This window comes from Vipera ursinii (genome assembly GCF_947247035.1).
Source record: "Vipera ursinii genome assembly, chromosome: 5".
In the NCBI taxonomy this organism is placed as follows: domain Eukaryota; kingdom Metazoa; phylum Chordata; class Lepidosauria; order Squamata; family Viperidae; genus Vipera; species Vipera ursinii.
In genome coordinates, this window is record NC_139518.1 from 38,041,525 (window position 1) to 38,169,280 (window position 127,756).

Here is a 127,756-nt window from a genome sequence, read left to right on the forward strand (position 1 = left end):
CCCTCCAATGCCATTTTGCCCTGAAAAAAACCTGTTCATTTTCCTTTGTTTCACAGATTAACTAGTGAAACACAACTATTATTATGGTTGGTCACATAGTCAGCCAGTTGCTTGGACTGGATTTGGCATTGTTATCCACCTATTGAGTCCTTCCCAAGAACATGGGATAGGCAGATGTTATTTGATGGTGTTAAAAGTATCATTGGAGGATATCAATTATTCCAAGTAAAGCTGCCTTTTCCAACTGACTGGTAGTGATTCTGTCAGTGCTAATGCTGTTCAAGTGGTGCTCCAGAATTTTATTTTTATTCCTTTTCAGTTTTTTTAACTGTTTGGTTGTTATTTTAGTTCTTCCATTTGATTTTTTTTACTAAATTCATCTTCAAATTCTTTTATCCATCCAGTATTTTTATTATAGGCTTTTTACTATGTCTGTCAGCCACCTTAGCTTTCCATTTTTTTACAGGAAGGTGGAAAACAGAATCTTCTACTTTGCTTTGGGACTTTAAAAAGAAATCTACAAGAAATGTCATAGAATCCTTTTATTAAAGCTGCCAATGTATTCAAGCCCACTAAGCATAATTACACTAAAATCTACTCTTTTGCGCTGATATTTGAAGAAGTTGTAATTCAACAGTACTGAAGGCCTTTAACTTGAGAATTGCTATCATTATCAAAGTTTCAGAAGACTCTCTCTCTTTTCTTATTTCTATCATTATAACTTTTTCCTTGCTAAATTCTCCCTCCCATGTTTCCTTTCTATGTGGTATGTTTCTCTCTGTGTTTATTATACTTTTAATAAATATCATTTTAGACAGATTACAATGCTAATTAGAACACTCAAGGCTTTAAATACTTTTTTGTATAAAACAATGTCAATAAAATACAAATAATAAAACTAAAGAAGCTTTGCCTGTACTAATTTTGGCAAACCCCTATCAAGCCAGAGACAATCATTGGATAGGAATGAAAAATTGAAAGTGAGAATCAAAACTGAAGAGAAAATTGATATAATACCAGTGGATTCTGACACCAATAGAAAGCTTTTTGTAGTCCTGGTCTCCTTCCTTAATAACTGTTCTGATCATATCAAACTGTAAATCCAATTCACTCTTCACCATCCTAGTTTCTATAGCTCTATCAAGTGTATAACGTCTTCAGTACCTTAGAAGTGCCATCTGGAAGGAAATAGGTTGGGAAAGCTATTTTTATTTAATAGCAAGACTCGCCAATTTTTGCAAATCCTAAAGTTTTAACCTCCAAACTTATGATAACATAAAAATCACAGCACTAGGAAGAAACTGCCCAGCAATTTTCTAGGAAACAAAGGTCAGCCCAGATTGTATGTAACTTGGAACAAGACAGTTGGGAGTTCTCATTCTTAGTACATTTTGCTTTGGATGAGCTTCAGATAATACATACCTCAGATAATACATACCTAAGATCTAAGACAGTTCAGTGAAGCTAGGAGAGGGGGCAACCTAAGTCAGGTAATCCTGGAATCACAATTGCAATTCTAATAATTCAAACAAAACATATGTTTTAAGTTTAGTGCATTTTGCCATGCTACATCTTCAGAAGGGATAAGAAGTGATCTGACTGTAAAGCAACTTTCTGTATACCTGGATTCAAAAGTTTTTAAAACACAGTTTCTCTACAAACCAATGCAACATCTAATAAATTGTTGTTTCCCAACTTAGAAACTTGGGATAATCATTTAAAAGAAGCACATTTGTGACTAGGCAGATGCTGAAGTGTGCTGCTACATCAGCATTTCTTAATAAGTGAACACCCATCAGAAAGTTTGGCCAAGACTATTTTCTACGTACATGGGAAGAGGTTGACGTAATGAATGAACCGGATGCAACTTGGAGCTTGATTAGCAGTTTGCTATGCTAATTAATCTACATATACCCTCAAGTAATCATTCCCAATATTGCACATAAAAGTTTACATTCCTAAACACTAATGAATTGTGCAGTGAAGTATATAAGCCATTCTACTGCCTGAAGCAAGCTCATAGCGATACAGAGCCAGAACTGAAGGAATTCAAATCTTCAAAAGATAGTTACACAGGGTTATAACTTTTCTTAATTGTTATTGTGGGTTGTTTTAACATGAGGATAGTCTGATTTTGCCATGTTATGGATTCATAGTGAAGGTCCCCAAGGGTTTACAAGTCACTTATAATGGTATCACAGCTGCAATAACTCACCTACTAAATTCTGAGATCTTTATGATATTTAGGCATTTCTACAAGTAAGCCTGAGTACAGGCTTGCCTTACTTCTCCAGAAACCCCCCTGAGCTATTAAACTGACGTCAACAGGTAACTAGTTGTCAAAGAAAGATGATTAAAACTTGGCAGGGGGAATAAATTGATGAAAGGTATTTCTCTTGCTTCTCACACAATGGGCACATAAGCAATGCTGCTGTGGGAAAATAAATAGGCAAATATAGTGGAGAAAAGGCAAAATGCAGATACTGTATACTATGATTGGTTCACAGAGTGGGAAGGTTCCTATCAAGAATTTCAAATCCAAAGAACTTTGGTTTCAAGGATTCAAGATGGGGGTTTGTTAAGGAAGGCAACAGAGTTTCTTCATGGGAGACACTGAGTACAGAAAGACATGACTGTATTCTTGATCATGGGCAAAAGTCTGGCAGAAGGAACAATTTTCTTCTGAGAATTATCCAGAACACAATCAACTCTTCAGGAAGGGATGGTGGTGATAATTCTTTGAAATTTCTCCAGGAAAAGGAATTATTCAACAATGACTACACAGTGAAAGACAAGACATTCATGCATACATCTTGATCACTAAGTAAGAACAAGAACACCACTCATTGGAATTTGACTGAAATACTTTTTAAAGGAAATACCTTTTAACATTACCAAACTAGAATGTTAAGGAAAAACTGAGAAAATGTCTATCTCACACTATTGTAAATTATTACCAGTTACTTCTAGACACATGCTAAATACATGTTGACAATATCTAGAGGCTGTTTTGTCTTTATTGGTGTGTCAAATTCTCTCTAAGCTTAAATTGGGTAACCTGCAGAGAAACAAAAATATTGGTTCCAAATGTTTTCATAATTACATGCACACATAAGAAAATGGAGCAGAATTAGGACAGAGCTTTCCACTAAAGTTTCTGTTTCTTGGAAGAGCTCTTTCTCAATCTTTTTATTTTCTGTCTGGGATCACACATCATTTTAACTTGTATAATCATAATTTAGAACATCACAGCTAATTTGGGTTCATGCAATATGTTAAACTACTGTATAAATTATAGTTTACAGATCACAGTGGTTGTTCACACAGATGCATTAAGCCAAAATCAAAGAAAATTGCATTAAGGCAATTGTGTGATCCATGAATCAAGTCCATAACTAGGATTAAATGAGCATGTGATCAAGTCTCTGGTTCCATCAAAGGGAGGCCAATTTGAATTTTTACCACATAAGAGTGCCAGAGCTTGGTTAAAAAGTTATGTGCAGAGTTGAGTCAAATGGTGTTGTATCTACGTATTAATCTTTTTAGCCTAACACATTGTATGAATAAAATCTATAATTCATCAGCTCTCCATGGTCATAGCTCCATCTTGATGTTTTGAAACTCTTGCCACCCCCAGATTTTTTTATGATAGCAGAAAATAGTATTTGCACAAACCTGTCTTTGTGAGGACACTCTTTAAATGCATTTTCCTAAGTATTCAGGACTGCTGTATAGGAATGCTCTCATGAAATCTTTCTGAGTATCTCTAGACTCAGAGAATGTTTACAAACTCAGCTTTAGGCTCATTCCTTGGAAGCGAGAAATCTCGTAGGATTAGGTTAGATTCCAACTGACCCCAAATTTGGATTGCAAATTACAATGGAAAAAGGGAACCAAAGCTTCAACTTTTGGGGATCTCCCTACTAGATCAGCAACTACATCCATTGGCATTGCTGTTCCTTCACATAAAGGAGTCAGATAAAAACATACAGAATGGATCTTTTGGTAATGTGAAATTTCCAGAGATAATGGATGGAAATGTCTCCATTTCCAGAGATAACTTCACCCAAACACTTCTAAAGCTCAAGTACTGAGAAGCTCACTTGGCAATTATTAGTTACACAGAATGCCCTCCTTCAGTTTCCCTGCTAAGCCCTATTTTTTGATGATTTATTGTTTGGCCTCTGATTAGTATATTTCCTCAGTTTGTTACAATTGACCAGTTCAAGCCCCCTCATAAATCTTTCAGCTATGGTTTAAACTTTTGTGTTCATATGTGTACGGACATGTAAATGAATTGCACAATGGAGGTAAATCTAATATAAAGGGTGGAGGGCAGGGTGGGATGTCTGCTAATTGAATTACCTCATTCACTGTTCAGGGAACAAGCGGTACCAGAACTTTTCCAAAATAGCCTTCAATAGCCTTACATACAGCCAAGAAATGTTATTTCAAGCAACTTCAATGGAGTATTGAGAGGCACGCAATGAATTATTGTTTACAGTATAAGATTATATATGGACTTCTCCAAGCTAATAGCCTATAGTAATGTGAAGCTACCATTTCTATTATCCATAACCAATTGGCCCATTATTTATGAGAATTCTGGGAGTTACTGTCCACATTTTAGAAGAAAACTAAGTGTGTGTGCGCATGCAAGTGTATATGTATAAGTATAGATTTTTTTTCCCTTTTCTGGATTTTCCTCCTAAAGAAAATCCATATTAATAGTAAAAAGAAAAACAGACTTAACAGGTACAGAAAATAACACACATATTGCCTAAAATCATAAATACTTTGTCAGTTTGTCTTATTCTACTAGTGTAGAATATGATTTTCCATTTGTGCCTATTCTATTCTATTCTACATTTATGGGATCACACCCTTTGTTCTGGAATTCCAGTGTTAGAAAAAAAATTAGACAAATTGAAATAGATGCAAACTAGGACAACAGGAATGAGTAAGGAACTAGAAAATAATGGTATGAAGAGAACTTGAGGAAACTGAATGTGTTTAGCCTTGAGAAAGTGGAAAGGAAATATAAATATTCTTCAAATAACTGAAGAGATATAGACATCAAGATTTGTTTCCTATCAAGATCTATAGGGCACAGAATAATGAGTTTAAATTGTAAGGTTAAATGTTAAAAATGTTCAAGCTGTAAGCACAGTTTGACAGTAGACTAATAATTCAGAGAAGTGAACTTTGAGACTTTTTTGATTTGAATTCTTCCACTAAGCAGGGAAATGGCCTCAATCAGAGGTCCTCAGCCTTTTGGCCACCAGGGACCGGTTCCATGGAGAGAGGTTTTTTCACGGACCAGAGGGTGCATGGTTTTGTGTGCTGCCTGCATCCTGCAGATGTGGCTTCACTTGTTTGCATGGACTGGTGTCTGGCATGCTGCAGACCAGTGCCAGTCCACAGAGTGGGGGTTGAGGACCCCTGGCCTAAATGACCCCTTCCAACTCTTTGATATCTTTCAGAACATCAATTTTCTAGACTAGACTCTAATGGGAGAAGCAAATGTTTCTTTCCCTTTTCATTCTTTAATAGAAAAGCCAGTAGTTACATCTTTATAGGAGAACTTGTGTGCTTCTTTATTTAAAAATCTAATATCCAGAGAAGCAAATACCTTTATTAGGCCAGCTGTCAAGTGTCAGGACAATTGGAAACCAGTTAGGGACAAATAATCACGGATAAAAATCTAACAATGTGGTTGTTAAGATTTGAAACCGACTTGATGGCCCATAATCAAATCAAATATCTAGAAGTCTTCATTAGGAAAGTTAATGGGAGAAGGGGAAGAGAAAAAAACCACCAGATAGATAAAAAAGTTATCTTAAAACCATCTTTGTAGCAGTAAATTAGATGATGTGATGGATGGATGGCTTTCAGACCTGCAAATAGGTCTTATCAGATGTGGAATACTGTTGGGGCACAAAGAGTATTGTGTGAATAAACAATAATATTGTAATTCGCTTATTTTTGATAATAATTCTGTTAGTCTGCATTATTTCCATTTTATTGAGATTCACTAATATAGAAGTCCAAAGTTGTTTTTCTTTGTAAGTTTATATTATAAAGTGCAGTTTGAATTATAGGGCATGTATGATTTGTTATTGTTATATTTTCTTGGTTAGATTTTTGCTGCTGTTCTCTGCATATGAAGGTTTCTTTTACTTTCTGAGTGTTTCCTGTTAATCTTGTTTGCTTTTCCTTTTTGATTTTATTTAAAGGCATAATTATAGAATGTTTACATACATAAATATGTGCTGCATTATTTTAGAAGCAGTGTCTAGAAGTATGGCATTTCAACTATTGGATTTGTTGGCATTTGAATGATATGTATTTAAAGTATATGAAAGTGAATGGCCAATTTCAATTTTCATGGGAAACCATTTGGAAACTAGATGAATCAATGACCTGGTCATGATATTTCAGCAGACTTAAATAATATAAAGGTAAAGGTTTTTCCTTTTCAATTGTGTTTGAGTCTAGGGGGCGGTGCTCATCTCTGTTTCTTAATTGAGGGAGCCATTTCCATGGTTATGGGCCAGCATGGCTATATGCTGAGGCACATGAAATACCATTACCTTCTCACCAAAGTGGTACCTATTTATCTACATGCCTTTGCTCACCCCATCACGTGGCACTCGGGCCTCAAACCTGGGCTGTCAGTTTTCCAGCTGATAAGCTTAGCATCTTTAACTACTGAACTGTCTCATATAGACATTTACTCAATGTCAATATTTATATCTCATATTTACATTTACTCAAGTCTAACAGCGTTCCGTGCGCCTTTGGCGTCTAGTCATGCCGGCCACATGACCACGGAGACGTCCTCGGACAAGCGCTGGCTCTTCGGCTTTGAAACGGAGATGAGCACTGGCCCCTAGAGTTGGAAACGACTAGCACACATGTGCGGGGGAACCTTTACCTTTACCTTTAACTAGTGTGCAGAACTCTTAGGGATTTCTTAGCCTCATGTCATTCAGTCTCATGGGCACTTAAGGTTGACTATTCTGGAGGCTTTCATTCCCAGATAAATAAATCTTAAGCACCCATCTGTGTCTTGCTCATAAATACAGCTACGTGAGTCTAGGTACTTATCAATGTGCATAGACTAACACCACTCCTCAATGGGGTCACTGCATATTTGATTGGCAAAGCTGATATATGTCAACAATGGCCAATCTTGATGTGATAATTCTCTCTAGCGTAAAAAGTATACTTGATGCCGTTATTTCATGTAGATAATCCCTTTTAAACAAGTGCTAATCCAGATCTCTTATGGACTCACACATCTATAAGTGCAATAGGTCTAAAAAGCATACTGCAATGTCAAAACAGGAGCCTGGAATTAATTTTGGCTAACCAAAAGCAACTGTTACTTGAAAAGTAAATGTTTGGCCAAGCCAAAAATGACTCCTAGTTTTGTGGAATACTTTCTGCAATATTGAAACCATCATTTCATTTCTTTTCTTGTTATGCCAGTAGAGTTCAGCTTATTTGATCCAATTTGCACTGATTTAATTTGCCTTCTTGACAAAATCCTGAATTGTTGCAGAATATAAAATCAATTTATTTAATGTGTGATTCAAAGTAGATTGTAATAATTTATACTTAAATGATATTTAATCCAGAAAATAAAATTCAGTTCTGAAGACATAAAATCAGGGCACAAAAGTGGCAATATGTAGATGAAATAACAGCATCACTCTAATTGAAAAGATAATGAATATTCTCATTGTTTTTCTGATGAGTGCTGAAATTTCAGAAGTAAATAATGAACTTTGCTGGATCAGATCAATAGATCTTGTTTTCTCTAAAGATCAATCATTTATTCGATACAGTCAAAGACCAAAAAAATAGCTTGTCAATGTTTGAACTTCAGGACCAACCTAAAAAATAAGGAAAACAGTCAAAACACAACTGTTATGGATCCAGAATTAAATATGGTTAAAGCCCAATACTTTCAAAAAGATTGCCATGGCAAGGCTGACTTCATATGCAGAGCTTGCTAGAAAAAGTGAAGGCAAAATGGACAAGTTTCATAATAGTAAGTACAAGATGAGATCAAGTCTTGTGGGATGCACCCAGAGAGGAGTTTTGTGACCTTGGTGATTTCTATAGATTGATCTTACAATAGATAATCTATGATTGCTAACTGGGATTAGTCTGAGAATTTGCTGACAAATGGAATAATGAAATTGAGGTGCCAAGCTCAAGCTTAAAGGGCAGGTTAGCAGCAGGTGAGTCACAGATTCAGGTTCAGTGTCTGAACAAATGCACTGCTCCACACAGATAATTTACAGTAGTTACCCATCTCTACATCTTTTCAGGCTCTGTAATGTGGTTTATGTTATTGTTTTAGACATTGTAAGCTGCACATAATTGAGCAGGCTTGTTGTTCAGTCGCTAAGTTGTGTCCAACACTTTGCAAGGCGATGACTCTGCTTTTTAATATCCTAATTTGCCAGTTTTTTCCCCCCTAGGAGCCAGTGACTTTTAATTTCATGGCTGCAGTCACTGACTGCAGTGATTCTGAAGCCCAAGAAAATAAAATCTGTCCCTGATTCCATTTCTTCCCTTTCTGTTTTTCAGGAAGTGATGGAACCAGATGCCACGATCTCAATTTGTTTTAATGTTGAGTTTCAAGCTAACTTTTGCACCCTCCTCTTTCACCCTCATTAACAGGCTCTTTAGTTCTTCTTTATTTTCTCCCATTGAAGTGATATCATCTACGTATCTGAAGTTGTTGACATTTCTCCCGGCAATCTTAATTCATACAGCCTGGCATTTCACACAAGGTATTCTATATATAAGTTAACAAGCAGGGTGACAATATACAGTCTTGTTGTTCTCCTTTCCCTGGTTTGAACCAATCAGTTATTTCATGCCTGGTTCTGTTACTTCTTGACATGCATATAGGTTTTTCTGGAGACAGGTAAGGTAGACTGGTGCTCCCATTTCTTTAAGAACTTGCCAGTTTGTTGTGATTCACACAATCAAAGAAATAGATATTTTCTAGAACTTCTTTGCTTTCCCTGTAATACACCAAATGTTGACAATCTGTAATTCCTCTGCTTCACTGAAACTCAGCTTGCGCTTCTGGTTCACATACTGCTGAAGCCTAGCTTGTAGGAGCTGGAGGATAAGCTTGCTAGCATGTGAAAAGAACATAATTGTATGGTAGTTTGAACACTCTTTGGTATTGCCCTTCATTGGGAATATAAACTGACCTTTTCCCACTGTTGAGTTTTCCAAATTTGCTGGTATACTGAGTGCAGCATTTTAACAGCATCATCTTTTAGGATTTTAAATAGCCCAGTTGGAATACCATCACATCTGCTAGCTTTGTTGCTGGTAATGCTTTCTGAGGTCCACTTTGCACTCCGGAACTTCTGGCTTGAGGTCAGCAATCACACAATCATCGTTATCAGGGACATTTAAGATTTTTCTTTATGATTTTTTGTGGGTATTCTTGTCATTTCTTCTTCATCGCTTCTGTTTCTGTTAGGGCCCTACTATTTTTGTTCTTTATCATGCCCATCTTTGAAGAAGATATTCCCTTGATATCTCTAATTTTCTTGAAAAGCTCCTTATTCTTTACCATTCTATTGTTTTTCTTTATTTCTTTTCATTATTCAATTGATTAGGGAGGAGACAAATAATTATAAATAAAATCCTGTTAGGAAAAAAAGAGTGAATAAATTGGATATAGTGTTCTAAATCTGTTAATATAGATTATATAAGAACATTATAAAACTGACATTTTTCAATTTAGTAATTCCATAGCATGGAATTTTTTGACTGTTTCCACACATAATTTCCACTGATCTATTCATCAGAATTCCCTCTGTCATTTAAGCAAAATTATTGTACTAAATAAAAAAATGGAATCCCAAAATGTATTATATTTATTTATTTCCAAGTCAGTTTTCTATTTCATTTCTTGTTCATATACTCTGGAGATAACTCTATTGATTTCTTCACAGGCTACTTCTTCTTTCCAAATCTTGAGTAACCTGTTAGCATTTGCAAACCTGTTCATTTACTCCTCTTCAAGTGTCAAATAATTTATAAATAACATGAATACTCCTGAACTGTGTACAGATTTTGGAGAACTCCCAATTCTTTTATTCCTTACATTGTGAAAACTGTTGGCTTATCAGTATCTTAATTTCCTTTAGGTTAAAATGAAGAAGGGATTAATTGTGCCATATTTTATATATTCATCCTTTGTGCAACTAATGTTCAGAAAATTTATAAATGGAAACAAAGATACAAAGCACTGACTTTGGCACTGGACTATTCTTCAACTATTAACCTGCTTCCTCTAGTTGAATAGGTTGACATAATAGACCTTTTTCTGTCAGGCACTTTACTGTAACAATTTTCTGTGTTAATGGTATATTTATATTTATATTTATATTAGATTTTTATACTGCCCTTCTCCCGAAGGACTCAGGGCGGTGTACAGGGCAATAAATATCAAAATACAAAAGTTAAAAACATTAAATAATTATGCCCAATGTAGTACATTGGTTAAAATCTCAACAGTTAGTGGATATACAGGTAGTCCTCAACCTCTGACCAATATTGAGTTCAAAATTTCTGTTGCTAAGCAATATTTATTTTTTCCCATTTTATGACCTTTCTTGCCATAGTTGCTAAGTGAATCACTGCAGTTATTAAGTTAGTAACATGGTTGTTAAGTGAATCTGGCTTCCCCATTGATTTTGCTTATCAGAAGGTCGTAAAAAGGGATCACATGACTCCGGGATACTGCAACGATCGTAAGTGTGAAAAACAGTTCTAAGTCACTTTTTTCAATGCTGTTGTTAACTTTGAATGGTCACTAATTGAATTGTTGTAAGTTGAGGACTACCTGTATAAATTTTCAGTTTATAGATTTTCACATTAATCTTATGATAAAATGTAGCTTAAAAAAAAAGATGAAGAATTTCCCTCCTGCTGAGTGACTAGCCCAAAGTCACTCAACCAGCTTTCATGCCAAGGGAGGACTAGTTCTCATGGTTTTCTGATTTCTAGCGTTGTGCCTTAATCTCTAGACCAAACTGGGTTATACTACTACTACTGCTACTACTACTATACTACGCATTGAAAAAAATCACCATCAAACAATTACAAAAGGCAGCTTTACTTACTTTTTGTGATACCTTTAACAGCATCTGCCCATCCTAGGTCCTTGGGAAGGACTTCACAGATGGATAAAAATGCCAAATCCATTCTGGCTGACTGTTAATAATGCTATTATTTACTGACTCAAAACCCTGAACTGGCTGTCTTGGAAGAATTTGATTATTTTTTATATACCTTATTCTGATGCAAGCCATTTTATAAACTTGCTCTGAAGTCCTGACATTTTGAAGCCATTATTGCCCATTCTCTGCATGATCTTTGATGATCCTAAGAAAGCAGTTTCCTTTTGTTACTGTTAAAAATAGTTAAGAGTTTATTCATTAAAAATAAAGCTAGGAAAATGTAACTGAGAAACCAGTTAATTGTTCATATTACTATGAAAAATAAAACAATCCAAATTATCCTACATATGCAACAAAACTTTCAAGACAGAGTAATGGAACTTTTATTTCAATACACTAGAAATGTTTTAAGTTCTGAAATTAAGCTTAGGCAAAATGGCAGATATAATTAGTTGGAAGAGGTCAGACTTGAATTCAACCAGCAGCTCAGTGCAGGAATTGATTACAGCGCCTCAGATGAGTTCAACTTCTGCTTGAACATGTCCAATGCTGGGGGCCCATTACCTCTTTAACCGATTCCATTGGGGAGCACTGATGATGTTACCTAGCTTGGTAATGAAACATCTGCAGGAAAACAGCCATGCTCAGAGAGTACCAAGGACCCCTCATCTCAACCCTAAGCTACAAATATTCTCCTATATTGATACTGATTCTACTGTTAAACTGCTCTATTTTCTGCCCCCCCAGCTATATGCAGTTATTTTACAAAAGTAAACATACCCAGCTACTTCAATCTGTCTACATACGATACCTTTTTAACTTTTATATTAATACAATGGCAGGTGTTTTAAGCAAGGAAGGCCATCCCCTTATTTGGCTAGCAGGCCTATATTTATGTTGTTTTATGTATATGATGCTATTGTACTGTTGCAACCCAGGCAGGGCTTAAAAGGGGCACGAAAGTGCTTGCCCATTTCAGTAAGGAAAATCCATTACATATTAACTATGAGAAAGTTTTATTTTTTTGTTGTTCCTATCCTGTGGTGGTGTTCCAAAGATTTATTATTTCATTTTAAATTTTAAACTTCCTTGCCTTCAGTGTTTCTTCAAATTGTAAGTCATTCACAGCTGCTTTTGTGAATTGGGTGGCTATATAAATCTATGAAACAAAGGAAAAAATATTGATAAATTCATGCTGGCTTCTTATATTTGCTACATGGTTTTCAATGTGCTTAAGATCACTCTCTTTAGATACAGAAAAAGCAGAGATAATGTAACATTTGAGCAAGCCAGCTAGCAGATATTGGAAAAACAGCAGAGATAGCAGTAAGATACAATTGAAGCAAACACAGGAGCCTTAGGGGAAAAAAACCCAAGGAAATTAAATATATTTAAGCATACAGAGAACAGACTGCCATTTATCTGTCCACTCTATAGTAGCTTGCCATTATAATACTTCCACATCCATCGCCACTATCCTCTGAGCATCTTATAAAAGCCGTAGTGGCACAGTAGTTAGAATGCTGGCTAATTCTTCCAACTGCCAGCAGTTTGAATCTCATTGGTTGACTCAAGCCTTCCATCCTGCCAAGGTCAGTAAAATGAGGACCCAGATGGTTGGAGGCAATATGCTGACATTTGTAAAACTGTTTAGAGAGGTAGAAGCAGTAAAAAAGTCTAAGTGCAATATATTTCTATCTTTAAAATAACCAATTCAAGATCTCCCTTTAGAATGAGTACATCACCTTTTGCCATCAGTCAGTATTTTAAAAATGAAACAATTTATACATCTATGGATACATTTACAGAAGAACTGTAGCACTGTTGCCCTGCATGCTACTTCTCTTGTACTGCTCGCTCTCTTTTACATTAATAGGCAAAATTATACTGTAATGATTTCTGGACTATATTTTCAACCAGGGACTATTCATGCTGATAATTCCCAACTGTGAATGATAAAATGCAATATCATAATGGATGCTGGATTAAGGTTTGTAAGAAACTGGCAGCTCTTTATGAATATGAAACTCTCTTAATTATATCTTTTTGGGCTCTAAACCTCTACAAAATTATGGAAAATGTTGATACTTAAAACTTAATGTTTAAAAACTTCATCAATGCAAATTGTTTAATTGAAGCACTGAATATGAGCCTGTTTTAAGTAAGAAAATTTCCCTTCAAGGCATTCCTACCAAACAGACATTAACCTACCAGTTTCATTAGTTTTTCTTCTAGTTAGCTACCATAGACTTACACTGCCAAGTCTACTACCCTCTAGCTAACTAGTGCTACTTCCAATATTCCTACTGGTCAGGATGGTTGGGTGAGTATCTGGAGCCACATTTTCCATCAAATCTCTCCAAATAATTTAGAACATTTACAAATGAACTCATCTAGTAAGGTTGCTGGACTGCCCCATGGAAGATATCCCAGAAGGCTGCTGCCATCTCTGATATTTAAAAAATTAGCTGTATGCTAGAAAGAATTAACTTTCAAACAACACTTTAAAAAAAGCCTAGGCAGTTATAGGCATCTTTTTCATTACAGACAGGCACATGAGGTAACAAAGCAGCTGTAGATGGATGTTTTATTAAAAGTAATATGTGTACTTTTGTTGTTGGCCATACTAACCAATTTGCTCCAGGTATTAAAGCAAATACTTTGTATCTCCCTCGGCACCCAAAGTAGTAAAAAAGAAAGAAAAAAACAAGAGTAAAGCAAAGGAATAAATCAACCGAGAATTTACTTACTATAGATTGGTATTAATTTTGCAAATTTTGTGTAGAAATACTCTTCCCTGAAACTAGAGATAAGCATATGGGATGGAACTTTTTGGAAGTGCTTGATTTTGGCCTAATTTCATTGCTATTCAAATTATTAAAAATACACAGTTTTAAATGAATACTCACTTTCAGATTCATATCAGATTCTAAGATTAATCACTCACTGCTGCTCTCAAATCTTATTCATAGAACACTGGGTTCAATGGTGCCAAGTAATTTTGGGAAGGACAAAGGGCTTCATGTAGCTTATAAGTGGTACACCTGACTTGCTTCATATTCTCTTTTTTTGTTCATGAAATTTTGTTTTAATGTTATTCTGCAATAATTGTAGTGCAACATTCTAGGAAGAATTTAAATCTTCTATCCATTTTTGAAGTCCCAATGGTAAAGTACAGGAAACAACCAAGTAAGCTTTCATGGTGAACTTTCTTTCCAATATCATCAGTTTGGGACTTTTATCTTATCATACGGATTTGAACACTAAATCCGTTGTGTCAAAGATAGAATTCCTAACATATCTTATCTGTAACTGCACAAACAGGAACTAAGAAAGATTTCTCCTGGATCGAAAAATAATGTGTCAAAATTAAGACTTTTATTTTCACTTGTTCCACCATTTTGTTGCTGTATTCTCCAGACATACTCAACTGTAGTTTTGTGTCAGATCTCATGTGACACTAATAAGAAATGCAGAAAAAGTTGACAAAAATAAAACAGTGGAATGGCAGGAGAACGGCAAGCCACACTGGACAGAAACATGTTTCCTCAATGTGTATGAGAAAAATCTTTGGACATACTGTATGTTTTAAAAAGTTTGATTTAAACTATATTCAGTTACTATTGGGATTTTTCTATAATCTGTCAATTACATCTGAATTGTCTGAGAACAGGAATTCAAACAAAATGGCAGAACTATTACTTAAGTATAAAAATAATTTCAGCATTTTAAAGCCAATTTTTATCATCCTCTTAGAATACCAATGAGATTTGAGCAATAATCTTATTGGTAGTGGACTTCAGTATGTGAGAAATAATAAAATGGCTTCATTTTCCCAAATTTTGAATTAAATGTTGATTAATGTATTTAATGCTATACTACAGTATCAGATTTAGAATTTCACATTAAATCGTAACAACAATTTCTTCTACTCATCAACTGTGTCCTTAAAATATATATATATTTTATTCCTTTTCAGGTCATAAAAAATCCTACACATATAAACCAGTACCATTTTAACAAGAAAAATTGCATTCTATAAACCAGGGTGAAAGACTTCTAATAAAAAGACAGCTTCAACATTTTTAACATTCGTAATAATGTGATACCAGATTTTTAAAATTTAGCATGAGTCTTAATTTTACTTTCAATGTATGTCCCAAAAGTATTTTTTCAAAAGGCAACTGTACTTTGTTCTGAAGATGTTTTGCTTCTTCTGTTTTTTAATGAAAAGCGAAACATCTTCAATGAAAAACGAAGTACAGTTGCCTTTTGAAAAAGCACCTTTGGGACAACCATAACCTGGATGATTGAGAATCTTCATAGACACTTTCAGTGAATAATACATAATCTTTAAATAATTTCTTGCTGTCTTAGAAAGGGGCACAATGAAAATACTTAAAAGTATTTTCCCAATAAAAACTGCTATGAAAAATGGGATTAAAAATAAGAAAAGGCCACTTGTGGTTTCAACAATACTGTGCTATCATCTTAAAATAAAAGCAATTGATACAAAGAATTCCAACTACAAACCCAAACACCAAAACCAGTCAAGTAATTTTAAATATTTTGATGCTGCAATACACTAAGACATTTGGGGATAAGGAAAAGAGGGGAAAAAAAAGATGGGTGAATTTTGCCCCTTGAATCTTTTTTTAACAGACATCTCCCATTTCTCAGTTATTTCCTTGAAGTTCGCATCTAGTTTAGCAGTGCCAAAATTAACCTTGCATTTTTGTCAATTTGTTTACATGAATTCTTTTTTGAAATCAGAAAAGTTTTATTTTTCAAATAATTGTCATTTTGAATAATTCCCAAATCTTCCCCAGAATGGGTTATCTCTTTTAAGGCACAATGATTTTGGAAAAAGATCCTCTACTGAAGCTACTGCTTAGTATGTTGATTCCCTGATGTTAATATTACGTGAAGACTCCACAAAAATTAATATAATTTTCTTCCAGGTTTTTCAAGACAGAGGTTATAGTTGCATAAATAGATGGCAATGTTTTCTCTTGTTGAATATTGTCAGACATAAGCTCCCAATGCTGCATGAAATTCAGTGAGACACTGCACCAGCTGCTGGAATTTAGGTCTCTCCTCAGGATCTAGTGCCCAACAACAAGCCATCACAGCAAATCTAAAAAAAAAAAAAGCAGGCAAGCAGAAGTCGTTCAATCTTGTAATACTGTAGCACAATTTATACATTTGTACAATATACACAATTTAAGTTACTTTTGTATACATTTTAATATAAAGCACTTTGAGATTTTATTTTTTTCTTCCAACTCAGTAGATTATGGTCTTAGTTATTATGGCCTTGACTATGAAAAATTGTAAAAATAAGCTCTCAAGTTCCTTTGTTTGCCCATTCCTATAGAAAAAGAAATGCTGGATCTATCTAAAGTTAGTTCTCACTGATTTACCAAGTGTAAGTCACCATCAACTGCAACCATGTACTTACAATTCATCGGGGCAGTTGATTGGTTGAGCTATTCTGTATCCATCCTTTAGATAGGCAGCCATCTCAAAGGGATCAATATCTACATATGGAGTTTGTCCTAATGTCATTAATTCCCATAAGGTCACCCCGAAAGACCACTAGAAAACATTAGAACAGCTGATTAGAATTTGAATATATTGTTTCACATTTAGGAATTCAGAGCAAATGTTTCTAAATATTTAATATAACATTTAAATATGGGTGAGTTGCAGTGTAACCTAACAGACATGGTAGCAAAAATTGTTTAGTTACTTTTTTAAGTGTTTCACTTTGTATTCAAGCATAATAGAAACACACATGCAGGATAACACAACCTGAATACACAACCATATATTTAAAATATAGTCAATTAAAAAAAGAGTTATTTTATATTTAGGATCATATCATCATACCATCATTATCATCATTATGCTGTACAAGAATTTACAGTTTGAAAATAATCTAAACATTTCCTGTAATCTTAATATAAAAATATGAGAAACAATTACAGAATTGAGATGCGTTTGCTAATTAGAGCAGTTCTAAAACTCTCCCAAAGACCAGGAAAAACAATTGTCGCTGCAGAGTGCCAGTAATGAATCTTTCTATAATAGAAATCTTTGAAGATGGTAGTAGTAGCCTTCTCATTCCACTGAGATGCTAATAGACTGGACTGATAAATTATGCTATTCTCTTAAGTGTCTTATTTTCCCAATTGTATCAATGGAAGACAACGTATGTAGGAGGAAAAATTGAAAGAAAGTGATAAACTCATTTTGAAGGCCTTGAGCTGGCCCTGCTTTAAGAAGCAGGGATTTCATTTCTTTGGAACTGGCCTGACAAATGTAGTTAACATGTACTTCTTGCAAACAAAACAAACTTATCTCAAAACTAACAAAATTCAGTGAACTGTTTTAACAAAGTGAAAAATACTCTCCAGATATTACAAATCCTATACAATAGCTTGGTTTTCAATGGAAATTATTCAACAATCCAGCTATTAAGAATATGTAAGCTAGCAAATAAACTAAAGGACTCTGTGACAGCACTTATAAGTAGTAATGAACTTGCAGATGCATTTTTCTGGATTGGGAAGAGGGAACAGAAGTATAATACTATAAATACTTTCACAGAACGTATGTCACAAAATTCAATATGTTAGACTCCCAAGTAAGTGGCATGCAGCTTTATGATCATTTCTATTAGCCTTAATGATATCAATAAATAATGCAGCTAAAATGCTTTAAAAGCTCAAGATTGCTAGGATTTCTAAATGCAATAATAGGGTAGAATCTTCTGGTTAGAAAAAGGGAAATAAGATTTAAATCTGACAAAAGTTAGATAACATTTTAAAACTACTCTTTATTCCTTTATTATTCTAGGGTATTTTAATGCTATTAAGATGTCTGGTGGTTCAATGTTTTTTGCTATAAAGTAACATTCATGAGGGCATAGCAATTCACTAAAATGTTTTGCTACAAAGATTTCTAAATACAAAACCTAGGATAAAAAACATGAATCTCCAAACTTAGCAACTTTAAGACTTTTGGATTTCAACTTCTAGAATTCTCCAACAAGAATGGCTGAGTGGAAGTTGAATTCCACAAGTCTTAAAGTTGCCATGTTTGGAGATTCCTGACCTAAAATAAAAAATCACATATAAACAGCTCATATATCATAATCAAATAACGTGCATGTAGACCTAGAAGAAAGAATTAAGGAAGATTTCAGCCATTAAATCATTTCAGCCACGGAAGATGCAAAATCTATATCTCATATAATAATTAAAAATCCAAATACTGCACTTCGGTTCATTTGGAATGTATTTCCTGGTTTACTAACTTTTTCGTGTAATTTTAAAGGCTGGCTAATAAGACTGGTAAAGGAGTGAGAAACATTAAAAGTAACACAAATGTTACTTTAACAAAAATGATGAGCCCAAACGAAAGTGAATTGTTCTGGATCTTATTAGATAAAATGCAATATACAGCTAATTTATAATACATCATCTCATTTTAAAGTTTAAGAAAGGATATTGTCATATGCTTTGAACTCTGTAGATAATAAAATTTAAGCTGACACATTCTGTCTTCACTGTTATATTGTAATGAGTTTATATAGCTTTTACACACATTCTAATATAATGAATAAGGGTAGCTCCTTCGAACCCCTTCCAGTTATAAATGATGTATACAATGGTATTTCCAAACTATTTTTGCTTTCTTAAGATCATACTGATCATCTTAAGAAAGCTAATAGAAATTGTGATTTTAAAAATATTTACAAGGTTTAAAAGATTCTAATATGGCGTTGAATGATTTATGTTAACTTACCACATCACTAGCACCAGAAAATTCATTGTTAACCAAGCTTTCAAGAGCCATCCAACGCACTGGTCTGTTTTCATTATCTCCAAGGCAATGATAATCCATTGGAAATAAGTCTCTGGATAGAGCATTATCTGTAATCTTTACCTGAAGTGCATCATCAATGCTGCATATTGAAATATATATGGACAATCTTTTAGGCAAGGCAATAAACTTTTATAGGCAAGTCTTAAATCATCTTAAGTCATCCTTCCTATGCAGAGCTCAGAAAATGACACTGTATAATATAGTCTAATATTAGTAGTACAAACATAATTTGTTTTATTATTGTTTAGGGTTTGACACTTCTTAAAACGTGTGTTCCATCCCATTTTGCTGCCACCATGGTTCATCCAAATATGTAAAAATTATATATGTTGAAAACTTTTCATTAATTTTAAATATTGGTGCTGAAAATAACACATGGAGTATGGGCAAGGAATAACCTGCATTTTTCATGGCCCAGCAAATACAACCTTTTGGGATTTTAGAACCCTCATATTCCTGCACTACCTCTGATGAGAAAGGGTGACGTGAATACTGGCTGAACAGTACAGCATTTGAAATAATGTTCTTAAAACATCACCGCTTTATGTATTTATCTCTTTAGACCTCAAGACTTACACACAGTTTCTAGCAGCCAAGTCTTTGTGAATAACTTCTCTTCGGGCCAAATAGCTCATTCCACAGGCAATTTGAATTGCCATATGTACAAGGTCTTGTTGAGAAATTGCCTGAAATAAAAAGTGAAATTTAATTAATTTGTTCAAACAAAATTTAGTTATTATTTATTTATGGTTCATGACCAAAATGTAGTTCACCCTAAAAAGTAAATGGTCACTGAGAAAGGTCATCAAAATAAAAATCTGAGCTACATAGTTTTGATCTTTAGCTTAGATCTTTTTGTAAGTCTAGAGCAAAAACCTGCTGTTTCAGTGCCAGCAAAGCTTTCTCCAACGCAACTAAACTCAAGATATTAGACATGCCATCTGATTTTAGATTCAAATTTTGATTCTAATGATGTAAAATTATCCTGAAGGGTTATGCGAGACCAAAGGGCTATCAAGCTAGATCTATGAAGTTAGATTTATACGCTGGTCATTATCAAGTGGAAAAGTCACAAGAATTGATGGAATATCTAAAAAATATGGCAAACATTAGAAGACTAGTGAAGTCTCTAGCCAAACTATACCATCAAACCTGGAGAATTATACAGTGGCCAACAGATTGGAAGAGATCAGTCAACATATTGATTTTACATATATTATATAAAATTCTTTATTTCACAAGTTAGCAAAATAATGCTTAGGATCATCCAATGCATATTCAAATCATACATGAAATGGGAGATATTAGATATTCTTTAGAGAAGATCAAGGATCACAAAATAGTACTGCTGATGTGTGTTAGATAACTGAAACAAAGAATACCAAAAAGAAGTCTGCACTTGCTTAATTGGTTATAGAACAGCTTTCAGTCGTGTTGTTCATGTCAAACTGTGGAATGTCCTTAGAAAAATGAGAATCCCAGAACATTTCAGTGTCTTCATACACTATAAAACCTACACACAGGTCAACAAGCTAGTCTGGATAGAACATGGTAAAACAGACCTGCTCCATATTTGTTCAATTTGTATGCTGAATATATGTTGAGAGAAGTTGGACTGGAAGAAAATGAGCATGTTTTTAAAACTGAAGAAACATCAATAACCTGTACTATGTTGGGGATATTGCACTGGTAACTGAAAATGCAAATAATCTACAAGTTCTAGTTGTGAAAGGCAAGAAGCATAGTAAAAAAATGGTACTAAGTATAAACATAAAAGATCAAACTAATGATAACAGGTAAAGTAAGCAGCCTTAGCAATGATTATACAGATACTAAAATGGTGGGTAGCTTCTTTTAGCATCAACTATCAATAGTAAAGAAACCAGCAATCAAGAAATACACTGTAGACTAGCATTTGGTAGATTTACAATGAAGGCCTTGGAAAAAATATTCAGATGCTGTGATGCAACAACATATACAAAGATTAGAATGCACACAAATGTTTTCTCTGTGACATTCTATGAAAGTGGAAGTTGGACTGAAGCAGTTTTAGTCACATAATGTAAAGACCTGGCTCTCTGAAGAAGTCTATAAAGTTTGAAAATTGTGAAGGGAATAGAAGAAGAGAATGACAAGCAGTAAGGTGGACTCAAGACCGGGCTGGGAATAGATAATCCTGGAGAACTCTATGTAGTCACTAAGAGTCAACACTCACTTGATAGCATGTAATCAATCACCAGCATGTTTGTGCATTTTTATTGAATAGCTTCAATAAAAGGAGTCATAATTCAATATTTACAAACAAGCAATGATTTTATCCCTAGCAGCCTACAGAATAAATGCAAAATGATATGCACATGCACAATTTTCAATTTGATGGTGGATGGAAGAGGAGACTTTTAGTTGCTACAAACTTATTCCGTGCTTAAGTGTAAGATTGTTCAGTTTACTGCTTAAAAAAGAGTTAAAAACATACTGCCTATTGTTCAAGATTTGTAACAAAACTTGGCAATATCATCAGAGGGTATTCTACATTGTGTGGCCTATGTCCCCAACTTTGATACAACATTTTGATAAAAACAAGACATTGTGAACCTTTTTCAGATCATGTCAGGAAATCATGTGGTATGGTTTGAGTGTTTATAATATCCAAAGCGGAGACAATTTTGAATCCTAGGATTAAGCACATTTTACCTGAGGGTTATTAGCTTCTACAAGTTTGCATTGTCGCAAAAAAAGCTTGAGATTCCCCCAATTCATGTAAGGCAATAGCACCATTGGTTTTTCTCCTTCCTCAATACAAACATGAGTGATTGGGAGTAGATTTCTGAAAGAAATATAGTGTTTGTTATAATGTTACGCTATTTCTTTGTTAATTACTAATTTCTTTACTAATTACTATTCTATGACCAATCAGTACTGTTGCATAAATTGTAGAATTATTATCCCTTAATTATCCTTTTTGTTTCTGTTATATTTCCCCCAAATTTTTTTCTATAGAAACAGTACACAAAAATATATCTAGGAGTTAAATTATTCTTGGTGAAACATGCTTTCATCACCCTCAAATGCTTCTGTTATCTTTTACTTTATGTTTGCTCTTTAGCTAATAATGAACAAGATATTCCTGAAGGCAGAATCTTCCATAATTTTTTTAAAGCTATTTCCTGACACAAATCTTAAATAAACCATTCAATTCCACAAAACAATTTTATTGCGATTTTAAAACAAGAACACTAACCTGTGATGAAGACCTCTGAGTTTACTGCTTTCTGTCAGCATCATTGTTATTTGAATTTCTGAAGCTTGATCTAAAAAGCCAAATTTTTGTTAAAATCTATTTGCATAGACAGGAAAAAGCTTTCTTGAATTGAGTAAGGAGACTTAAATATAAAAAAAATCAAAATGCCTGAAGAATATAGAAACTGGATGAAGAATTGTATTTCCTAACTTCTTAAGTTTGATGCAGAATAATTTGGTAGCATTTTTAAAAATTCTGATTGGTCTGGTCACTTCCTTTTTTTGGTAATAAGTTGGGATCTCCAAGTAATAAATGAAATATGCATGCTCAAAAGTGGGTATTTATACATGAAATAATTTAACAACATTTATCTGAAACAATCCCATACTTCATTGTTATATATCTAATCATACCTACAACTTTTCCATTCCACTTTACATGAAAATACCTTTGAAGAAAATAAAGCGACAAGGGTATGCTGCTGAATTAAAGCTCTAATACAATTTTTTAGATACTAGATAACTGTGACCCATTGGGTTGTTTTCTCAAGATGGTTCTTTACCTAAGCAGAGAAACAGAATAGCCACAGGCAGGCAAAAAAAAACAACAACAGTGAGAGCAGGAATGACTTCTAACCTGCCTGCCTGCTTCCGAACTGACAGTTTGTGGCAAGTGGCAGGGAGTGTTGGAAATCACTCTTCCTACTGCTTAGTTGATCCACAGAACTGTCTACCATTTTGTTGAAAGATTGGGGAACAAAGGGAGTCATAGACCGTGAGAAAAACTGCACCTTCGTTTCCCATCCCAAGAGCCCCTTTCAGGGAGAAAGAGGGATCACTCCTCGACCACCACGTCCCCCAGCCAGCCCTACTTTGCCAGTAAGCATCCAAGTCACTCTCTTTTCCTATCTTTGCTGCCCGTTCAGAAATTTCAAAACTGCAGCCTTGGTCAGGCCTTGCTGTCAGCTGTAGGTCAAGAAAAAGTGAGAAAGAAAGTGGAGATACACCCCTCTTATCTTCTTTTGTGCTATGGAATGTATACATTTCTGGGAAGTATAATGAGAAGTAGCAGTGGCACTGAAGCAGCCACAATTTTAGTTAATTTCAGTCTCATAAATTGTTGGGTCCCAGATTTTGGATGCATTCTGTAAGTTAGCTCATTTCAGGTATCTTGGTTCAAAATTTGTCACCCTATAATGCATTGTTTCATCTAATTGAAGGTTGCAAATAAACAGATATGAAAGTTTTGGAAACATATAGATTGCATGGAGGGACACCTAATTGTAATGACATTATAAATATTATAGTAAAAATAACAGTAGTAAAAGAGGATACAGTAATAGAATACAGATTATAAATGTGTGTGTGTGCATAGATATCAAAAAATAAAATGTGCATAAATAATGTTCTTATGAAATAGTAAGCATTTAGATATCACATATAACTCTACAATTGGAAGAAGCAGTACACATCAAAGCATATTCATTGGATTAAATTATCAAACTTTTCACTCAGAGAACAGAAGTTAACAAGTTAAAGGATTTAAAACTGTGCTTATAATTTTATCTTAAACTAAAAAGTTTAAGTTAATAACTATGTAAGTTTTTAAAACTTAGTAACTTTTATAGTAAGTAACTATAACAACTCTCTCTAGCAGACATGGATCAATTATGAAATGTTCTCAAGGTATCTAATTTGCTGGGCGTCACACAATACTATCCATTTCTCTTGCACATACATTATTGGACAAACTATTCTGATTGGGAAATAAAAACAAACAAAAGCAAAAGATGGATACTATAAGCACATCAACAATATTTTGGAAGCTTTTTCTATACAAAATGTCAATAAAAAACAGAAGTTATTTGCATGTAAATTACTTATTGCCTAAATTTGTTTAAAGAATCTGTTTTATTAATTAGATACTTTTCAACTATGAATAGCCGAGTCAAAAAGCTGACTTACATTCAGAGTAAACTAGGATATTAAAATACTGTTCTACTCAAACTGTTTTATCTTTTTAAACAGTTACAGAAATTTGGATTTGATCCCAGGTACTTGAACCATGCCTGATAGGATCATTTCCAAAGGAGAACTCTTCTATTCATGCAATATAAACTCTAGATCAAACCTATTGTATTTTCTTATCAAGATAATTTCCTTGTTGTTTCTTATAAATCACCCATTTTTCCAAGAAAACAAACCTAACCCATAGTCAGTAATTTAAAATGGATACCCACTCTACCTAAGATGCAATCAAAGGGGACATTGAAGTGAATATGCTGTGGAAGAGTTTCCCTCCCACAGAAAGGTCTCCCATCAAACTGCATCTTCTCTTACTTTCCAGGAAGCTTTTTAAAAATGGTTTTTAAATGCAAATATGGGGATTAAGGTGAGGATAAGAGAAAGCTGAAATAAATTTGACTGTTTAGTACTGTTTTCATATATTATTATCATTTTGAATCTATATTGATTCTTGATAATACTTATAGCAATCAGTTATCATTTATTGTGATAGATGTTGATAGTACTTATGTGCATTATTGCTATGTCTTATAATTTTGATTTATGTATTATGCATTTAATGTTATGCCATAAGCCTCTTAGGAACTATATAATTGAAATAGCATAGAAACATCTGCAATATATTTTACAAAATTGTGATAAAAGCAAAATAGGTGGTCAAGATTCCTTCAAGTTTTCTTAATTCTAGACATCTTCACAAGACCATGTACTTGGTTCTTTTAACTAGAGAAGTACAAGCTACCATCCCTTTAAATTTATTATTCCAAGCTAATATGTTTTATGTGTTTCCATTTTTTTTCCTGTTATCACTTATATTGCAAATTGACTTCTCAATAGAATTAGGATTAAGTTCCATCTAAAAACACATATTTCTAAGGTTCATTGGCAGGCATCAACTTCCAGAGTCACTAATCCAATCTCTTTACTGTTTTGTTAGCTTGTATGCTTGAAATGTACACGTGTATAGTAAAATGGGACAATCTACTCTTCTCTGAACTGAAAATGATGTGTGCTAAAGGACATTTCTTTTGATACACCTAGAAATGAATGAAATTCAATGTTAAAAACTTACCTTTTACTGTTTTGACAAACACTTGTTTTTCTTTACTAGGATCTTTATCTTCTATTAGAATACCATGGAAAATTCTACCAAATGTGCCTGATAATAAGAAAAATTAAAGAAAAAAACTAATATAAAGATATTTGTACATACTTCGAACAACTAAACTACGAAGAGTAATTAAGCCTCCTCCTCCTCAGAACATTCACAGCTGCAGCTTCTTTGCTTTCAATCACATAGTATTTGATACCTGAATTTTGATTTGTCATTGTATAATTTGGAGGAATAAACAAATGACTGTCAATATAAACTTTAATATAAACTTTAGAAGCTAACTCAGTTATAGCGAAACCCTCATTTTCAAAACATGCAGAACTCATCAAACCCATCCACTCAACCACAATTCAAAACACTGCCCAGTGTCACTGAGACATACACATTTAATAAAATATTATTATTGAAATACAGTTTAATATAGACTGTGCTGAAACCTTTTAAAGTCCATTTTAAGACCAGCCAGATCATCAGATAAACTGAAAATCATAATATTTCCTTGGTTAAATTGTTCTTCCAATTGTGCACCTTGGTTGCCTCAAGCATTAGAATTAATTTGATTAGAAAAGCTGGGAAATGAGCAAGTTAACCAGAAGTTAAAACCTTAAGAAGCACCATCGATGTCAAGAGCTTCGACATGACATCTGAGCAAAAACTATAGCAATGGCTGTTTATTATGTAACATTGAAAACCTATTTTTGAGAACAAAAATTATCTTATGGTAAAATATAGATATTATTTTATTATTACATAATTTACACTGTACAGATCCTGACTCAAAGAAATTCTCTTCCCTAAGCATCAAGCAATAAGAACTCAGATTCAGGGGGTACAGCATCTTGCTAAATCTTTGACTTATTTTATAAATCTTTGACTTACTTTGGAACCTAAGCAGCATCAGCTCTGGTTAGTAAATTGCATATGGAAACCATATGTAATTCCAGGGTTGCCAGCTAGATTGGGAAGTTTAGAAAAATTTCTAAAGAAGATGCTACAATGAAATGCATTTTTATGCTCCTCTAGGGCAGCTTAATCTTAATTTGATTATTTTCTCTATAAAAAAGACCATTTTTCCCCCCATCTTGTGCCAGGCACCTAAGTCTAAGTTGTAACAAAAAACTCTGATAAAAATCAGTTTCTTAAATTGATCATTTTCTTGATTATTTTAGTTAACTCTTTGCTTAAATTTACCAACTTCTGAATAATTTGCAGAAACTGTGAAAAGAAACAAAAAAAATGTAAAACAAATGAGCAACTCTTAAATAATACCTTCCTGAAGAACATCTTTTAGTGTTATCCTCTCTCTGGAGATTGCTATATCCTTCACTTTAGCTTTTGCCTCTACCAAAGTTACACTTTTAAGGTCATTCTTCTCTATCCGTAGAGTAGGATAACCTGAGGAACCAGCAAACCCAAACAATACCAATATAAATATCAAATGTAAATATTTGAAGTGCAGGTTTAATTAAACAATTTATTCAAGACAAAAATATGCTGCAATTTAAAGAAAAATGTCATTTTTAATGCTCTAAGAAAAATACATGCTCCGTGACAATACACAGGGTAAAACTAAAACACACCATATAAAACTCTGGAAGATCAAAATACCAAAACCAAACCAAACCAAACCCAATTCAATGTTTTCTACATGATGATAAAACAATTTCCTCTTGGCTAATTACTAAATACTACACAAGCTTATAATATTTTATTAGTTAAGAAAGCAGGTACGCTGCCATCTTCTGGGCTTTAAATGGTACTATTATATGAAAGCTGTTTATTTCTTTATATACTTTGAAAAATCAAAATCTCTTAGAATTTATAGCAATTGTTTTCATAAAGATATTGCTTACTTAGGGAGAGTGGTAAAGTATATTGTAAAGTATGTTCAAAAATATTTTTAGCAGTAAATTAGTTGAAACATTTTCTTTGCTAGACAGGATACTCACTTTCGTTGTGAGTTACACAATGACAATAAAGATATTCTATTCTATATGTTGATGGAAGCCCTCAATTCCTCTCATTAAATAACCATTCTCTATGTGATTATTCAAGGAAAAATGAACAGTATTCTGCATTATAGCCTAACAGGATTAATTGATTCAGTCATAGACAAAATAATTACAGTAATTTCAAAGAGCTAGCCTATTTCAAAAATAACTTAGTTTACACACTGAGACAGCAATGTCAACCCCCCCCCCTAAAACAACCAATGTATCACAGAGATTTAGTACTAGAATTCAGATATTAGCACAAGCTGACGTCTATCATTATGGTATTTAACTTTTGTACCATAGGAATTATAAAACTAGTATGTGATGTATTCTTTTTCTGAAAATCCCTTTATATTAGTCTTTAACTTAGGGGCAAAACAATCTGACCTCAATAGTCAGAGACTATAATAAAAAATATCAGGATTTAACTTTAATTGGTTTTTTTGTCCTTGATGGATATATAAAACAAGATGCCTAACAATATGCCAATCATGGTTTATATACCACTTAAACAAACTTTAAAATATTTATTGGAATGCTGGTCCACTTAAAATAGTTTTCTTGAGAATAGTCGTGCTTATTTTCCTGTGAATATAAGCAAATATTGACTAATTATGATCAATTATGCCAATAAAAGTATTGCCTGAACTCTGGCACAGGGACAATGAATAATCCAAACATTTAGCTCTTTTGATATTTGTCTATAATGGTGTGATAAATCTGGGTTTGTGGCAGACCTTCACTGCATTGCTTTGCCTGCTTTCACTCCAGGTTAAAAAGATAAGATGAGATGAGATGAGATGGGATGGGATGGGAAGGGGAGATAGGGTAAGATAAGATAAACTTTACTGTCATTTTTTACTGTGGGCACACTTGCACACATTAAAAATGAAATTCTGTTGCATGCTTTCAAAAATGTATGCATACATAACACACATATAGACATGCTATATACATACATATGTACTGTATATACCTACACCCTTACATATAAATACATATAAATATTAATCAGTTAAATAGGATTAACATTATTATGCAATAAAACAGATATACTTTCTAAAGTTTTATCATTGAAAGTTCAATAAAATTGATTTCTCAAAATGATGGATTGAACCCTTAATTAAAGTTAAAAGGTTTTTTTTAATTATATGTGCCTCTTTGTTTTCTTGTAGCTCTGAAAATTTAAGGGCAAAATTACGTAACTGTTTTTATCTCACCTCTTAGTCAATATCAATTTGATTTTTTTAAACCATCAGCAACTACACAGTTTTTCTCAACTTTGGCTGATTACCAGTTATATGAATTTCAGTTCCTAAATTTTCAACAATGGACATGATAGTTGGGGAACTCTGGGAGTAAAATACTACATAACTGGAATATGCCCAGATTGCAAAAGACCAATGCACAATGCAAAACCTTTAATTAGTTAAACACTTACTGGTAATTGGTGTAGCATTATTAGGTGTGTCAGCTCTCAGATACTGGGTTGTTTGAGTTGAAGGCTGAGATAAACCTTGAGAACTACTGCTGTTACTAATGCTGTTTTGGAAAACAAACACAAAATATATCATTGTTTCTAAAACTTGCACATCAAGTTTCAAAAATTATCTCCTTCAGTTTTCTGAGGATATGGCACAATTTCAACTTTTCTAAATTACTTTTGCACTTGTAGTCTAAACATCACAAAATGTAGCTTGCATTCCATCAAAGATATTAAAAGACTTAAGCAACCTCAATCAAGCTAGGAAATAGAAAAAAAGCCAATAAACAGCATTTCTGAGAAATATAATTTAAAACAAATAAAACTTTAAGCCCTGTATACCCTTCTCTAAAAGAACAGGTACAACTTGTAACATAATGACCATAACAGTGTTCATATTTGAATATTTATATTCAATATTAGCTATGCTTTCCTTTTCAGACTAGAAAAGCTAAAGAAAGAAAAACAAAACTTAGGAGCTTTGCCTATTATGTCCATAACAAAAGACTACAAAGGAATTGCTAAGGCCCGAAATACGGAAACCAAGTTTGACTGGGCTTATGAAACATAAGGTTTTTCAAATATTCAGCATGAGAAGTACTTTTTCAGTTTTCTACAAAACTACAAAGGCTCTGAAATGTGAAGATAATAGCATATTTCGTATCTATTTTACTATTGTCCACATATCCATATTGGTCTGCTTTCTTCTATGCAGTCAGTACAGAAACAAAAAAAAAGCTGAAAGGAGACCACTAAGATATGCTCTATGAGGAGCTACCTTCTAAGACTGCTTGGTTGGAACAAAATATATGGTCCATTTGCTAACTTGCAGATGTCATTGACATATTATATTTGTTTGCCACTGGAGTACCTTACAAAGCACTGTGTTCAATTATTATTGTGGTAATAATTTATCTATTATGCACTAATTACAGCAAGGTCAAAATAACAGACATCATCACAGAGTATGAGCCAGGATAATTAGAAGTCATATATCCATTATGAACACTATATGAAAACTTACCTGTATATATTTTTATTACTGTTTTCATGTCTTACATTATAGATGCTTTATCCATTTTGTGAACTAACAGCAAGCATATGATTTTGGGAGTATAAGCATATAATAAATAAATTAAGCCTACCCTATTACTTTATTTAATTTTTATATCTATCTTATGCATGTGATTCCTGGCAACACACATAATTAAAATACAACGCTAAACAGTCAACATAACTCAAACACAACCACTAAAATACAATTAAAAACATTTAAAAACTATAATAACAACTTTGACATCTCTCTCATCTTTAGCACATTTCTCATCCCTTTGAGGGAAAATCAGAGGCACAAAGCTGTATAATTAGAGAGTGGCTGCCACAGGTAACTTAAGAATCATTTTTTTTAATTAGATCAGACTTGCACATATAAAACATGCTCTAGGCTTCTTTCCTTACTTTGTGCAAAGTCTAATTTGAAAATCCCGCTGTGATAAAATATTATTATTGAATTGTAAAACATTTGTGATATATTTCTTTCTTTTCCAACATCATCTCCGGTTAATCTTTAGTTACATTCACAGGTGGCCTGATAAATTGATAATAATTTTTAAGAATTTTGGTTTCTTTATTCAAATTCAGCATCTGTGAATAAACCTTTTAAAATTGGGAAAGAAAAATAATGTCCATTTCAATGTCAAGCATTTCAAATGGAAATGAATGTATGATGTAGTTTAGTAAACCAATTTAATAGTCAGTTATAACTGCTAAAAATAATCTTGCATTGCCTCTATGATACATTTGTTTGCAGATGTCCACAATTCATATCCAAATATGTTTTATAAATGATCCAAATACAGCAAAAAAAGGAAATTGGCTGCATAAGGCATAAAATGTTACAACTACTACATAGTTTATATTTTAGCATGAAAGTAATAGTACATTAAAATAATTAATTATATAACATGCCTTATTGGTTAACTACTGTATATGAAAGCAATGGTTTCAGAAGCACAATATATTTTAAGTCATGGTTCAGGTGCTATTTGGTTGCATCATAAAATGTTTTTCTTAATGTGCAACCATTACTTAATGTAACTAAAGTTTTCATGCTTCATGTAAGAATATTAGGAAAATTAAACAATTCAATATTGTCATGTTAGCTCCATCCAAACATATTATCTATTTTTCATTACAATAATTTTCTCATATGAAAACTGAAAGAACATGTAAGACCTTTTTACCTGTCTTCTAATTCTATTCTTTTCATACTGTGAAGATGCAAAACAGCTAGTATTATTGCTACCAGGAATATGACCGCACAGCAAACTCCTACACTGATATAAAACACACGCGTAGAAGTGGTGGGAGCTGCATTTACAGGATCAACTGAAATCGAACATAGAATTCAACAAAGAATTAGTGAAAATTAAATGAACATAATATTTGATAGCTCAAGAAAAAAATAATTTAGTTATGCATATATAAGGCTCAAAATTTTATTTGCAGAACTTTAAATTATAAAAGTGCATTTATGTCAGATTCAAATTCGGTTTATATCTAGTACATAAGAAATATAAAATTATTTATGTATAAATGTAACTGATAGAAAAAATTAATATACAGACTAATGAATTGGTTACTATAAAAACAACATGGCAGGAACAGCTTATTTGTTTATTCCTGTATGGATCTATACCACCCATTCATGAAGACTCGGTGGCTAACAATCAGGAACAGCATGAAATAAAAAGACCCCCTTTCCAAATATCTATAAAATAATAAAGCATACATAACATAAAGAAAATTGAGAAGATGTATTTTATTTAAATTTATATGGCTGCCCAGCTGTGACAATACAGTTGCAGTGGCATACAAAACTCTATGCCAGATTCTGATCTTCATTCAAAACATTCCCTGTTACTGAATTAGGTGGAACAACCAATAGTCACACTCAACTAGGCCCGGAAAAGATGTCTTTAGTATTTTACTTCTATTATATTGATAATGCTCAAGCATAAACTGCTAATTTAATATTCTTAGTGAAAGAGAATGACCAGGCTAAGGGGATCAAATACATAATCAATTTGGAGTCCCTAGGCCCCTATAACTTAAAATCTCTTATCTGGTACCAATTTGCCTTGACCGTTAGTAGTTCAGATTCTTGTGTATAAGTAGCATGAAATAAACATGTAGTGTTTTTGAACTCTATCCTGGTACCTGATTTCTTCCACCTGACAGTTAGTGCCCAATAGTGTCCAAATACAAAGTAACTTATGATTTTTAAATGAATAAGAGGGATGGAAAAAAGGTTTGACGGTCTGACTAAATTTTCTTAATTCAACAGCAGTGTGGGAAGAATTTAGTTTCTGTTTCCTATATGAGCAGGTAAAGAATGTATATGATCTTCTTCATGCAAATCGTAACATGAATTAAAAATAAGAGGGAAAAACCCCTACCGTTGTATATAAACATTTACTTACAAATGGCTTTAGTGTTATTTTTGTCTGATATTGGCAGCTTTACTTCTAAATCAAGTTCTAAAGATAAAGAGGAGAAAAGGGGCATTTTAGATTTAGATTTTAAGTTTTCTTATAAATTGCTTTTATTAGATGAGAATAAAAAAAGAAGTTATCCAAGCGCCAACAGAAACACAAAGCTTTGAAAGTTCGGTTATTTAAAAAAATTGTACACAATCCACGGTCTGCAGAGGAAATACCATAGCATGCAGTATCATTACCTCCAAGACTCTAGTAACAAAGTGATTACAACTTATCCAGTTGATTTGACATATATTAAAAACAAAATGCCCTCAGATAAACATAACTATTTCACAGGAAACAGGGAGAAACATAAAACTAAAATTAAATTGAGAATGTATTATAATCCTAGGAAAAAAAGAGATTAATAGTTGAATTAATTTGTCCAACATATTTCAAGGGAACATAATATTTAACTTTCTAAATTCAATTCATATTCTGCATTTAAATCCTGATCTTTTTCATATACCTAAAGAAGTAAATTATTGGAAAAAGTCTTGCGAAACTGCTGTAATCAATAAAACATATCCTTTCATGGTGGCCATATTTGCAAATGCAAACAAGATATGAAAAAGATGTTAAAACAATGGGATTTTATAAAGAACAGACAGAATTTGAACAGATACTGTTAAAAACAGATGAAAAGTTGATTAAGAAACTCTATAAATATCTGTTAAGCTTAAAGATGAAGGAAGAACAAGTAAAAGAAACAAAGATAATATGGTCAAAGAACTTTGGATATAATATAGAATTAGAAAACTGGCAAAAGTTATGAGAAAGAAATGTTAAATTAACTAAATCAGTGGCATATAAAGAAAACATATAAAATGTTTTACAGATGGCATATGACGCCAGTGAAATTAGCAAAAATGTTTAAAAATACTTCAAACAAGTGTTGGAAATGCAAACAAAGACCAGGTACATATTACCATATCTGGTGGACATGCCCTAAAGCAAAAAGATTTTGGTTAAAAATACACTTATGGTTGGAGAAAATGACTAAAAAACAAATAGATTTTAAGCCAGAATTATTTTTGTTAGGAATAATAGGAACAAATTATGAGAAAGACTACATATATTTACTTCTACACATACTAACTGTAGCAAGAATTGTATTTGCCCAACATTGGAAAAATGAAAATTTACCAACTGAAAAAGAATGTAATTAATAAAATTTTAGAGTGTGCAGAAATGGATAGATTGACTTTAAATATAAAAGAGAAAGAAGACTCAATGTATTTTAGAACATGGGATAATTTTTATCAATGGCTAGAAAAACAAGTTAGAGAGAAAGGAATATGTGTTAGCAAGAAGACCATCGAGCAATTAACATATTGTTTTATGATAATCAACTATTACTCTTTTTTTAAACACATGATGCTGTTTGCTAAATATTGAGAATGTTATTTGAAAAAACACACACATACAGGGCTTTTTTTCTAATAGAACGCTCAGAACGGCATTCCGGCACCTTTTTTTGACGGATTTTTTCAACTTTTGCACAAGCTGTGCTATTCCCTCTATTGGCTTTCAAAAGCCAATAGGGCCTTTCTTTGTTCTCCTTCCGGAGAGGGAGGTGCTGCTGCGGTGTCGGCTGCGAGCAAAGTTCAGAGGAGGCAGGTGAGGCCGCCCCAGCCATGGCTTAGCAGCAGGTGTGAAGGAAGAGGGCCTGGGGGGAGGCGGAGGCCCATTAAAGGTCCTGTGAATTACGACACTGGCTGTGCCTGTCCGTCGCCGGATCCCTGCGTTTAGGCAGGTTGCAGGCTGGTGCTGGCTGTTAGTTTGCGCCAGGGCATGATTACATCGGCCTGATTTAATTTTAGAACCATGCAGGATTAGCAAGGTAAACCTTTTTTCAGTTAAAGTCCTGTCTTGTTCATTTCATGGAGACATCTGCGTAGACTTTAATTTTGCAACAGTGTATAACTGGTTTGCATTGTCTCCTTTATGGTGTCCTTACGTCCCCCCCCACCCCCAATCTAACCTACATCTCTGAGATTTCCTGACAGTCAGCCATCCAAGCACTAACTAGATTTGACCCTACTTAGCTCTAAGCTCAGGAGGTGGTCCTCAATGGCCTCTGAGAGTGAAAGTTAGCTTTCTAAAAGATAGTCTCCTTTATTCTCTCAGCCAGGAACTGTGTCTCATGGCTACTATTTTAGTGGTTATCTGGATTCTTGCAGATTTTGTACGTCTATCTGAAGTGGTAATCTTAAGCATTTTTTCATAAATTACTTAAGGATATGCAACTATATTTTCTCATATTTATCTAATGTTACTTTTGCATCTACTTTTTTCAATCCATTTTCTTTCTGTCATTAATTCCCCAAGAATAAGAAATGTAAATTGTAAGCTCCTCATAGCACAGTTCTATATCATTGTTAAAGTACACTGGGCAATTATGGACATATTCATTCATATTCATAAATAGATTGAATTGTAACACTTTCCCTCTCACCTAAGCCTGTTCTCTTGTGTGTATAATTTGAACATAGCCAGGCCATTTTTTATCAGCAGTTGTAAAGAAATAGAAACAAAATGTTTAACTTATGTATTAATAATAATTTCTTTGCAATTCATTATCTTTCAGTAACATGACTCCATCAATTAAGCACATATATGTTGAAAGCAGCATAAGCACTTGTTTTAGACATCTATTATCTCCCACTGCTAGTCCTTCCAAAAGGAACTCAGTATATGTCATACTATATATGCAACAGGTGTCTCCTCCTCTATTAAAGTGCAACACATCTTTTTCCAAGTAGACAAAAAAAATAATATTCCATCTTTTCTATACCCACCTGCAGTATATAAGCACGGGGGAGCTATCCCACAATTTTCACCCCTATTAATTTGATAAAACAGAACTTAGTGTTCTAAGTTCATCATGAACAAAAAGTCTGATGAAAATAACTATTTTGGCAGGGATGAATTAATAGCATGCATTTTGGGTTATAGGAGCATCTCATTCACTTGAACCAATGTGATCATATCTTTAAAATGGTATGTACAAGCCATCAATAATGTGGTTGCTAATATAGGTAGGTCCGGCTTATGAGCTGTTTGTATTTAAGGATATGCTCACAACAAATTCTAGTTTATTTGGTGAATTCCTGAAAGATGCCTTAAGAATTGAATATATAATTTTTAATTATATAAATATATAAATAAAAGATTAACAAGATGAGAGTTCCGGCCCCTTTTTTAAAGAAAAAAAGCAGTGTGTGTGCGTGTGTATGTGTATATGTATGTGTGTGTGTGTACACATATACATAAACATACATACATACAAACACACATAAAACATATTCTTCACATAATACCGAAACACTATATTAAAATAGATTAGTAAATACTATCTAGCAGGAAATTGTAAAGAATGATAGAAAGACAATTTACAATTCCACTCTAGTTATCAGTTACTATAGTATTTCATTTCACCTTCATTTCCTTTAGTTTATAAATATTGACATATTGTTATTGAAAATCTAAAGTATTTCTTTCTCACATGGACATAATTCTGTTATCCTTAATACTTTATTTCTACCATCGTAGCTATCTACTTTAGTGATAAAATCAACAAACTTTTTCTCCACTTTAAAGTGATGAATTTAAAAGAAGAGCAGTGATAAAGAGCTTTCCAGCAGAAAAGATTCTGTGAAGTTTGCAATTGACTTCTTTAAAATAAAAAACAAAAAAGCCATGACTTACTTTTATGACACATTTTCCTCCGTTTGAAATTTAATACTGTGATATTTTTAGAAGTATTAACTGTCATGTTGAGTTGCATTAGTACTGTAACATCAAAGTCTAACTTGCCAGTACAAGACAGTTCAATCCGAAATACTGTAAATATAAAGATAAAACAAAATAGTATATCTTATTGTTTTAAATACTTTCAACACTTTGCTATTATTCAAAAATTTAATTTAACTATAATTTAGAGTTTTTCTTTAACCTGTCATGTCTAGAGCTACAAAAAAAGATGGCCCTTTCTTGTTCAATGTCAATCAGAAACACCCAGATTTTGGTTTTACTCAAACAGATAACCTATCTGATCCTCTTTGCTACTGGAAAGAAACTGAGGAATTCCTGGTCACATCCTATTTGATACTAATAGGAAGTACATTTACTTCCTATGGAAGAATATCTACTAGGATCAAGAAAAAAGGTCTTATTTGTGGTGGCTCCTTCCCTAGGGATTATAATTACTGTGGAGATAGGATCTGTCCCCATTTTGATACTTTTTCTGGAACATCTTGAAAACATGATTCTGTCAGTAGGTCTGGGCACTCAGGTTGATATGGAGCTGATCAAATGGCTAGTTTGATGGTCTTTGTTGCCACTGCAGGGGTAGTGGATGGATGTGTGTTTAGGAGCTTTATAATAGATATTTAATTTTTAAGCCATTCAGTCACCCTGTGTAAGCTGGATGGCAACATAAATTTTTTCATCGATTGATCAATAAAATCAAAGTACAATGGAAAAAGGAGGTAACAGATTTCCTTGATTATTATTCATCCAAGATGCAGGAGTAATAAAGTTTGGTTTTGTAACTAAAAATCAACTTTGAATAAGAGTCCTAAAAAATTACCAATTTTTATTCATTATTATTACATTTATTTGCCTCTTCTCTTGCAGTTCAAGGAAGTAAATACTAGTTTTCTACCATTTAGAATGAAATAAAAATGAATTAATGTAAGAAGCTACCACTGGAAAAACAATGCTCTCCCCACAAATACTTCACATTTCTTTCAAGGAAGGCAAGAATTGATTAGATTCGATAAATCAAGCTGCAACATTTTAATTATTATTCAGAAAGAATCAAAATTAAATAGTTGAGGATACAACAAATTAAATGCAAGATGTAATAAAAAAAATAGAAATGAACAACTCAAAAACAAAATGTGGATAAATTGGCATGAAATATCAGTTCATTTATAAACAGAACATGCTTTAAATTATATTTTGCATATGAAGATGCGTAACGGGTGCAAAACTGGAAGCAAAATCAATTTCCTAAAACAAGATAAGAGACAACAGATGCTCTAATTTCAACTCTACCCAAAGCCCTATAGAATTCACCTGATGGTGATATTGTACAATTGTATAAATTGTATAATGGCCAGAATATACAGGTAGTCCTTAACTTACAACCACAATTAAGCCCAACTTTTCTATGGTTAAGTGAAATACTTGTTAAATGAATTTTGCCCCATTTTACGACCTTTCTTGCCTCAGAATCACTGCAGTTGATAAGTTAGTAACCCAGTTGTTAAGTGAATCTGGATTCCCCATTGTCAGAAGGTCGCAAAAGGGGATTACATGACCCCAGGACACAGCAACTGTCATAAATATGAACCAGTTACCAAGAATCTGAATTTTGATCACATGACCATGGGGATGATGCAAAGATTGTAACTGTGAAAACGGTCATAAGTCACTTTTTTCACTGCTGTTGTAACTTTGAGTGGCCACTAAATGAACTGTTGTAAGTTGAGGACTACCTGTATAAAGTTTAATTACAATTTGTTGTGTAAGTCACAAAGTCTATCTCTTTCCTTTGCTATTATGTTTATAAACATTCTGATTAACCAGAGTAGGTCATGCTCTTATTTCTGCTCTCCAAGAAGTTAGAAGTCCACCCATCAAAGTAAACAGTTAACAGTATTTGAATACAGGTAGTCCCTGAGGTACGAGCCTAATAGAGCCTGCCCATTAGGTTCGTAATCGTCAAATGAATCAGACTCAATATTACAATTTAAAATCAAACTCATTAATTGAATCAAATGGGTCATTAAATGAACAAAGATTTGACTTATTATTTCCTCCAATGGCTGCCTGAACTGAGAGACTTTTCCCACCGCTGCTGCAGACTGTTTCCAGCTGCAAATCAGCTGTTTCAGGTTTCAGGAACTACAGTATTGTAAATTGCCTCCCAAGCAGGCAGCAGGCATTTTTTTTTAAAAAAAATGTTGCTAGGCAGTTCAAGCTTCTTCAGAGTAGGGGTGGAAAATTCTCCAAATTGCAGTTGCCACTAAAGTAAGTAGACTTAGCTTTAAGCGTCTCCAGGCAGGCATGCAGAGAGAGATAGGGGTGGAGTTTACAGAACTGTAGGCTTGCAACACTAACTGAGATGGAAGGGACCTTGAGGCCTTCTAGTCTATCCTACTGCTCTCACAAGAGAGTACAGTACTGTACTGCATTTCTGATAAATGCCTATCCAGTCTTTCTCTTTTTTCTTTTTAAATATTTTATTAATTTTCTAGTTTACAGTCAAATACTTAACAGACAACGTGTTGTCTGGCTCTATGAGTAATTCAGTGGTATATATTAACTTCTTCAATCTAGATCCAATATTATACCATCAAATGTTTCATTTCTTCTTCCGGTAGTACCTGTTTTGCCATACTAGGCAAATACAATTCTTATTGTTATTAATAAATATACAATTGAATATTAACATCTTTGTTACATTTTTCTCATAATATCAATAATGTCAGTTTTAGATAAATTTTCTAACCAAAACATATCTTAATTGCTTTTGAACTTAATATCCATATGTTCAATCCGTATCCTGTTTTTGTTTTTTTTATTTTAATTTCCCCTCAGTGTTCAAAATGTCTCCATTGTTCATAATTTCAAAGTAAGTTATATTTGGGTAACCAAAAGCTTCCCTTATTCAAACTTCTTAGCATTTTCCTGTTTCCCTTCTCATACTAAAATCTAATATTCTAATTACAAATCTTATCTTTCTAGTTATGACAATACGTCTATTTCTAGCAATTATTTATTCTCCACCATATTCTTAAAAGCCTCCAGTGAAAGAACACCCACAACTTCTGGAGGCAATTTAAATTTAAAACCTTAAAAAAAACACAACAACAACAACACTGCCCCTGATCAGCACAAGCCTCTCCAGGCAAAATCCAAAATGGGGTGTGTGTGGGGGGATTTCCTTCAGTAAGGGGTCAGCAGAATCTCTGGTGGGTTTGTGCTAGGGAGAGGAGGCGGCAGCAGCCACGTGCTTTAATTTTCTTTGCAAATGCAAACAAACAATCTTGCAAAGTAATGTACTTACAAAGACAATAAAAAGTAGAGCAGTTCCCAAAGTGATTACAAACAATACAGTACAGCACTATAGAACAGGCACGTCAAACTGCCGGCCCACGGGCTGGATGCTTCACGCCAAAACCGCGCCCAACCCATTGCCGGCAATGGGGAAAAAGTCATGATACATTGTGCGCTGTCACGTGGCATCGCGAGTATGACATGCCTGCTGTAGTGTAACAAAAAAAGACCATTTTAAAATACTTATAGAAGTAATTCTAGCTCTCTACAGTACAGTGCTGTAGTCCTCAAGCCTAGCAAGCGGTAGATCTTCCATGCAGCTCCAGGAAATAAAAAACAAATGGTCGGTGCTTACTGCAAAAATCACTGGATCGTTTGGCCATGTGACCAGGCACAAAAAAAACCTACCTTCCTCCCCCCCCCACACTTCCGGCTTCTCATAGGTCCAAACAGGTCCAGGCAAGTTACAGAGTTAAAATGGCCACTGCAGCAACTGAGACTGAATCCAAGTCACAAGGCTACAGATGCCTGTTTTTGACCACAATTTTGAATTTCTAATGTAAGTACCTTTTCTGAATACCGTATATACTTGAGTATAAGCCGACTCGAGTATAAGCCGAGACCCCCAATTTCACCCCCAAAAACTGGGAAAAGTTGTTGACTCGAGTATAAGCCGATCCGCCGTTCTGCATGCCTCGGAGGCTGGATCCGCACTCTGCAAGCCTCTGCCGCCAGGCAGGTCTCCGTTTTGTTCTGGGACTAGTTCCCTAGCCTTTTGGAGCTTTTGGTGTTCGCCCATCAGCTGTCTACGGGGAGGCAACAAAGCTGCCTCTCTAGGCTTTGAGAAAAGGCCCCTTGCACAAAAGGCAGCTTCAGGACGAGCTTCCAAAAACCCTTTCCTTCCTTAACGCCCTCCCCACCTTCCCCCAGAAAGCCATATTTCTTTTTTTTTAATTGAAAATTTTTATTGAAGTTACAATATTATCCCCTCCCCAACCCACCCCAGAACCCCTCCCCCTCCCCCATATTTCTTCAATAACAAAAACATAAAAAGCTGGTTGGGATGTACTCGCTGATTTCCCCCCCCCTTTTTTTAGATGCTAAAACTAAACTCTCCCTCTGCCTTCCAACCAATATCCCTTTTTAAAATCTTACCTTGGCTCCAGATGGAAGAGTAGAGGAACTAAGCTAGTAAGGAGAGAATTTTTTTCTGCAACTTTTTACTCCTGAAGTAGTAGTAGTAGTAATAGTAGTAGTAGGAATAATAATAAATCCCTAAAAGTTGTGCCAGAAAATGGAGGACGCTGGGTCTTTGCAAGTTTTAGCTGTCTGTCAGACTGCCTGAAAAGGGCGGCCTTCAGGCAGCCAGGCGGACAGCTAAAGCTTGCAAAGACCTAAAAGTTGTGCCAGAAAATGGAGGACGCTGGGTCTTTGCAAGTTTTAGCTGTCTGTCAGACTGCCTGAAAAGGGCGGCCTTCAGGCAGCCAGGCGGACAGCTAAAGCTTGCAAAGACCCAGCGTCCTCCATTTTCTGGCATAACCTTCGGAGATTACTTTAAAAAAAAAAAAAACTTCAGAGGAAAAACAGCTGCAGAAACATTTTGTCTCCTTGCTGGCTTGGTTCATCTACTCTTCAGCCAGGAGGGAGTCCAAGGCCTAGAGAAGGAGAGCTTTGCAGCATCCCTATGGACAGCTGATGGGCAGACAGCTGATTAGCGGAGAAGGCTCTGAAAGTAGCACCAAAGCCTCGGCCGCGCACAAGTCCTCGGTAAGTTTTTTTGTTGACTGGAGTATAAGCCGAAGTGGAATTTTTCAGCCCAAAAAGTGGGCTGAAAAATTCGGCTTATACTCAAGTATATACGGTAACCTCATTTTTGTGAAATCTCGCTAAATAAACACTCATATATGGGGGATTACCTGTATTCTGTTGTGTGCCAGCTCTAATGGAAATGCACTCACCTGACAAAGTTCGAGGAACTTCTCCTTGTTCAGAAATATTTACCTGTGGCATATCCATAGCCAACAGATTATCTACTTGAAATCCCAGTTTATATTCAATCTGTAATAAGATGCAGTAAAACATCAAACTAAAAATATGTTCAACAAAGATTATCTGTTTCAAGTTACACTGTTACCAAAAAACTGTTTGCTAGGTGCCAACATCATATCTGATGGAAAGATTTAGATAAAAAATAAGATAATGCTAAATCACTTTTATACCAAGAAGCAGGAATAATTAAAGAGAATGAATGGAAAATCATTTTATATAGAAAAAATACATATCCATTTCTTCATAAATGTGCTCAATGTTTAAATATTTAATGCTTTTTGCTTTATTAAACTAGGCATGAAAAGATAAACGTTGGAATAGTAATGAAATATTTAATCTTTAAACTACACTGAAATAACTAAAGCAAAAATCAAGAAATATGACATACCTCACTCATTATTTCACTTATAATGGATGCTATTTGAGTTGTCATCTACATAATTTACGAAAATTGAATTAAATACATTTATACATACTAGGCATGTAGCTGCACAGATTTCCATGTGGAATAAAGGTCTTACTTTTGGGAAAACATGGTACCGTATTTTCCGGCGTATAAGACGACTGGGCGTATAAGACCCCCTACATTTCCTGTTAAATTATAGGGTTTGGGCTATACTCGCCGTATAAGACTACCCCTCTTCCAACGCACACCAAATAAAAATTAAAAAACATCAGATTTGATTTTAATATGGTAATTTTAATTCAAATGCTTATGACATGCAGGTACTTAGTAGGAAAACTGTCACTTATAAACATAAGGCTGTTTGTCATCAAACATGTAAACATAAAACAGTGCAAGTGGATTAAACTTAATAATAAATAATAATAATAATAATAATAATAATAATAATAATAATAATAATAATAATAATAATGATAATAAGTTGGAAGGGACCTTGGAGGTCATCTAGTCCAACCCCCTGCTAAGGCAGGAAACCCTATACCATTTCAGACAAATGGCTGTCCAGTCTCTTCTTAAAAACTTCCAGTGTTGGAGCATTCACCACTTCTGGAGGCAGGTTGTTCCACTGGTTAATTGTTCTAACTGTCAGGAAGTTTCTCCTTAGTTCTAGGTTGCTTCTCTCCTTGACTAGTTTCCATCCATTGCTTCTTGTCCTGCTTTCAGGTGCTTTGGAGAATAGCTTGGCTCCCTCTTCTTTGTGGCAGCCCCTGAGATATTGGATCACTGCTATCGTGTCACCCCTCACCCTTCTCTTCGTTAAACTACACGTACCCAATTCCAGCAACCCTTTTCCTATTTTCCTAATTCACTTTTTCACTTTTCCTAATTCACTCTAAATCTTTCCCTGCGCAGAGCCTTAAGTAACCCCAGCTGCCTGCAATTAGTGCAGGTTCTCATCCCACCAGGCTCAAGGTTGAGTCAGCCTTCCATCATTCCGAGGTAGGTAAAATGAGGACTCAGATTGTTGGGAGCAATAAGCTGACTTTGTAATAATGCTGCTTGTGTGGGGTGTGTGTGTGTGAAAGCTCTAATAGGCAGGCATATACATAGAATGAAGGCTATTGCTAAGCACATTGATTTGTGCTTTAAATTGTAAGCCGCCCTGAGTCTTCGGAGAAGGGTGGGATATAAATGGGATTTAAAAAAAAGACCAAATGGGAGATCCGCTCCAGGTTTTCCAGCCAGCCCACCCAGTTCCTGAGTCAAATGTGTCCTTAGAGCTAAGTTGCTGCTCTGGCTATGCATTCCCCACCTGCCTTTCAAGTTGCTCTTGCATTCCCCACCTGCCTACGGCTGCTCTTCAACTTTAGAAGGAAAAAAGCCCAGACCCCAGCCTGTAAAAAATCACAGACTGCAGCTTCTACTCCAATTGGTCCCGCTTTCCCTGTGCAGACTAAATGGAAGATCCACTCCAGGTTTTCCAGCCAGCCCTGTCCCTAAAGTTTCAGCACCAGGTATAAGACGACCCCTGACTTTTGAGAAGATTTTCATTTGTTAAAAAGTCTTATACGCCGGAATCTACGGTAGCTACACAACCAATTCTTTTGCAACCTTAAAATAGCTATTGCTTACCTTAGACTTTGCATTCCAAGTAAAATGAAGGCTGTTTGTCTCTACTGGTACTTGTAGATTAAATGATAAAGCGAAGTGATTGATAAGGTCATTTCTGACATAATAAAGTTCTGCATCGATACCTAAATATTTTTAAAATGATAAAAGAAAGCTGAAAGCAAAATTATAACAAGTGGCAAAATCATTTCAAGAAAAAAACTTGCTTTTTACAATGTAATGCCACAGATAATGAAACAGCAAACAATGAGACCTTGTGTCTATGGAGACCAGATTACAAAATCTACAATAGCTGTTTTCACAATGCACAACAGGACTACATTTTAATTTTTTTTGCAGCACAAAGACCACTCCCCAGTCCAGCTCAGTGGTGCCGTACAAAGATGTTTTTTGGCAAACTGAAATCCAAGGACTGCATTTTGCTTTCTTCCCCCTGTAGCACCCAGGCTGGGCACACCTCATCAGCAATGGGAACAAGAAAATGGTGAAGGTCAACAGTGCATAGGGCAGACGTGATCTCAGAATACAAGATGGTGAGGGTGACTGCATTTTTTTTGCCAGAAAACAGAAGTAAACAGAGCCCAAAATGTGATCATGTGACTGTGGTTGTGGTAGTGGCTACTGGAACTTTGAATCTGTTGTAAATAGCCCTGGGAAGAAGATCCTTCTTAACTTTCATGGCCCCTGAGCGACCAATCATAAATTGAGCACTGTCTGCAGAAGTATCAACATCCAAGATACCTTAGAAGACATTTCCTACTTACAAAAGCTACTAAAAGTTAAATCTGCACTATTGTCATTATCATATTGGAAAGTAATAGGACTTGATGGTTATCTGTAGAAATGAGACATATACCGTAACTGAAAAAGCATAATGACCGAAGAATATTAAATGAGGAGACTTAATGTGTGAAAACTATTTTAAAATATATTTAACTTCATATGCTATCAAAATTATGTATAGGAGTTTAAAAGTCCTACATGAAAAGTCAGGTGCTAAGAATTCAAGCTGGTTTTTAGAAAAAAACTAAAAAGATAAGAACTATTGCTGATGTATTCATGTATATCAGACATGTCAAACTCGCGACGAGACGTATCGGGACTGTTTTGCGATTGCCGGCAATTGGGTGGGTGCGGCTTCCAGATGATGTGTCCGGCCCGGGGGCTGGCAGTTTGACACCCCTGATGTACATCAATTCATTTTTTATTGATCACAGGAAGGCTTCAGTTGTATTGACCATGTTCTTAGGAAAATGAGAATTCTTTAACAATTCACTAACCTTATGCGCAGTCTATAAAAAGAAGTCATATGGCACATGGCAAAACAGGCTTGATCCAGGTCCGAAAAAGGGTGCACAAAAGATTATTTATTTATTCAACGTACAACACTGTAAATATTGGGAGGGAAGATGAACATAGATTTAAAACTGGAGGGGAAAAAACGAATAACCTGCACCTTGCTCATGACACTACTCTGGGAGGTGAAAATTCAAATGATTTGGAAGCTCATATTATTTAAGTCAATAAGCACAGTGAAAAAAATGGGACCAAGAGTAAATATAAAGCCCAAACTAATGACAATTACAGCACCTAGTGACAGAACTGACAATGAAGTTACTATGGTAGTAGACGGTTTTAGAGTTAATTATTAATGTTAAAGAACCAGCAGCAAAAGAAACTTGTCACTGGTAGTACTTGTTGAGTAGAAATTCAAACCTTGAAAAAATAAAAAGTATCACTCCACATTTATACTACAAAGATGAAAATGATGCAGGCAGTAGTTTTTCCTATGGAAAAACAAAACTTGGACTTTGAAGCAGTTTTGGGTATTTTATGATAAGGGGACCTTGAATGCTGAAGCACTAAAGGGAGTTAGAGAATAAAGAAAAAAATAGAGCAGAATTCTATAACAACAGCTATTGCATATATTTTTTTGCCAAACTTTAAGAAAAAATAAATTAACCTTCTTCATAAAATGGACAGAGTATGTTACAATAAAGTTACAGATCAAGAACAAGTGCAATGGAAAATTTAGAAAATTACTTTGAGGGATTTAACCATGGTAAGCAATGATGCAGATATTACTCGACTTCCAATCAAAATTGGAAACAAAATCTTCATTAAAGCAGTCATTAAACAAAATGTTCACGTGACTATTTTGCTTAACAACTGCAATCCTGGCATTTCTGGTTCTGGTTGTTAAACAACCTCCTAGGACTTTAGATGGAATGCTTGCCAAAGGATTTCAACTCTGTGGAACTAAAATTTTCCCAGCAGGCAGCTCTTTCACTCTGAAACATTTGTGCAGTCTGCCAATGGATTTCAGCTCTAGAAATGATGCAGAAATCTTCACAATTTCAGCTTGGTTCCTGCAGCCTGCCAAGGTTTTCCATGCATGGAGGGGAAATCCTTCATGGAGATGCAAAAACAGAGCTGAAATATTTAGCTTTGTTCCTGCAGCTTGCTGAAGGATTACTCCCCACTTTGGTGCATGGAGGAGAATTTCTTTGTGCAGCTGCATAAACGGACCTGAAATCTCCATTTATTTCTGCAAAAGCTAGCAAAGTAGGTTGTAAATTGCAATCACATGACTGCAAATCACTTGGCAATTAGTTGTAAATGTAAGCCAGTTGCCAAGCATCCAAAATGCAATCAAATGACTGCAGGGGGTGGCATGGTGCTATATTTTACAATGGCCAAAAATGTTTTATGTGCTGTAAAGCACCTTTTCCAAGGCCATTGTAACTTTGAACAGTAAATCAAGGACTACCTATATGGAAAAGAATATGGACATACAAATGGAATTGATGATTTATTTTCTAAAGGAGATGTACATCTATTGAACCAGGAATTGGATTTGTCTATTGTAAAGTGATGTCACATGACTGCATCATTTAGTGATAATCCCTGTGATCCTGACTGTCGCTTTTAAGTAAGAATGTAGGTCATTAAGGGTACCTCCTCACAACTTCCTGCTGGCTTCCAACAACCAAATCAGTGGAGGAGCAATCAGGAAATTGCAAGCTCCAGGTGATTTAAAAGCAGGCCGGCAGGCAAGTAAATGACTGCTGATACATGGAAGAAAGAGCAAGAAGATGTGCAGATGGCTGGGGAGGCACAGCCTAACGGCAGTGAAGCTTAGGATAGCTGCTGCCAGCTAGGAGAGGATGTGTGGGTGGCCAGGTAGTGTGTGCAAGTGGTCAGAGTATGGCACAAGTACAGTGAGTCTAGGGGAGGTGCACAAAGCAGAGGGCACAGGCAATAATTTGTGGATGAGGGAGACTTACTGTGGCAATTTGCAACCTTCCCTACCAGATTCTCTTTACTTAAAGGGTAAAGGTAAAGGTTCCCCCGCACATGCGTGCTAGTCATTTCCAACTCTAGGGGCCGGTGCTCATCTCCGTTTCAAAGCCGAAGAGCCAGCACTTGTCCGAGGATGACTCCGTGGTCATGTGGCCGGCATGACTAGACACCAAAGGCGCACGGAACGCTGTTACCTTCCCACCGTAGTGGTCCCTATTTTTCTACTTGCATTTTTACGTGCTTTCGAACTGCTAGGTTGGCAGAAGCTGGGACGAGTAACAGGCGCTCACTCTGTTACAAGGCACTCGGGATTCGACCCACCAAACTGCCGACCATCTGATCGACAAGCTCAGTGTCCTAACCCACTCTTTACTTATGGGTAGCCAAAACAGAATGTTGGCAATCACAAGACAACAGAATACCCAAATTGTGATCATGTGACCCGTGGAGGTGATGGACTGGTTGTAACCACTACTCTAATCACCATTGTAATTTTGAACAGTAGATACACAAGTGGTTGTTAACTGACTACCTGTATACTCAAAGTGAATGAATGCTCAGACTGAGTATTTAAAAATGACCAATACAAACAATGAAATATGAATGAACTGCAAAATAAATATATGAAGGGAGAGTGGATTTGTTGGGAGATGTGAAAGTCTGAGAAAGTAATGCTTATGCTGAATTAATGAGGGACCCAAAGAGAGGAGCTAAATTTAAAGAATAGCATGCAAAACATGAATCAGTATTTGGATATGACGAAAGCAAAAAAGGTTTGCAAGGAAACAAAAGTAGTCAGGCATTATGAATGGAGTTGGTGTAAATTAGCCTTAACTGTATTTCATTTTTCTTTCTTTCCTTTAATTTGTTCATTATTCTTTTTCTGTGCTACACACATCACGCCTTGCCATAAAAGAGTTAAGAATCATTAGCATATATGTATGCATGCATGTAGTTGCACATGTAGTGTGATAAGCTCTCGTTTCTACCAAATCTGTGAGCTATACTGATGTTTAAATGAATTTCAGTATGACTGTTTATGATGCAATTGGCCTTTGTAGTTTTTTTTGTCAAATGTTCATGGTTTCTGATTTCATGTAAGCTTAGTTGAGTAAAGGAACTATAACACCAATAGGAAGTTAACATCCATTATTTTATTCAGATATTTAATACCAAGTAAAGGATAGACAGTTGTGTGTCTTTCAGATGTTAATTCAGAACTTACTAGATTTCTATAGTAGCATGACCAATTTTCTGTGCTCCAGGGAAAAAGTTCTACATTAGGCATATTATGGATTTGATCTGGTGTAGTGTGTTGTTTGAACAGACTACAAACCATAGTTTATCTATAGAACAAATCCCTTGCTTAAGGACAATAAACTGTTTTTAAATCTGGCCATCCAACTTTTGATTACTGCATCATTCTCTGGTATCTCACTAAGATATCACATTTGCAGTGAGAATCTCTTTATGCTGCTTTCATAATTTATAATACAGAATTTGATAAATCCTGAGAAAAAAGAGTGTGGGAGTAACTAGCAGCAACCTCTATTGATTGCTATTTGCTGTGACACTATTTTGTGAGAATACTTATATGGAATAAAGCATGATACTTACCATTTCCTCACTTACTCTATCTCCATCATAATGGATGTCAAATGGGGATCTATTCTTGTTTATCCAATATCTATTTTAACTGCACTTAGGCTTTTCCAAGTAACAAGTTTCAGTCCCCAGCATTAACAAAAACTCAATTCCCTCCCACTACATGCCAATAGTTTTACTATTCCTTTCATGTTTTATGTAGGTTGGGAGGGAGCTTAGCTACCTTTTGCCATCAATAAACCAAATAAACAAACAATAAACAAAATAAACCAAAACCTAGTGTTTATTCAAAATAAAGATTGTCCTATTTACAAAAAATGCTCTGCCAACTTAAATGGCAAATTAATTAAAATTATGCAAACTAAGTGCTTTAAATATTGAGGTATTATCTTCCACTTATGGAATAAACAAATCCAGACCGGTGGAGGAGGCCACTAAGGAAACAATTAGGTATGTGTGCTGTAAAGATAAGAGTTTTGTTTCTGAAGCTATCAAACTATTCAAGATGGGAATTTAACTTCTGCTCTAAATTATTTCTTCCGAAGGAACCGTAAAAACATCATCCCGTCAATAGGAAACAGAAATCATTTCTTGTCAAAGGCATGAGTTTCTGCAAAACGAAATCATAATTTTGCAAAGTAACATTAGTCTTGGATTTTGGGGTACGACTGCTCTCAACTTCACCGTGATTTGCCTGGATAGCAAAATCAGGGGAGAACAATCCCAGCCGGCTGTTGACGACAACAGAATTTGGCAAGTGCTCGGAGAAGCACCTTTATGTGACCATCAAAATGCCAAGCTTTAAACGTACAACGGGCACTCTTCCTCCTCTTGCAAAGTCACGTCCATGCTGCATTTGTTTCCACCCCGAAATCCCATCCCAGGCGGCGTGCTCACGGCACAAAGATGGTTAAGTTGCACTAATGCAGCAAGGCCCAACAAGGAACGAGGGGCCAGGCGATGGGAGAGAGAGCCCGGCCGGAGGAAGAGGAATAATCCCGACGCCTATCCAGGAGGAACACCCGCCATTTAACCCGCTAGCCTCCCACACGATCTGAACCCTTGGACGGCGGGCCGTCTCCCTTGTCCTCGCAAAACCATCCCCACCAAAAAAAAGACTCTTGATTACACGTCAGAATCCTTCTCACTCGCTCACACACAAACACACGGGAGCGCGCCCAAAACCCAAGTGTGAGCGAACATCCGCCTCTTACTCACCGATCAGGCGCAGCACCTCTTCTTGACTCATATAAACACTGAGGCCCGGTCCAGTGGCGGGAATGGCTGCTTGGAGCGGTGCCTTCTGGCTTTCGGAACTCGCGGGAAGGAACAGCAGCGGCAACAGGAGGGAACAGAGGCGGCGGACGAGCCGCGACTCGGCGGCAGCGTCGTAGCTTCCATCCCGCCGGCTGCCCCGCACCATCGCTTGCCCCCGGTTCCCCACTGAGGAGGGGAACCGGGTCCCGGCCGGAGGCCTCACACTCGACAACCGTTCATACTCCGGCCACGCGCGCTCGCGCCCTCCGGGCCGGGTTCATGAGCTCCTTTCCCCCCCCCCCCTGCGCGCGCTCGCGCTCGCACTCCCTCGACCCGCCCCTCCCGCCCGCGGAGCCAGCACATCCGACGAGGACTGGCAAGGCCCGGCTTTCTCCGCATGCGCATTCCTCTTTCCCCGCTGCTGCTTCTTTGCGCCTGCGCGAAACAACCTAATCATGGAAAGTGCTCTTTCGGTCGTACTGGGAGGTATCGCCTTGCTTTTCCTTTTGTCAGATTTCTGAAGCGCCGTAGTGCCGTCCCAAAATCTCGCACTTGGACCTCACTTGGCACAATTTACTTAGCGCAATAAAGTATCCGTTTATTCCACCCTATACCTAAGTGGAACCATTAATGGAAGCTCTATTTGAATGAAAAGAGCCTCTGATGCCTGCTGGAAGTAAAAAGAAATGAAAGCAGTGTTTTTATGTTGCAACAGTGTATACGATTAAGTATATACTATATGTTTTTGTATGTAAGAGCATGGTTGGGGAATTCTGGAAATTGAAAGCCCATACATCTTAAAGCTGCCAAGATTGAGAAATACTGCTTTATAATGGTGGCATTGCATAGTTACCGTAATATTGGAGCATATAACACCAGACCTGTCACTAGAAGGCAAAATCATGAAACACTCTCACTTTGGCAGTGTCACATGGGGGAATTCACTGGAGAAAGTAATTATGTTTGGAAAAGTTAGCAATAAAAGGAAAGCAGGCCATCAAAGCTGACATTAGCCAGAGCATAGAAGTACCCAGTCTTAGAATTTTGATAGACAGCAGGTTTAAAGGAAAGGGAAAGAAGAGAAGAGGAAAGAGAAAGACCAAATAGTGCTTATGCCCCATCCTGGGTCATAGTTACATGAGATGAGCGTTTGTCTCCTCCATTTCCTACAATTTCCTATCGTTTATTGTGGTGAAATTGGCAGAATATTCATGTGATGGCTCTCTTATTTTCTTTCTATTGGAGTCCCTGGCAGAAAAATTCTTTGCCCTCAAACAGAAATTTTAATTCTAGCTCTAATCTCACAATCTTCCATCTAAAATCTAGGGTACTGGTTTGTGGCTATTTTTCCTTATGTGAAACAGTTCCTACTCTGTTAACTGGAATCTGGATGGAGCAAAGCAGAACATCATCCTTTCCCAAGAAAGAGTCTTTGAATAATGGCCCCACTTTTCCTTCTTTTATGAAGGTCAAGCAGTTTTGGAGGACATAATAGAGACTGTCTGGAATGGTGTAGGGTCTCCAATTCGTGGAGGGGGTTGGACTAGAGGACCTCCAGGGTCTCTTCCAGCTTGGTTATTCTGGATTGTAAATCCAACAATAGAGTAATATGAATAAAGGAATTATTCACCATCAATCAATTGCAAAAGGCAGCTTTACTTGGAACAGCTTACATCCTGCAATAATATCTCTAACAACATAAAACATCAACATCTGCCTATCCCAGGTCCTAAAGGACTCGATAGGTGGATAAAAATGCCAAGTCCAGTCCAAATATCTGGCTGAGCAACAAACAAGAAATTATTTTTATTTTAAAAAGCAGCAGTAAGGATGTCAGAGAATAGATATAGTGCTATGAAGGACAAGAGATTGAGTAAATATGGCAGGTGCAAAAGTCTGTGTATCTCTTCAGTCAAAACTTTGCAAAAGTCTCCTTTGTCAGAAATAAAGAGTTTCAATTGTTTCTTGTGGCCATTTATGAATCTTCTATTGTTATTTTGCAAATGTTTCTTCTAGTTTAGAAAGATTCTCAGATTTCATCCTATTGACTGTAGGTATGTGATTTCCCATACAGATTTTCAATAATACTCAAGTTTTAGAACTGTGAACTGTCCAAAGCCTGCCTTTCTTTTTGATAAATATTTTACAGTTTATTTGAAGGTGAGATTAGTTATCTTGCTGAAATGTTCAATCTTTTTTTCAGCTTAAGTTTCTTCACTAACTATGCGAGATTAGGTTCTAGGGTATGTTAATACTGTACTTAATTGAATCCATCTTCCATTTGCATAATACTTGCTATGCAACAAGCTGCCATATCCCTCGGAAGCATAATGGAGGTGCCTGCTCACACCACATCCACTTAATGGATTGCAAGGTGTTCATTTTTTTCAAATGTTTCACCTTTTCCCCCTCTGAATGTATATTGTGTTGTGGCTGAACAGTTCAGTTTTAGATCCATTTGTCCCTAGCTCTTTGTTGCAAAAGTTTCAAGCTTATCAAGGTTTTCTTTGCATACTTTAGATAATGACTTTCATATGAGTTTCAAGAAAAAGTTTCTTTTAGACATGCAGGCCACTGTTCTATAAGGTATACTTTATTGTGGATATCTACTTCACTGTCAGCTAATAACTTTTCAGTGAACTGTGGATTTTGTTTGCAGATCTGGTCAATTTTCAGGCAGTTCTAACAGATGTTTCCCTAAAATAATAAACAGCTTGTACCCTACAATGATATCTGTGTCACTATCAAACTTCCACATCTGCCTATCCCAGGTCCTTGGAAAGGACTTGATAGGTGGCCAAAAATGCCAAATCCAGTCTGAACATCTGATTGAGAGTGTAATGAACCAAAATTTAAGATGAGATATATGTAACACAATGTTGTATTGTGCACATGAATTGACACATATTGATTGCTCACACAACATCCTGATCCAGGGTCAAATTGAAGTGCCACGTCTTCAGGATCTTTCTAAATGCTAGCAAATCCATCTCGATTTGGTAGAGGTGTTGCTGTTTCAGAATGCAGGTGCACCACAAAAGAGGCATGCTTCCTGGGTATTTGGACAAATTCTCCTGGTAATATCCAGTTTAGTTTACATCCTACACAATGCCAGTTAATCCCTATAGCCAGGTTAATGCAAGCACATATGTACTCAGTTCAGTTAGTAAAAATATAGCTTTATGTTTATTTATTAAGCATCAGCAATCCACCCCAAGCAGTTATCTGGCAAACCAGGTAAAAAGCCAGGCAAAGGCAGCATGAGGGAGAAACAAGAGCAATATGCAATACTCTATCCATCTGTCTGAAACAGAACTTTTCAGGGACACTGGAAATACAATACTGTGGAAAATTAACATGGACAATGCTTAAATGAGTGACTTTGGTCATTTCAATTGGAATTCATTTTTTTAAAAATTCAGAACAGCAGCTGAATAGAAATCCAAGTAGAAGAGTGGGTAATCCCTCCATTTTCTGCACCAGTAAAGCTATAATTTGGTGAATGGGAATGATGTGTTCAATATATACCGGCAGCCTAAAAATGGGCTTAATGTTTAAGTTGCTGTAGAAATGGTTCATATCTCAATGCTCATAGTGATGGAGATTCCTTCAATCTCTTTTACAGAGGGAACTGCTTTCAGAAGCTGGGCAGTTGGTGCAGTTTTATAAGAGAATGCAGAGTGGTTCGTGGCATGTTTTTTATATGCTGAAACATTTAGGAAATTTAGCAGTGAACATATGGGCAATTTTGGAAAAACACAGTCTTAAATGTTTGGGCAATTTGGGAGAAACACAGCCTTAAAACATTAATAAGTGAATTGTTTCTACAATTACATGAAATAAGCACACACATGTGGATTGAGGCTGCAAAAAAAGCAGAGCATCTGCACATTATTATGCTCTGTGGCTAGGATTTTATGTACCATTCCTTTGTTTGCCTTATAAGATTGAAGGGCGTGTGTGTGATGTGTGGTATAATGGGACTCAGCATGAAAGTGCCTTTTCTCCAGGATTCTATATTTAGGCCATTGCTCTTATGCCTATTTCAGTGTGAATGCTGGCCAGACTTCAGTGTAATATTTATCCTACATTTATGAAACACTGTCGTAGTGATCAGATGACAATGCTGTTGAAGAACTCATCACTTTTCAATCATATATGCTTCTGTTTTCTGTTTAGCAGATTAGAATGTAATGTGACAGAGAAAATGAGGATATTTCCCTTTCTTGTTCTTTTCCCCAAAATAAACTTAAGATAGGTCAATCTACTGTTCATTTTTCAATCTCTGAAATGCTAAAAGTATATCTAAACATATTTCATTTCTTTTCCTTATATCACCATATTATAGCGATGATAGGATCTTTTTTGGATTATTTTTTTCAACCCATATCCTTCCCAATTCTTATCAGTTTTTCACACTAGAAACTAGAGATTAGATCTTTCTTTCTTTCTTTCTTTCTTTCTTTCTTTCTTTCTTTCTTTCTTTCTTTCTCTCTCTCTCTCTCTCTCTCTCTCTCTCTCTCTCTCTCTCTCTCTCTCTCTCTCTCTCTCTCTCTCTTTCCTTTCCTCCCTTCCTGTTTATCAACAGGATAAAATAATGAAAAAAATAGTAAATAAAACAGTGTTTTAACCCAGTGGTGGGATTCAGCCTGTTTGCACCGGTTCGGCAGAACCGATACCTAATTGTTTGTTGAGTTCGACCAACCTGTTATGATAAATCTGTGTTTTCCGGAACACGTCTGGTTTTTGTTCAACTTCCTTCCAGGTGGGGGAAAAAAACAACCCCAAAAGTCCAAGAGAGGAGCGACGGAAACCAAACAGAGATGCAGCACCTTCCATCACGTCAACTGCCCACCTGCCTCTTCCCTTTCAATCCCCTCCTGAGCCGGACTGCCATGCTATGGAGGATGGGCCTTACCTGGTCCCCATCCACCGTTTTGGAGCCAGGGGTGAGTGATGGCGAAAGGCTGTGCTAGCACTGCATGACAGCCGTGAATGAATTTACCATAAGCCGCCTTTCTCCCTTTCCTGGCTGGAACGGAGGCATCCAACACAGACTGCTGCTTTGTGCAAGCGGGTGCGACCCTGGTGACCGAGGCTCCTTAGGGCTGCTTAAAAAGTTTTGTTCCTGGGTGGGTGAAACCAACCAACCTGCAGCAGTTTTCCACCTCTGCCTCTTCCTCAGGTGGCTTACTCTGCCCCCTCTCCCTTTACTTTTAGCGTTCAGGGAAGCCCATGCCTTTACTTGTTTTTAAGTTGCTCTTCGGGTAGAGAACCCGATGTTAAATTATTTGAATTCCACCACTGATTTAGCTCATAAATTTAAAAAATGGCTTCTGTTTAGACATCAAAATCCCACTTGTTTAGTTTCACTTGGTTGAAATTATCACATGGCGAAAATGTGGTAGCATTTTTGCTTTTTTCCTTGAAAGAACCTCATATCTGCATCTAGGCATCACTTGGTAAAATGTCATGGCCAAATAAGCATATGTATAATTCCAGATATCTTGTGTGAGACAATTCAGCACATATCTAATGCATTCATAATATTTATCTTCATGGCAATATTCATCATGGGAAGACTACAATATGTTATTAAATATAATCTACTTTTTATTGTTATAAATCATACTTCTTTATATCTCCCTGGAAAATCAAAAGGTACACTTTTGGTTTAATGAGATTATCCTTTTAATAGTGAAAATTAGCTTTCAGAAGGCAGTATTCTCCACAGTTTTCAAGTAGATCTTGCAGATTTTTTACTTATTTTAGCCAGTTAGACTTATTTCTTCCAAGATATTACATTGCATTCTTATGTTCTCAATGATCCATCATCATCTTTACAGTAAGTAATTGGTATTTAAAACCATACAACCAGCTTACCCCTTTATGACTGTGAATATAGTTTTCAGTGAAAAACCTTAGAATTCTCCACAAGCTTGCTAACATCACCAACCCTTTTATGCTTGGATGTGCCATGTTGGCAGATATAATATATATAACTGGATAATGAATTTAATAGAGGATGTCTCGACTTCTTTAAAATATTTGTACACAACCATTTTGTTGTGATCTTAATGCTAGAGCAGTTTTCACAAATATAAACAATTAAAAATATCCATAAAACTTAATGCTATAATTTTAAATGCCTCCGAGGAAAAATATATTAATTATTTAACATTTCTCAGCGTGGTATGTTGCATGCCTCTTATAAAGCAAATGACCATTTGAGAAGTTTTACAATCCACATCCCACCAGCTACCTCAAGACACAATCGGTAACCTTCCCTGAAAATCATAAGGTAAAGACAGGGAAAGAAACATCCTTTTAGATATATCCATCATGCCAGGGAATGTTGCTAAACATAGCTGCCAGTATTCAGTGACCACACCAGATAAGGAAAATATTTAAATAAATTGTTGTGAAAATACAAACTATTTTATAAAATATAAAAAAATATTTAATAATATTTACGGTAAGTGAAACTAGTTCTATCCCTATTTATCTTCCAGAAGTCCTTCAACTTCTGGCTGTGTCATCTATCTGGGTTTCCCAAAGAGTAATAATAATAATAATAATAATAATAATAATAATAATAATAATAATAATAATAATAATAATAATAATAATAATAATAATAATTAATTTCTATACCGCCCTTCTCCCGAAGGACTCAGGGCCTTTTACAGGGCAATAAATACAATAAAAATACAATGTACAAAAGTTAAGAAAGAATTAAATAATGTAGCCCAATTACAATAAAAATTAATAAAATTAATATTAAAACCCATCAGACCAGGCCGGCTTGTTCAAATAAGTAAGTTTTTAGGTCATGGCGGAAGGAGCGAAGGTCAGGAGCCATCCGGAGCTCAACCGGTAAACGGTTCCAAAGGTCTGGCGCGCCCACAGAGAACGCCCTCCCCCTGGGGGTCGCCAGTCGACACTCTTTGACCGACAGCACCCTGAGGAGGCCCTCTCTGTGGGAGCGCACTGGACGAAGGGATGCCGGCAGCAGGTGCTCCTGTAGGTAATCCGGAGCCATGCCATTTAGGGCTTTATAGGTCATTACCAGCACCTTGAATCTCACCCGGAGGGCAACCGGAAGCCAATGCAGCTCGCGGAGTAGAGGTGTTACATGGGAGTATCGGGAAACTCCCACCACCACTCGCGCAGCCGCATTCTGCACCAGCTGAAGCCTCCGAGTAGTCCTCCAGGGCAGCCCCATGTAGACATTCTAAGATAATGCCATTATTGTGGTTGATATTCTCTCTCTTTTGCGCCTTACAGGATTTTTTTTAAATTTTAATGTTTTAATAATTAGCACTGATATTTATAATATGACTTTTAATATATTTATTGTTTTATTTAATTGTTGTATTAGGATATTTTTGTGAGATGAGTAGCAAATAAATTTGATAAATAATAAATAAAATATATGGATACTGCTAGCCTTAACTTAGGATTTTTAAAAGAGTGATCACTACTTTCAACTTTGCTTACTGACACATCCAGTCCTGTGCCAAGATGTACACAGCAGTATGGAAGGTCTACCGTTTTTTATTTGCATTGCAACGTATATACATGTATGTAAACAGCTGTCAGCTCTCTCAGGTAAATCAGAAGGAGACACAAGGAGAAAAACTTGTTGGACTTTATTGTAAGGCTACATTAATGTAATCTTGCAAGTCTCAAAGTACAAAATTCCTGCCATTAGATTTAACTGCTCCCTAAGGTTCTTTCTCTGACTGTTAAGCCACTGGAGGCTCCTGACTCTCTTGTTTGATTGTTTAATGACCTCCCTCCCCACACCCATATCCTTGTACTGAAAGCAATTCTAGCTGTAAGAGGCCTTACATGCTTTCCAGGATGAGGTTACTTACCAAATCCCCTTGTTGACACATCAGCTATTATGAAGTTCACCCAAGACTAACTAAAGCCCAATTTTCTTAATAAAATGTTTTTGACTGTACATCTCATTAAATCATAGATCAAAAATAAGGGCTAAGATTAACATAACCCTAGGCTAAAACATAACTGGCTTCTAGATTAGTTTTCAGAAATTTGACAAGTGAAACTAAAAAGTATGTTGCGGTAATTCAATCGGGATGCAGTAACTTGTCCAGTTTTGGCCTTCCTAAAGATGGCTTGTTTAAAATACCAGCTGAAAGAAGGTAAAAGTAAAACAACCAACTGGACATCAAGAAACAAAGTCTCAGACCAATGGGTCATCTTTGCAATGTGCTGAAGCACATTCTACAATATGAATTATTAACCAAACCAGCACAGAAAAATATACATATAAAGATTTAAAAGATGTATATTATAACAATCAAGATTAAGGCATTTCTCTATATACCACTAGGTGTCAGTGTTTGCAAAGGCCCAGACTTAATAAAAATGACTTGAGAAGGAATCCTGTATAAAAATGAAGAAAAAAAAAGAAATTTTTGTGGCATTTTAATGACAAGCACATTTATTATTGCATACATTTTTCTTAATCACAGTCTGCTTCATCAGTGCACAGAGATTTTCAAGCAAATTCTCCATCTGTGCAATCATTTACTGTTACATATTTCTCACACTGGCAAGATTTTTGTTTTAAGAAGAAAGCTTCAGATACTTCCTTAGAAATAATTTTAAAAAACTTATTCTTTCATTCCTTTAATTAATGGACAGGTAATTTGACATGTCTTTGAAAGAAGTTGCTGCAAGTAATATAGAGAAGCCATTTAAAAAGAAAAAAAGAATTTAATAATGTCATGCAGTTAAAGGGTATCCCTACTGATTCATTAAAATCCAGATAACTCCTTTTAAAAGAATATAGTAGAAGTGGGCATAGGAGAATCAATTTCTTCCATATGAATGAAAAGCTATGGTAATACTCATCTAGTCTTCCCACGTGGTCATAATTTTATAGGGTGAATGTATGTGGATTCTCTATTACCTCAGGTGGTTGGCATATCTTCTTTTAAGATAAAATTGCTCTACTTCTACAAGTTCTCTTGTTGAAGTCCATTTATGATTATGATTATCATATGCATTTAACTTATTTTTTTTACATTTATGCTTTTCCTGTACACAGCTTTTGCATGGAAATACACAACCAGGCATGTGTTTGTATAATCAACACGATAAACAACTGTACAAATTTCTCAGTGACACAATGACGTACCTGAACAACACTCCAAACCCTCATGCATCGAGAAAGCACACAATGGATAAAATGTGCAAAAAGTATCTTAATCTGTTCAGGTAGAAAGTTCAATAAACTATAAGGAAAAATATGTGGTGGAAATATGAAATAATGCTGTGTGTAAAATTAATGAATCACATACAATGTCATTGTAGCATCCAAATTTAAAAGAATAATATCAGTCAGCAATTGATATTTCTGGCTTGAATGTTATTGCTATCGTTGGAACTATTTTTCATTTGGTGTTTAATGTACTATTTGTATTGTTGCTGCATATGAGCTAATATCCACTTCCACATGTGAATACTATGCCAGTTTGAAAACAGCTCCAGATCTTTCTGTTCCCATGATGTCAGAAGAACGGAGAGCTGAGGTGATTTATTCCTGGCTCAGATGCAGTATAATTGAAACTGCTATGAAGCTAGTGTTTTGCTTTGTTTTTGAGATTTTATGTTTCCATGTCTTCATTGCAATTCTCCCCTTAATTTCTCTTCTTTCATTCTGAGCTTAAGGGGAAGACAAGTTCCAGTGGCTTAGCCAAGGGTTTTCTTTACTGTAGAGTAGAGATTAATGAGAGTTTTATTACTGCATATCAGGTATGGCAGTGATGGTGATTTTTCAATCATAGCTTCCCTTCAAACTGCATTTGAGAATTTGGGGAATGAAAATCTTGGTGATGTGAAGTGTCATCTTTTGAGTAATGTTAAAAAACTAAATCAAGAAAGAAATGGAAGCTATTTTTTCATACAATTTATAGCTGACCATTGGTATAGGACAAGGTACATACATTTCAGCAAGATAATTAGGGTCAAAGATGCACTAGCCAAATTTAAGAAAGATAAAACTTTCCATTAATTACTAAATGTAGGTAAGGTTTCATCCAGCTCCTAGTAAATGAATACATGACCTTTGATTAGGGAAGGTCCAGTGGGAGGAGATGTTAGTCTATGATGGCAAAATATCAGGAACCTGGTAGCACCTTTTCAGACTTGAACATTTCATTAAAAAGATCATGAAAGTGTACTCTTGTTAATAAATTGTGTTAGTTGGAAAAGGAGCTACTAGACTCTTAAGTGTAGAAACTGCTTTACCCAAGGGCTTCTGTTGGTTTTGAAGTGTTACTATTACCATATTTAATATTTATTTAATAATTTTCTCTTCTGTCACATTCAAAATAGCATTTAGCATTAGTTTTAGGAGAGGTTTTGGGGAATTTCCACAGTTTTCAGAAAATACATACAACCCTGTCACTCGTTCACCTTAACAGGCTTCACAACTTTTGAGATGTTCTTAGATTCCACATTAAAACTTGAACATTAATCACAGTATGGAGGGGTAGGTGGCTTGGAGGACATTAAAAACAATATATGTCACATTATCTCTTCATCTTGCATGGGAAATCAGTTTGGTGCAGATTGCTTCTTTCATTTTTTACATATCTGTTCAATTCTTCCCTTTCCTAAACTTCCTCTTGCTGTTTAGTAGTTTGATTTGCTGATCAACATTTTTTTTCTTGAAGTATTTGACATGTCTGATACAGGGAAAATTCCAGCATTCAGATAAAATGTCCTCAAGGCCTGGAACATAGGCAGAGCACGGGGTGGAGGGAGCGGGAACAATGCATTTTTGAAGGTAAGAATTCCAACAGATCCTTTCCTAATTATATGTTGTAAATAACCAATACTCTTCAGAGATTTCAGTTCAAAAACAACTACAGTAATTAATCTCCAGCAGGATTTTACTGGGATCCTTCACCCCAGTTTAAACAGTACTCCTACATTTTCTCCAAAGGAATCATAGCATTTTTGGGAGCAATACCATGCAGGAATGTGGCTTCTGGCATCAGGCTAAGTGCTGACATTCCAATCCCATTTCCAAGAATGTGGACAGAGTGTTCATTCCCAAATCATGGTACATGAGGTCATTCATCTTCAATGCAGAGTGATAGGAGACGTAAAGTGAGGTGAGGGTGGTTGTTGGAGAGAATACAGGACAAGAAAATATCAGGGGGAGATGTTTAGTTTTCTTCACTTATGAATAAGGCCCAATATTCTGCTTTCTGCCATTATTCAAATCACTTTTCTGTAACTCGATATGCGAAATATTTTCCTAGTTAAGGTTGCATGTTAATTGAGAAATACTGTCACCTCCTATTTACACTTGTGTGAAATATTGTGACAGCAGCAATCGCTATGTGTTGGAAGAAAAAAAAACAGCACTGGAATTTTTTAAATATGATTTAAATTATGGACATTTGGAGTTTATATGCATGTCTCTACAAACTGTCTATTAGATATTCTGAAGAATCGATAGCAAGTTGCAGATTTGATTCAATATGAATTTTAGATATTGTGTATCCTAGTCAGGATATTGTGTATCCTGACTAGGGTTTCATTCAGTAATGTAAACTAGGTCATTTGGAATGAACATATTGAAAAGTTGGCATTGCCAACTTTCAACCTTGCATTAAATCCATCTTTTCCTGTCAATTGCAAATCCCAACTGTCTAATCCTTGTGTATCTCATAAGGAGTAATCATAATTACAGAGTCAAGTAATTATCCACCCTTCAGACACACCCCTTGAAAAATCAGGCACATTACTATTTATTTTTAAATATTGTCATGCATAACATGGTTTGAACAGGATATTCCTGTTGACTTTTGGTGCAATTTTGTCTGACATTCCTTGATGCACACTTGTATTCTTGTTGCCTATTCCTTCCTGTGTTATCCTACATACTGCACATATTTTGATTGCGAAATCAATCCATAAGAATTACTTTGCTGAAGGAGACTAGGAGTCTATGTTCCAGCTTCCAGGAACAGCCAGCTTCTGATACTCAGAAGTACCATGCTCTCCATGCTTATCCATTAGTTAATGTAACAAACAATCACTTAGTGTTCATCCTCCCAAAACATATTTGAGGACTGAAAACAGCAGTGGTGATCTTCTAGCCTGCAGACTAGATATAGGTTATATATATCTATGCAGCTCACCAAAGCCCCTCCCCTTCAGTGAAGTGTCACCCAACATGTGATCAAATGCCAATGAGTTGCCTGAAATATTTTTGACAGCAACAAGACACCTGGCCCAGGTGGGGACATAAACTACATGCTTTGAATTTTCTGTGTAACTTCATTATACCCATGGATAAATGGGTGGTGGCAGAGGTAGCATACTTGGGAGCATAGACAACACAAAAAAGGATATGTAATTTTTAAAAAGCTGAAATATTACAAGCTGATTCAATCTTGTGATATTTAAATTTTCTCATCTGACATCTCTTGCAATATTCTGCTTAAGAGTACAATCTTAACTGTACTTAATTGTACTTCATGGCTATCAGATGAAATTTTCTATGTAACTTCATTTGAAACATTGCTTCATTTTAGGGCTCAAATTGCATGATTACATCTTGGCCCCCTATCTGAAAAGGCTGAAGCCTAAAAAAATGTCCTCAGACTTGTTCTCTATGTCATTGTTGCACCCATACACCAAAAGTAAGGGGGGAGGGTGAAATTGTTGCCTGTAGTATGCCCACTAGAAAGTTACCATAGGTTATATTGATTTGTGATACATTGCATCATAAACCATCTTCCATATGCACATGACTTCCCCAGGGTAACACGCAGAAGGTTTAACTCAGTGTTTTTCGATCTTGGAAATTTTAAGATGTGTGGATTCCAATTCAGAATTCCCCAGTCAGCATTCTTGGAGTTGAAGTCCACACATCTTAAAGCTGTCAGAATTGGGGAAAAATACTTATTTAACTGTTTGGGGTAGAAAGCTGAGGCCTTTTGATCCCTCATCACAGTATATAAGATGAAAACCATTACCTTGGGATTATAGTGCCTTTAACAGAATGATTAATATTAACAGGAATGTTTCCTTTGCCTGAATATTTTTCCCACTTTGCAATTCCAGCTGCTAGACAATCTTTTTTACTATGAATCACTATTTTAATGGCAAAAGAAAAGATATTTAATACACGTGTGTCAGGCTGAAATGAATTTTAATTCCAGTGAAAAGAATAGTCTCCACATTTAGCACAGTCAATTTCCCCCCAGAAAATGGGCATATTTTTATCTTTCCCAGGCTCAGTTCCAGATGCAGATAACACACCTCATGATTTTCACAGGTTCCTCATTCTCATTGATTTGATTTATGAGGCAAAGGTTAATACTTTATTAAGCTCCATAGTTATTGTTTCCAATCCAATGGAAAGTTGGATAGGTATTATGTAAAGCAGCTTGGACTCTGTTTATTTGCTATCTGTTTGCCAGCAGAACAATTCTGCATAGCTAGAAAACAGCGGGAGAAAATTTGACACGGGACAGATGAAAGATTGAGTAAAAAAAATGCCTGAATCTAACCATAGATTGTGGGACCACTGCCACAAACACCATCTCCCAATGTATTTCTTTAGAGGGCCAGTTAGGCAGAGGTTTAACTGGCAACTGTCCCATGCTAAGTCTCCCTTCCAGTCATGAGTCCCAAAGCACCAGCTGACTAGAGGTGCTTGGATTGTTGGTTCTTCTGGGCTCCTCTGCCAATCTTGCCTTGCCTCATGTCACAATGCCTCATGTCTGGCCAGGTCCAGCACTGGTTTCCGCTTTCTGCGCACACAAACGCAACTAGACTTTTTCCACCAAACTGATACCCATTTATCTACATGCAATATTGCATGCTTTTGAACTGCTGGGTGGGCAGGAGCTAGGTATCAAGCAATGGGAGCTCACTCTACCTCACAGAGCTGGGCCAGAACTGTCAAACTGTAAATCATTTCTGGCCGGCAATTCCAATGTCAATTAGCCTCTGCACCACTGCATCTCCCTTTGTAATGTGTGTATTTCACATAAAAAACAAGTGCAGCTTTGACTGCAATATTGGGGCTGCCATCTTGTCATTTGTTTACCATAATCTGAAGACACCCATATTCAGAACTGTAAACATATTTCATTTATTTACCCATATTTATATCCTTTAACTCTCTATATAACTTTTAGTTAAACCAAGCACTCGAACTTTCCTATCTTTGTTCAGAGGTTTTTCATAAACAATTGAAATAATTAGAAATTAATATAGGAATTGGTACCCCTCACCAACTGTCTCTGAGTATATTCCCCTTTTCATTAGACTATGATTAATTATCATATTGCCTTACATAATTAAGTTTAATCCACTCCACCCATTTGGAAAATCATAAACAAGTTCATCTAAATCTTAGATTATTTTTCTCAACTCATATGTTTCCCAATTCTTTTCACTTTTTCACACTTCAAAACAGAGGTGTCAAACAGGCTGGATGCATCACGTGCAGGCCATGCCCATCCCGTCTCCACAAAAGCAAAAAATATAATGATACATCACATGACGCAATCGAGTTTGAGACCCGTGCTTTAAAAGCTAGACCTACCTTCCTTCCTTCCTTCCTTCCTTCCTTCCTTCCTTCCTTCCTTCCTTCCTTCCTTTCTTTCTTTCTTTCTTTCTTTCTTTCCCTGCTTTAAGGGTGGGAACAGAGAACTGAAATAAATGCCTTTCCCATTTATTTCATTTTCTCAGAATTTCCTCTCGGCCTCATTTTTTCCCCTTCAGATTCAATATTTCTGACAACTGGGAAAAAAAATAATGTTTTCATTTCCATGGCAATACAATCCTAAACTTTGAATAGTTTCTATGGAATTTCAAGAGTGCTGTATCTGGGCAATCAAGTAATCGGTTGAGAAGTTATTACAGTTTCAAAGTCTTGGTAACTAGTTCTGGTGTCCATGCTAGTAATCTTTGCAGATAGATTTTGCATAGTGCATACTGATACGGCTTCCAAAGTACAACATACAATTTCAAAACATAGTGTTCAAGAACATGGCATAATTACATATTTTGTGATATAAGAAAAGGACAGAAAAAAGGTTTCATGCCACAGCAATTATAATATGGGTGGATATATTTTTTTAGTAAGTATGACTTTTCACATAAGACAATTTATATTTACATTTCTGGCATCTAACCAGTCTTCCAGAATTTAAATATACCTTAATACATACACTTGAGTCCTCCACAAAGAATAGTAATAGAAATTATACTGGTCCTATATATATTAATATTGTTGGAACAATAGCATATAACATCTATAGATTTTTAATAACTAAACAACCACGCTGTTTTGAAAGTCCTAAAAATCCAGGATCAAGCTCTCTTGAGGAATAATTGTACGGTTCCTAAAATTCCAGTCTTCAGGTGTCTTCACTTTCTGTCCTCCTACCTTCCAAATATGTGACACAGTTTTGTAGTTGTTGTTGTTGTTGATTGTACCTGGTCTCCCCAGTTGTTGAATTTTAACGTGCTCTCACAATATTTTTAACTCTTGTTTCATAGCTTTTTCTTTCTTCTTTTTTACGATTATGCTGCTGTTTTGTGCTCTATTGCTTTTATATTGGAATATATTAATTTATTTTATCCAAGGTATTTTGGGACAGAAAGGCAAAAGATAGACATCTTAGCTCTATAATTTGAGACCTACATGTGGAACGGAACTGAGTACAGTCATCATCCAAATAAAGATGACTAGAAATTGGACTTCCTTGCTGTGGTGTTCCATTTGTGGAATTCTATCTTTAAGGAAACCTGCTGATTTTGTTCCACTGGAACCTGTAGGAAATTAGTCCTTGAAAGCTAGAAACTATAACATCTGGTTCTTATTGCTTTAATCCCATTGACTCTGGCTTTTTAAAATAAATGTTTTAATTTTATATATAAAAATAGTGGCATGTATTTGGAAAGAACATCTATTGACTTATTGGCAAGTGTACATTTCCTTCATTAATTTCCAGGAAAAATTACTGAGCTTTTTTTTTATTTAAAAGCAAAATAGCAGAGTCCAAAATGTTCTACATGATTTGTATATTTGTATGGTTACCTTATGCCAGTACATTGATTAAATGAACAGAATTTGTACGGTCTACAAAATCATGGTTTAAATGTCAATTTATAAAACAACTTTCCAATAAAAGCCTATTTTCTAATGTATAAAAAATGGCAGTGTGGTGTTCTTTCCTATAATGAACTATTTCCTATAATAGTTCAATATAGGCCTGCATAATGAACTATTTAAGATCTTTTAAAGATAACAAAATATGATTCTGTGGTCTATTTTACTTTTAAAAAAATTCTTCATCTAAATATATCAATATATTTGGTTTTTAGCTTTTTTAGATTTGAACTTATCTTTTAGCATATACTGAATGCTACTGAGCTGTCTACTATGATAAAATATTAAAACTTGTTCATCCTGACTTCAGTTTAGATATTTTGTTCAGGTTAGAAAATATACCCCTATGTATAGATTTTTTATGATCATGGCATCCGGCCCTCTCAATTCCTGGCAAATAGATGGGGAAGAAATGGAGGTAGTGAAAGATTTTATTTTCCTGGGCTCCAAGATCACCGCAGACGGGGACTGCAGCCAAGAAATTAAAAGACGCTTGCTCCTGGGGAGGAAAGCCATGGTAAATCTAGACAACACACTAAAAAGCAGAGACATCACCCTGCCAACAAAAGTGCGTATAGTCAAGGCTATGGTCTTCCCAGTTGCAATGTATGGCTGTGAAAGTTGGACCATAAGAAAGTCTCAGCGCCAAAGAATTGAGTCCTTTGAACTCTGGTGCTGGAGAAGACTCCTGCGAGTCCCTTGGACTGCAAGGCGATCAAACCGGTCAGTCCTAGAGGAGATCAACTCTGACTGCTCTTTAGAAGGGCAGATCATGAAGTTGAAACTCAAATACTTTGGCCACCTAATGAGAAGGAAGGACTCACTGGAGAAGAGCCTAATGCTGGGAAAGGTTGAGGGTAAGAGAAGAAGGGGACGACAGAGAATGAGGTGGATGGATGGAGTCACTGAAGCAGTAGATGTGAGCCTAAATGGACTCCAGAGGATGGTAGAGGACAGGAAGGCCTGGAGGAACATTGTCCATGGGGTCACGATGGGTCGGACAAGACTTTGCAACTAACAACAAACATAGATTTTTAATAATATTTTATCTGTTTAATATCTTCCTCTTTCTGTTTATTGATTCAGTTACATTATATTTTATTTTATTATTTAAAATTGTCTATTTTGCTTTTGTTGTACTTATATATTCCACTTCAGAATGGTTAATAACTGTAAATAAAAATATTATTAAAAAGGAAATTTTTGCTGCTACACTTCACAATAATAGCTAATGTACAGTATACTTAGAATGAAGATATTCCTTGAAAGTAGATATGCATCTTTCCAAAGTCGGTCTTCCGTATGAAATCTTCTAAACATTCCTACAGTCAGTAATTGGTATTACTCTAGTTTTCAGTTAACAGCCTATGTTTAATTTATTAAATCAGAGGTATTGGGCTGTGGGTCTGGATATCAAACCTAGTATGTGGCTGAGTGAGAAATTTGACTGCTTTTATGATTACTCTGTTTTAAGGTCTTGTATATCCTCAGTAGTATAGCTGAGCCCTGGGATTTTAAAATATGCTGATCATTGCTTCAGTTTAAGCTCTTTGTGAAGTATTTTCCACACACAAGGCTCCTGTGTAGTTTCACCACCCAAGATTTGCTCAGAGGCATAGCAGAGTACTGAGCTCCAGACTGCTTAATCTATCATAGTTTGAATTATGATAGGAATAATTTTATAATGCCTAATTTCTTCAGTAGTAGACCTCAACTATGCCAAATACCTGCAGCTTTGCACTGAACATCCATAGAGCAAGAAGAAATTTGTCATAATTTTGAGCCTTTGTGACGAAGCAACCTATCATACTTAGTTCTACATAGAGGCTATGAATACCATCTTCTTGCACTCTATGTCTAATGATGAGTTAGTTGCATGAGGAAAATTATTGCCATCTTATAGGCAAGTCAGTGGCTTGTTACTGAGCATTAGAAAACCAAGCTCAGTGAGTGATAATTGACTTTGTAATACTGAAAGAAGGCTCAGCTCTCACATTCAACGTATTAAGATGGGAGTGCAGGCAACATTGTGGTTGTGTGAAAAATTAATGATATGGTCAGAAATTGAGAAACATAAAAAGATAGTAACATTGGAGAATGATATTCTTCCAAGATACCTGCAAAATCTTTGTTAGGTATTTGCAGAGATATGAGTTCCATTGGATCTCCATCAACATGGAAAAATATGGGGTAATACAAACTCATATTGAACAAAGACCCATTACTGAAATGTGATGTTTTCCTTGTTAGTGTCTTTGAACTCTATTGGCCTTTGGGGATGTTACCAACTATGATTTATGGGTTATGTAGAATATGCTGATTGAGAAAAGCTGAACCAGATCTTTGAATAGGCAAGTCCACTTCCTTTCGAATATTCATTTTTGTCAAAATATCTGCAACATTCTCTCAAATTCCAAAGGTAACCAGCTGCTGTTTTATTATCTGTCAATCAGCCTTGGCTTGGCCTGTTCCTTTGTCTTTTTTGGCTACCTACCGTCTCCCCATTTTTGCCATATTTGGGAGGGAGGGAGTTTATGTCAACCTTTTCATCCATATTCTATATGACTTTTCCCCTAAGTGTTTAACAAGAAATTAGTAAGAGATTTATTCATAATGCAGGCATCCTAAGCAAACATAGCAATCAACCTCTAGGTAAAGGTAAAGGTTCCCCCGCATATGCGTGCTAGTCGTTTCTGACTCTAGGGGCCAGTGCTCATCTCCGTTTCAAAGCCGAAGAGCCAGCGCTTGTCCGAGGACGTCTCCGTGGTCATGTGGCCGGCATCACTAGATGCCAAAGGCACACAGAACGCTGTTACCTTCCCACCATAGTGGTCCCTATTTTTCTACTTGCATTTTTACGTGCTTTCGAACTGCTAGGTTGGCAGAAGCTGGGACGAGTAACAGGCGCTCATTTTGTTACGCGGCACTCGGGATTCGACCCGCCAAACTGCCGACCTTCTGATCGACAAGCTCAGCATCCTAACCCACTGAGCCACCGCGTCCCAACCTCTAGGTTTACTTTATTTCATAAATGTGGTCTTTGTGCAAATAGTTCCATCCAGTTTTCCCAACTCTACCCTGAATAGGGACTATAAGATCATAAAAAGGGAGGGATTTTTTTTAAATACAGAGTGTTTGTGAAATGAAGATCTGAACTGATTTTAACTTTTTAAAAAATCATCACCTACAGGAACAGAGGTGATGGATAATGTGTGTGTTGCTGCATGTAAAAAGCTTAGCTGCTTCCGAGCAACGTTTTGAAATACCCCCTTTAAATGCATCTCATGTTCTGTGAAAATTCCCAGGAGCAAGTTCACTTTCCTTCTGAACAAGGTGGGGCAACAAAAGCAGGCGCTGCATGTTGCTTAATGGAAACCTAAGCATCCAAAGTATTTCAACTATTTTCCAGAGTTAAATAAACAAGGATTAATCCAGTCTGTGTTTGAATTTGTAATTATTAAATAGAGGCAAGATAAAGAGTGTCAGAAATCGTTCTCTTTGGAACCAGCAACGGATTATGCAGATACAGGCAAAGGCTACTGAGAGTACAATTGCTAGAATGCCTAGAAGCATGACCAATAGGAGCTGAATTCACCATACACGATACAGTCCTCAGATTTTTGAGAAAGACTGTTCTAAAATCTTTTTGTCAAATAAAACTATCTTTTAAATTCTTTGAAACCATTTGAAAAAGAAAAACATTTGCCTTGATTCCTTCTTGATTCTGTGCTATATCACTACTTATCCTCTTATTTAGTGCGACTTATAATTCCTCTAGATATGTTAGGATTGTAAAACCCTCTTTTTAAAAGTTCCATGAATACCCTGACTTGGCACTGCTTTGAGGCATTTGGGAGATTAGACACAACTGCTAGTGCTGATAGTGTTGATCCAAACAGCCCATGCTGGGTAAATCTAAAGTACAGCTGGGTAAATCTAACTAATCTCATGGAAAGAAGAGATGCTGAACACTGGGTGCTTTGCCCAGGGTTCCTTTGTACCTGGAGCTGATTCTGCTTATGTTTCTTCAGAAGAAGAAACCAAAGAACCTTCCGGATCACTTTTGCAAATTGACAGAAAATACTATTTGGCCTGTCTCAGTCTTGTGCAGGGGTGACGAACTGCTGGCCCGTGGGCCGGATGCGTTACCAGGAAACGGCACCCACCCCATTGCCAGCAGTGGAGAAAAAGCTCCGATACATCGTGCGACGTCACGTGACGTCGCGAGTTTGACATATCTGGTCTAGTGCCTTCCAGATGTCTTGAATGACAGTTGATTAGTGATGAAGAAACTGCAATGCAGCTGAAGGGAAAATACCGTATACTGGGTCTATGCACTGCTCCTATGGCTTTATCCCTTTTGATTCCACAACTGATTTAGACAATTGATTCAAATGGAGTTGTACTCCTTTATGCCACTGAGGTGACTCGTTCCTGCTTCTTTAGCATAATAAATGCCATTCTATACACTTACAATATTAATGTAGCTATCTAATCACTTCCAATTAACAAAAGCTGGCTGGTACCTTCATTCTTTTCACGAGAGAGATGTTGCTACATAAATTTTAAAGATGGGAATCATTTCATTAATAAAATGTGCAATACAAAGCATTGCATAAAGCATGCAATTATGTACTTTCCCCCCATACCTAATTTCCCATATGTGAGTACTAAAGAAAAGTGGGTTGGTTCCTGTAAATCTCTTGAATTAATTCTTCCATCCTGATGGAGAGTCACATTGCCATTGACTCAGCTATTTTAAAAACAAATGACTTAAACACTCAAGATCTCTTTCAGCTCATACTGAGCCTGCAGTAGGGCTTGCAACATATTGTATATCATACATTTTTAAAAAATTAAAAGCATCTGACAATCAGTTAGCTAATATCCCATAACTAATATCATGATGGGATTCAAATAATTTAACAATCAGTTCTCTCTGAAGTCACAGAACCCTTTAAGAGGTGCACGCGTAAAAACCAAGCTAGGATGGGGGAGCTGCCCCATGTGCCCTGTACCTGCTTCAGGACCCCTTCACCCAGGCCACTCCCTGCTTGGTTCAGTGACCTGGCTGCTCACCCATCTCTTCTATTTTACTCCCCTTCTGAGCCGGACTGCCATGCTACAGAGGATAGACCTTACCCACCATTTCAGAGCCAGGGAGAAGTGATCTGCCGCCGCTGTACAACAGCCGCACCTGACTCTGGAAGAGCTTTCTTTGGTCCCTGCCACCCTCGCTTCGCCCCGCAGATCACCTCCTCCTCCTCCTCCTCTGCCAACTCTTCCATGGCATATGCCATGATTGGGGGGTGCAGACCTCCCCTGCCAGCTTCCCTCCGCAAGCTGCTGATCAGGAGGAAAATGTGTCTGCTCCGGGGGGGGGGAACAATTTCAAAGGGTTTCCTGGAGAAAAAGAGCATAGCTCTTCTGTTTACCATCTGAAGCAAGTGCAAGGCCAACTCTGTAGGAAGCGGATCTGCTTCGCAAGGGCTTTGCAGAGCCATCGGGGAAGGGGAGTATTTTATCGGAGCTTAGCATCTTTCCACTTGAAGTGTCCTGCCTTTCCTCCCTTCTGCTGGGAGGAAAGCAGCAGAAAACAGAGCTGCCATTTCCAGAACGGAGAAGGGAGACGCCGCCGATGGAAGGCGGCAAGAAAGTCTGTGCAAGAAAGTGCAGTGGCAGCGACGGAGGGCTGGTGGAAGGATACCAGGGTTGGTGGAGGGAGGTTGCAGAGGAGGCTTGTGCAGATTTATCATAACCAGTTTGCCGAACTCAACAAAAAAATAGGCATCGGTTCTGCCGAACCGGTGCGAACCGGCTGAATCCCACCACTGCTTATATCATTTTCTTTTCTTGGCAAACAGCTATAAAGTCACAAGCCCAATAGCATGTTTTTATAACCTAAGGAGTAGAGGCTGCATGCACATATTTTATAGGAGGAACCTTTGTTATTACCCTGAAATTAGGGTAACAGGACAAAATCATCTTCTAACTGGTCTCTCCACCTTGACAGGGGCTAATGACTTCCATCTGCAAGGGGAAAAAATGAAGGCATGTTCTGGGTGGCTTGCATTACAGATCTGCTCCAGGCAAAAGAGAGGCTAATTTTCTGCATGTAGTAAATAGGATCAGCATCTTCTCTTTTCTGCAATCCCCATTGCTATAGGCTTCACAGCTGCATTACAGACCGAAACACAAGAAGGCATTCCTTTCTCCTGGAGAGGCTGAATTGTTTGAATGTCTGTCTGTCATGCAGCTAATAAAAAGGAGGGGGTAGGAATGAACATTTGGAATTATTCATAGGAAAGGCATACACTGAGTTTTCTAATATTATCTGCACATTATTTCTGGATTATTCTTTTGTATTCTCCTTTTTTTTTCAAATGAAAACTTAGCCATGTGGACTTAAAGGGAAGGTTTGTTTCAACTTTTTTGTTTTTTTTTAGAATAGAATAATAGAATAATAACTTTATTGTCACTTTGAATGTACACTAATCGGCATACATTAAAATGAAATCTCGTTGCATACAGGCATGCCAGATGTCTTCCCTCCTCTGAAATTTGTGCGTTTCTAAATTGCATGCATTTAATTGCATGGATCTAATTGCATGCATCTAATCCTTCTTCCTCCAATTTTCCCCAAAACAGCAAACCTGTGAGGTGAGTTGGCCTGAGAGAGAGTGACTAGCTCAAGGTCACCATGCTGACTTTCATGGCTAAGGCATGAACTCACGGCCTCTTGATTTCTGCCTGCTTCCTTAACCACTAAAGTGGCATATTTGTTTACAGCAATAGCAATAGCACTTAGACTTATATACTGCTCCATATTGCAAGCTGTCTCTAAGTCATTCACAATGATAACATTCTGGTGTCCCAGCATTCTGGGACATCATTTTAGTGGCAAATATCTGTAGCTAGGAAAGGATGAGGGTGAAGGTTCATTCTCTGAGGTAACATCTTCAGCAGAGTTTAGGGGATGTCAGTGTCAGTGTTCTTCTGTTTATAAGGGCTTCAGGTGTGAGTGTGTCAAGTGAGGGTCTTGTGATGGGTCAGGTGTGAGTCATCAGTGAGAGGCTTGTGATGGGTCTGAGTCAACCTTGAGCTGGTCAGGATCGAACTCCAGCAGTGAACAAAGTTACTGCATTCTAACCACTGTGCTACCACATGTGTGTATATGTATGTGTACCATATAAATATGTAAATATTACATAATATTAATAGATTATGTTCATAAAGAACTGCTACACTATCTTCTTACGGACTTTGGAAGTAGGCTTTATTTTTAAAGAAAACACATATAACGTAAAGGTGTTTACAAAATACATTTACCTTTAGGAATAGATCTGTAACCAGCTTTTCTAGCAGACAAGATTACCATAAATTAGCCACAAAAACTGTATTTATACAGTTGGCTAATTTGTTATTTAGTATCCTATTCAAATAGTCTGGCTCTAATAAAAATATGAAATGTCTGTAAAATGGAATTGCAATTATATTTGTTTCTATTTTTACTGATTATGTAGTTTATTTTTTAAAAATCACAGTGGTCTGTTATACAAAAATTAAGGAGGTAAGTTTTATGCTGTTAAATGCTTCACCAGCTTAATTTTTTATGTCTTTTTAAAACACAGCAGGAGAGTCTTTCTAAATATTGGCAAATTCTACCAATTATCTAAGGTACATTACTTACTGCATAGGGATTCTTTGTGGGTAACTTATATATCTGACATTCAAGACACTGAGTCATTTTTTCTCCTATTAAAATAGACTTTTCAGTAATACAGATTGTCCTCGATTTACAACGGTTCATTTAGTGACTGTTCAAAGTTATAATGGCACTGAAAAAAGTGACTTATTACCATTTTTCACATTTACAACCATTGCAGCATCCCAGGGTCATGGGATCCCCTTTTGCGACCTTCTGACTGCAAAGTCAATAGGGAAACCAGATTTACTTAACAACCGTGTGAGTAACTTATCAACTGTGGCAAGAAAGGTTGTAAAATGGGGCAAAACTCATTTAACAAATGTTTCACTTAGCAACATAAATTTTGGGCTCAGTTGTGGTTGTAACTCAAGGACTACCTATATTTATCAGCTGTTCTGGTAGGGATCTAATATTCGTTCAATTATTCCCTGACACATCTTTTGTAGGGTTTTAGTTCTCTTAGGAGTCTATCATCTCCTAAGATAGTTTATTTCATTGCTTTACAGCTCTTATATGGAAATTATCCTGATGTCAAATTCAGGTTTACTTCCTTGTTTCTTCTCCTGTCTTGTGGAACAGCTCCGAACAATTCCTCTCAGTCTTCTGCCTGATAGCCTGGGTCTCCTCACAGTGTCTTCTTTTACAGAGTAAATTTATTCCTTACCAGCAACCATTCCTTGTATGTTTTTCCTTCCAGGCTCTTTGTTGTCTTAGCTGCTGTTTGACAGTAGACACCTCTGGACACATTCAAATTTGTTAATATCTGTCTTAAAATGCAGTGTTTTGTTCAGCTACAGTTAATAGAATTAATCACATTGTCTGGATTCATATTATACTATATAGTAACCTTACTGTCTCATTTTGCCTAATATATTGAACCAACAATGTTTTAGGTGAGGGCGGGGGTACACAACCCCCAGTCTGTGGACCAGTACAGGACCGTGATATGCCAGCAACCGGTCCACACAAACAAGCAAAGCCCCATCTGTGGGATGCAGGCAGCACACAAAAACATGCACCCTCTGGTCCATGGAAAAACCTCTCTCCACAGAACCGGTCCCTGGTGCCCAAAAGATTGCTGACCTCTGAGCTAGTCTATGAAGGCACAGTTATGTTCAGGGCCTGTGATCATTTTTCCCTTATTATTTGTGAATGCTTTAGCCCTGGGTTTGTGACAATACTAGCACTAGTTTATGCCGACCCATAATATAGTTTCGCCCAGTTTTATCTGAGTATTATGCAAATCCTAACTGTATTTATGCAATAAACCAGAAGTGAATAAACTATAATGTAATATGATGCAGGAGACAGGCTACATTTACAAGACATACTAAGCTGAAAAAAATAGTTAATGAAGCTGCTACCATTTAAATTCTTCCTTTCACATGTTGTTGTTGTTGTTAGCTGCGTAGTTGTGTCCGACCCATTGCGACCCTATGGACAACGTTCCTCCAGGCCTTCCTGTCCTCTACCATCTTCTGGAGTCCATTTAAGCTCACGCCTACTGCTTCAGTGACTCCATCCAGCCACCTCATTCTCTGTCGTCCCCTTCTTCTATTGCCCTCGATCTTTCCCAGCATTAGGCTCTTCTCCAGTGAGTCCTTCTTTCTCATTAGGTGGCCAAAGTATTTGAGTTTCAGCTTCAGGATCTGGCCTTCTAAAGAGCAGTCAGGGTTGATCTCCTCTAGGACTGACCGGTTTGATCGCCTTGCAGTCCAAGGGACTCGCAGGAGTCTTCTCCAGCACCAGAGTTCAAAGGCTTCAATTCTTTGGCGCTCAGCCTTTCTTATGGTCCAGCTTACTCCCATGATTTTTCATAGACAAAAATGGCTGCTTTTTCAGTTTCACAGGCTTGATTAAGTTTAGTTCATTAACTGCTAGCATCTGTACATGTTTTCGGTGCCAGCTAGTTATAATAAGGTGCTGCATTTGACTATCTGTGTTTTCTCCCTTTTCAAATGGCACGAACATTTTGATGTGAATACTTGGATGACAATAGCACAATGATGAATTTGCATTTTAGATGTAATTAAGACACAAGAGATACAGAAAAATGCTGTTGTCCATTATACTGTGAAGCCACAAAAAGGTTACCAGGCAAACATAGATACAGTAAGTATAAACAAGTTCCCCTGTTGGTGTGCTTGTCGTTAGAAAGCCTTGTGAAGCTTAGGGAAAGTGTTTCAATACCATTTACCATGACCTATTAAGCACATATGTTCAGAGGTGGTTTGTACTTACTTGTTTTGTACATTGCTCAACCAGTTAGACCAGACGTGGCATCTTAGAAATGTTCATCAGCGTCTACTGCTGGCATACCAAGGTTAAATTGGGTGGAGAGAGTCTCCAAAGAAAGAGTAGGTTTCCTAGCAAATTGAATCTAGTCATACTGTCTCCAGAAAATGTGGCCAACAATTTTCCCCAATTGGAAAATATGAGTGCATTATGAATCTTACAAAGAGTTTGAGGACCGGGGGGTTTCATAACATGAGAAACTGAATAAAGTAAGAAGCACATGTAAGCTGCAAGCATAGATAGAAAAGCCCTGGGATAAGAACATATTGACATTTACTTAGGTTGCTATTGTTCCATCCTTGCATTGACTTTAAAAATCTTGTCCGGATTTTCGTAAGATGTTTGATCTGGACTATTAAAACATCAGGGAATGAGACGTTTTTGCCATATATGACTGTAAAATCAGTGAGGTGGGGCACTATTGGACTTTTTTTTTTAAGTACAGGGAAATGTTGGTATCTCAAAAAAAAAGAAAAAATGTAGTTTAAAATATCAGCTGGGTTTTGAATTGACCTCTTTTATTTTCAAGGGAAGAAGAATTGTAGCCATTGTGCTATTAAAGCAGTTATAGTAGCAGTAGTTCTAAAAGGTGTTACTGAATATAGCATCAGTTGAACAAGCATTTCTGCTTCTATAAAGCGGCAATGAACTGCTGGAATTCACTTACCTCAAACAGAAATGTGCTACCTGAAATGGATAGGAGCCCTCAAACAAAGATAACCCGGGAAAGCATGTTTTGGAATGGTGCATTTCTTCTTCCTTCCAAAAACAGTTGCCTAACATATTCTGGTAACAAAGCAATGGTTGATGAATATAAACCCTAAGTAAACTCTTCTCTTCAGCTAGTGCTGAAAGAGAATAGCAGTGCTAACCTTAACTTGCTTAAGATGACTTTGAACTGCCCCAGAGATGGACTGGGGATGAGGCAAAAGCAACATCATGATGACATTATATAATAATAATAAGAAGAAGAAGTTGGAAGGGACCTTGGAGGTCATCTAGTCCAACGCCCTGCTCAGGCAGGAAACCCTATACCATTTCAGACAAATAGCTGTTCAGTTTCTTCTTAAATATTTCCAGTGTTGGAGCATTCACCACTTCTGCAGGCAGGTTGTTCCATTGGTTAATTGTTCTAACTGTCAGGAAGTTTCTCCTTAGTTCTAGGTTGCTTCTCTCCTTGACTAGTTTCCATCTGTTGCTTCTTGTCCTGCCTTCAGGTGCTTTGGAGAATAGCCTGACTCCCTCTTCTTTGTGGCAGCCCCTGAGATATTGGAACATTGCTATCATGTCACCCCTCACCCTTCTCTTCATTAAACTACACATACCCAATTCTAGCAACCGTTCCCTATATGTTTTAGCCTCCAGTCCCCCAATCATCTTTGTTGCTCTTCTCTGTAGAGCAATAGAGCAATAGTTGCTGTACTGGAGCAATAGTTGCTGTACTGGAGAATTCCTGCTGCAGTTAGAGGGATGTGACGCCTTAATATGTAAAAGGGGGCTCTGAAGCTATATAGCTGTATGACTGCATAGAGGAAAAATGCTTTCTGAGCCATGAGCAAATTTGCTCGAATATTTCTCTTGTGATCCTGTAGTCCATCTGAAGTACAAAGAGACTTTCAGATATCCTACAGATTAGGATAATATTAGAATACATGAAAAGAAATCAGGGCAAACTTACACCAACATTGTCTGTTTCATCTATGGTTTTGTGGGAGGGGTGGGAAAATATTCTTTTTGCCCTGAGTTGCATTTATTCATGGTAATTAGATGGGAGTTGTGTGCTCGGTTAGTTAGGACTGCCTCTTCCCACTCCCTATCTAGTAGGCTGTTAGGAGAAAGTGAATTACATTTTCCAGAGATCTGAACTGATGGCTTGTAGAGGCTTTTGAAAATTTGGCTAAGTGCCATGTGTAACCCAAGGGCTGTGGGTTTTGCCATGCCTGATGTAGAGCCATATAGACCTCCCTCAGTTTGCAACATGAATAATGTAGGAATTTTATTAATCCATTGAAAGTAGCACACTAACCTGTAAGAACAGGGAAGTACGGCTGATATTTTACTTCAGAAGAGTTAGGATGTCCCATAAATCAGAGCCTTCCTCAGAGCTGGTTTAAATTATTAAATCCTATATATGTTTTTTTATTTTAATCCCATTTATATCCCGCCCTTCTCTGAAGACTCAGGGCGGCTTACAATCTAAGCACAAACCAATGAGCTTAGCAATAGCCTTCATTCTATGTATATGCCTGCTTATTAGGGCTTTCGCCCCCCCAAGCAGCATTATTACAAAGTCAGCTTAATTGCCCCCAACAATCTGGGTGCTCATTTTACCTACCTCAGAAGGATGGAAGACTGAGTCAACCTTGAGCCTGGTGGGACTCGAACCTGCACTAATTGCAGGCAGCTGGTGTTACTTAAGGAGGCATTAGCCCACTGCTCCACCAAGGCTGTTTGGATAGAAAAGCATCCTAAATTGGTAGAGATTGTTGTGTCAATGATCCTAAACATTGCATGTAATTTTGACTCACACATGGGATGGTCTACATCAGTGTTTCTCCAACATTAAGATGTGTGGACTTCAACTCTCAAAGTTCTGGAAGTTAAAATCCATACAATTTAAAGTTACCAAGCTGGAGAGACATGGGTCTACACATTTTATACAGGAACTTGGGTAGGAACTTTGCTATGTGATGCAGCGTGAATAGCAGGATAGTTTAAGTAATCACCAATGAATGTAACAGAGGGGAGAGAGAGAGAGAGAAGCTTTTGGCTTTTTCTCATTTCCCTCAAAACTGAGGAGGTGGTGGGAAAGAAAAACTGAGGGAGTTGACTCAGAACTGTTCAACTTTTTTTTTGGCCTTTTCAAAATTCTGGGAAGAGAAAAAAATAGCCACAGTTATTCCAAGCATGTCAGGATAATAACAGGCTGTTTACTGTTTATATGCAAGGAATGTAAGGCAGGCTGTCCAATGCGGGCAACAGGGAGGGGAAATTTGGCAGGCTTTTTCAGACATTCAAGACTTAATATGCTTATTCAAGCAAAAGGAGAGGCCTGTATCCTGGCTTTGTTCTCCTTCAAGCACATTTAAAGCATCACATATTTTCAGTTTAGGTCACTTACACCTTCATTCTGATTCAGCCCATAAGACTGAAACGACATGATGCCAAGTTGGGCAACTATTGTTAAACTCTAGAGGAAAGAAGTCCTTTTCATGGGCTTGTATGAAATAACTATGACAGCACTGGGTTTGGGATCTGTCCTGACTTCATTTGTCATCACTGTCTGTTCCTGACCTGGTAGCCTCTTTCACCTCATTCCTACCTTGGCTCAGATGCTATTTCTCCTTATGAGACATCAGGATAGCACACCCAGGTGTTTCGGAAATTATTTGTCTTATACTTGCACATATTTAAAATTGCACTTTTAAAAAGTCTAGTGTCTAAGAAGGTCAATTTATGAACATGAGGGATGAATTAATGGTCTCCAACAAATTTCTTGATTGTACTTTTAACTTCACCCTGCCTTACCTTTACTGTTAATGCTCTATTATGTTTTCCAGATATTTGGGGTCCCAGGTTGAAAATACAATTTGGCTATTTAAGAATCATACAAAAGCAAAATGGTAGCAGCAAATTAGTGGTATTTGTATCTCCTTACTGCCATCTCGTGATTGATTGGTGTTTTGCAACCCAGATATTCCCTTACTGCGCAAACGTCGCCACTGGTTTATGGCTTAATTATTATATTAACCCAACCAATGGTGGTTAATTCAAAGGACTAGGGTTGAAGAAGTTATGGCTTAGCCCAAAATGTAAGCATAATCATTGTAACTTACTTCAACATATCTTGTTAAATCACCTACAACTTAGCTTACAAAATCTGCCTACAAAAATGGGTGTTTTTCTTTTCAAGAGAAATTTTTTTATTTTTTGAAATGATTCAAAATGTGGATATATGTGGATTGTATTTCTCAATTCATAAGAACTCCCTCTTTAAATCAAAATAATCAGGATGCCTTAGAATATTCTAGGTGTCTCCCAACAGAAAATATTTTTATTTATACTTGCAAATCTTTTATTGTATTACTACATAGAAAACTAACATAAATATTGATGTTCTTTTGGATTTATTTCATCTTGTTCTGTCAGTTGGACAGAATTTGGTTTTTGGGAAGCCTGAAATACCATAGCCAGCCAGAACCCTTAATATTGATTATCACTCTGTATTAGAGAATGAACCAAAGTCAGCTTTCCTTTACCTAGATGTCTCTAAAATTGCAACATTAGTTAGGGAATGAGAAAACCTGAGAAAAAAGTTCATGTCATGAGAGCAAACAAACCAGTTAACTGGCAAGGAAAAGATATCTGTCCATTTTGTTTTATGTAGCAAAGTCAGCTTGATTGACAGCTGAATCTAAATTCAGCAATGACGACAAGATATAGTTTTTGCCATTCCCAAGGGGCAGCTGGTTAACTGTGAGTAGTGATGCAAAGCAGGTCATGTAGAATAGCTATCTGTGCCTGTAGTGCCTCACCCACCAATGATGCTCAATGAGCAACATCAAGCAGGCAGGGAGAATCTTTTTTTTTTGCCTCCTTTGCGTGACTGAGCTATCAAATCATTATTAAAGTTTTTACTGTTGTTGTTGGAATACCACATGGCTATATCATGGATGCTGGATGGCTTTCAGCTGTCTATGACATTTGAAGTCAGAAGTAACACAGAATTTGAGAGAACTGTTTTTTGCATTTCACAAATAGCTAAACAATGAATAGTGAAAAACACATGTCAGTGTCCTCATGGGGAACTTGTACAAAAGGGGGGTGGGGAGAGATAAGATCAAGAGAGAAAATAGTTCCCCACCCCTGTAAATGTAGCTTTCCCATTAGCCTACGCTCCCTGGTGTATGGAGAAATTTAAAGAGTTATTATGCAAACCTTTTCTGCATTCTGTTCATACCGCTGTCTCCCCATTCTTTGGGAGTGCAAATAATCAATCTGTATAACAGGCTGAACATTCCAAAGCTTATATAAGGGATAATGAAAGCAACAAGACTCTTGTTCCAACAGGGATTTGAAGGTCATTACATTTCTGCTTCTGCTTTACCTCTCTTTTGCAGCAGTGAAAACAGAACCAGAGAACTGAAAGGGACTCAGAGCAGTTGGCAAGTGTAGTCACTTCAAATTCTGAGAATTATGGTTTCCACTGGTGAATTTTCACTGAAGTTGAAAGCAGTCACAAATGTTTTCAGAAAAACAGCTTAGAAACTATTATATGTGTATCCTTTGTAGCACATGAGTGTACATGTCTATTGAACTGTACATTCTCTTGACAACCTGGCTCACATGAGAGCTAGGTTATAATATAGTTAGGCCTAGCATTTCATCTGAACCTACAGCATGGATTAAACTGTAATAAGAGTAGTTTATAATATTTTGCATCTAATCTGCTCATTTAAACTTCAGCCCTATGTGCTAGTTAACTCTCTCTTCCTGACTTTCTTTGTACAGAGAAACAGAAAGCTGGAGCAGCCATAAAATGGAACATTCTAGTTGTTCCAATACTTCCATCTCTATTGCCAGTATCTAAAGGGAAGATAACCATGCATATATGTGTATACGGACATATGTACAGGTACACAAACTGGAGACAAAGCTTTGGCTGGCAGCTGCTTACCATGTGATATGGTACTACACTCTGGATGGTTTACTCATAAATAGTACCTCTTAGTACTATTTATGGCTTAGTATGTCATGTGAACATGCTAAGATGCATTACAGAATGCACATGTATAGAATGGCACTTTGCGTGAGGTTGCATTGTAGATCTTCAACATCAACAAACCAAAATAAGACCACACCTGGAATACTGCAGCCAATTTTGGTCACCTTATCACAAAAAAGATGTTGAGAGTCTGGAAAAAATTCAGAGAAGAGCAACTGAGATGATCAAAGGCCTGACTGATTAGTAAAAGAAATGGATAATGCCTCTCTCTATGTCATCTAGAACTATAATATGTTTTATATTTTATATATTTTATACTCCCCTCTATTAAATTAAGTGGTTGTTCTTTGCAGCTTCATTATTTAGCAATGGAGCTGCACTATACCCTATCCTATTCCACTGGATTTAGAGCCATTAGTTGGGGCCTCAGTTATGCAAAGAATTCAATCGATCAATTAAGCTTTGGGGCTTAATGAGTTCATACGAATGGCTAAATTAATCTACTCAAGCCTAGTGCTTTCCAGAAGTGTTGAATTAGCACTTCTGCTGTTCCCAACCAGAATAGTATAGCTGGAAAAGAATTTATTTTGGAATCAATCAGATGACACTATGATAGGATTCCAGTAGGAGCACAGTTACATTAACCCATGAAAGAAAAATGCTTCTCTAAAAACTTTTTTCTTTGGGAAGAGATAAAAGTGCTCTCTGGCTCTAGAGAACTGATGTACAAAAAAAGGGGGGGGGAGGTAGTTATCTTTTGTCTGTTAGACAGCAGGAAACTTTGTGAATCATCTTATTTTTAATCATATGCTAGTCTGTCTCAATAAATCCGAATTGAACTCTCTGGCCTAGACTGAAGGAAGCACTCGAGACACTTCTATTTTTGTTCACAGAAAAATAGAACAGTGAAAGAGGAGAAAGATAATAGTTCATGTCTACCACATGGGACACAACAAAAAAGTGATTCCTAAAAAGCAAGTTACTTCAAGTGAGATTTCACCAAATGCAATTTTATTTTGTATGAGTCAGAAGCATATACTGTATATATATGGATGGATTTATTAAAAAAAGGTGTGTACCTTTTTAATGTCATTTTTTACAAAGTTTCAAAGGCAAAGCAAAAGTTAGTATGAAAGACTGCTAATCTAAGCACAAGGGAGATCAAAAATATCTTAGTAAAATCCTGAAAAAGCAAGATAGGTTTTGCCCTGTACCAAAAAATAATATAATGGGAATGCAAGTCCCATATATAGGAAGAACATTTTTGTAATTTAATTGCTGCCTTCACTAACAGTTTTCTCTTGCTAGTTTCCCTTACACTCAGATGGGTCTTAAAATTGTCAAATCCATGAAGATAAATTTTAATCAAAAGCTATTTAGAGTCTGTAGGTTCACTATACTTGGGCTTACTAGTTTTAAAGGTTCTGATTTTAAAGGTTGTAACTAGTTATTGTGTATGCTTCTGATCCTGGCAAAGACTTCAAAAATCATTTTAAAATGGACACAGAAGGAGAGGAAAATGGTATATATTCAACACTGGAGAGTGTCAATACTTTTCATATGCCACAAAAACAAAGAAATTTCTGCAGATCCCTTTGCATTGTTTTTGTTAGGAGGTGAGGTGTTATATAACTTTTTAAAATATAGAAACAACTCTCAATTTATTACATCTTTTACCAAGGATGTTTTGCTGTCCTGACTAGCAATGGATTTTTTTTTCTTTTGGCATCTCAGTATATGTCTCTGCTCTTTAAATTTTTCCTAGATTTATCATTGCCTCTCCCAAGTGATAGATGTCTCTTTATTTCATAGCTATACTATCACTATCCCTGTCAATTTTCCATCTTAGGAAGATAAAGTTCTTCCTAAACTTCTCTGCCTATGTGAATTGAGCAGGCGTTGTCTGTTAACATAATTTTACAGGTTTTTTTTGTTATTGCAGTGACAGATTAGGTTTTGTTTCTTTTTCACTTTCAAAAAGTCTTCCCCATTTCCAGTCATCAATGTATGATGGGTCATAAGCATATGTAAGATTGCTGATGTTTCGCACAACATTTAATTCTAATTTTTATTTCTTCTAATCAAACATTTCTCATGATATATTTTGCATTTAAATTAAATAAGGTGACAGTGAACAATCTTGGTACATTCGTTTCCCAGTTTTGAACTTAGTTGTTCCATATTCTGATCTAATTTTTGTTTCCTGATAACCATACAAACTTCAACAGACAAATGAAGTAGCCTCAAACATCTATTTTTTAAGGCATTTCACAATTTATTGTGATCAACAAAGTTAAAAGCCTTTGATTAATTAAAAACAAACAAAAATGGTGTCTTTTTGGAATTCCTTTGCCATTTCCGTTACCCATTGGATGTCTTTTGAATTCAGCAAGTACATCTGGCAAATATAGAGTAGAACTGTATAAGTAGCAACAATGTTAAAGCTAACAGCAACTGGTCCAATTGACATTTATATTTAAGCTGTAGAACAACATGGAGGTGCAACTTAACCTCTGCTGTCAGACCAATATTTAAGTCTCTGGGTCTTCCTTCCTTCCTTCCTTCCTTCTTTCCTTCCTTCCTTCCTTCCTTCCTTCCTTCCTTCCTTCCTTCCTTCCTTCCTTCCTTCCTCCTTCCATCTCACACAATTGTAGACACTGAGTATTTGAGTAATGATAGTAATAATATACCAACTTAATACTAGAATACATATTAACTTATGCAATAATAAGCAAAACATATCAATTACTGATGAGCAAACCTATGTGCTGTAGAGATGAAATGGTAAGGAATTTAAAACAAATATTGAGACTTATTAAAAGTAAGTATATGATCTTCCAAATTACTATTCTGTCAGCATGATTGCATCATTGACCTCATTCGCACAGCAGGCCAAGCACAAAGCCATAAATCAGGAATGGCCAACTTTTCAATGGCCAAGGATCATGCTTAATACTTTTGGAACAACTGACAGTTTGTAAATTCTCTTTATGGAGAATATGAGGTTTGGTTTTTTTTAAAAAAACCACTTATAGGATTTGCTTATCAGTTAATTTCCATGAATGTCTTACCTCCAAATAGCAGATAATTCTGCTGCAAGTTTTTAGCAATCATAGTTAGAGTGGCTTCCAGGAAAATAGAGGGTTGGGGGCTCTATTGTCCATATTTCTGCCATTAGTCATAGTTTACAAATGGCAATAGATGGGCCATACAATGTACTAAGCCAGAACTAAATCTAATTGTCTCTTAGCATGAGGTTAGCCACTTTATCTTAGGAATAACTGCAATTCCTTGTCCTTTCTGAAGTTGTGTAATCAGATTTCTGCAATGGGAGATTGTCTTCCATAGCTAATACATTTCTGACTGTCTGGATTGTTATTTTTAACATGAGTTTAGGTAGACTCTTTTCAGAGTGTGTCCCTGGATCACAGGGCACGTCTGCCTCATTCTTTGAAATGGTGCCAGATTTCTGAGCTTTCTGAAGGATGACAGCAGCATATAGTTTTAAATACATGTCTAGTTACTATAAGTGCATCCACAAGCATGTACAGAGAGACTTCTTTCTATTTTTGCCCAAGATCTTTGACACTCCTTAACTCAAGAGCATATTTACAGCCACTCCTAGTAGGAACGTGTCATTGCACATACCATATTGATGGGGAATTGAAGGCCAGGGAGAAAAGGCATAGCTGGGTAGGAGAAATGTTTGTTTGCAGAGAAATTGACCCACTTTTATTTTTCTCCTGCGTATTCTCACAAAGAAGTGAATCATAGAACTGGAAGAGACAAAATGCCTCTGTTACGTCAGCTCAAAGAATATGAATTGTGAGCCAGCGCATCCTCTCAGCTTGAATGTCAATTTACCAAACAAACTTAGGCAAACCAATGAAACAAACAACCAATCTCAGCACTGATAAGAATAAGATAAAGAAGTCACCAAAGTTATTTATAATCTGCCTTTTATCTAAGGTGATTTACAATCAACATCAGTGATTAAAAACCAAGGAGAAAAAAACCAAGAATAGTGAAATTGATAATAAAGACATGGAAGGAGCATCTGGAACAGGCATTTAGGGTTGCTGACCTCCATCTTCCTCCTTTTCTCTTCAGAGAGTTTTATCATTAGGCAAATGGTGATAATAGCCACAGAGTACAAAAAGGAGGATTTAGTCAAGCAGACTTCTAAGGTGGTTTTCTTACCTTCTTTTTTTCCCTGGGATCTGGGATCATTCCTTTGAGGTATTGTTTTGGGAAAGGGATAAAAATCCAATGGCCAAAACAATTGTAATAATCTTTGAATTATAAGCTGGAACCATGAGATGAAGTGGTTTTGCCAGCCAAGGGCCACCTTTAACACTTCTGAGGGGAAACTGAGATCCACAAAGTGGTTGGAACCACTTCTTAATTATATGCTGAGCTAATAATTGAGAATGGGATAGCCTACTCAGGTCTTGCACTACGCTTTTCATGTGGATTACATCTCAACATGAAAAGAAACTGTTGTGTATTGATGTGAATTCATAAGGGCAGTTATAAATAGTTAACTGTTGTATTCATTCAAATCCTTAACTGTCTGTCTATTACTTTGCAAGCTTGTGTTTGAGTGGGAACGTTTGCTTTAACTTCATTGGCTGCTGCCTATCGGTGGTCCGTATAAATAGATGTCAAGCAGCTATTAGAGCTGGTTCTGTGTTAACTCAATAAATGAACTGTTACTTGTTACTCTCGACTCTTCAATGCCTCAACGATCCCAGTTTACAACACAAACCATAATTCTTCCTGTTTTAGCAATCATGGACAAAGAATGACCTGAAGATGCCCTGCTCATTATCTGGCAGGGATCCTAGAAAGCAATTGTTGAATAGGCAGAAATTCAATGGATGAAGCTGCACTGTCACTCTATTATTGCTCCGGGCAGTAATTTATAGAATTCATTTAAACAGGAATTTATCCCCTGAATTTCTATGTGTCATGTGGCAGTGGAAATCACATTAGACGGAAAGGAGGAAATAACTCTGTGACCGGCCTTTTAGAGTTCTTGCAGGGATCTGTGTAAAAATTCCAGGGAGAAACACATTTTTCTTCTATCTCCTGTTAAGTGACAATCATTCTTGACTGAATAATTTTCCCCCCAATTATCTTATTAAATATATGACTGATAATAAATAGTCCTGAAAGCAGGACAGATACATTGCATAATGAAGAATCATAACTATGCAACCAGTTACAGTATATCTTAGTTGTTATTCTCTCAGTACCAGATATTTGCTTTGGCGCAATTTTATCTATAATCATCCTTTCCTTTTGAGTGCAGTCTGTTTGCCATGCTTTGAACTTCTAAAGCTTTGTTTCACAGCAGCAACATTTCACCCTCAGCTTGGAACCAGCTACTGCTGAGGTATTTCTTACAAAGGCTGATATTCAGATGCAGTAGGAAGTGGAACTGAGAAAGATAGAGATGCATTTTTCATTGCACATCACTAGGAAATCTTGATTTTTTTTAAAAAAACCCCAATATCTGAAATTGGACTTATGAACCCTTTGCTCTATTTCTTCTCAAGCTCTGAGCTTCCAGTTAAGAGGGCAGAGGTAGATTTCACCATCTCCAGAAGCAGCCTGCTGAAGCTTTCCTTAGTTATCAGCTCAAGACATGAGGATAAAGATCAATAGCGGAAACATGGGAGGACAGGAAATGATTTCAAAGTGCTTTTAAAATTTTGAATATTGTTTGCTGATCTTTCCAAAGCGCTCACTGTATTGAAATATATACTATTATGTGACTGTGTCATACAAGTGAACAGAATTTAGCATTCAATTCAAGACAATATAAAATGAACACACAGCAATAGATTCATAACTTGCACCAACAAGAAAGGGTCTGTTTGGTAATGTTTAGTTGAATAAGATGTAACTAGTTGGGTTTAATCCATACATAATGGTTTATAAATCTCAATGACCGGGTTCACATATTGGAATTAGCTAAAACCGAACCAGCCTTATTTATACCTGCTTGTATCTCCACTGAGATGTGCATACAACAGCTGAGCTATTTCTATGTAATCATATCTAGTAATCACATTCTACATTCACAAACACTTAGCTATGTGAGATCAAATTTGAGTCAGTCACTGGGACCAGAGACTTACTCTTCCGAGTTTTCGGACTCCATCTTCAGGGAATTTCTCTCTACTGGAATAAGTGCTTTCGATTGTTATGTGAGTCATGCTTAGGTAGTGCCTTTCTATTGGCTGATTGGTGTGTTGATGGCTGGGGATTGGCTGTTGTTTCCTTATGCTGCCAAGCCCTCAGCTCCTAAATATTGACAAGCTGGTGGTAAATCAGCACTCCTGTTAACTGACAAGGGGCCCGTTTCCCAGGTTTCAATCATTTCCTTGGCTATCTTTGTACCTGCATGGCAAGTGATCTTAGTTGCTATGAAATTAAATTTGTGTCCTTGTTCATTGCAATGTGAGGCTACCAATGAGTTCGAGTCTCCTTGTTTGACCACTCACTTGTGTTCTTGCAGTCTGGTGGTTAGCTTCCTCTCCGTTTGTCCTACGTAGTCACAGGGACAATGCATATTACATTGGAAGTATCTCCCACTTACAAGCGATCTTTACAATGCATAATTTATCCTCGTATGCTAGCCTCTGGGCAGTGTGCGATGCCCACTTGAAGATCTCGGCAGCTGCATTCTACTGCTTCTGAAATGTTTCTGATGTATGGCAGGGTATGCCATATAGTTGGCCTTTTACCTTCTTTTTTCTTTTCTCTCCTTTGTAGCCTCACATTGCAATGAACAGGAATACACATTTAATTTTGCAGCAACTAAGATTATTGGCCATGCACGTGCAAAGATAGCCAGGGAAATGATTGAAGCCTGGGAAACGGGCCTCTTGTCAGTTACCACCAGCTTATCAAATATTTATGAGCTGGGGGCTTGGCAGCACAAGAAAAGGACAGCCAATCGCCAGCCATCAACACACCAATCAGCCAATTGGAAGGCACCACATAAGCACAACTCACAGAACAGCCCGAAGTACGTATTCCAGTAGAGAGAAATTCTCTGAAGATGGGCTCTAGCATGAGTCCCAAAGCTTGGAAGAGTAATCTTTGGTGCCAATGACCGACTCAAATTCAGTCTCACATCATTATCGTGGGACATGTAGCCTTCACACTTAGCTATATTGAAAAGAGAAAAAAAGATTCCTCAAAACACACTGCATCTTTACAAATTTAGTAAAACTAGTCTTTCATGTATGTTAATTATATTATCATATACAAAATATTTATTTATTTTAAAAGCTCTGCCTTCATTCTTCTTATCAGTATAGCTATTGAAAACCAAAGGGTACTGGCCTTGTCTTGACTTCAAAAGCTAAAGAGGGTCTCATCTAATTAGTATATGAGTGGGAAGTATAAGGCTACAGACTGAAAAGTTGAATACGCAGTGGCAAATCACTTTGATACTGCCTAGTACAGTAAGACAAGGACATCTCCATGAAGTCACCAAAAGCTGAATTTGATTTAGTGGAGACATTTTATTAAATATGCCACTCAAATCTTAATTATTATTGCCATCCTATAGGTGTATATCTGTAAGCACTCCACATTGAGTAAAGCGACTGCATTGGCAAAGCGTTCTTATTCAGTTAATAATGACTTATAGCTTTAACTGATTTTTCAGAGATTGCATAGTACACTGAACAAAAAATTTGCCATATAGTTTGTGTGTCTGTGATTTATGGTTCTGTGAGTCAGGAATGCAAACTGAGCCAACAAGACATTTGAGTCAATACGCCTAGAACTGTACTGACTTGCATGAAAAACAGGGTATTTCAATTATTACAGAAACTGGCTGCCAGATTTTTAACTGGCTTAGTCACAGGTGGAGTCATACTTCTTTATACTGGCTGCAAATTTGCTTCCCAGCACAAGTTAATACGTTTGAACTACATTTAAAATGCAGATGATCCAATGTTTGCTTGGGGTTTCACCCCAATACATTCTTTTGTTTGGAAGAGTTGGAGGAAATTCTGAGAAAGTGGCCATCAAATCTTCATTCATTTCATTTCATTTCATTTCATTTATTGGATTTTTATACCGCCCTTCTCCCGAAGGACTCAGGGCGGTGAACAGGGCATATAAATAGCAATACAAAAGTTTAAAAAAAGATTAAATAAATTGCCCAATTAAAACAGTTAAATATAAAAACCCATAAAAAACCCAGACATTCCCCCATCAGGCCAGGCCAGCTTGTACGAATAAATGGGTCTTTAGCCCACGCCGGAAGGAGCGGAGATCCGGTGCCATCCGGAGCTACACCGGCAGTTGGTTCCATAAAGCCGGGGCGCCCACAGAGAAGGCCCTCCCCCTGGGGGCTGCCAGCCAACATTCTCTGACCGGAGGCATCCTGAGGAGGCCCTCTCTGTGGGAACGCACAGGGCGGAGGGGAGTCGACGCCGGCAGCAGGTGGTCCCCGAGGTATTCCGGACCCATGCCATGCCATTCCCTTTTGTTGTTTCAACCATTGTTCTCAAGCTGAGAAGATGAGGACCCAGATTGTTGGGGGCAATAAGCTGACTTTGTAATAATGCCGCTTGGGGTGTGTGTGAAAGCCCTAACAAGCAGGCATATACATAGAATGAAGGCTACTGCTAAGCTTGTAAGCCGCCCTGAGTCTTCGGAGAAGGGCGGGATATAAATGTAATAAAATAAAATAAATAAATAAATAAATAAAGATGAATTAAATATTTCAATCCCAAGACAACTTTAGCTTCTGACTATTGACCAATTTTTAGTTTGGGTCAAAATTGCTTCGGATAAAGATTGAGTATGTATTTCTATGTGGATTGGGCAGCTGAAACTAACTCAGCAGCATTGTTTAGTATTTTCACTATGAATAAATCCTAGAGTATGAAAAACCCCTAATCTCTCACATTTATTAATAGCAGCCATCTGAAGGATATAGCTTTCCAGAAGATTGTAGTAAGAAACAAATACTTTGGACAAGAGTTATTGCCCTTCCCCGTACAATTTTATTTTATTTTATTATTTTATTCTATTTTATTTCATTTATTATTTTATTCCCCTGCTTTTGTTGTTTTTACATATTTTATTATTTTCCCCTGTTTTATTGTTATAAACTGCCCAGAGTAGCCTTAGAGTGAGATGGGTGGCAAATAAATTTAACAAATGAATAAATAATAAATAACTTTCTTACACCTTTGTCTTTGCCCAATCCTGGTTCCTTTGTCCCGGGAGATCTGTAACTGTTTCAAATAATCGTTTAACTACAGTCATATTTTCCTCATTGTTGTACTTTTATATTGGAGAAATTCTGTGCCCATTGCATTTCTGCAGCAACAGTTAACATACAGGTGTACCATTGCCGCAGCTTTTGAGAGGGCGCTTGTTTGGAGCTAGCATGTCTTCTGCCGCCTCGTCCTCCTTTGCCTCTGAGGACACAGAGGCTTCCTCCAGAGCCAGAGCAGCCAAGGCTGCGGCAGCGCTGCTGCTTTGGGAGTGCCTCTGGTCCCTCGAAAAGATTCACTCCAGGAGCCAGTCCTGGTTCCTGGCGGCCAACGCAGGGGTCAGGACAGGTGGCAGCAGCGAGAGGAATCCCGTGAACCAAGGCAGAGAAGAGTGTCTGCTTTCAGAGCTGTGGAAGTGTTTCCGGGTCGACCTTCGATGCCCCAATTTCCCCGGGCAGCTTCCTTTCACCGAGCCAGAGCTTCACTCGCGCTGGCGGCTTAGAAGGAGCATGTTCTTCTCTTCAAACAAAGGTGCCGGAACACTGTTCAGGTGCATTTCATAAAAAAAAAGCACTGTTTATGTGTATAGTTAGAACATGAATTTGTGAATTTGTGGGAAATAGGGAAGTGATGCTAGCAGATGCAAGTTTTAGATGTACACGGGTATGTGGAAAGTAGTGATCAGCAGAAAAGTACAAGGAACTGATTCCTTGATATTGCGAGATTAGCAGCCATCTGTGGTTTTAAGAAGAGTTAAGGTATAAAAGATTGAGTTCTGACTCAGGGCCACTTGGCCACTAGCCGTCACTGTTATGACTGCTACTCCAATGGTCTTCATTGCAATGAGTTGTTGAAATGTAAGTACTGAATTTGTGTATTAAATTTAAATAAACCTCTGGATCTTAAAGTGACACTTTTATTGTGCGTTGTCTCTTGTTTCATTTGAACAAGTTTTTCCCCTGACACTACAAGACTCACTTGAGTTCCAGAGGACTTTTCATAAGTCCAACTCAGTGAAATGTTTGGAATAAATTCTCTAAAGGGGTTGGGACTTGGGGTGCCTGCAAGCAGTGTAGCTCGGTAAACAGAACAGAACAAGACCAAATCTGATGGGAGGAGGAGAAGCCAATAAAGATAGATCAGGTATAATATGGGCACTATCCTGTCAGGCCATTGTGGAGGGAAAAAAATCTAGGGAAAAAATCCTCAATGTTCTTTTGGAAAGAGAAGTTAGTCAGGAGCTTGGACTGCTGCTGAAGTTTCATTCTTAACTCTGCCTCTTTTCTACTCACATGCCCCAGAATGGAGCTGCTGTTAAGAGGTTGGAAGGATTCCAGAAATGAGGTCTGTTTGTGCTTTCTCTATCTCATTTGCGTTCACATCTGCTACAGACTTCTAATATGCATAAAATCAGGGCTTTTTTCCTCATAGAACGCTCAGAACGGAGTTCCGGTACCTTTTTTGGATAGAACCTTGTAGGGTAGGCAAGGCGGGTTGTATGACATGTGTGAGTTCTGGCATCTTTTTCTTTTACAAAAAAAGCACTGCATAAAATGTATCCATAGCCAACTTGAACATCAATTCAAAGAGTCCTCATGAACAGTCTTTATCAAGCTGGAGTAAGGTGCTGTAGTGCTGCTGCAGGCAGTTGGTCAGTTGAAGGAGTGGAAGAAATATCAAATTTGAAAGAAATAAATGTAAAGCCAATACTCCAGAAGGAAAATTCAAAATAGTATTGATAGAATATATAAGTAGGCCTAATTAACAGAAATTTAACAGAGATATGTTCTTTTTATTTCACAATTCTTGAAAAAACCTGGCATGAGAATAGTGTCTGAAAAAGATGTTGGAATTCCAGTCAGTCAAAAACTGAATATTTCTCAGCCATGTAATGGGACTGCTAAAAGTACTGCTGTAGTGCTGTCTATAACAACAGAAGTATTATTTTCAATCATGGGGAAAATTCCCTCATATTTTACACTGGTCAAATCCTATTTAAACTGCTAAGTCTAGTTCTAGGAGTCACAGATTCAAAGAGAGTAAAATAGGAACAAAGATAGAAGAAGATCAAAAAAAGTCTTGAACAGAACTGGGCATATCTAGCCTTGGTAAAAGGTGACTGAAAGGAGAATATGATAACACTTTCTAAGTATTTAAAGGGAAGTCACACAGAAGTAAGTTAGTGTCCTTAGCTACCATCCCACATGGAAACATAGAGAAGTCTTAGTTACAGATTCCAGTTGAATGTTAACCAAAACTTTCTAACTTAGGATTGACTCAACAGTAAAATGAGGCACCAAAGATGATGATGAGTTTCCTTTTGTTATATTATCTTGATGTGTTGAAACAGAGCTTGGACAGCCATTTGCTATGGAAACTTTAATTTGGATTCTTGCACTGAATAGTAACTAGATTAAATGTCCATTTCCAACTCTGTAACTTTATCAAGCATGACACAGTTCTTAGGTTTATATAACATGCTAGGTAGGCTATTAAATCATAATTTACAAACTGCAGTGGCAGGGTTCAGACAAAATGTAATTAAAAAAAAATATATTAAGACTGATTGCAGAGCTTCGTAATCTTTAATTTATGGTTTACAAATAGTGGTTAAACTAGGACCAAATGAGACCACTGTAGTACACCTTAATATGATGATATGGTTTATATAGTTTGGCTTCACATGTTATAGGAGCACAGCCACTGTGCTTTGTTAACCATGGTTTTAATATCTGTGTATGAAATTATGAGAAAATATGAGAGGATGGGACAGGGAAAGAAGGTTTTCATTATTGTTTTTTTTTTCTGAGTGGGTACAGTGTTGAGATATGATGGAAAAAATGCTGGGAAATTAGTCTGGGTGTTCTCTTTAGAGAAGATGAAAGCGCTCTCTCCTCCTGTTCCCTAGACATTTTCAAAGAAATAGCTTAGTTTATTTCCAGTAGAATGGGAGGGTGGAAATTGCAGTTTGAGCAATATGGGAGGCATAGTCCCAAGAGATCTTCAGGGACTTATTTGAAAGTGTTTGTGAGAATTGGTATGAATGTGAATATTGAACCCCTTTGTCAATTTAGGGCAAGTAAACAAAAATGCCATTAAAAGAAATCCTCAGTTATGCACTTTATGACCTGTGGAAATGAAAGAAGTTGATTCTCAGCCTGCTGAACTACAGATCACATCACACTGGAGTGTAGAGACTGTGCATAGTGGTATTTGTGATCTGTGATCTACATACCTGGAATGTACCAGGTTAGAAAAGGCTGAAAAATCTGACCTCCTCCATCAGTAAATGTTTTGCTTGTAATTATTTATGGGGCTCATTTGCTTGGAGGAATCTAATTACTCTTGGCATTTGGGGGGAATCAACCTGTGTTCACTTGGGAAAAAGAAAAATATATCAACTCTACTTTGCTCAGGATCTTAAAATAGTGTATCCACTATTTTTATTACTACAAATAAGGCCATGGTTCGGATCTCCGTTTATGTCAGAAGAGAAAAGCACAGAAGGGTTACTTAAGCATTGCTTTCCTCTCTGTAATAACCTTGTTGTGTTGGCTTCTTACTCAAATTCTTCAGGTTAATCACACACTGGGGCAAAACACGTTGTTAATAGTTACAGATTAACCACCAAGGTCAGTGGCTACAGGAAACAAGCTGCTGTGGCAAAGCAGAAAATGTTAATGGACCTTGACAGGACATTTTGGAAGCATACCCTTCCCAGCAATGGAATGTGACTGTGAAGTATGTGTGTTTTGCTCAGGGCACCAGTGATTCCCAACTCTGCCAGCTTGGTGGAATCTGCCTCACCCTTTTTTAGAGTTGCCATGTGCACACAAATCCTTCCCTTGTTAGAGTCACTATATTTGCTCTAAAGCACCCAGGTAGTTAGTACCTAGGCCTTCTGGACAGAACTCAAAAAAGCAACCTGTGCCCTGATTCGCTGAAGTGGATGTAGCAATCAAACAAAGAGAGATCAAACCCTGGCAGAATTCAGACAGTGGTTCTTATGTCCCTGTTGCACCATATCCCTTATCAGGACTGTCAAAGTGTTTGTGAAAGCTTAGCATACATATATGACTTTTTTTTTAACTTTTCCCTTTACATTATATTTTCCCTAATTATATTTTAGGAGGTAACCAGCATGGCATGATTGTTCACACCAGAATTAAAGACAGCTTTCTGGATTTGTATTTTATTGTACTTCTTGCTAGGTTTGTTATTCTAAAACACAGAAATCTTAAGTACATCTTTCTTTGATCTGTGTTATTTAAAATTATAGGACGTAGTTTTGACCAAAAAAATCTACCTCACAAATAAAGTGCTTTGAAAAAGCAACAGTTAAAAATAGCTGTATTGTCAGCTTGCCATTAATTCTTAGTTAATTAAGTTAATAAGTTATATTAACTTCAATTATATTATTTTTCACAATAGATCTTTTTAAAATTGTAAACTTTATAAAAAATACCGAACATGGATGTTTTAAATAGTTGTACATTTCTTCCAGATCACATCAGTACCCATAGATATATGTTTCTGTGAGTACGAATATAAAGATATATGGAGACATGTATGTATACTCTTAAAGCAGACACCAGCCAGAGCATAGAAAAACTCAAAGAAATACTGCAAGAGTGGAAGATGTGGAGAGACCCAGCCCATAAAATGGCCAAGAATCAGAAATGTTTGAATGGATAACATCATCATCATCATCACCACCTCGACCATCTATGGTCCTAAGTTTCTCAATTTGCATTTTTTAATTCTGTGTTTTTAGTTTTTTATTTGTAGGTTTGTTTATTCATTAAAAATGAATAATACATGTAGTATTAATCAAAACAAAAAAGAAAATAGAATGAAGCGTATCAAATATAAATGTATATGAAATTGAATTTTCAAATATTGGTGGGTCTTGTTTTATGTTCTGGTAATTTTGACTTATATATTGTGCTCACCTACATTCTGGACTGTGTCTTTTTGGCTTAACAAGTTTTGTGAACTAACTGTGATACAGTTAATCAATGAGGGTTAAGCATACTATGGAGAAGAGCAATATAAAAAAATCCAACTTTGTCCAGTATTTCATGTTCCAAGGCAATCTTCAATAAGGAAAGAAGATAATGAAATCATATTTCAGCAAATGTTGCATTCATGGTTTTCTAATCTATTATTTAGATATGCTGATTGCTTCAAAGGTTCACTTGCTCCCCTGCAGCTTTTGTTTTTTTAGAATAAACATTTAGCATTACAGCTGTTATTAACAATGAATACATTATTGTGTAAAACTACAAGATGGAACAGTGATGGTGAACCTTTTAGAGACCAAGTGCCCAAACTGCAACCCAAAACTCACATGTATCATTGGGTGCCGGGTGGGCGTGGCCTGCTGGGTGGGTGTGGCCCGCTGGGTGGGCATGGCCCACTGGGTGGTCATGGCTATGGTGCTCATGGCAGACTGGGTGGGTGTGGCCAGGATGGGCATGGCCAGCTCAATGTTGCTCCTGGGGAGGGATGCCTGTGGTGGCCGGGCAGGGTCTGGGAAGATCCAGGGGGTCTCTGGCGGGTGGGGCAGTGGGCAGGAGGGCGTCTGTCTCACGAAAGCAGGATGAAAACTCCAAAAAAGTGACAAGGAAAAAAAGTTAAGACAGAAGAATGTCTCGTGATGGTTTTCTTCCCTGGGGGGGTGGGGAGAGGCTCCTGAGCTCCGCAGCTCTTCTGAGGGGGGAGGAGGATAGTGGGTAGGATCTGTGCTGGGATCCGGGCTCCTCGTGCCTTCCGCTGCCTGCCTGCACTCTTCTGCCGCAGATACCGCAGCTCCGCTTGCCTGCCAGGGTGGGGACACATTTGCGCATGGGGACATACATGGGGCTGCTGCCTCACTTTCCATGCTGTGCTGGGGCTGTGCTGGACTGGGCTGGGCATGGAGCCTCTTTGCCATTTCTTCCCCTGCAGACATCAGGAGCGCCCACCTCACCTACCGCTTGTCCCGGTCAGCTGCTCTGGCTCTCTCCAGCCCGTCGCCAGCCATCTGGGTGTGCCGGGATGCCTCCCTTCAGGCTCCCTCAGCCTCTCCCCCTTTCCAGGCTGGGGCTGTCAGATTCCCCCCATGAGCAGAGCTGTGCCCATCTCCGGCCAGCTCTTCTCCTCCATCTTTCTGCTCCTGCGGGCAGACTGCGGCTTACCGAGCTGGGCGGTGCCTCTTCCCACACATGTTCTCAGGTGGAGGAGCTGGGCAGCCATGGCTCTCGCTCCCCTCTAGCCTCCGTCTGCCCAAGGCCTGAGCTCGGCATGCCAGGTTGGCTGGCAATGGGCTGGAGAGCATGGGATGGCGGCAGCTGCCCCGGGATGAGGGGTAGGCAGGGTGGGTGCTCCCAATGTCTGCAGGGGAAGAAGCAGCATGGAGGCTCTGCACCCAGTCCAGCCCAGCCCCGGCACACAAGGCAGTAGCCCCACCTGCGTCTGACTCAACCCTCACAGAGCACCCTTCTCCCGCCACTCCGACCCATCCCTCACAGAGCCCCAACCTGGTTTCTTATCTTCACCTAGCTTGTTCCGCAGCATCATGGTAGCGGCATTGGGCAAACGGCTGGTTTCAGCGTGACACAGCAGTCGCCTCATGTATTGCGCCCAATGCTGCTTGGCCAAAAGCAGCCATGGAACAAGTGGAGCAGGTTCCCCCCCCATGTGGGAACGGATCAGCCTGCCTCCAATGCTGTTTCTCCCCACCTGGCGTGCGGATTGCCCTGCTGTCACCATCGTTTCACTCCCACCCGCCGCATGGATCTCACTGCTTCCACCACCATTTCCACCCCAACCCCCAAGGCTGTGGGGTGGTTTTACAGCACCCCAGTGGTCCAATCTGGGCTCCAGAGGTCTGGAAAAGGCCTCTGACACACAGATCTAGGGCTGCACAGTGAGTTTGCACCCCCCCCAGCCAATCCGGGCAACAGATCAGATTGGCCGTGGTGTGTGTGTGTGAAATCACTCTGCAACCCTAGATTCGTGTGGTAGAGGCGTTTTCTAGGCCTCTGTACCCTGGATCAGGCCACTGGTGCACTGCAAAATTGCCCCATAGCCATGGATGTGAGCTCCAGAGGCCAGATCAACTGTGGGAGGGGTGCAAAATCACTCTGCAGTGCTAGATCCATGCGGCAGAGGCCTTTTCCAGGTCTCTGCTGCATGGATCAGGCTGCTGCCCCACCGCAAAATCACCCTGTGGCCATGGATGCAAGCTCCAAAGGCTTGGAAAATGCCTTTGCTGCCCGGATCGGCCATGGGCAGGGGGTGCAAAATGATTCTGGAGGCTTACCTGGACTCTTGCTGGCAGCTGCCTCCATCATCCAGCCTGGATCCGCCCAGCTCTTGCAGCTGCTTCCTGACTCCCAATGCAGAGAGAGAGAGAGAGAGAGAGAGAGAGAGAGAGAGAGAGAGAGAGCACAGGCGCATGTGGGGAGGTGGAGGGGAGCAGCCTGGCCCTGCCTCCCTCTGGGGCTATGGTGCACATGCCCACAGGGATGGCTCTGCATGCCACCTGTGGCACGCATGCCATAGGTTCGCCACCATGGAGATAGAACCTATGACAAGACTGACAAATAGGATTAGGTGAACCTGTTACATTATTACTTTATCTATGATATCAAAAATAATGACTAGTTGACCATGGGGTGAAGTCCAACAAGTGTGGAAAAGAAAGTGGTTCACCCTATTACCTGTAAAGTCTATCTTCTTAACTTAGTAACTTCCAGATGTGTTAGGCTAGCTGCATTCAAAAATTCCCATGTGGCTGAGTGATATCTGGAGAGCTGGAAATTGGGGATGTAGCCTTTCTTTGTGTTGAAAAAAACTGTAAAAGACACAGCAGAACCAATACAGCAATAAGACCAATGTCTTTACCATACCTGGTAATTCTATCCAGAAACCCTGAAGTTGGTTAATGCTACTTCATATGAGACAGTTCATAAAATCTTGCAGTTAGTCAATACATTGACAATGATGACATAATCCTAGAACTTAGTATATACCTGTTCCACTTAGAAAATGCACAAATAAGATGGTGGGAAAAATCCAGTGGTATGCTGGGATTGTCCATAGAATCATTAAACTCTTGCCCAATGAGATGATTAGGAGATTGGAGGGATATTTATTTCAGTAGTGTAACTTTAATCTGATTGTTTAATGGTATGCTGCTCAAGGTGATGTTGACTCTTATCAGCCACATAGATTTTTTCCTATAGCTACCTAATTTATTCCATCTTTTTTTCCTAGCACAATCACAGAATGTTTCCATACATCTTCCAACATTCCAGCCTTGTGCACCTTTTGTTATGATAGTGCCATGTTTGATTTTCTGAGTAGTCACACTAGACCACTTTACATTTTTTCCCTTAACCAGCAAGGTAAAGGCTCCATCCATACAGGGAACAAGAGAATCAATCCCATGCTTCCCAAAGTCACTTGATAAGGGAGTGGCTACTGAGAAATAAAGAGAAAATATTTGTGCAAAACAGGAAGTCTTGAGATGCATATAACAATTTTTAAAAAGCCCCAAGGAAGCAAAATCCCAAAGCAACACACAGATCTGAGCAAGCACAACAGCACAACAGCTGTTGAAAAACAAAGCTTGGAAAGTACAATTTGGGGTAAGGAATAGGCAGACTATGATGCCATCTGAACATCTGACAGTTTTTCCCAATCTGAAGCCCTCAGATGTACTTGTATGATCCTAAATTTTAGACTTAATGGCAGTGCACTGAGCACATGGGAATATCATCAGATTGTGAAGCTCTCTATCTTATTAGAGTCTCTGCAGGGAAACAGAGTCACTGGCTGACTCAGGGCTATAAAAACATTCAGGCAAAGACCATTCTTTACTAGGAGATGCTAATGCCTTTCAACTTTTTCTTGACTATTTTAGCTTTGAGCACTCTTTAGTCATTCTTGCATTACAATGATCTCTTATTTTGGTCTGTATTGCATTAAATGATACATTAAATGCCTTCTCCCATAATCCGAGGTATATTGTTATTTATTTTTATTTTCTATTTTCTTAAATTGGTCTCTCTCTCTCTCTCTCTCTCTCTCTCTCTCTCTCTCTCTCTCTCTCTCTCTCTCTCTCTCTCTCTCTGTGTGTGTGTGTGTGTGTGTGTGTGTGTGTGGCTTTGAGTCTCATTATAAGTCATTATTGACCCCTGGAGACTATCATTGATAGCTTCCTAGGGCTGAGAGAGAGTGACTGGCCCTAAGATGGAATCAGAACTGGCTATCTCCCAGTTAAGCTAAGCTAAGCTTGTAAGCCGCCCTGAGTCTTCGGAGAAGGGCGGGATATAAATGGAATTAAAAAAAAAAATAAGTTTCCAACTGGTGCCTTAATCATTACACCAAATTAGTGCAAAGAATTGCACTTGTTCATCTTAACAATTTGTTTAGTTTGGGCATAGCACTAAATAAGCGATGTTTCATTAGATCCCTGAAGTATAGCTCTATGATACCTCCTGAAGATGTTACTGAATTGTAACTTAATAGAAAGAAGGGGAAAATGATTAAATAAAGGATTAGAAGATAATAATGATGATCTATATTAATTATTTCAATTCTGTTCCAATGTAAATGAATCGGAATCTAAGTTTTGTCTGAGGTCCACCCATTATTTTTGGTGCAATGCAATCAAACATCAAGTGTCAGTCTTGAAAATTAAAGCCATAGTTCCAAATCACAGATCTGCTGTTCCTTTTTTTCCCCCTCCTCTATAATAATATGGAGGAAACTGAAGTAATCATTTATGACGACATCTGAAATAAGAACTGTGATTAATTCAGCTATAGTGCTCTTCCCTGTTTGACATCTTTTATATCTTGGACTGTAACCTTTCTAAGCAGCAACAGAAGGGGACTAGCTGAAGATTTTTAAAAACTAAATGTAATTGGTTTGGTTCTGTATAAAAAACACAAGATACAATTGTCTTAAAACAACAGAAGAGGGGCTGGTGTAACAGTAACCGATAGGTTAGCATTATATAATCTCCCCACCCCAGTAATTCATTCTTTATTCTTCAGATAAGTAGACTAATACTCATAAGTACAATTTCTAGAAGCTGTCAAGGTGCAAAAGCCTTAATCATACTTTGAAATATAAAGAGAATAAACATTTTAAAATGTGATTCCACAATGCACATTCAAGCCTTGTTAAGTGTTGGTAAATAAATCAGATAGGTTTTACATTTCTGTCAGTGATGAACTCAGGAAACGTCAGTAAGATACATGAAAATGTATTTTTTTAAGAAGTCACCTCATTCAATAGATACTTAAATATTTTTATTAACCCATATTTTTGGAAGTACTTTCATCAGCCTTGCTACTGTTGTCTATAACCAGCATACTTATTTTCTTCAAGTATCTTCCCACCCCACCTCATTCCCAAACATGCACAGACACAGAGTAACATTGTGAATGTTTAAAAAGGAAGTCATGTAAAAGCATATTACGTGATAACTGATGCAGTATGTAAACTCTTATGCTGACTAATACCATATAGTATGTTAACAAATATTTATTTCCTCCCAAAATTTTTCGGAGTTTGGAGTGCAAGAAATTTGAAATCATAGCTTAAAATAATTTTAAGCTTACCAATTGCATTATAATAATAAACTGTTACATCATCTTGAATTCATCCAATTTTCAAATGCTAATACTAACACATAATATATATATATCCCACTTTGGAACAGGATTACATTATTTTACATATTTTCTGGACAAATAAATAAAAATAAAACAAAAGAATTTAAAGGTTGTTTTTTCCCCACATATACTGTTCAAGGGCAGAATCCTTTTATTCATTCAGACTTTTTTTTAACAAGGGGTCCCAAATTAAATCTATATTTTCTGTCAGTTGAAATCCCTTATCCTTCTGACACATTTTCATCCTCTTGTGACAGCTCTTTCTCTAATACTTTCTCTAGTAGTGGAGTACAGTATTTAATAACTACAGCCACTCTTATTTTCTTATTTAAGACATAAGAAGAAAATGGAGCAGGAGGAAGAGGAGGAGTTGGATCAGATGAAAAACATCCTCAAGCTCAGGTTCCAATTACCTTTAGATAATTCAGGAGAATCCATAGCAGCTCATCCTTTTGCTTAATTTTGTTTTAGAACCCATTTTGCTGCTAGTTATGGTCCCCTGCAGTATTTCATCCATTATAGCTGTTAATAGAGTTCTCATCAGTGAGCTTTTGTATACTTTCTCCAAACTACCCAAACTGTGGCCTTTATTGCAAGATACTTTATTGCAAGATAGCAAATTAATCCTTTCATTAAGGCACTATATAAAGGAGTTCTATTTTTTTCACTCTGCAGTTTGTTTTGTTTGCAGTAATCCATTAAAATTTTTAACTTACATTTTCTTTTTAACCTAAAAAAATGAATGGGTGTTGTTCCAAACACACATTCTTTGAGAAGCTCTATAAAAGCCTTTCCTGGAACAAAGCAAGGCTATACATCATCACACATCAAAATGGCACAGGAGAATGGCAGCATAAGTAAGGGTTGTGAAGGAAATGCACATTTTGGATATCAATCTGTCCCAATGTAGGTTGATAATGATGACAAGTGATGTTCAACACATCTGGAAGTCAAAGAATTTAGGGTGCTGAAAACCCAATATTATCTACTCTTTTAAAATGTTTCTGTTTCCCCAATTAAAGCTTGTCCTATACTGGTTAACTTGTCTAGTTGCCCATTTACAGGGGTCCTTAAAGGTTTGTGAACCAATTTGAATTTTCAATATTTCTGTATAAATACTGTATGATCTAAAATATGATCCAGACAAATTCTGAAACCAGTTAAATAGAACCTTATTAAATGAGTACAATATATACTTGTTCACTTATCAAGAAAAATGATATAAAATATGTATCACATGTTAAGTCATATTTAGGCAGAAATATTGAACATTCGAAAGGATTCACGAAGCACCAATGTATCTTCAGACAGGACAATCCATGCTAATGAATGACAGTTATTTTTCTAGTGCTGTTTTGAAAACTTCCACTAAACTATAATCGTATAACCAATATTTAAACTTTAAACTGAAAAGATGATTTTCTGTCTCAAATGTAAGTAAAATTTATATTTCTGGCATCTGAGTTAATTTTTCTTATTACAGTTCCTAAAATGAACTCAAGATTGCTGAGGACTCATGATTACATTAAGACTTGGAATGAAGGACCTTTGTCAAAATGTATGGCTCACATCCCTACCAGGACAGGAATCCTGTAAGATGTGTAGACAGGGGCAACAAGTAATCCAGAACCTATCATTTTAAATTTTTCACATAACTTTTGGTTGTCTGAGATGATATTAGTGACATTAGGCTGACTGAAGTTCTAGCACTGTCCAAGAGTGTTGAATAAATATGTTGAGTCTGCCTAAGGCCAGCCAGAATTCCAGCTAATGCCACCAGTTGGACTCTCTCTAGAATTTTGGTGATTTTCAATGATACAGTAGGAATTTTAAATAGAAAGTGTACAGATGTGCAACTTGCACTGTCTGTTAGTACCAAGGATGAGATGTACAGAATACCAAACCTCTAACTCCTAGAGTTTGAAAAAAAAAATCACCCATCTTCATTTTTAAAGATTTGCCAATGTGTTATAAGAAATAGTCTCTTATTTTAACCTCATTTAACTAAGATTATTCAGGAAGTAAGAACAGCTATCCCTGGTAGAGTTACTGTTTCTCAGAGTAAATGGGCAAATATTTATTTATTTATTTATAATGAGACTTGTATGCCGCCCTATCTCCCGAAGGACTCGGGGCGGCTAACAACAATAAAATACAAATAAATACAAATATTAAAAAAGAATTAAATTGTGTTAAAGTCCCACTAAAACCAATAAAAACATTTAAAATCATAATTAAAAACCCCATTATCATCAGTCCAGGTCGGCCTGTTGGAAAAGATATGTCTTAAGGTCACGGCGAAAGGACCGAAGGTCTGGGGCCATCCGGAGCTCCCGGGGGAGTTGATTCCACGAAGCAGGTGCCCCAACAGAGAAGGCCCTCCCCCTGGGGGTCACCAGCTGACATTGTCTGGCCGACGGCACCTTGAGGCGACCATCTCTGTGTGAGCGCACAGGGCGATGGGAAAAAATATCCCCCTCCTCCCACAGAACACATAGTTTCTAATGGAAGCTGTGGCTAAGGTTTTGAAGACTATAAAGTAGCCTTGATACACAAGGTGACTATAAATGAACTGGAAAACAGTTACAGGTAGTCCTCAATTTATAACAATTGAGCCTAGAACTTTCGTTTTAAGTTGTTGAGGTCACTAAATGGGCCACTTGTGACCTAATCTGATCTATGTACACCAGGCTATCATCATGGTGGTTAAGCAAACCATGTGGTCAAATCCAGGATATCAGATGGGAGGTTTCTGCTGGAAAAGAGCAAAAAGAAAACCTTGCAAATTGTGGTCATGTGACTGGGAACACAACAATCAGTGAGTGAGTTGCCAAGTGCCTGAAATGAAGTCATTTTGACCACAGAAGGTGTTTGTATGTAGCAGTCGTAACTTACTTATACTATATATGAGGATGGATCATAAATTTTGAGTACAACTTTGAACGGTAGCTATATGACCAATTGTGAGCTTGTCAGTATCAAGAGCAAATATCAGATGAGAAAGGGTTGCACCTTGGAGGTAATAATCATAACAATTTATTAAACCTGTATGTACAAGTGTTTCAACATGGGTAATTTCAAGTCAAACCCACCCCAATTGCTTTTGGGTGCTTTAGCTCCTTGCATCCTCCATTCACAAATGTTCATTGCATAGCAAAACACAGCCTCAGTCTTATTAAACAACATTTTTATTAAAATATTGTTATACCAAGTGGAATGCTACAGCAATCTCGGTATAGGGCGGCATATGAAACAGTCAGGTTTACATTTAAATATTTAAGATAACTTAAAATGCACCAAAAACAAAAACACCCCTCACTGTCTGGCAGGAAAAAAAGTTCACAGCACAAAAATATTTTAAAAGGAATACCAAATATTAATATGAAATATATTAAGCTGTGCTTCTCTCTCATAACTCTTTGTTTGCTGTTTTTCACTTTGTAAACAACACACAATAGCCACATACCATTTTTACACATTTATGGAGGGATTTTTTTTCTTTTTTTTCAATGCAGTTGTCCGGCAAATGCATATGTTTAACTAGGAAGCAGAGGAGGGGATGAAAAGTGTCTGATGGTGAAATCAAACAAAAGGTTTGACGGAGTTAAGTAATGCGCTCATTTGAGAGTTGGCTACTGTCAGAAGCCAGCTGTCAGTAGGTAGGAGAGAGCAAAGAAGGCTGAATGCAGATTCTGGAGTGATTCCAAAGAAAAGAAAGGATGTGCCTTTAACAAATATTTTCTCCAGATTCTTTTGAAAAAGACAAATTTGGGACACCAACGTTGTTTTGCATCCCCATGTTCAAACACACATCATTCCCACAAATGCCCTTTAATTAATTATAAAATTATCACTGTCAGCCACTTCAAAACACCACCAATTTAACCCAAACTTCTGCACTCATACTGTGCCTTGTCTCTCCATGCAGCTTTGATTCACTTTTCCATTTTTTTTACAAATAGAATAACATCCATTCTTATTAGTAAGAGATCCAGTTGTGATCTTGCTTTAGACCCAGATGGAATTCTCCATCAAAGCCCTTCATCCCCCATACAGCTGTGCTGAGCTACACCACATAGAGATGTATCCAGCTTAGAAGAGGATAATTTGGCAATGGCAAGATAGAAACAGAAACAACTGGTTCCCGGCTGCCGCTCAAACAAAGAGTAGGGAAATTCCAGTCTAAAGCATCATGGGAAATGGCTTCAAAGGAAAGGGAATCTGAAGGACTGCAAAGGCGGATATTTAACTCATGACAAACAGGATATGAAGTGGAAGAAAAAAGGGGGGGGAAAGCAAATATTGAAGAAATCTGACAACAAAACAAAAGGGGAAAAATAGTTCTGTGATATGAAGCAGATCTACTGCAAATATTAGAACAGAACAGAAAGAGCCACAACAGGGGGACTGTGGCTTACAGAAGATATTTACAAAATAGCGGCATCGTTTTTGTGATCCCCCTTCCCCTCAAGAGCTATGATAGGTCGTTTTCCAGATCATCACTTGGACTTCCCAATATTTGCAGCAGTTCCTCTGCTTCTGAACTGAACAGTGGACAGAGTCGGGGGAAGAGTATGGCAAATTAATTCTAGCCATACCAGCACCAGGCACTCCTGCTTTTAGTTTACACCTCAGGTCCGGGCATCTGCCAGAAGCCTTGTGTATTATGTATATCACCTCTACCAGTGCCAAACTTCAACATGCCACCACATCTAGGGCCTTATCCAGGCAGCATAAAAATCCCACTTGACTTCCCAGTTGTATTCCCATCTCTTGGGAAAAACCAGCAGCAGAGGAAAAAGTGGAACAGCTGCCTTGATGTAAGCATTAACCTCAACTCATAGCCCCTGAGTTGTTGTCTGGGGTACTGCAGAACAATTTTCCTAGGAGGCACTATCCAAACTTGGGTATCTCCCACAGTTGGAGATCCTCAAATCAACTATCTGGTTGCTGATCTCTTCCAACTCTTCTTGTAAAGTCTTTAGTACTGCTTTGTAAAGTCTTTAGTACTGCTTTCCACAGAGCATCCTAATTGGTGAAGGGCTCCTCAGGCTTCCTGCGCTTGGTCCGCTACTGTCTCCTGAGAAGGCAGAAATCCACTAAGGCAGTAAAGAGCACCTGGGTCTGATCCATAGAGGAGCTCCTACACCTCAGATGAGAATCTCCACCATGTCTGACAGGTCGAAAATTTTAGCAGCTGACAACATCTCTGCAAAGAAAAACAGGTCATGTTATTAGCGACATTTGGAGGAAATACATTCGGCTTAGGTGTAAGGCAAACCACTTGTAACCCTAATGTTTGTCATAGCAAAACTTTTCATTTTGATGCCACAAGCTAAACTTAAACTTGTCTTACGGACAAGATTTGAAAAGTAGATTTTGTAGCTGTAACAATCCCATTGGCTGGAGTTATAAACCGGATTAAATTATGTTGCTTATCCATGAATACCAGATTCATATATCCTAAGCCACAATTCATGACTGCAAATCAATGTTGGGAGTTCAGACGTTACAGTAATCAAAACCTGAGTTGGTTGAAAGATGGGCAGCTATATAAATGTTTTTAATAAAAAATAAAACCAAGAAAATCTTAGTGTTCTGCCTAATATAGTATATGAAGCAGACATATGGGAAATACATCAAAACCTGATTAAAAACTCCTTGATCACTGATAAAATATGCAGAATATTAATCAATTTCCAAGACTATGTTATTTATTAGGGACATGGATTGGAGAAGGCTGATCAAATCTAGTTCTCTGTATAAATTCTGAACATAATTTTATGCATATAAGAAACTCCTCTTAGGGTCATGACTTTGGTTTAAGCTAAGGTTCAGGCCCTGGTAATCACTATCAGCAATTGCTGTTTAAACAGTGGGTAAACAGACACTTCTGGAATTTACTGTTGAAGAAAATATGACAGTGAATACAGAGAATTTAAACACCCATACAAATTACTATTTAATGTCTGTCTTGCTCTTCCTACATCAGCCCCACCTACTCCTCCTGGATAAGCCTATACTCCATTGCATGAAACTCATGATTAGTCACTATGGGAAGAATCTTAGTTCTGGTATTTGGCCTGCTGCGGCAGCACTGTGTTCACCTCTTAGTTATGTGAACCCTCATAGGCATCTCTGGCAGAGAAGGCAGGTCACTGGGTATACTATGAATATAGCTACTAGGAAGTCTAAAAGAGAAGGTCAGGCTCCATGGGTTCACTCATCAACTGGTCCTTACCTAGGGAACTTGCTGCATGACTGTTTTTTTCAACATGGAACCTGGACTCGTCACATGGAACATGTGTGGGAAAACCTTCAGTCTGTGTACTTCCATCTTTGCTGCCATGTTTGGTGTGGAAGGGGATACAATTTGATGGGACTGTTGCTTCTGCTGAGGCCTTGAGTGCTGAAGAACCAAAAAATAAAATAAAAATAAAATAAAATAAAATTAATATTGTTAAGGGTCCACAGATTGCAAACTATGGTTTGCCTATTTTCTAACAGAATAACCGATGATCTTGTCATAAACCATGCAAGCCACATGCATTCAAACCATTTAAGGTTATGTATAATGTATGAACTCAACCATCAAGTAATCAGTAATATTTACGGATAGCCCTTAATTACCAACAGGAAAATTGTACTCTTTTATATTTTCTCCTATTTATTTCTAACATGAACATCTACAAGGAAATAATTAAAAAGATATCCTGCTAAACTGATATAGATACGTATTCCGCCTCTCAAAGTAGGCTACATGGATGGAAATTCCACAGTGAGGCTTCTTAATGACCAAGAGAAGGCAAAGAATTGTAGATAAGCAATTCATGATTCTAATTAGTGGCCAATGGCCTCAGAGAATAAAACAATCTGGAAGGAATGTGACATTTGGAATACTCTTGCAAGGAACTTTCCTAAAACCAGTTTTTGCCTTCACTATACTGTTTTAACTGGATCCACCAATCAGTTTGCCCTAACTCTGTTGATCTGATAGCATGTTACATTTTTGTTATCTCACACAGTTTCACTTCCCTGAACTTGTCAACCATAGATTTGGAAAATCTGAAGTGAGCCAAAATCACTTGGTAAAAGCGTAAGGGTATGGGAATGGAAAAACAACACAAATACTGTAAATATAAAACCAGCATGTTTCTTAAAATCAGTTTCCTAAATGGAATCACTGAACCTGCAATCTAAATACATGTAACCATATAATCCTACCCTTGTTCTCTGGATTGCTCTGGGAATTACTTCCACTGACAGAGTTTCCTGGCCAACATTGCATGCCAGAAGCTGCAAACAGTGATGGCACTGATTTTGCAGGTCGTAGGGAGCCCTGATGAGCCTTGTTGGGGTCCTTCCGAGAGCGCTGTTGCAGGACCTTGATGACTGCATCCTTCTCAAGGATTTGGGCATGAAGTTCTTTTAACCTGGGAAAGAAAACGAACAATAAGGAAGGAAACCACCAGCACCACATTGCAATTTGTAGGGAGCATCCATCAGAATGTTAAAAGTCTAGCCGTTCAACAAAGCCTTTCTTCCAAGCAGCCCTTAACCTGTGCCCTCTTGTTGCATTTTGCAAAAAAGAAGCTGCTGTTAATCTGCTCTCTTTGGCATCTTTTGAATGTTGTCTGGTAAGAAAGCCATTTTTAAAAAAATCAGTGCAGGATGAAAAGGACAAATGTCTTTCTTTCTGCTGGGGCTAAGCCTCTTGGAACTTTCTCTAACAAGACAAACCTGTTTTCCATCTCCTGATGCTTATGGTTTGCAAGCAAAAGGTCTTCGTCAAAGCTGCTGTTTGGAGACTGGCGTGGGGAGTGGTTGATAATGGTGGTGTCCCGTTGTGCAGCAGCTGTGGCAGCAGCATCCATAGCAAACTGTCGCATAGTACACTCCTCCAGGTACTTTTGCTCCCATTTGGTCATGTCAGCCTCCAGGGCCAGGATTTTTTCTTCCTTTTCTCTCAGCTGTTCAGACAGTATGTGGGCATTCAACTCAGAGGATCCTCCACCTGGGGCTCCCATCTGCCTCTGGAGTAGCAAAGCAAGAGGGAGAGAGAGATTGATTTAATATGTGTTTGGTGCTTCTACAAAAGCAGTCCATTCCAGCATTTAACATAGTAGGCCCAGACCAAGATGAGGCACGTTTCTGGCATCTCCCCTGTACTCCACTAGAGCCTACCAGTAAAAATCAGGCTTAAAAAAATTGGGAAGTCTGGAGTCAGCTATTTGTTTGGCCTGTAAGAATCTAATGGTGTTTCCACACAGCAAATTACTTCTGCTTGATTCAAAGCTTTTCTTTCCAGAAGTAAAATTGACTAGAATCAACCACAGATCTGCTACATCATAAATTGCCTTCTGCTCCACCTTGGCCTAGGGATATAGAGCTACAATGGAAGTAGTTTGGGAATTACAGATTAAAAGAAACATGCAAGAATTAAGCATATATTCCAGGGAGTTTTCTCCAGGAGATTGAGTATATACCTTATATTTCCCATCACAGTTTGAAGCGACTCAACCTTTTCCTGACTGGCTCAAATTTGGATTATCTGAATCTAGTAAAAAGCTGCTTATCTGAAAGGTGTTTTAATTTTTTTAAAAAAATACAGATTTGATTTTTACACCCAGTCACTGTTTTCATTTAATTTCCTGATCAAATAGGTGTTTTTCTTGATAATGTGTATGACTTCCTTTCATAAAATCTTAACATTTTATGAACAAAATTTCAATAAATGCTAATTTAAAAGATCAACTGATAAACAGATTTCTAACTATTGCCAAATAAATTATTCAACTTCCACATGTAGAGTACCGTAATAGCCTTGGTATACTTGCATCCACAAATTCTTAGGTCATTACATTGATTAGTTGTGTAAAAGGACAGAAGAGGAAATATATCTTTCATAATGTTGTTTAGACTTGTTCCACAAACATTCTTCTATTATTGGGCTTGAGGTAATACTACTTGAGCATTCTAGAGATACATTCTTCCTAAGTTAATGGACAGTAAAATCAATAGGTCTTTAGTAAGGAGATAAAATAGGACAAAAATCCATCAGTATGTGGTCGCTCCAAACTTTCCAAACTGCTTTCCAAACTGAGTAACCAGAATATTCTTTTTGCCATTATTACTTGGTTCTTCTCTTACCTGCTGAGCCCGTAGTATCTTCAGCTCCTGCTCTAAGCGGGTCCGGAGACGCAGTTCCAATTGCTCACGCTTTTCACACGCAGCCTGGAGCTGGCCCAGGGCCTGTTGCAACCGTTCTACTTTCTCTACATAAGCTCGTTTCTTCTGCAGCTCATCTTCCATTTTAACAGTGCGGGCTTGAGCACTGCTCAGAGCCTGCTCCAATAGTTCAGCCCGCCGATGTTGATCTTCATTAGTGCCATGAAGACGTGCAATTTCCCGCTGTAACTTTTCCCTTTCTTGCTGATATTCATAGTCTGAAGACAAAACAAAGAGGAAGTTTGCCATAAATCACAGCTATGTACACTTTGTAGTCAAGGGAAAACCGTATTTCTGACAGAGTATCCTTAAAGATAATTTTTAATTGTAACACACTAAGTCCAGTTCCTAAGTTTTTAGAAGAGAAATGGGTATTGCCTTCATTTTCAATAATCTGTTGTCTATTTAAATAATTCCATGACAGGGTTACACAGGGCTCACACTTAGGAAACTGCCAGACTCAAGAGGAAAAATCACACACCATTGTGCCATAGTACTTTGAACTTACACAATGTTCCTATTATTTCTTAGCTCATGCTTCATGCCATGGTTTTCCATGATGTGATCATAGCTGGGGCCCAACAAGGTAAGATAAAGAATTTTTGGGAAGTTGAAAACCATGCTCATGTAGAACAGATACAAGAATTCTGTACCTTTCCAGATGACATTGGATTACGATTTGTATCATCCTGAATCATTGGTCTTATTGGCTAGCAATAACAGGTATTGGAATATGGGAATATATGAAAGCCACAGATTCTCTGCCATTGCTATAGAGGAATATATTTTATGCCCTACATATCTGGTAATCTATGTCATTTCCTTCCTCTTACCCTATCCTACACCAAAGGTTAGGGAAGCATGACTATCTCTAGCAGTTTCATTCATGGCTCTGCAGAGGGCACCAAACTGCTTTACCCCATTCTCAGAAAAACTCTAGCATTATTTGTAAGTTTTCCTCATTTTCAAGAGACCAAAGTGTGGTGGCCAAACTGCCACAATAATTATATGTGGAAGCTAAAATGATAAGGACATGATGCATACTCTACCACTTATTCATGATTTGCTGAAACGATCAAGAGGGAGAGCCATTCTAATGAAGCAGACAGAAAAGTCATAACCCTTCAAATAATAAATGGAGATTCTAATTTTAAACAACAGGATGGCTGCCTAAGTGAAAAGCAGAGTTTTTCTGAGTAATTATGTAAGGGATTACTGTTTCCCACTGCTGTATTTACAAGGCCAGGAAGAGAGCTACTTCTTGCAAGGAAGCAAGGCTAATTTTCTGGAAGGAGAGAGGTGGCTTCTTGAACTGGATGGGCAAAAGTTGAGTGTAAGTACATTCCCTGCCAACTTCAACCCCCATCACCAGGCCAATTCTCATGCTTTGGCAACAAACCCTCTTTTCAAAAATCCAGAACAGCAGCATCTTGGACCTCAGACTTTGAGGGGAGGGAGTATAGCTTGTGTGCTGGAACAGCCAGAACAGCCATTGGAATGCAAAGAATCCAGATCACACTGATGGTTGCTGTGATTAATGGCTCTAGTTTAAGTGCCAAGAATAACTTGGCCTCCTCAGGGGAATGGCAAAAAGCTTCCAAAGGAGGATCCGCCTCCTTTTCAATCTTAAAGGGACCACAGACTTATCTTCTTCCCAGCTTGTTTGAAGCACAGATACAAGGAATAGAACATTCAAATGCAAATGAAGAACTAGAGATTATGCAGCAGTATACTATCAGAAGGGCACATGTGGAGTAGAAATACAGTTGAAATAGCAAAAGGTTTTCAAGAGGCTTACTTTGAGCAACAAGTTTTGCCATAGTCCCTTGGCTTCCTTCTTGGTTTTCCTGTGCTCGGTTGGCCAATTGTTTGTTTGCAGACTCTAATCGTTCTATGAAATAAAAGTCACGGTTAGAACATATTTCAGTGTTCAAATATTCATGGCTTTCTAGAAGGGCACACTTATTTGTCACTTGCCAAAGGTGCTATTGTGCTAACATAGTTGGAGAGCACAGCTGCTAATAATGGTACAAATATTGCTTTAGAAATAAGTGCTTTATTACTTAGAAGTTTAAATAAGAACAATATTTTTCTGGATTCCAAGAGCTTTATAAGATTTACAGTCTGAAAAATAACTAGATAACTTTTTGGAAGCTTTCAAGCTAAATGATTCAGTTCAAAAGTGATTTTGAAAAACTGTCAACAAGCTCCCCCCTCACCTCTCGGTCACAACCTGCCTTTTAATTCCGATCACCACTAACCATTATGCCAGTGGGCAGTGACGGTCAACTCTTTTCCTCCAATGCATAAGCACAATCTTACCGCTAAAGAGGAAGAAAAGCCACCTGCAACAGCAGATGCACCAATCTGAGTCTCAGTGGCTACTGAATCAATGGCTGTAGTGATATGAACCTGAATACATCCTAGCCCGATTGTGTTAAATGGCATATAGGGTAGTTGTAAAGTATCTGAGACCAGAAATTTCAAACACAACAAACATCTTTCTGACTCACAACGCACATCACCCAAATTTAGAATTTGACCTTTCAAAATTGCCTTACCTTTGAGATCCCAATTGAAGTCTTGCAACCTCCTCATTTCCCCATCCTTTTTGTTTCTCATGGTTTTCTCCAAGGCTTCTCTTTTTAATGATGCTTTCATTAGATTTTCATAATCTTCTGAAATTTGTTGAATTTCGCTTTCCAGCTAAGTATGAAAACCAGAACATTTGGGTTAAAATATATCTGCATAATAAAATCCATAAATTACAGGTAGTCTTTGACTTACAATAGTTCATTTAGTGACCATTCAAAGTTATAACGGCACTGAAAAAAGTGACTTATGACCATTTCTCACACTTATGGCTGTTGCAGCATCCCCAACATTCTGTAACCAAAATTCAAATGCAAGTGACTCATATTTATGATGATTGCAGTGTCCCGGGGTCATGTGATCCCCTTTTGCGACCTTCTGACAAGCAAAGTCAATGGGGAAGCCAGCTTCACTTAACAACCGGGTTACTAACTGCAGTGATTCACTTAACAGCTGTGGCAAGAAAGGTAGTACAATGGGGCAAAATTCAGTTAACAAATGTTTCACTTAGCAACAGAAATTTTGGGCTAAATTGTGGTTGTAAGTCAACGACTACCTGTATAGTAATGAGTATTTCCTCAACAACTGAACTTTAAAATTGCACTGGAATACAAATTAAACATTTTTTAAAATTCAAAACTCACTATCTGAAAATGAAACTGAAAGCAGTAATCTTCAGTTCAAGAACCACTGTAATAGTTAGACGTTTCTTGATGTTATCACTCTCCCAAGCCATTGTTTTCATATTTAAGTTCTAAATAATTTATTCAGGGGTCAGCCATCATTTCCAACATTTTCTATTACTAGACCAAAATATAGGCTGTGTACTAATGCTAAAATATTACTATAATGATTTTTTATTAAAAATAGTATTTTATAAATAGTGTTTTTATTACATCTAGTGTGTATATATACAGTATATACAACATGCAAGTGGTTATGAGGAAATGTATAAAACTGACATAAAAACCTTAGTGAGAAAACACATTAGTATTTAAAACAATTTAAAAGCTTTAAGGAGGATTAAAACAATCATCCAAAGGCTAAGTCAGCATCACTGCCATCTCCTTCAAGATAATTTAAATAAGCCAATTATGTTATTCTGGTTTCTCAAATTCCAATGTATCATTGCTCTTTTTTTCATTTTACACCATTCACTACCTATCCAATATATTTCTCAGCCTGTTTTGAGTTGGGTTTGAGACCTGCTGGATAACAGCAACGATATTCATTACAAAAACTATAAACAAGCAATGGCGGTTGCATCTTTCTGCTATTCAAGGAAGTCGATAATATGAACCAGGCTAAAATGATCCTAAAGTTGTGAAGCAGTAGACAGTAAAATCATCACATTCTGTGTTTACAATTTATGACCTAAATCAGAGGTTCCCAACCTTTTGGGCACCAGGGACTGGTTCCATGGAGAAAGGTTTTTCCACGGACTGGAGGGTGTTTGGTTTTGTGTGCTGCCTGCATCTTGTGGTTGGGGCTTTGCTTGTTTGTGCGGACCAGTTGCTGGCATGCCACGGCCCGGTACTGGTCCACAGACCGGGAGTTGGGGACCCCTGACCTAAATCATATTAGACTGTTCTATTAGAATACTTGAGGATTTGCTGTGGGGTTTTCCCTCTTTTTTGCCCCGACACATCTGCCCTATTCTTCCTTACTTCCAACTGGCATGCAGCCCTGGCACATGCCAGACCCTCCCCCAAATAACCCAATGGCTTCAAGAAGAGTATTCTTGCCCTTGGCTGAAGCTAGGCTGCCACAGCCTCTCCTTGTGTGTTTCTGCACAAAAGCTTCTGTGTCTTGCCCACCAAGAGCCCAGGAGGGAGGGCCAGATAACAAGAGAGCACAACTGTTAGCAGAGGAGGTGAATAGACTCTTTTCTCTCTCCACTCAACAACTGCTTCAGCTTAAGATCAGTTGGGTCCTGTTAGCTTGTGCTCCACAGCTGTTTAAAAGTATTAAAGGAGATGGTTTTCAGGACAGCTGTTTCTGGGAAACCAAAGGCAAAAAGGAGAGCATCTGGGGAAATGTTGCTGAAAGCAAAGCTCTATGAAGCACTATGATGAGCCCTCTGCTCTTCCAGTGAACATCATGATTGTTCCAAACACAATAGCTGGATTCACAGGTAACTCCAAGCCAAAACAAATCACAGAGTAATAGAACAGAACAGAGGTAAGCAATCTTTTCAGTTTCCCTAGATCTCACAAAGGGCTCTTACATGATAGCTGTATGCAAGAAAGTACAACAAAGAACAATCTCACAAGAGACTGCATGAAAGTTTGAGGCAAGATTTTGGAAGATCTCAGCACTATTATTTTAATTGTATGGAAACAGTGGTGCTGGGGGGGAGGTTTAGTGGCCGTCATGTTGTTGATCCATAATTTTGTGCTGTCAGTTAAAGCTTATCTGAATTACCATGCCAGAACTTTATTTTGTTTTGCTTAGCAGAATGAGTGAACCCAGTTATTGGGATTTGTAAACCATGATTTATGGCTAAGTGTTACATGTGAACAGTGGCTTCTTCAATAAACTATGGAAATTGTAGCTTATTGTAACTAGTGAATTGCTACTTCAAAATGGACTTCATATGCTTCTTTTTTAAAAAAAATCAGACAGATAATCATTAAAATTATCATACTTGATGTTCAAGTAGCAGAAAATGCTGCATATGTTTTTTATTTAATGGCCCTCACTACTGGAATGGATAATTTTACCACTCATAACATGAGTACTTGTTTGGGACCCATGAATCAACTTTCACCACTGACCTTGCATGCCTTCATTGAATATGAAATAATATATTGGGATTAGAAAGACCAATTATTGTGTCCTGATAAAATACTGTTTTCTATGTGCCATTTCTGGTTTCTGAACTCCAAAAGGCCTGCTTTGTGTACTTATGTGCAATGTATAACAATTATAACTGTTGTATAACACAAACTTATAATGAGCAATTCCATCTAAATGGTGTGGGAATGTAACACCAATCAAACTTTAAAAATGGAAGCTGACATAATATAAAGCAGTATATCATTTCTAGCATTTTCTTTATTTCCAAATAGGCATTCTGCAACAAAGGCCCCATAAAGATTCTTAGAAGACAAAAATGGTGGATGGCTCTTTTCAAATTCAGTGCTTTGTAATTATGCCAATCTGTTCAGAATACAAAAATCCCAAAGAAAATGGTGATAGTAATGAACATGCTGCTGCATCGCATGTAAATTATTGTGAAATATTCTGCAATATGCTCTCAAAATTCCAAACATGCTTATTAACCTGAAAAGACCTGCTTTGGCCCATCAACCAAGTTTTCCTACAGTTGGATAACTTAAAACCAGATTCTCCACTCTTGTTGCCAAGATAGATGAGAGAATGTCAACAGATATCCTTTTCTCACACTGAATAAGGATTTAAATTTTATAAAGTTTAATTATGACTATGAATTTGTCCTTGACTGCAATAGTTTCATCTTCCATGACAAAATCTGTATTGGTTTGCATATATTTTGATTAGATAGGTTGGCTAAAGTAGAGCTATGCTTGGTCTTTACCTTTTGTATCCGGTTGGCCTTTTCATTGTAGCTCTCCAGTTCCCTCCGCAACAACTCATTTTCCCTTTGCAATGTCTCATTCTCTCTTAACAACTTCTTATTCTCCATCAACACAGCTTCTATTTGGGACAAGTGGTTACTAGTAGAAGCAGCCTGAGTTGCCATCAAAGCTGCCACACCAGCTGAAGTGAGTGATCCCAGATGGTTATGGCACAGAGCAGCCTGTTGTGGCAAGAAAGCTTGGGACATCGGATTTTGCATCATCCTAAAAAATTAAAAGATGAAGAAATTAAAGATAAGTACTTTCTAAAAGGAAGGCCCCAGCCCTGTATGTAGCAAAGCTCAAGTATATGGGTCAGCCATATGAACAATTTAAATACACTGGGCTTTAAAAACTCTACACCTTCAATATTTGTTAGCTGAACACTGTTTCGCTAACTAAACTAGGAAAGTTTTAGAACATAGAAGATTGGGTTAAGATTTCCACATCTGCTGCAAAAGTCTGGACAACCACTAGATGGTAATTAGGGTATCTCTTTGCTACCCTCTGGTGTCATCCACATTTTTCCAGTCTAGATATGGTAGCCTAGAGTGGGTAAACCATTCAAGACTGCTTTAAATTCCAGTTATCCGCTAATAAGATTGGCAGTGCAGCATTTTTGATTACTATTTGCATAAAAGCTCCTGATTTTGAGAAAAACATAAATCTGGTTTCATAAAGCATGGATTCCATGGTACAACCAACGTTATCCAGTTTATTATTTGCACTTTAATCCTTAATTCAGTGTTTTGTTCAACACTGCTATGCCATGCTTTCATTTTCTCCATTTAAAAAAAAACAAACCCACCTCTGATTAGTCACATATTATGCTAAACTATAAACCCACATTCGAGGTTTTTACATTGCATTCAGCCAAAACCTTATCAAACATATGTGTTTGTGTATTCTGTGAACACTTTCCTCACTCAGTTTTCTATTGATTGCTATAACTCCACAGTAAAGTTTCATAAATATTTAATCAAAATTAATGGCTACCATGATCCCACTTGACTAACTCCAAGATCCATAAAATTCTAGAATGTTCAAATGTATAAACAAACAAGTTGGTTTAGAGTTCCCTCTCCTCCTGCTCTTATGATTAAACTGCTATGCAGGTAGCAGCAAATTTAAACATGGATGCCATTCTTGTGCACAAAGGGGAAAGTTCTTCCTGAGAAGACATAGCCTCATCTGACTAAGGCTCCTCTGATGCAGTTATTCAGACAATTCTTGTGAAGTGATCCTAAAGCAAATAAGAATATATACATCTTCCTTTTAACACACAACTGCCCCCCACCTTCTTTTGTTCCCAGGAAAGAGCCAATTTCCTGCCTCCAGCATTATCTCTTCCTGCCAGTATTCGCTAGAGGTTGTCTCCAGCCAGAAAATATGTTTCAATTCCCCCTTCATTCTCAGTAAGTCACAATGGTGGCAGGCAGTTGTGAAAGTACTTGTAAATGCCACTCAAAACCAGCTGTAAAGCTCTGATATTCTAAGCAAATAGGAATGTTCTTTATGGGCCAATTTAAAAAAAAACAAGCAATGTCCAAGATTGGCCCTCAGCATTCTCAGCCATTGGTTGCTGCACAATTCATGAACTTAGGAAGAGAATTACATGCTAATGAGATAGGATGTTCAGATAAGCTTCCTAAGTTACACAAGAGGTTCAACTCTGATTCTTCCTCTACATTTTTGTAAGAGTGAACTGGATGATGAAATGGAATCCTGAACTATCCCCTCCCAAACCAGAATCAAATGGCCTTTGTGCCTCTTTTATAAAGCTTGGAAGAATAAGGCATGTCTGCTATTACTCCTTTACATTTTCCCATACTATCTGAACTAGTTGCTTCTTTATCTTTGGACAACAGTGAATGCCAATTCTTTCTCACATTGTTCATGGTAGTTGTGTGCCCAATCTGCCCTAAAATTAACAGAATCTCTTTACAAAGCCAAAAGAAACAAACACAAATCAAACACAAATCTTCTTCCACAAGGAAAGGTAAAGTTGAGGGAAGAGGAGGAGCTAAAATTGAAACAGGATACAAGAGTTTAATTCCATACATCTCCACTTAGGGTAATAACCATCCATGATAATTTCTCTTTGGGGGAAAAAAGGTGCTTTCTGACAAGATGGAAAGGACCAGGTTTAAATCAAATAATGAGTTAACTAGAACACAATCCTTTGAAAAGTATCCTGTGAAATTCCAACTTTCAGCATAAGCAAAGTAATATAAAGCTAATACAAAGTTACCTGACTTCAGGATGTTGAAATCCTGGACCTTCTCTGTAGTGCTGCCTGGGGTCAGAAAGGTAACTTTCTGATGCCTCCTGTGAAGGGATTATATAAGGATATTCTGGAGGAGGACCATGGGACTCTGATGCTTCAGAGGACTTTCCTCTAGAGAGACAGAGTTGGTGGTGCCTGGAAAGTTGAGGGTAGCTGTGAGAGGAACTCATGTGGTTCTGTGCTTGAGTCCCATTCCTTTCCAGGGACACCTGCAGGAGCTGCTCACTGAGTGACCGCACATGACCATGTTTCAGCTCTTTCAGTGGCTCATCCTGCGGTTTGCTGTTAATGTCAGAAGCATAGGTCCTGCGCTGTCCTCCTTCTAGAGGCGCTCCAGACAAGGTGGCTCCAACATGTTGTCCTGTGGCATAATACTGAGACTGAGCTTTGGCCTCCTCATAGGTGGGAAGCTCTTCTCCCTTATGTTGAGGATGGTAGAACTGGTACATGTTATTCTCCAGGTAGAGGTGGTCAGCATGGTGCTCCTGGCCCTGGGGTTCTTGTCGTGTTGATTGCTGAACCATCTGGCTCTCATCCTGTGTGAGACTCTCAAGGGAGGACTGTGGGCTCCCACTGCTTCCTCCTCCTCGTAAGGCCTGCTGCTGTATGGCTAGGAGTGTACGATTCTCGGTAAGATTGCCATACCTCAGCTGCTCTTGGATCAGGCGGTGAAGGACAGTTCCAGAGGAATCCTCAGCTGTCCTCATTCTCAGCTAACTGGTTCTTTCCTAGTGCTTTCTGAATGCACCAAAACAGCAAACAAACAAAATCTGTTTCTGGAAACTAACAGCCACTGTCCGGCCAAATGACCCTGCAAAGGGAGAAAAAAAAAGTCATGAGGTTGCATAGTGTAATAAATTCATTGAACAAGACCACTACATTCCAATTCTGTATCTTTTTAAACAGTCTTTTGCAATGTGGTGTTTTCCAGACATCCTTGACCATAATTCCTGTCACTCCCAGCCAATATGGACAACACTCAACACATTTGATTGGCTCTGTAGCCCAACAAATGTGGAAGGGCCAGACTGGGGGAGGCAATCTGTACAACAATTGCTTTAGAGAAAAAGACCCAATGTAGAAGTTTCTCAAAGGCTTTCTAGCTTATGGCCACAAGGATATAATGAGAAAATATATTAACATGTGTTTATTTGTTGGGTTTTATTCAATTCATTCATTTAGGTTTGCTGTAAGCCAGTCCAAATGCTTACATTGAAAATAAAGTACACATTTAAGTGGAATCTACTTTCAGGGATTCTTATAAATTCTCTCTATAAGGACTGATGATGATGATGATGATGATGATGATGATGATGATGATGATGGAGGAAGTGTCCTGCTCGGGCAGGAAACCCTATACCATTTCAGATAAATGGCTATCTAGTCTCTTCTTAAAAACTTTCAGTGTTGGAGCATTCACAGCTTCTGGAGGCATTTTGTGGAAGTGTGAAGCAAAAATTAATTGGACAGTGCATATGGAAGTGCTCTTTTAAAATGTTGTTTTTCCATGCAACAATCATATGAAATAGGCTGTGGGTGATTAGGCCAATAAATACCATCAGGAACTGAAATAGGCTGTGGGTGATTAGGCCAATAAATACCGTCAGGAACTGAAGCCCCACTTACTCAACCTTCACCATATCCAATATTTTACCCAGTAAATCAGTTGCACTAAATCTGAAACAATGCTTAACTATAAAAAATGGAGCTTGATGACATTCTCCAGGAATGTCTCAGAGGTTATCTGGATAGCCCTATTAAAACAAGATACAACTCAAGTAGTAAAATTCTTGGTGAGTGCTTTGAAAAACCTTCCTCAGTTCACAAGGGCTATTCAATCTCATTCCAGTAAGTAGTTAAAATCCTTTTCTTTGCATCTGATTTTATTCCAATCCAAGATGAAAAGCAAAACAAAAACTGTATAAGATCTGATTCAATGTTCATATCCTTTAAATAAAAGATGTCAAAACTAAGACAATATTGCTGTTGCACAGTAGCCAAAGTTGATTTCTACAAGATATCCACTGCTGAAAATTAACCCTAATGTCCAATTTAGAGCCCTGCCTTTGGGTGGAATTAGAGAAAGGAACTCTGCATATGCCTAAAGGCACTGTTTTTAACCGGATTTTATATTCTGCAATGCTGGTGCTAAAGAATAAGGGGACCATACAAAAAGCAAAATAGGTAACCATAGTTAAACTATTTGGAAATAGTGCTATTCTGGGGAAACAAATAGGAGTCAACGAATTGGAGTGAGGCTGAACTCTTCATTTTATAAAATTATGCTACAGAACTATCATCTTGTTTAAAAATGATTTTTGAAAGAAATGGATTGTCTGATCGGCACTATTGCATTTCTTTTGCAGATATATTAATCATTACTCTTCAGAAAAGAGATTTTAAACGTAGGCCGTTCTGAAACAAGAAACATTTCTGCAAAGCTTCCCAGAAAACTATCTGACACGAGTTCTATTAAAGCAACACATTCCTGAGACATTTTTGCAGCAAGCCAAGGACAAAAATTAAATGCTCCGTGAATCTTCATAACGTACGCACTAACAGCCCAAAGAAAGGAAAGTTCCGACTCATCACCCTGCAAATAAGGCTGATACAAGGAGCAAACCCCCCCCCCTAACTTCGTCTTAGGTTACAATCCCAAGTATGCTTTCCTCAACGCCTCGCTTCTCCCTCCTCAACAGCTTCTTATGAACCCATCACTGAACCTTCTGCCAATTTCCCTAGAAATGGCTAAAAGCGGAGAGTGGAGGAAATGGCGAAGGTTTGGCTTCTACCTCTCCTCCCTCCCAGTCCAAACGCAACGGAGAGAGAGCGCTCACTCGCCGCGCGCTCAGCAGATTGCCATCTGCGCCGTCTTTCGAGTTTCCCTGCCCGCTCTTTGTTTTCCAAATATTTCTGCGCTGACATCACAGGGGTTTGGATTGCAATTAACATTCCTGCTAAGTGAGAACGCGAAGCATCGGGCAGCGGCAGGCAAGACAAAGCCAAGGCTACCGCTCGCGGGCTAGAACTCTCCCAGCACCTGCATTGCCAGCAAACCGCTCCTACCCACCTACTCACCCTACCCGCCCGTCGCAAAGAACAGCAGCCCGTATACTGCTGCGCTCCCCACCGACGAAGATTTCGAAACGTTAGTAGTGTCATTTTGCGAGCGACTGGAGCACAACTGCACAGGGAACGGAGGGCCGTTTAATAAAAGTTGCAGGGAAAGCGAACGGGGAAAAGGGGTTATACCGGTAAAAAGATGCCTAAGGGAGATTTTTAGGCCGCGAGATAAAGGGAGAAACAAAAAGTAATAACCAACGCTTTGGGCTCGCCGCTCTGCTCCGGCCACCAATATCAGAATGAGCAAAACGGCCATAATTCCTAAAAGGGGGTGTCCAACCTGGAAGGGGCATCGCTTTACCCGACGCTCCAGCGAGAAGCAGGGAGAAAAGGGTCTCTGCTTGTAGCCGCTCTCCTTCAAGCCGCGCGGCATATGTCACAGGCGTCTCTTGTCCCTCCGGACCAAGCCTCCAGCGGCGAGGAACTTACCCAACCATAGCAGCCGGAGTGGCCCGGTGACTCTGCCGCACGGTTTGATCTTTTTCCTGGCTGCAGAGCGCCGAAGAGAAAAGGTCCGTTCGAGCCCGGCCAACGCCGCCGTTCGTGCTGCTTGCTGTCCTGGGCAACTGAGGGAATGTAAGTCTCTCTCTCTCTCTCTCTCTCTCTCTCTCTCTCTCTCTCTCTCTCTCTCTCTCTCTCTCTGTGTGTGTGTGTGTGTGTGTGTGTGTGTGAATGTGTGTACGTGCGTGCAGGGAAGCCTAGCTTCCTTGCCCAGAAGTGCCTGCCTGTGTCCGCCCCTGCTGGAAGGAAGACGACTGCGCGCAGCGCCTGCCTCCTCCAGCTGCAAGTAGAGCCGAGCAGAAAGAGGCTGGGCTGCGCAAGAGGCTGATGCTATGTCAGGAATGCAAGAGTTTTCAGGTTCCCCACTGGGATCAAAGTAGGCAGTTCGTTTTAAAGAGCTTTGCCGTTGCAGTTGTGTTCGGAGCCAGAGGCCGGAAGAGGGCGTGCTACGGCTTCCCCAAGTCTCACAATACAGGCGCTGCCTAAATCCAGTCCCTCGATTTAAGGCTGCCTCGGTCTTTGGCTTCCATTTATTAGAGGCGCTTTCCTAAGCCCTCATGGCTCGGCAGTGGAGAGCTGCTGCTTTGAAGGGCACCAAAAAACTTAATTTGGCAAAAATTGAAAAAAAAAGGCAAGAATAGACCTTGTGGACTTAAGGAGTGTTGCATATCATCAGCTTTCCCATAAATAAAAGCTGCTGTATTAGGTTATATATAAAAAAGGCCTTCCTACCGGTAAGGTAAAGGTTCCCCCGCACATGCGTGCTAGTTGTTTCCAACTCTAGGGGCCGGTGCTCATCTCCGTTTCAAAGCCGAAGAGCCAGTGCTTGTCCGAGGACGTCTCTGTGGTCATATGGCTGGCATGACTAGACGCCAAAGGCGCACGGAACGTTGTTACCTTCCCACCTTAGTGGTCCCTATTTTTCTACTTGCATTTTTACATGCTTTTGAACTGCTAGGTTGGCAGAAGCTGGAATGAGTAATAGGCGCTTACTCTGTTATGCGGCACTCGGGATTTGACCTGCCAAACTGCCAACCTTCTGATCGACGTGCTCAGTGTCCTAACCCACTGAGCCACCATGTCCCTTTCTTACCGGTATGTGTCCTGAAATGAGATGAGTTTGTTTGGAATGTATTCTTAATCTTTCTGCAAAAGTATCAGGTCAGAATTGGACTCCAGGCAAGTGCTTCCCCACTCTCAGCCACTCTCCTCCCCGTATAAAATATGGGTGCAGGGACTTTCCAAGGAAAGGCCAAAATTCATTCAACAGAATGAGTAGTGAAGCAAAGGTGATTTCCTAGAAACTGAAATAAGTAAATGATATACAATGTAACTTAAATTTCTTCCTCACTTTCACACTCAGTTTGACAACCCTGAATTTCTCACTGTGTGCTAGTGGGGTTTTAAGAGTTGGTATTTGGGAGGTTTAGCTCAGACTAACATATCTATGAATCCAGGTAGCTTGTTGCATTTTGCAGATTGCTTGGCAAGCCTTGTCTTAATCCCAAATGCATTTGTCATAATCCAAAAGGAGAAGGAAGTCATATTCTTAATAATGAAGATCTTGGACAAAGTACTTTGGGATCACTGGCAGTTCAGGAATCAAATGGGAATAGCTTGACTATTCAGGACCTTCTGACTGTGAAGACATGCAAAATATTTGGCAACTCCACTTACATGCAGCACAGACATGTGATGCCGTTATTAAAATGATTTCTGTATAGTTAAAAGAGAATTAAGGACATGGGAAAAGAAAATATACGTGGTTCCAATCATATAAACTTTACATTGTTAAGGACATGAGTTACTGGGCTGCTAGATACAGTCTGGTTAGTAAGCAGGCTCCATTCCACAGCTCTATAATAAATTAAGAATAGCTAGTTTGAATGTTTTGATGGAACTTTTGGAAAGTGAGTGCAGGCTCACTTTTCTAAGCCATTAATGGGCTCTGAATCACATTTTGTGTTTGACTCCAACTAATGGACTGTAGGGTTCTAAGAAAAATCACAAACCCATTAAAGGATACCTTTCCCTAATCTATTGTTGTGCTGATGATTTTCCACTCAAACATTGCATCCGTCCTTCTCTCTGTTAAGTCACTTTCTTCTCCCTCCAGTGCGCCTTCTGTTTCTGCCAATTCAGTGAAGCATAGTTGCTCCTGGTTAGTTTAAAGTTGGACCAAGAAAAAACAGTACATGCCAACAGTACTCATTCTTTGGGATAATGAACTTCTTGGATCCTGGCATGGAACAGTCTGATCCAATTGCTTTTATGCCAGTGAGGCATGCGCCTGCAAATGTTTGCTTCTGGAATCATAACTTTGGGAATACATCAGGGCTTCTCAAACTGGCAGCCATTAATTATTGAACAAAATAAGCAGGGGTTTAGGGCACCAAGGAAAGTTTTTTCCCCTGATTCTTGTGTCCTTAATTCTTTCACCACCATGATCTACTTTAGTGGATTTTTTTTTCATAATTGTCCTTTTGTGCCGTGTTTGACTTTGATCTGCATTGTTAAAAATGTTTGCTTTGGCGTGTTGAATGACTAAAATTTGAAAGTTTAATAGTCAGGTATTACATTTATTTTGTTTCTGTCAAGGGGACCACTGTTGGGTTGTGCTTAGGGAATCAGCTGGCCTTTATCCAGCCCTGGTCATGACCTGTAGGGAGGTCATAAGCATTTTAGGAGGGGTGTCAAAATTTTCTTCAGGCCTGGTGATGCCCCTTTAGTCAAGTGGGAGCTTGGGCAGAATGCACTTCAGGCTTCTTGGGGGGGGGGGGCGCTTCCATGTGTAACAGAAGGACAGTCAAAACTTCCATTAATTTGCCACTGTTGACTTTGAAAACTGCTACAGATTAAATATTTTTGTTTGTTTAGTTATTCAAGATAAATAACATAATATATCCAGAATAAACAGAAATAAAATATCCTTAAGGAAATAATAATCTCCCATCATAACCAGCAATTAATAAAAATATCCAGAGAGTAGCGATTCACTGCATACAAACTTTTTGGAAGAGTTCCACTGACAGTATCTTCTGAATGGTTAAAAGTGCAAGTTTTATTTTTTGTCCAATGGAATTCTTAGTTTTATTCATGGGGGGAGGTCACATAAATTCATTTTAGGAGACAGGTACCCCATTATTTCAAGGACACCTGTTTTGCATTAGGGATACATCTGATGAAAGCAGCCAACAGAGGGAGGCAGTTACAACTTGCTTTCTTAAATTTGCCTGCATATCAGTATTTTGCCTTTGGCTTTAGTTCCAACAGAGAAGGCTGACAGTTGTACTTAAGTGGAAGTTAACATGACTGAATGCTAATTTCTTTGTGCCCCCACCCTCCAGAAAGAAAGCTAGCAGCTCCTAAGGCTTCTCTGTGTCATGCTACATACTACACCATGGCAAAATCAGCTTCTGAATTTAAATAATATGTTAAGCCAAAATTAAATGCATCAACCATAGTGACTAGTTCCATAACATTGGAGATGGCTTATTGGGAGGGACCACCTCTCCCTGATTATATCTGCCTGCCCCAACAGGAGTGGGAGAAGGCATGCTAAGGGTCCCATCTGATAGGAAATTACATTTGCTGGGTCCCAGGAGGCGGCTTTTTGTGCCATGTCACACCTGTCTTGTGGCATCTTCTCCCACTTCCCCCGGAAGTAAGGTTAGCTCCATCTCTATCAATATTCTGCAAGTCCCTCAACACCTGGTTATGTTGTCAGGCCTGGAGATCCAAGGGAACAGTGAGGAGGGGGGGGGAAAGGAATTTTGTGATAGCTTTGTTCCTGCAATTAATATCATCCTGTCTTGTTTTGTGTGCCTTTTTTGAGGTTGTTTTTAATTATGACTTTATTTATTTATTGTTTTTAATTAAGTGCTTTATGCTGCCCAGAATCTCTTTCATGTGAGATGGACAGCTATATAAAATGTTATAAATAAATAAATAAATCTACTGCCCATTAGACACTATCATGCTACTCAAAATAACTGACAATTACCTTGCAACGTTAAAAACATGATTGTCAAAACAACACGTTGAACAATACTACAAACATTAATGCTGAACAAAGGATTACCCTTCCGTGAAAAACAATCACATTGAAATTTTTTCCCCCAAAAAAAGGCCTGACTTTTTCAAGTGACTGAGATCAAATGAAGAGGAGAGAGAATGTCTGTTAAGTTATAATTTGGGTGGGGACCGCTCAGAATACCTTTTTGGAAGTTGTGGTTGGTTATGTGGCTTTAGGGACAGAAAAGACCACTGTTGCAAATTGTGCTGATGGATTTGTGCAAGGGTGCCTGAAGCAACTGTCAGCAGCTTGTGGCTGAGGGGGCAGTTATTGGCAGGGGATCAGCCTGCTGCCTGCCAGCTGCCTATGGAAATAAATCTCCTTTAATCAAAGCTGGGAGAAGATCTGTTGTCTTCAATGCCAAACAAGCCTGATTAAAAAAGAAAGAGCCCGTCTTTGCCATCTGCTCTTCCCACCCGCGTGCCTCACAATGCCGCGTCTCTCTCTCTCTCTCTCCTCCCCGTCCTGTCGGCCCCTAATTGACAGGTGACGCCTGTTTGGAACTCACAAAGAAAGCATCATATCCTTTGACTTGCAGGTACATTCCAAAGGCAGGTCTGGGAATTCCTTCTATCTTTCCAGGGCCTTTGGATGATGTTTCCAAAGTACTTCCTACTGCACCCAAAGGATGTATAATGAACTGGTGACTGAGGATTTGGCTGAAGACATAATTTTCC

At 37.6% G+C, this 127,756-nt stretch overlaps 2 protein-coding genes across 3 annotated transcripts; both read right to left on the minus strand.

Moving 5' to 3' along the window:
* Nucleotides 1-15,165: 15,165 nt before the first annotated feature.
* RYK (receptor like tyrosine kinase) lies at nt 15,166-50,120 on the minus strand. 2 transcript variants are annotated; one of them, XM_083363709.1, is made up of 15 exons: nt 49,798-50,120; nt 43,675-43,796; nt 41,546-41,645; nt 36,228-36,362; nt 32,460-32,516; nt 31,221-31,365; nt 28,936-29,036; nt 26,770-26,895; nt 25,459-25,545; nt 22,363-22,432; nt 21,816-21,948; nt 19,698-19,807; nt 19,041-19,200; nt 16,690-16,826; nt 15,166-16,365 (listed from the first exon to the last, which is right to left on the minus strand). In XM_083363709.1, exons 1-15 carry the CDS (start codon nt 50,000-50,002, stop codon nt 16,254-16,256), a joined length of 1,800 nt encoding a protein of 599 aa, XP_083219835.1. In that variant the 5' UTR covers nt 50,003-50,120; the 3' UTR covers nt 15,166-16,253. The 2 variants fall into 2 exon arrangements, with proteins under 2 accessions (XP_083219835.1, XP_083219834.1); XM_083363708.1 differs by having other exon boundaries at nt 26,770-26,902; nt 28,934-29,036.
* A 54,724-nt stretch (nt 50,121-104,844) lies between these two features.
* On the minus strand, nt 104,845-123,110 carry AMOTL2 (angiomotin like 2). Its single transcript, XM_083364721.1, has 10 exons — nt 122,933-123,110; nt 119,345-120,191; nt 117,054-117,318; nt 113,464-113,608; nt 112,701-112,793; nt 110,825-111,120; nt 109,415-109,707; nt 108,899-109,107; nt 107,916-108,083; nt 104,845-106,883 (listed from the first exon to the last, which is right to left on the minus strand). The coding sequence occupies exons 2-10, from the start codon at nt 120,085-120,087 to the stop codon at nt 106,825-106,827; spliced, it is 2,271 nt and encodes a 756-aa protein (XP_083220847.1). The 5' UTR covers nt 120,088-120,191; nt 122,933-123,110; the 3' UTR covers nt 104,845-106,824.
* Between the last annotated feature and the right edge of the window lie 4,646 nt (nt 123,111-127,756).

What these genes read in the sequence shown, in the direction of transcription:
- RYK (XM_083363708.1), bottom strand. Translation starts at nt 50,002, where the DNA reads ATGGTGCGGGGCAGCCGGCGGGATGGAAGCTACGACGCTGCCGCCGAG. An exon ending in AGAATAGAATTAGAAGACAG is followed by an intron (nt 29,037 to 31,220) that starts GTAAAAAGGTCT and finishes TTTCCAAAACAG; the next exon opens with CATTAGTAACAGCAGTAGTT. An exon ending in GTTTGTCAAAACAGTAAAAG is followed by an intron (nt 22,433 to 25,458) that starts GTAAGTTTTTAA and finishes TTGGCTTTTTAG; the next exon opens with ATCAAGCTTCAGAAATTCAA.
- AMOTL2 (XM_083364721.1), bottom strand. Translation starts at nt 120,087, where the DNA reads ATGAGGACAGCTGAGGATTCCTCTGGAACTGTCCTTCACCGCCTGATC. An exon ending in CATCAGGAGATGGAAAACAG is followed by an intron (nt 109,108 to 109,414) that starts GTTTGTCTTGTT and finishes TTTCTTTCCCAG; the next exon opens with GTTAAAAGAACTTCATGCCC. An exon ending in GAGCAATCCAGAGAACAAGG is followed by an intron (nt 108,084 to 108,898) that starts GTAGGATTATAT and finishes TTGGTTCTTCAG; the next exon opens with CACTCAAGGCCTCAGCAGAA.